The sequence below is a fragment of the Malania oleifera genome, chromosome 7 (genome assembly GCF_029873635.1).
Source record: "Malania oleifera isolate guangnan ecotype guangnan chromosome 7, ASM2987363v1, whole genome shotgun sequence".
NCBI lineage: Eukaryota > Viridiplantae > Streptophyta > Magnoliopsida > Santalales > Ximeniaceae > Malania > Malania oleifera.
In genome coordinates this window covers 3,377,876-3,522,054 of record NC_080423.1, presented here as the reverse complement: position 1 = coordinate 3,522,054, position 144,179 = coordinate 3,377,876, and the positions used below count along the sequence as shown (strand labels likewise).

Below are 144,179 nucleotides of genomic sequence, written 5' to 3'. Positions count from 1 at the left end.
ACTGCGTATAAACATATTGTAAATGTAAGAGGTGGGTAGGGATATTTTCAAAATATGCAATATGGTCAATACACATGAATGAGACTATACCTCATGTTCCCAGTGCATGTCCAGCTCGAATCTATACCAGGGCAATGTATGTTGCGCAACATTAGGTACCAACAACTGATCCCTCTACCTGTACAAAATAAAACGTAAGTGAAAAAGGTGTAACGACTAGTATGTACTACGAATCAATATTTGTAGCACTCATACCAGGAATGGATTGTGAGTAAAGTTACTAACCTCCATGCTAGTGGAGTTGGGTCAATCGAGCATTTGTCCTGGTCCCTCTAAATAAGACACTGGAGACCGTGGTGCGTAGGAGCTAAGGACGTGAATTTCTCCCACACCCAAACCTGCAATAAGCGGAGTGCTCCTCCGATTCGGGAGTGGGAAACGTCAGCAGCGCAACACATCTCTTGGTAAAGCCACACTAACGTCGCAGAGCCCCAACTGTACTGTCGTATCTCGGCTCGTTCCGCAAGGAGTGGAAGGAACATCAAGTGCGAATAACTCCCCGAGAGGTCGCAGAACAGCGTCCCACATATTAATCGCAGCAAGTGGGCACGTGCATGGCATGCTACTGTGTGATCATCGGCAGCTACCGAGAGCTAGCGAAACATCTCGCCCTCAAGAAACTGCATGTGAATGCGGGCACCAACCAGCTCGCCCTCAGGAGGCACCACTCCTAACAATCTCTCGCACATCCAGCGCAATGCTGCCCCCTAACCGATGCCTCCCTCCTGTACTGGTCCAGCAGTACGTCTAGTGACGGGCATCCTATCAATCGGTAGCCCGAATAACACCGCCACATTTTGTAGGGTGATAGTCGCCTCCCCGTGCGGTAAGTGGAACGTGTGTGTCTCCGGCCTCCATCGCTCCACCAAGGCGGTCACGAGATGCCAATCCAACTGGATATGGCCAATCTGATATATCCCATAAAATCCCACCTCTCGTATCTAATCAACAATGCAGGGGTCCGTGCCTATCCTGTCGTGTACGCTCTGACTGCCCTCTCGGCAATATAAAACATCAACGTGCGAATCGGTCCACACTCGACTAGACCGGTGACGATCGCCCATCGTTAGTACACTGTGATCGGATAGCCCTGGATCGATCCTGCAAACAAATCAGCATTGTTAAAGAGTCAACATAACAATAATCAGAATTAAGTATTTGTCAAGGCTGCTTTCTCTAGGGTGGAACTGAACGGAAATCTTCGGTTTCATCCTAGAAGTGAATAACTGAAAATATCCCACCTAGCTTTTGTTCTCAAGATGCATTATTCCCCATTGATCAACGGAGTGACTGAATTGCTCCAAGGCCATCGATAGCATGGAAAGAGATGTGTTCACCAAAAAAGGAAGGCGGCCTGGGGCTCTTAGATCTGGAATCTTGGGCTAAATGGATGCACCAGATTTATTTGAAAGACTCACAGTTTTAGGATGCAAAGGCTAAGCATGATGCTTCTCAAATGTGGAAAAAAAAATAGTTGATCTAAAAAATCGCCTTATTCAGAAGGAAGGAAGTAGGATGACAGCTGAAAACTTGTTGAAATTATGGGGCTACAAATGGGCAAATTGATTCATCTATGGCCTATGAAACATGTGCGAAACAAAAAGATAGAAGTAGTATGGCACAAAGATGTTTGGAAATGTGGCAGTATCCCTAAGCATGCTTTTATCTTATGGTTGACGTGTGGCAGCACCCATAATCATTCTTTCACCCCTCTTATGGCAATTAAATGTGTAGGACACGTCGTTTAACCTATAAGTGATAGGTCAATGCGAAGGTCCAGCTGCATCCCCAAGTTGTGTCCTTCTCGAACACCTCGTGCGATTATGTCCTTCTTGACAACATATGTTGCACGTGATTTTTTTCCTACCTTCCCGGGCATCCATCTCGTTGTGTATACGTGAGCTCCTAGGCTGACATTTATGTCAAGCATATGTAGGATTTGCCTGCAATTTGGGTAATGAGGAAGCTAGCCAATATGCCTCATGCATAATCGGATGAAAATCCACAGCATATGTCGCATAGTGCTCGGCAGTGCTCCAATATGACTCAACACACTTGGTTGCATTTAGCCGTATCTCGGCACAGTCGGCGAGAAGGTGGGAGCAGGGATAGTGTAAAGATTGTCACTTCTCGCAGGAGCATTCCCGCCTCTGGATGCTCAAATTATGGACATTGCTTCCTTCATGGGGTCCCAATTGCGCGGTCGTGATGCTAAAGTACCCCTAGACCAGTTGAACATTGTGACTCGATGTCCAGTCGCTTTCAGCTTCCTTATTTCCATCGCTAGCAATATATGCAGAGTCAACACATTTCCTCCAGATATTGCGTTACGAGTAGCCTCCCGTCGGCTATTGAAATAATGTGCAACGCGATAAAATGTTAGTTGTACAAGGGCCATTATAGGAAGGCTACGAGTGCCTTTTAGGACACAGACAATACAGAAACGAATTCAATGTGTCGAGACTTTCCTCTTGCACAATAGCGAATGCAAGGGGAAATATATGCCTATTTGCATCTTAGCACGTCGCAATAAGGAGTTTGCCCTTATACTTACCGTACAAGTGTGTCCCGTTCACACATATAATGGGAGGGCAGTGAAAAAAACCCTAAATAGATGCTGCGAATGACCAAAATACGGATACAAAGGTTGCGTTGTTCTCGCTACTTGGAACAGGAGTCGACCTCCACTTGACTATAGTCCCAAGATTGTATGCGCACATTGCTTCCATCCACTTTGGTAATGTTTCATAGGATTTCTCCCAATCACCGAATACTTGGGCAATTGCCTTTTGTATGCTCAACCAAACCTTCTTATAAAAGATTGAATAGCCGAAGCGATGATCTATGAACTCCTTCAATGTGGCGATCGACGTCAACGCATCTCCCCTTATCATATTCACTATCTCCCTAGCAATGAGGGACGATGTGATTTGGTTACGGTCCTGCGACAGAAGTTTGTTTAGACACATGTGCGGACCCCCATATTGGTTGATTTCGAATAAACGGTGTTTCATCTGATACATGGCACGCAATCATGGTACACCTAGCAACCCATAAATCTGGGGTAGATTGCACGACGTGGAAGTCATGGTGGGTGCAAGCGTGAATATCCGCACTGTGGCGATTAGCTGATCCTTCGATTTGAAGAGCATCCCCCTACTCAACTTAGAGGATTCATCCCAACGAGTCACACATATAGGAAGCTCATCCACCATAGTTAAATCTACAACATCTAGGTCAATATGACCGTACATCGGAGGCTCGCCCATGAAATGGGCGTCAAAAGTTGCGTCATCCTTGTCACGGTGGGGTGAGTTCATATCATCGGGGACATCATTTAACCCTCCACCCATTTCTTGCTCTTGCATGTTTTCATCTTCAAGATGAACATCGTTCATAATGTTCATGCCCTCGTCCAATGCGTCATTCGCAATGGCGAACAACGATGATGGTCCCTCTGTCGGGACGTCTTCGCAACTTCCCTGCAGAAATGTGTCAGGAACAGGTGTTTCGTACGCTGACAACTCAAATGATGATCCCGGATATTCATTAAAATAGATCGTAGACATACCACGAACCTCCGCACTAACATCGAGATGATGTGTTTGTTGGGTGTTTTCACCGACTTCATCTAAATGCTCGGCAAGCGCATCTGGCTGCCTAACCGCTATTACACCCATTTGAGGAATGGTCTCGACATATAATTGCACCATTAAATATGTCTCACCTACGCAATGTATGTCGAACACAATGCGCAAACCATAATCATTAGATATGGAAACAGCCTTGTCGAAGACTGTATTATTTAACCCTCGCAAAGGGTATCTTGCGGTCACCCGCAATGCATATTGATCTGGATCAATATGCAAATATTTATATATCTTCGTATATAATTTATTTAATTTACACCTATGGTCAATTCGAATAAGTCGAACTGGCGGACTACTATAATAAACATCATCTGATCCGATTATGATGTCCCCTTTATATATAATAATATCGTCACCGGAGTACTACTTGAGTTTCTTACCATTTAGATCGGCGATCGGAAAATAAAAAAAAAAACCTACGCAAAACAAAATTGTATGTATAAGCGATATGTGTTACTTATTATGATCATTAAACTATCTTATAGCTTTTAAATTTTTTTGTACATAAATTGTAGAGTGTCTTTATTTCGTTAAAAAAATAAGTTTATCTTAAATTTGGATTTGGATGTATTTGAATAATTTGTAATATAATTTTCCATTACATTTTATTTAAATCCAATGCAAATTCACATTTAAATCCGAGACCTCTCCAAAGATAAGGTAATAATATTTGTTTATCATAAATACCCTTAGTGACATTCATATATCTACTGAAAAGTCACTTCTTTTTTAATACTCACCAAAACACTTCCTTAATTACTCTATCATGAACTTTATTTAGTTCGATAACTTAATTCTTTTATCAATTTAAAACGAGGTTCACTCGAGTTGAATTTGAGTTCAAACTTGCTCTTGAACTTCACTCGTTCATTAAAGTGAAATAAGTTTTATTTGATTTGAGTTTAAGTTATGTATTAACCGAGCTGAAATAGAACACTTTATGCTCAAGTCAAACTTGAACTCATTTCTTAATAAACAAACCAAGCTTACTAGCCATAGCTTCACTTATTTGTAGCCATAATTTTGATTCGTATTTTTTGTTCTTTATATTTGTTTTTGTACGCTGAATAACATATTATGAAAATTATTTATTCATATTGTTGGTTTTTTTGTTTTTTATTGAAAAAAAATAAAAATTAAATTTATAGTTTTAGATGTTTAAACAACCTATTGTTAAGATACTTTAATATCCACAATTTGAAACATAATTTCAATTAAAATTGAATAAAAAGAATTAGTAAATTTTAAATGTAGTTAAAATAAAGCATTCAAAATTTTAAAAAAAAATAACTCAAAATGATAAAAGTCAGCTAGACGTATATTTATTTTTCTCAATTATCATGTCATAATTACGTAAAACAAACTTAATAATATTTATTTTTATCATAATATTTTCAAGTTCTGTTATTTTATAATTTTATTATTGTACTCATATAATTTTGACTATTGTTTGATTCAAAGCCAAAACCTAACATTTATTCAATCAAGTTCATTTATTTAACTATTTTAGTTTTAAAAATATTAACTAAGCATGTCGTTAGTTTTCAATTCATACTTTCTCATTTTAATTTTTAATTTTTAATTTTCATAATTTTTTTTATAATGATACCAAAAGTAAATTTTATCATAATAAGCACTAAGCTTCTTTTATATTTTTTTATCAAGCCTCTCAACTAGAAAAAATAATAATAATTATTCCCAATTCTCTTAATTTATTTTATCCATAAAGCATACCACAAGCCTATAAGTTTTATTAATTTAATAATTTTCAAATGGTTTAATTTTGATGATTATATTATTCAAATTTCATCAAAATCTTTGTCTATATATGTCATACAAGTTGAAGCTAAAATTTTAATAATTTTGTCTGCATAATTAAAGTTTTGAAAAGCTAAATGTGATTCATAAACATTTTTAAATATTGAAATCTTCACACAATGCATCATGCTTAGATTAGGCGCATCTCACAATTAACATGCTATAAATAATTGAATTTTATGAAACATTCTTACAACTAAAATTTGAGATTCTTACACTAAAGTTTCCCGTTCTAAACCAAAATAACAGGAAAAAAAAATACAAAATCTAAAATGAGTAAGTAATGTTTTATAAATTGTCATCTCACAATTAACATGTTATATAGACATACGGATTTAGCAATGCAATAATCAAATATTTATGCAATACAAATCTAAAATTTATGTAAGTCCACAACTTAAAATAAATAATAAAGTATTATTCTCAAATTTTACCATTGGAATATCGGTTTTATCATATTCTATTTCTTGATAGAATAATAAAAATTTTACAATATTACTTGTTTTATAATTACAATAATTTATTTTACAAAATACATAAATTTTTACACTATTGTCATTTTATTCTTACAATAAATATTCCGCAGCTCAGTTAATACAATCTAAGTGAATTATTATGTGTTAGGCATTTTTGCAATTTTAAATATTTCACTTTCAAATACAAGGCACAAAAAGTTTTATTCAAAATATTCATCTACTATTCAAATATATGTATACATAATGGGAATTGCTTGTGGACACGGCATTAAAATTTTTTCTTTTAACTTTTGTTTTCACATATTTTGAAAAACATACCATCTTTATTTTATCCTAACATAAATCAAAATTTGTAAATATTAGAGAGGCTAGTACGTTTATTGCTACATTTTCAAAATATAACATTAACATTATCATCCTATATTTTCAAAATATAAATATATATTGCATACAAAATTAACTGAAATAATGTGAATGAAATGGTTTCAAATTTTCAGCTATTGTATTATGTTATTATTATATGATAATATTTTTTATTTATTTTTTTCTTGATTCATATTATGTTATAAGAAAGCATAAAAATCCAATGAAATTTAGGCATGAGAAACAATATGCATTTCATTCTAACTTATTAAAAACATGCATTCAGAGATAAAATTGTTACTATATCATAAAAATACAAACAAAAAAATTTCTGCACTCTAAACAAAAAAATTTCATGTATGCTTTTGCTTGGACAGTATTATAAAAAATAAAATTCAAATACAAAAAAAACTCTAACCTTAAAGAAAAGTGTTTTCGAACGAAGCTGTGAGCACTCTAAACTCAATCAATTCCAATTATCAAATAAACTTTCGATCAAATAAATTAATTTCAAAATTTATGAACAATGAAACATTCAGAATATGTCTTACCCCATCTCGAGTTTATATACGCACGCCCTAACTTTTAGGACCCCTCTCGTTGCAACGGTAACCTACGCAACACGTCCGACCTGTCTCCTTCAACGGTAACCTACACCTCTGCTCCTCTCCGTCTCTCCGCAAAGGTACCACTCTCTATTCGCAAAGACAATGGAAGAAGGAACGACTGAGTAATGGCTAAAGCAAATCTCGCTGGTTCATCCAGCGAGATTTGCCACGCGTCGATAGCCGGGTGAATGGGCATTTCAAATCCGAGGCAAATTTTGCTGGTTCAACCAGCAAGATTTGCCACGCGTCGAACGCCGGGTGGACCAGCATTTAAGTATCCGAAGCAAATCTCACTAGATGAACCAGTGAGATTTGCCAAGCGTCGGCACGAGTCTCGTCTCTCAAAAGTAAATCTCGCTACTTCGAGTAGCGAGATTACATTAGAGTCATTTTGGGAAATACTTCTCAAAATGAGGTATTATTTAATATTTTAAAAAAAAATTAAAAAAAAAAAAGTTAAAACGGGAAAAAATTTCTCAAAATTGCGCATCTGGCACATCGTTACCGTTGATTTATTCATCTTATATGCATTTTCTTAATAGGATGTGGGAATGAACGGTGGAGATGTACTAGATCATGTATGCTGCACAGAGGATACTCTCTCTTAAGCCGTGCATGTTAATCACGCCTCGCAAGCTCGTTTGTCAAAATTAAGCTTGAAAATGTAACCAGATAAGGGCCAGTGGGCCCATTCAAATTTGAACGGGCTGAAAGCTTCGACTGGACTTCGGGCCCAAGGCCCAGGCCCATTCGTTGACTCGCCGCTCCACCAATTGGCCTCCCCCGCCACTGCAGAGTTGGAAGTACGAACCCCGTGCGAGGTGTCGCGACTCGCGTGGCAATCGCGTTCACTCTCCCACGTGTCGAGACTCCATTGCCTGCTGAAATTTAAAATAAAACTGAAGGACACGTGGCTGAATTGCTGAAGGTGAAACCTGACCATACAAAGCCAAATGCTGTTCCACGTGGGCTGGTCGAGTAATTGGATCATAAATTTTCATCTAAGTTTTGTGCCCCGTTAAAGTGGATACCATCATTGAATTATTGATTCGGACCCCTTCTCCACGTCGGGGACACATTTTTTATGAGTACGATATCCGAACAATTGACAGACACGATTGAGGGGTGACCAATTAAAAGGCTTTCTACAATGATGTATGTGAATGTATTGAAGGGATCAAAAATATCATATCATCGCAGTTGAGTTGGAGGACCGTCATTTGCAGGACCTAAACTTCAGTTATATAAATATAATAATTCAAAAAAAATAATTATTATTTATTAATTAATTAATTAAATATTATAAAATTAAAGTAATTAAATAAAATTTTCCCCTAAAGTCTAGATCAGTATGGGAAAGTCAATCGGACTAACAGACTGAAGAGTTGAGAATTGATTTAACTTTGATGGGCCGACCAAAATTAAATCCAGTTTACGGGCCGCACAACCTGTCATAGAGGGAAGTATGTCAGTTTTTATCCATTTGGTAATGAGTTTTAAATTCATATTTGTAGATTTAATCATGGTATAGTAGAAGAGTGTATGTAAATACATAACAGTGTAAGTGAATATAGAGTATATGAAGATAAAGGATGTGAAATGTGATAACAGAGTATGTTATAGGAGAACAGAGCATGCGAAAATAAAGATTAGGAAGAGTTGGGTTTTACAAATATAACAACATACAAAGTAAAGTAACAAAGTATTAAATGTATTAAATATAGTAGTATTATATGTATTTTGGACGAAATACACTCTCCACCCGAAAGCTTGCTGAGAAAGGCGAGTGTCGTAATAGGTATCAGTTGTAGTTATACCACGTTGCATAACGTATTAGAACAGATGGGAGTTACATGTATGAGCGTGTAATCTCCCCTATCATCGAAAACTTTCGCTTATAAATAATTGTGTGTGTGTGTGGGCATGGTCTAAGAATGATTTTATAACTGTGGTTAATTAACATCTTATTATATTTTGTATACACTAAACTCATGATAGCTACACACAAGTATTAATCTATTCCGCCTTATAGAGATGTGTTTCACCCGTTATTCAATTCATCTTTTTCAAGGCCTCCGCGTGATCGAGCTAGCGAGCTCGGGATCGGGTGTGTTGGCATAGCATTTTTTTGAGAGGGTACAAATCTTAGATGTACTTTTGGGTTTATGTTTTTAGTTTTCTGAGATGTATATATATATATATATATATGGATATTGAATGTTGGGAAATTTTTTAGATGTTTATATAGAATCTTGTATTTTATTGAGTATGTTTATTTATTTTTCTGCTGCATGATTGAGGTTATGGTATCAGACACAGGTGATTGGATCACATCATACCTCGGACCCCACTTGGCAGGTTTAGGGCGTAACGGAGTGGTATCAGAGCATTAGGTTGTTAGATTTTATAGACTCTAAGATGAATTAATACCAGAGTATAGGATCGAGTTAAGATGACGATAGAAATTGGTACATTAAAATATTGTTAAGAATTATGAATTGTTTTATGTAGCTTGAAAGTAGAAATCCCTTGATAGACTTCTGTGATTTTTTAATTCAGTCTCGAGTTTAAAAAAACCACAATAAATCCATCGACGGTGATATTTTTGAGCATTGACCCCGATTTTTTACGTTTATTGATTTTCCAGTTTAATATTTGTATCGATTAGGCTAGGATGATCAAATTCTAAAAGTTTTTTCAATCTTATCTTCAGGATGGATCCCAAAGATAAGGGTGTTGATGCTGGGAGAAGCAACAACTTGGGGGCTTCTAGCGAGAATGATCTTGATACCTCTGCCGTGTTGTGAGGTATAGCTTGCCAGGTCAGAAGGGAGATGAGGCAGGAGTCTAGAGAGCAGAACTATCCACTTGCAGACCAGGACTGCAGTATTAAGGAATTTACTCATCTAAACCCTCATACTTTTGCGGGAGGACCTGACCTGATAGCTGCTGAGAATTAGGTTCAGGAGATCGAGGAGATGATGACGGTACTCTATTGCACTGACGAGCAAAAGGTTCTTTACGCCTGATTTAAAATTACGGGGGAGGTGAAATGCTGGTGGCTTTTTGTGAAGCTGCTTGAGGAACAGAGACTGGTACCAGTGCCACTGACATGGGTCAGATTTAAGGAGCTGTTATTTGATCAGTACTTTCCTTCTTCTACGCGGGAAGATAAGGTGGAGGAGTTTACCAACCTAACCCAGGGGAGTATGATTGTTGGGGAGTTTGCAACAAAGTTTGTGGAGCTATCTCGTTTTGCACCGTATATGATCCCTGATGCGACGAGGAAGGCAAAAAGGTTCGAGAAAGGCCTGCAATGGAGGATCTTTGAGCAAGTGGTGGGGTTCTAGGTCCAAAATTTCTCGAACTTTGTGGATAAGGTCTCAATATTGGAAAAGAGCTTGCAAGGCGGTACAGAGCCGTCAAAGTAGAGAAAGAGGTCTGCACCTCCTAGTTTTCAAGTTAAGGTTAGTCAGGGTTCTTGGAAGAGAGAAAGGGACAATGTGGGCCCAAGGCAGGAGACGGGAGATCAATGAAGGTTCCTAAATTTTTTAAATTTCAAGAGAAGTCCCTATTTTTTTTCCCCAAATCTTAGGAGAAGGTCAGTATTTCTTGACAACAAAATACAAATGATATATAATATCAATTTCACTAATTTGATATATTGATAATTAAATATATTAAAAAAGTGAAATATTATATATATATTTATTTTTAAAATTTCAAATCTGAGTTAAATTTTTTTCAAAGAATGGACCATTATCACTACGTAATCATATATTGGCTGTATGGTTGGTTTGCTTGGATCTCTCCTATGATCATCATGTGGCCATGCAAGGGTAATTGTTAGTTAGGAGATCAACCTGGGCTGGGCCTACTCTGCTGGCCCATTCATATCTACCTTGGCGGGCCTGGCCGAGGGCCCAGCACATGCACCAATCCCATCTCCTCTCCTTTCTGCAATATTTGATAATTTTAAATATGGGAGGATTGAGCATAATTCTCTTAAAATCAAATCAATCTAGTAAATTTGGTCAATTCAATTTGATTAAAAATTTATTTAGTTCAATTTTTAGTTTTGTTGAATTTCGATTTTCAGTTTTTAAGTTCAGTTAACCCAATAATATAAATTAATAATAAATAATTATATATAATATTTATATTAAAATATTTATATTTTATATATATACAAAATTTTATATATTTTTTAAAATATTTTATATATTATACATATTATTTATATTTTATATACATTAAAATATTAAATCAGTTTAAATTAGTTAACCGATTTAACTGAAATTCCGTTGAGTCGGTTTTGAATTCGGTTAATATAAAATTTTAATTCGGTTCGGTTAATGGAATATTTTGACAACAAAATTTCAGTTAATTCGGTTAATTAACCGAATGGACAGAATGATTACATCCACTCATGAGTAGATGACTTGGAGAAACAAAAACTTTGATATTATCTACATACTTTTTTAAAAAACATTTAATACTTTTAAAAGTGCATCGGAGGTGAATCGATGTGATGGGTTTGGACGAGCAAGACAATAAATAATTATAATACCGAAACCAACACTTTTAATATGACAACAAGAGAGTGGGATGAGTCATGATTTGCATTCTGGACTTTATCTAATTAGTGAGACTTAGGGGAAGGATGCTGATCCGTAAGTTTGGTGTCGCACCAAGGGATCCGAAGGACATGTTGGTGGCTGGAGTTTCTAAGTAATAAAAAAAAAAAAAAAGTGGGATGAGCACATAAAAATATTGTCATTTGTAACTTAATTAGAATGTTTTTAAAGTAATCTTGATTTTAATATCAACAATAATGTTTATTTATTATTAAGTAATGTTTTTTCTTTTTCGTAACATCCGTATTAAAAGAAAAAATACTTTTAAAATATTTCTTCTGTTTATTTGTTTAATTGTCATTTTTATAATAAATGCTATTTTCTTTTTTAAAAATGTCTCTTATTAATGACAAACAATTTTTTTCTTGATAGTTATGAGGGTTAAAATTGCAAAAATATATATATTTAGAGACTATGTTACTAAAAGTATATTGGCTTCCTGATATGGATACTAAGTCCTATGTTTAGATTTATTTATATTTAGATAATACATTATAAAATTATATTAAGAATCGTCCAATTTTTTATTAATTCAAATTTAAGATATGAATTTCAAACTCCAAAGGAATAGCAAGGAATTAAAATATAAGGAAAATTTTCCACATTTATTATAAAAATTAACAAAAAAATATGTGGTAAATAAAGAAAATATATAGAGAGAAAATATAATGAGAACTATATTTTCTTCTATATTTTTTTCTTTTTAAAGCTAAATCCTTGGGTCCGTTTGGATTAAAAATATTACTTGGGAAAATGATAGGAAGGAAAATGAGGAAGAAACGCATTTTTCATTATATATATTTTTTTATTAAATATTATGAAAAATCAAAGTTTGTTTTAATATGATTAAAAATTAAGAAAAAATTAAATATTAATGATGTGTAAAATTGAAATTTTGTTTATATATTTGATTTTTTTTTATTTTTTTGTTATTTTTCTCGATAACCAAACATGAAAATACAAATTCTTTTATATTTTTCTTTCCTTTCTCTAATATTTTCCGAGTTTCAAATTGAGCATTATGACGTATTTGGATCAATGATTTCGGTTAGGAAAAGTAAAAGAAAATAAGAAAATAAGAAAATAATAAGGAAACTCATTTTCCCTATGTTTTTTCCTCTATACCAAATACTATTAAAAATAAAAAACTTTTTAGAATGGTTCTAAATTAAGAAAAATCAAATGTAAATGATTCGGAAAATCATACTTTTATTCATTAATTTGATATATTTTTTGTTTTCTTTCTTATTTTCCTTTATAACCAAACATAGACAAGTGAATTCCTTCATATATATATATATATATATATATATATATATATATATATTTATTTATTTATTTTTTTTTTTTTTCTTAAAATTTTTCAAGTTCCAAACAAAGTCTTAGTGTAAATGGAACTTGAATAAAATGAGAGTATGGGAATTGAGCCGGAGAAACTAAAAATGTAGAAACAAAAAGAAGCGAATTAGAGCAAAATCTAAATCATGCCCCTTAAAATTAAAAATAGAAAATTGCGCGCATGTCACACGGAGAGATTGAGAGATTAATTTTGTTCATATTTGAAAGAAATTTAACATAATTTTATTCTAAATTTTATCTAAATATAGGCAAATTTAAACTAAATCAATACCGTAACGTTTCGGTTGTGATAGATAGGGGTGGTAACAGGTTGGCGACTCGAGTTTTGACGGGTCACAGATGTGTGGAGGTTAAACAGGTTCAACTATTCATTAACTATCCGCTTAAAAATATAGTTTATTAATTTTATTTATTTTTAAATATTTTATCAAATTTGACTTAATTTTTTATTAAAAAATAATAATTAAAAAAAAAAACCTAAAAATGGATGGCTAAAAGACCAAAGGCTCAAAAGTATTAACTAAAAAATATATCACCCAACTAGTACCTAATTCATCTAATTTATTTATTAAATAATTTAATTTTAAATTGACTCACTTATAAATGAGTCGTCTATTTTCAAACTAGTACCGAATATAAATGGACGGTGACAAATTATCAAATCGTTTTGGAACATAGTATTTAATAATGAAGTGAAAGGCTAACAAAACCTTGTAATTCTTGCCTGTCAAATTATGGGCTCACCGCCACCAATTTAACAAAACCATAAGAAAGTCAAACCCCTACGGACCTACCCTCTAGGCTCTCGGTCTAAGACGAGGCCAAATTTTCCGATGCACTCAAGATTGCGCATCTGGCACATCGTTACCGTTGATTCATTCATCTTATGTGCATTTTCTTAATAGGATGTGGGAATGAACGGTGGAGATCTACTAGATCATGTATGCTGCACACAGAGGATATAGCCGTGCACGTTAATCACGCCTCGCAACCTCATTTGTCAAAGTTAAGCTTGAAAATGTGACCAGATGAGAACAACTGATCTTCTCGTGGGCCAGTGGGCCCATTGAAATTTGAAAGGGTTGAAAGCCTCGATTGGACTTCCGGCCCAAGGCCCAGGCCCATTCGTTGACTTGCCGCTCCACCAATTGGTCCTCCCCCGCCACTGCACAGCAGAGTTGGAAGTACGAACCCCGTGCGAGGTGTCGCGTGGCAATCGCGTCCACTCTCCCACGTGTCGAGACTCCATTGCCTGCTGAAATTTAAAATAAAACTGAAGGACACGTGGCTGAATTGCTGAATGTGAAACCTGACCATTCAAAGCCAAATGCTGTTCCAGGTGGACTGGTTGAGTAATTGGATAATAAATTTTCATCTAAGTTCTGTGCCCCGTTAAAATTTGGTCCTGCGGCACCAATAATGTGGACAGAAGCATTGAATTATTGGGAGGTACATTTTTATGAGTACCATCCCTAAACAATTGACAGAGGTACATTTTTATGAGTACCATCCCTAAACAATTGACAGATAGACACCATTGAGGGGTGACCAATTAGAAGGCTTTCTATCATGATGTATGTGAATGTATTGGAGGATAGAAAAGATTATATCTTCGTGGTCGAGTTAAAGGACGATTCTTTGCATCTAAATGAACTATATCAATTATTAATCAATTAATTAATTAAATTTTATTAAATTTAAGTAATTAAATAAATTATAGTCGATTGAGCTGTGAAGGATCGAGTTCTCCCTTGAATCTAGACTAGCATGAGAAAGTTAATTGGATTAGCAGACTGAAGAGTTGAGAATTGATTTAATTCTAGTAGGCTGACCAGGGTTAAGTTCATCTTACGAGCCGCACAACCTGTTATAGGGGGAAACATTTCAGTTTTTATCCATCTGACAGTGAGTTTTAAATTCATATTTGTAGATTTAACCATGATATAGTAGAACAGTGCATGTAAATATATAACAGTGTAAGTGAATACAAAGTATATGAAGATAGAGGATGTGAAATGTGATAACAGAGTATGTTATAAGAGAACAGAGCATGTGAAAATAGAGATTATGAAGAGTTGAGTTTTACAGAGATAACAACATACAAAGTAAAGTAACAAAGTATTAAATGTATTAAATATAATAGTATTATATGTGTTTTGGGCGAAGTAAACTCTCCGCCCAAAGGCTTGCTGAGAAAGACGAAAGCCCTAATAGGTATTAGTTGTAGTTATACCAGATTGCATAACGTATTAGAGCAGAGGGGGACTACATTTATAAGCGTGTAATCTTCCCCATTCATGGGAACTTTTGCTTATAAATAATTGTGTGTGTGTGTGGGTATGGTCTGATAATAATTTTATAACTGTGGTTAATTAACAACTGATGATATTTTGTATACACTAAACTTATGATAGCTACACACTAGTATTAATCTATTCCGTCTTACTAAGATGTGTCTCACCCGTTATATAATTCATCTTTTTCAACACCTCCGCGTGGTCGAGCTTAGTGAGCTCGGGACTGAGTTTGTTAGCATAACATTTTTTTTTAGAGGGTACAGATCTTGGATGTACTTTTGGGTTTATGTTTTTAGTTTTTTGAGATGTATATATATATGGATACTGGATGATGGGAAATTTTTTGGATGTTTATATAGAACTCTGGTATATTATTGAGAATATTTATTTATTTTTTCGATGCGTGATTGAGGTTATAGTATCAGACGCAGGTAATTGTATCACATCACACCCCAGGCCCCACTTGACGAGTTCAGGGCGTGACGGAGTGGTATCAGAGCATTAGGTTATTAGATTCTGTAGACTCTAGGATGAATTAATATCAGAGTATAGGACCGAGTTAGGATGAGGATAGGAATTGGTAGATTAAGATACTATTAAGAATTCTGAATTGTTTTATGTAGTTTGGAGGCAGAAATCCCTTGATGGACTTATGTAATTTTCTAATTCAATCTCGAGTTTCAAAAAACCACAATAAATCCATCGACGGTAGCATTGACCTCGGTTTTTTACGTTTATTGATTTTTCAATTTAATATTTGTATCGATTAGGCTATGACGATAAGATTCTAAAAGTCTTTTCAGTCTTATCTTCAGGATGGATCCCAAAGATAAGGGTGTTGATGTTGAGAGAAGCAGCAACTTGGGGGCTTCCAGCGAGGATGATCTTGATACCTTTGCTGTGTTGCGAGGTATAGCTCATCAGGTCAGGAGAGAGATGAGGCAGGAGTCTAGAGAGCAGAACTGTCCACCAATAGATCATGGTTGCAGTATTAAGGAATTTACTTGTCTGAACCCTCCTACTTTTGCGGGAGGACCTGACCCAATAGATGCTGAGAATTAGGTCCAAGAGATCGAGGAGATGATGACAGTACTTTGTTGCACCGACGAGCAGAAGGTTCTTTACGCCTCATTTAAAATTACGGGGGAGGCAAAATGCTGGTGGCTTTCTGTGAAGCTGCTTGAGGGACAGAGACCGGTACCAGTGCCATTGACATTGGCCAGATTTAAGGAGTTGTTCTTTGATCGGTACTTTCCTTATTCTACCTGGGAAGATAAGGTGGAGGAATTTACCAACCTAACCCAGGGGAGTATGACTGTTGGGGAGTATGCAGCGAAGTTAGTGGAGCTATCTCGCTTCGCATTGTATATGATCCCTGATGAGGCGAGGAAGGCAAAAAGGTTCGAAAAAGGCCTGCGACGGAGGATCTTTGAGCAAGTGGTGGGGTTCCAAGTCCAAAATTTCTTGGACTTGGTGGATAAGGCCTCAGTACTGGAGAAGACCTTACAGGGCGGTACAAAGCCGTCAAAGTAGAGGAAGAGGCCTGCACCTCCCAATTTTCAAGTTGAGGTTAGTTAGGGTTCTTGGAAAAGAGAAAGGGACAATGTGGGCCCGAGGTAGGAGACAAGAGATTGAGGTTATCATGGTTATTAGGATGATTCGTCCTACCCTATATGCCGCAGATGTAACAGGAGGTATAGGGGTGACTGCCGAGTTAGGAGTGCCAACTACTATCGGTGTGGTAAGCCAGAGCACATTCCAAGAAATTGCCACGAACTACTAGCTAATGCCGTAACGCCCTAGAAAATTAATATGCATGGAAGTGTAATAATAATAATAATAATAATTATTATTATTATTATTATTATTATTATTATAAAACAATTTAAAAATAATAAATAATTAAATTAAATCAAAATCAAAAATTAATTAAATTATTATTATTAATTAAATAATATAATATAATAGTATAATAACATAATATCTCTTGCTGCTTGTTCTTTCTCCCACTCTCCTCATTTTTTTCTCCAATATTTGGCCGATCGGAAAACCAAAGATATCGTTGGATTCCTATTTACGTAGGTCCCACTCATGGGGAAACGTATACTCTCTTTCTTTCCTTAATTTCTTCTTTAATCTTCAGTTAAATTGACGATTAGGCACCACCACGGGGTTCTAGTCTCGATCGTCGTCATTTTGGCTAGAGCAAATTTTTAATTTTGGGGTCTTAGGCGCCACTCCAAAGCAAGATTGGGATTTAGGGAATTAAGGAGATTGGTTGTTTTAGGGGGTTTAATTATTATTTGAAATTTATGTGTAGTGACCTGAAGAATAATATTATTTTAATAATAATGTAGGAGAGAAATGGAAACATGAACAGAAGGAGGCCGTAGACTTCGTCAACGACATCGCATTTTGGAGATAATAATAATAATAATAATAATAATAATAATAATAATTTCAAGAAATTACTAGAATTCGTTGACGAATACAGGGGTTCGTCGACGAGTGCGTAAGGAAATTCGTCTACGAATACAAGGGTTCGTCAACGAGAAAATACCGAGAGACAGATTTGGGCTACTCTGAATTTCGTCGACGAATACAGGGTTTCGTCGATGAATTTAATGAAGGACTCGTCGACGAGACACGTCACCTCGTCGACGAATCTGGACCTATAAGTAGAGAAAATCATATTTTTATCACATTTTCACAGCGCTCTCTCTCTCTCCTACGAACTCTCTCCCTTCTCTCTTCGATTCTGGCCCCGTTAGTCGCTAAATTGACGATCTGAAGCCGCCACGATGCTCCTGACAAAGTTCTTTGCAAGTCTGCTGGAGCGGATTGTTGGTGAAATAAAGTTGGATTTCATCCCAAATTCAGGGTAAGGCCTTTTAGTCCATTTTTGGCCTTAAAACAGTTATAAGAAATGATGTAGGCGAAGAAATACTGATATTTGGTTCTGGCAAATGTTGTTTTCAGGGTGTTATATGGGAGGCCCTGCGAGTGTTAGGCTAGTATACCATAGGGGCTTTCTAGTAGTCAGGTAAGGGAAATATGCTATGTTAGGTATTTTTAAAATATTATACAGTTTATTAAATGATGAAAATTATGAATTAAAGTATCGTGTGGCTTGTGAATATGAATATAGTACGGAGATATGTTTTACGATATTTCAGTATCCTGATTTTACGATATTTCAGTACCATGATTATACGAATATCAATATTATGATTATGCAGTTTCAGTGTTATGATTATACAGTTCTCAGTATTATGACGTATGAATTACAGTACAGTTTATGCAACATCATCGTTATTGCGATTATTTCAGAATCATGGTAATTCAAATAGTTGTATATAGAAATATATTATATAGTATCAGACCCTATTGTACTATGCAGTTATAGAACACAGTACTGTTGTTACAAATATTATGTTACGTTATGAGTGCAACCGCCTATTTAGATAATACGTGGTAGTAGGTCGATCACCTAGGCCCTTGACCTGGACAGACTCCCCATTAGATATGGGTTGAGGTGGGCAGATCAAACCGATGGAATATAGTGATTTATTCCTGGTTGGCCAGCCAGGGTAAATCCCACCTACTGGCCGCACAACCCTGTCGTAAGGGGTTAAATCATGACACACAGTTATCCATAGGGAACATTTTCATTTACTACTACATATGTACAGATTTGCAGATAGGGAACATACTTACTTATACTATAATTATTTGAATAATAATCTCCAATACTGTTATGTTAAGCTATATGGACAGGGTTGGTGGATTTTATCACTTGTACTTTATTTATATATTCAGTTATACATGTTTATTTGAAAACAAATTTTCATGATATAGTAGCTCAGTTGCCACACACTAGTAATAGCATATTTCGTCTTACTGAGCATTGACTCATCTCAGTGTTTAAATATTTTTCAGGTGATCCAGGTAGGCGAGCAGACCAGGCTTGCAGATGGAGGGGTTGCGGTACTGCCCTATCAGTAGAGAGTAAGTACATTTTGGGAGTGTTTTTTTATATCCCAGCATCGTTGAGGGAATTTTTGGGAAACATGTAGTACTCTAGTATTGGTTTTGTATGGTGTATATATTTTCATATGGTCATGTCTATGTGATTTATGCTTTTCGCTACTTAGGTTAATGATCAGGTTTACCCCCAGTATGGTATCAGAGCATGTAGTTTATCATAGTATAAAAAAAACTAGTTAATTAAGCAGGTCATTACATTATGGGTCTATGAAATGTTAAAATAATATTTTATTTATGGTTGATTTGATTAAATTAGGATTGAATCAGGGTTCGGGTGAGCGCCGCAGGCATCGTTTTGGGATCCATGCTAGCGTAGTTTCAGGAAATCGAGTAAGGGGATTAAGTTAATTCAGTAATTTTATAGAATTTGAATCAATTTAATTGTTATGTTTACATATATATAACTTTGTGCGTTTAAATGTGGAAATTGTGCGGCAAATGATTTAATTTGTATGAATTATTGTATATCTGGATTTGAGATTTTGAAATACTGAATTGTTTGTGAAATACTGAAATAGTTTGCGAAATACTAGAAATGGTTGTTAATAATGCAAGGATTTGATATGACTGCCGAGGGTAGGGATTTTGTTTAAATGGCTGTGAGCCGGATTGTATTTGTGGTCGGGGGCCAAGATTTTGGAATAATAAGAAATATATGTGAATTGATGTTTTAAATGGTTATTTCTATTATCTAAATTACATGATATGCTTTAAGAACCCTAGGGACCAGTGTATTGTGAGCACAATACCGTTGCTAGGGATTTGTTATGTGGCCATGTGCGCCCACACCTGTGTTGAGAGGTGTAGGGTGGCTTTGTCCGATTTGCCTATGTGAGGTGAATGTACCCCCCTGGGTAAGGGCAATCAGAGCAGCAGCTAGAGCTGCATATACCTGCGGAGTATGTTAGTAGAGAGTAGAGATGACTATTGTTTGGGTAGATCCACCAAGACATTAGTCCTGTCTTCAGGCCGCACAACTCGTGCTATGGGGGAAGTAAATGGCGTGTTTGTCACATGGAGTGTCTTATATGCATATATGTTAATTTATGTGAATACAAATAATTAATAAGATAACTTCGAGAGTTTGCTGAGAAAGGTAAGTGCCCTAGTAATAGTAATGATATTAGAGCAGAGGGAAGCTACTTGTATAAGTGGGCAATCTTCCCTATCCTCGGCTAATTGTGTGTGTGAGTGTAAAATAAGAATGATTTCATAAATGTGTTTATCTACTTAGTAAACTGGTTATTTTCTGTACACTAAATGCATGCTGGTCACACACTGACATTAACTTAGTCTTTCCCTTACTGAGCTGTGCCTCACCCATACTTTACAAACTATCTTTTTAGGAAATCCTAGGGATCGGGTCTAGCAGGCTAGAGGAGTTAGGCTAGTGGTTTAAATTTATGTAGGTGGTGTGCATGGACGGAGATTTTATTTTTGTATAGTTTTATAGGATGTAATTATGTGAAAATGGAGATATTTGTGTATAAAAATAGTTAGAACTCTAGTAATGTAATTTGAAGATTTTGTATTTTATTTCCACCGCGTATATGTGTTTCATATATGTTGAATAAGGTATCAGGTACACAGACGTCACTAAAGTAGCACCCCAGGCCCATGTGGTGAGTCGGGGCGTTACAAGTGGTATTAGAGCCTAGGTTTGCTAGGTTCTGCAGACTTTGATGGTTGATATTATCAGAGTATAGGTTGAGATAAGTTAAGGATAGGAATGGATAGGTTAGGTCGGGTTTTGGTCTGGAAGCTTGGAGGCGGAAATCCTTGACGGTTTTCTGTGTTTTTACTGGAATGACGATTTCAGGAAAATCATGGTAAATTCATTGATTGTTTCGTTTATGGGTTGAGAGACTGGAGCTCGGAAATTTAGGTTGGGACATTAAGGCGGTCGAGCCCATTTGTGGAGTCAGTATTATGTTGGAGACTGATATCTTGTCGGTTATGTGACAAAAGTAGGGGAATGAATCTTTAAACTAAGAATTCATATGTATTGGTAGTTTCTTCATTTCATACTTGCTTCAATTATGATAATGAGGAGTTTCTAAGTCAATTTATATCCTATCTTCAGGATGGATTCTAGGGGAAATGACATCATAGCTGGAGGGGATAATCATGTGGATACTTCTAGTGAGGATGATGTAGATGCTTCAGCAGTGTTGCGAAATATAGCACGGCAAGCTAGGAAGGAGAACCGGAGGGGCTCTAAAGAGCAGGATCAGCCATCGATTGATCAGGGCTGCACGTTTCAACAGTTTACCCAAACGATTCCGTCGGTTTTGTAGAAGGAACGAATTTGATTGCAACTGAATATTGGGTTCAGGAAATAGAGGAACTGTTGGGTGTGCTGGAGTGCACAGAGGAGTAGAAGGTGCAGTTTGCAACCTTCAAATTGGTAGAGGAAGTGAAAAGGTGGTGGAGATCGGAAAAGATGGTTGAGGAACAGCATCTAGGGCATACATCTATCACCTGGAGTCATTTCAAGAAAGTCTTCTTCGACAGATACTTCCTTATTGCAACTCAAGAGGCGAAGGCTCAGAAGTTCCTATATCTAACCCAAGGACCCATGACTATACAGCAGTATATGACCAGGTTCGTGGAGCTATCCTGTTTCGCTCCTCATATGGTCCCAAATGAACCAAGGAAAGCTCAGATGTTTGAGAGAGGTATGAGGCAGGGAATACGCACACATGTGGTGGCATTGTTGACTTAGAGTTTCTATGAACTGGTGGAATGGGCCATGGTAGTTGAGGCCAGTATTTGGGAGGAGGAGAGAGCCGCAAACCAAAATAAGAGGCCCTTGCCTCAGGGGCTTCAGACCAACACTAATCAGGGCTCATAGAGGCGACCTGGTAATTTCTCAGGTCGGCAATAGGATACGGGATCTCAAGCCCGTCAGGGGAGTTCATAGCGTTTTATTTATTCAAGATGCCATCAGAGGCATTGGGGCGAGTGCAGGGAAGGACCAGTTGTTTGCTAATGGTGCGATGGGGCTGGACATATGGCGTGAGACTGCCACGCAACATTAAACTATTTACCTCCATAGCATCAGTACCAAGGAGGTAATTAAGCACCCCTAGGGGGTCACTAGAAGGAGAGTTGAGATTGGAGGATATCCCAGTATGAGGGACTTTCCTGATATATATTCCCCAAGGATTTTCCAGGACCACCTCCTGATCGTGAGGTAGAGGTTACTATTGATATAGTTCCAAGGACAACGCCAATTTCTAAAGCATTGTACAAAATGGCACTGGAAAAATTAAATGAGTTAAAGAACCAATTATAATAATTATTAGATAAGAGTTTATTAGGGCCAACATGTAACACTGGGGAGTGTCGGTATTGTTTGTGAAAAAGAAAGATTGGTCGATGAGAATGTGCATCGACTACATATTTTCATATTTTCATAAGTTGGCCAAAATAGTGGGGACAGTTTAATCCTAAAATTAAGATGCCCATAAGAATACAAGATACTAAGTGGGCAACAACTGGACTCCTATGTTTTGAGGAATTTTTTATTCCCTAGGAAGTTGTGTTATCGTCATAACCTAAAAACAAACATGAGAACAATATGACATGAGCATCATATTGCCAAATATTCCAAAGGATCCTGTGAACCAAATAACACCTAACAGAATCATCTTTAGTAACTTACCTAGACAAAAAATCATAATGATACTTGGACCTTTAGCAATCTGCTATCTAGAAGGAAAACCATACAAGCTAGGACCTAGAACTTTATCTTTTCACTCTATCCTATGCGAATCCTATTTGGCAATGGGACACCAATTTAACCGCTTGTGTAGAGACCCGAAGAGTTATAGTAATTAAATAATAAAAGAAATGAGAGAAAATGAATTTTAAAAAGGGTTTCAGCAGGGTCTCATCGTGGAGTGCAGAGTGCTCATCGATGAGTAGGCCTCTTGGACTCATCGACGGGGATGCGTGTCTCATCGATGAGAAATTACTGAGAGGGATATTTTTAGGGTCTAAAGCTCGTCGACGAGGAGTAAGTGCTCATCGACGAACTCCCTTCATGGACTCGCCGACGAATTTGTGCTTTATAAATATCCTAAGCTCGGGGTTTCAATGAGATTTTCATGCAAAAATATTTTCTCTCTCCAAGGTTCATTCCCTTTACCTTCTTTTTAGATTTTTGGCTCCGATTTTCACCGATTCGATGATCGGAAGCCGCCACACTACTCCTGGGAAGATTCTCTTCAAGTCTGCTGGAGTGGATTGTTTGTTAGGCTAACTTGAGCACCTTTCCAAAATCTAGGTAAGTTGGTTATTTTAGGCTTAATAAGTTATTTGGTGTTTCTGGACCGAGGAGAATGCTTTAGGTAGAATAATACTGAATTATTGTTGGGAAAAATGCAATTTCAGGATGTTGAGTTGGGGAACACACGGGTGTAAGTTTGGAGTATTTTGTGGGCTTCTCAGTAAGTCAGGTAAGGGGATAAATTAAGTCGGTATTTTTCATGAAATTATTATGAATTAAACAACATTTATTTTTTAGAGAAATATGTATGATATAGAATTATGTTTGAGAATACTGCTGCAGCACAGGAAAATGATTTTAACACGTTTTATATGGAAATATGATTACAAAATTTATTATAAGTTTATAAGACTATGTACATTTGTGTGGCATGAGTATAATATTTCCATGCAAATTATGCTATATTGAAATATTATAAGTTTTCCAAGATATGCAAGTTATATAGTAGTTTTCAGGGAAATCCTAAAAACAGTATAGGAAATATGTTTTAAAAATTATGTTAAATAATGCAAGAATATATGTTTATTATGTTGTGAAATATACCGGCACAAATGCCTTGATTCTTACGTTATGAATTATGCCGGCGTTAATGTCGTGATTATTATATTATGAATTATGCTGGTGTAAATGCCGTGATTTTTACGTTATGAAATATGCCGGTGCAAATGCCGTGATTCTTATGTTATGAATTATGCCAGCATTGATGCCGTGATTACATATGATATGTAAGAAATCATTAAATATGTTTACATCAAATATTACTCAGAAATACGATACAACTATGTTTAATATGGAATGTATTATATTTTATCAGAACCCGGATAGTTTAGTTTAGTTTTATGAAGTACGACACCGTAGCTATATGTTTATGATTATGAATATGTCAGTGCTACCACACATTTTATGTAGGGTGTGGGAGATGGTAGTCGATGTGGTTTTATGGGAGTGTCGTAGTTCACCTGGTAGTCCGGCACAGATAGAATAGATCCATTGTACTTACAGACGTATGTTTGACTTAGCATGGTCGACTAGCCATTGCTAGGTCCAGCCTTCGGGTTAGACAACCCTATTATATGGGGGGTAAGACATGACGACAACTAACTAACTATCTATCCTGGGTAATAATTCAATATGATATGATTATATAAAATGATTTCTCAGTTTATAAATTTAGTGTGATACCCTATGTTATGATAAATCATGTTTTATTTAGTTATGATACAACTGTTATACCAGTTATGAATTATATACTGTTTATATGTATATCACGAAAAATACTCATATTGCCACACACTGATATTAATTTGTCTCCCTTACTGAGTGATGTCTCATCCCAGCATTACAAACATTTCAGGAAATCCAGGTAGGAGGGCGGATAGAGCCCCACAACAGTAGTAGTGATTTGAGCTACCATGTCTATTGGGTAAGTGGATGAGTTAGGGCTAGATGGATTTTTGGGTGGAGACCCTAGGAGTACTTTTTTGTCTTTTGGGCGGATGACTGTATGTATATGTATATGACATATTTAGTAGAACTTTGGTATGGTTTCTTGTATTTATGACATGTATATGATTTTATGTTTTCCGCTGCTTAGGTATTAGAGTTTTATAACAGATATATCCCTGGTACCCATGGGTCCAAGTTGACCATAACTGTGATGACCCAAAAAAAAAAAAAAAAAATATATATATATATATATATGATTAAAGCACAATAATAATAAAATAATAAAAATGGTCATTAAGTTAATATCAATACAGAAGTGTTTTCTGTAGGATCCTTGATTCTATGTTTGATGCCTAAGAAAGACCTTATCTTAGCGAGTGCTCAGAGACCATTGCAGCTCAGTCGCTCCCTAGAGGTCAGCCTGGTCAAAATGGAATTTCATAGGATAAACAGGGTAGACGCTGTTTATATACGTAAATAAGTACATAAGATAATGTTTTGACTGACATAATTTGTAAAAATATATGATAAAATAATAATAATATAAGTATTATATGCGGGGCCCGCAAGACTGTGTGGGGCCCACGTGAGTCCCGAAGCCGTGTGGAGGTTTACCTGAGTCTCGAAGCTGTGCAGGGCTCATAAAATTGTATGAGAATTATTGGAGTTACGTAGGATCTGTTTGGGTCTCGAAGTGGTGTGGGGCCCATAAGACCATGTGGGGCCAACATGAGTTTTCAAAATTCAAATTTAATTCTTATTCAAAAATAAATAATAAAATAAATAATACTAAAAATGGTTTAAAATTAATAACAATGATAATAATAATGATAATAATGATTAAGAAAATAACAAAATAATAAAATAATTAATTAACTAATTGATTAATTAATTAGGTAAGTGATTAATTAAAATTTTATTTAATGAAAATGGTGGCAAACACTCCCACATGACCTCCATCCCCATCTCATACTCAACCCATACCTTGCCCATCCATTGCCCATTCTTTAATTTTTAAAAATTATAATTTCACCTATCTCCCCACACTTTTATAAATTTCATTCCTTCTCCAAAATTTTTCTATAAATAGGGAGCTCTCAACCTTCATTTTTCACAACAATTTTCCAAAGAAGAGAATGATTAGTGAGTGAAAGAATTTATGGTGGAGAGAGAATTTTTGAATAAGTTCTCAATCACCCACTCTTTTCGATCTCATTTTTTAGAGATAATTACAGTATTCATAAGGAAGAAGGTAAGTAAATTTTGATTATATTAGTTTTTTTTATTTAAAATTCATACCTGAGTTTATTTTATAAGTAAATTTCAATTATATTAATTAGTTCCACAAAATTTCCATGAGTTTATTTTTACGCATATTTAATTATACCAGTTCTATCTTTAATATACTTGCATCTATTTTTGGGTTAAGAAATGTTCTAATCCCCTCAGGTAAATTTTCAGCATTTCTTTCTATTCAAAAATAAAATTATATATATATATATATATATATATATTTAACACAAAAATTGTATGGCATGAGTTTATTTTTACGTTGTATTTTTTTTATAAAAATATGAGTAAAAATGAGATTTTCATGATATTATTTTAAATTGCATAAATTATAATAACATGATTTTAAAACTCCTTATGGCAACGAAAGTTCAAAGTTACAGATGCTCAGTACCGCAGCTTAAAGTTTATACGATCAGAGTGCACCCACACTGTTTACAGAGTGGTTATTTATGTTAGTGGATTTCTCCTGAGTGCACACTTGGTTCCGGACCAGGACTTAATAAGGAAAATCTCACTTAAAGTTTTCATATGTTGATTTAGTTTGGTCGGCCAGCCAGCTAAGTCCAGTCTTCGGACCGCACAACCCAGTCATGGGGGTAAACATGACTTACGGCAAACAGGCCTAAGGGTAGTTTTTACAATATATGTTTATACATAATTAATTACGTATACAAAGTCACTCATGATTTGAAGGAAAAGTGTAAATTTACATAAAAATGATCATTCTAGTGCTTAAATGACGATCTAAAGAAAACGTATAAGGAAAAGTATATGTATATTTATCATTAAATATTTATATAGTTTTAAAGTTAAAAGTTTAATTTAACAGTTATAGTATATGATTATAAAAGTTTACTGTTATAGTTGATGGTAAAAGTTTTATGCATAAATTTTTAAATTTATATTTATTCTAGAGACAGTTTTGAAGTTATAATATTAAATATTGTTTTACGAAATTTTTAAAAAGCTCATTTTGGTCACACACTTATAATAATCTTATTTACTTATTGAGCGTCGTCTCACTCCAATTATATTTTTATTTCAGATAACTCTGAAGAGCATGTTGGAAATCAGGCTTAGCAAGCATGTGGGTGGGGATAGAAAAATAAAGATTGTTTAGAAATATTAGTATGATGCCAGATATTTATGCTTATGTAATTTTTATTCTTTTGAAATAAATGATTGTAATATGGATAATTAGTGCTATGGTTTAATAATAATTGAGTTTATTTGCTTCTGCTGTAAATCAATAGTAAAAAGTTAATATCCCATACCCCTCGGGGTTGGGGTGTTACAATAACTATGACAGTTTAGTTGGATATTATGTATGTTATTATGTGGAAAAAAATATATGAAAAAATAGGCATGTCGTTACAGTTCAGTGTCAGAGTCTAGGTTGTTAGGTTTTGTAGACTATAGAGTGCAATGGAAGCAATACCAAAGCATAGGAGAAAAAAGTTGAGGTTTTGTTTTGCAGTTTGGAGGTAGGACTTTCGTGGTGGTTTTTGTGTCTTTCCTGGGGTGACGATTTTAGAAAATCCATAGTAAACTATTGCCGGGGTTATGTTTTTGAAGTGTAGGGTTGAATCTTGAATTAAGATAGGGATGTCAAGGTAGAAGGGATAATATGAGTTTTGGTTCGATACATAAATTATAAGGATGGGGTCCCTAAGCTATGTTTATTGTCTTTTCAAGATGGACCTTGGGGGTGGCAATGCTTATGCGATCAATAGTGAGGGAGTAGGGCCCTCCGCTGTAGGCAGAGCTGATTCAGATGCAATATTACGTAGTGTGACTTAGCAGGTCATGGTTAAGATTGAACGGAGCTCTAGAGGCTAGGGAGGCCAGTCTGCACGATAAAGAAATTTACCAAGATGAATCCTCCGATATTTTTAGGAGGAACAGATCCTGCAGTCATTAAAAACTAGATACGGGAGATAGACAAAGTTTTGGCAGTGCTGCAGTGCACGGAGGAGTAGAGGGTTTTATTTGCCACCTTTAAACTGAGAGGAGAGGCTAAAAGATGGTGGAGTACGATAAAATTATTGGAGTAACAGAGCCTATAGCTATGACTTGGTTCCAGTTTAAAGACTTGTTCTTCGACAGATATTTTCTAACCACTATTAGGGATGCCAAATTGGAGGAGTTCTTGAATCTGAAGCAGGGATAGTTCCAGCAGTACGCAACGAGGTTTGTAGAATTGTCCCGCTTCGCCTCGTACATCATACCTGACGAGGCAAAGAAGGCAAGGCAGTTTGAAAGAGGTCTAAGGTAAGAAATTTATAAGCAGGTAGCAGTGTTGAAAGTGCAAAATTGTGCCTAGTTAGTAGACAGAGTAGTTGTGGCTGAAGCCGGGGAGCGGATGGGTGCAGAGGAGCATGAAAAAAGAAGAGGTCCACTGCTTTAGGTTATCAGCAAGGAACTAGTCGGAGCCAGTGAAAGAGAGGTAACTATGGCAGGGGACAGAGGTAGGAGACAGGAGGCCATGAGGTTCAGGGAGTGTAGACCTACCCTGTTTGTTAGACATGTGGAAAGAGACACTTGAGAGAGTGTTGAGTAGGGAGAGGCATCTTCTATCGTTGCGGTGTATTACGACATTTAGTACGAGATTGCCCTACACCACCTGGTACCGTACCTACTCCCAGACCGCACCGAGGAGGTTATCAAGTGCCTTGTGGAGGCCAACAGAGGAATGTAGCCCCAACAAGGGTTTATGTTTTGACATCGAGAGATGCGGAGGCCGCAGACGACATTATGACATGTACCTTTACTATTTTATCATATCAAGCTATTGTTTTATTTGATATAGGTGTCATCCACTCTTTTATGTCTGCAGGGTATGTTAAATTGTTTGGTATTAAGACACATTTATTAGATGTTGAATTTTCAGTAGCAACACCGACAGGGTTAGTGGTGAGGCATCATAGGGTGTTCAGGGGTTACCCAATAGAAATTCAAAGGATAGTATTATCGGCTGATCTAATTGTGCTAGATTTGTATGAATTCAATATAATACTCGGTATGGACTAGTTGGCTACTAACTATGGAAGTCGGGCGTTGTGAGAAAGGGCTCTATATTATAGACCATGGCCATGTGAGTTTTTTCTCTAGTATTTTTTTATGTATTTCTCATGCACCTTATGCCATTTGGCATGCACAATTAGGACACCCTTCTTCTCGCATTGTTTCTTCTTTGAATAAGCATGGTGTTATCACATTTTCTAATAAAGGCAATTTTAATTAAAAAACGTGTTTTGGTTGTCAATTAGAAAAAAGTCATTGCCTGCCTTTTCCCTATTTCAATCAATGTTGCTATTTCTTATTTGAACGGATTCATTGTGATTTATAGGGACCCTCACCAATTCCCTCCCCATCCAGTTATGGATACTATTGTGTTTTCATAGATGATTTCTCTCATTTTAATTGGTTATTTCCTTTAAAGCTCAGGTTATATTTTTTTGACACCTTTGTTCAATTTCACAAGTACGCTATTAATCAATTTGACTATCAAATTAAAACTTTTCAATGTGATGGAGGAACGAAATTCACCAACCATCGTTTTACTTCTTTTCTTCGTGAGTGTGGTATTGTGCAATGCATAGCTTGTCCGCATACTCCTAATCAGAATGGTATTACTGAAAGAAAACATTACCATATCACCAAAACTAGTCTCACTCTCATGTTTCATTCGCACGTACCTCTTCATATTTGGGTTGAGTCATTCTCCACGACATGCAATCTCATCAACTGTCTCCCCTCAACAGTTATTGATGGCAAGACTCCTCATGAAATTTTATATGGTAAAGTTCCTTCATACTCTTTGCTTCGTACATTTGGTTGCCTTTGTTTCCCATTTCTACGTGATTATATGCCCAATAAATCATCCCTTCATCCTATTCCTCGTGTTTTTATTGGATATAGTCATCTTCATAAGGGTTTTCGTTGTTAGGATAAGAAGACTAACTGGGTTTATGTGTCTCGCCATGTTCATTTTTTTTAGGATTATTTTCCTTATGTTACCTCCATTATTCTTTCTTTGGTTGACACTGATTATGTCACTTTTATTGTTATGACCGTTTTCTTCCTAGTGACAACCCTTTCCCCATCGGTGTAACTTCAGCTCATAGTCTAGACCCTACAACTTGTGTTCCTTGTGCTAATTCAAGTCCCCTTATCATGCCTCCTATTATACCCTGTCATCCTTCTTCACCTGAACTAGCCTTGGAAGTTCCTCCACCTGCATCTTCTTTTGTTGTCCAACCGTCTACCTCCACTTACCCAATGATCACTCGTGCTTGGGATGGTATTGTTAAGACTCGCATTATTCATTCGTTATGTGCTTTCACTACTCCTACATGGTTTCAGGTTCATCTTACAGTTAAAAAGCCTCATTATTGTGAGTCAGTTGTCAAGCATCCAACATGGCTCTCAACAATGGATGATGAAATTACAGCTCTCAAGCACAATAACACATGGCGATTAGTTCCTCATCCAATTGATCATAATATTGTTGGTTATAGATGGATTTTTGAGACCAAGCTACATGTCGATGGTTCCATTAAGCGTCACAAAGCTTTCCTAATGGCGTAAGGATTTTCTCAAAATCATGGCATTAATTTTGACGAAACCTTTAGTCCCGTTGTTCGACCTGCTTTTGTTCGAACTATTTTGTCTCTTGCTACTATGAATAATTGGCCATTACATCAACTTGATGTAAAAAAATGCCTTCCTTCGTGGGTTTCTCTATGAGGAAGTTTAGATGGAGCAACCCCTAGGCAACATTGATCCGCAATTCCCAACTCGTCTGTCGCATACAATGTGCTCTTCATAGCCTTAAACAGGCTCCTCGGGCATGGTTTCAGCATTTCAACTAATATTTAATTAGTATTGGGTTTATTGTTATTTGTGCAGATTCTTCTCTCTTTGTTTATCATAGTCCTCATGGTGTTATTTATCTTCTACTATATGTCGATGATATGGTTATAACAAGAAGCAATTCTTCTATGTTGAGTTCTCTCATTGATAAACTGGCTAAAGAATTTTCCATGAAGGACCTTAGTGATTTACACTATATTTTGGGGAATGGGGTTGTTAAAAATGACAAGGGTTTTTTATCAGCCAAGCTAAATATGCGCTTGATTTGTTGACTCGAGCCGATATGGTGGATTGCAAGCCAATCTCAACTCCTGTTTTGGTAGGATCTCATCTCACCGATTCTGGTACTTCCTATTCAGATGTTACATAGTTTCGTTCTCTACCATGTTCCTTGCAATATTTAACTTTTATGAGACCATATTTATCCTATAGTGTAAACTCTATATGTCAATATATGCATGCTCTCGCCGTTGATCACTTTAGAGCCTTGAAGCGTATTTTACGTTATTTTAAAGGAACCTATCATTATGGCCTTCAACTCTCACGGGATTCCTCTTAGACTTTACTCGGCTACTCTGATGCCAATTGAGCAAGCTGTCTCGACCCTCGTCATTCAACAAGTGAATTTGCTGTTTATCTTGGTTGCAACTTAATTTCATGGTGCTCTAAAAAGCAAACTATTGCTACCCGTTCTAGTGCGGAGGCTGAGTATTGTGCTTTTGCCTCCATTGCTGCGGAACTCTCTTAAACACTTCAGCTTCTCTGAGAACTCAAAATCATCCTCCCCTCCCCTCCTAGACTCTTATACGATAACAACAGTGCTATTTTCATTGCTTCTAAGCCGCTCTAAACATATTGATATTGACTCTCATTTTGTTCGTGAACTTGTTGCTTGAAAGGTTATTAGTCTCGGCTTTGTTTCCTCACACCTTCAGCTGGCTTATGTTTTGACAAAATGGGTGGTCAAATTACAGTTCTTATTAGATCATGGCAAGTTGTGCATTCTTCCTCTTTTCACCACACCAACTTTGAGGGGGGGGGGGATATTAGAGTACAATCCAATCCCTATGATTATGACCAAGATCTTAGTGATTCTCCATAATTGTAGTGATCTTCATATATAATTGTAGTAATTTTCCATAATTGTAAATATTTTTTTTCTTTGTATATTTGTTCCATATTTGTAATTGATACAATGTTTATAAATACATATCTCCTCACAACATATTGCTTGAGGCATTTCCTTTACAGGGTAGTTTGAATAGATAGGGACAATTGTTGGTATAAGGTGTGGCAGTCTTAGTGGCTTGTCATGCAGCTCAGAGAGGGAGAGATGAGAGGATGATGATGGTGGCATGCTGAGCAGCACTAGGATGGCAGTAGCCATGGCCGCCTGTGTGATGGTTATGCCATGGCTTAGGAGGTGAGGGCCCCTTTTGGCTTCTATAGGTGATTAGATGCATGCAGAACTGTAGGAGGGAGTGTGGGGGTGGGGTGGGGGAAAGAACATTAGATATTTTAAGAAATAAATAACTCTTTCCTTTAAAAAAAATAGAAAAAAATTAAAAATGAAAAGCAAGAGGGAATCATTTTGCTGTATGTGAGCAATGAAGCCTTTAAACATTTCACTAGTTTAGGGTGCTCACTGCCCACTGTGTTCTTCGGGTGCTCACTGCTCACCATGTTCTCCGGCGTCTTCTCCACCACCTCTGGCAACGCCCTCTGCTTCTCCTCCCTCAACCCTTGCTTCCTCTCCGTTGTCGTCGACGAGTAGATAGTCACCGTCTCCTTCCTCTTATTCCCATTCTCCCCATTGGAATCCCTCGACGTCGTCGACTTGAAGTTCGCCGTTGCTTGTGACAGCCTCCAAATCTCTGTCTTCGCCCACGTTCTCTATGTAGGGTTTTATGTGTAAGGCAGTAAGGTTAATGTGTTTATATAGTAGGCAAATAGACGAGTCACCCAATGGGTGACCCAATCCGAACTTGGGTTGACCCATTTATAAATGGGTCAATTTTGGGTTGACCTGTTTATAAATGAGTTGGCTTGTATAAAACCCAAACCCATTTTAAAAGGGCGGGTCATAAGTCACCCATCGTGTTTCGACTTGTTTGCTACCCCCATATGCTTATGGCCTCATTGCATTATTTTTGTATAATTGGGAATGATTATTTGTTGTTTCCTAATATGTATATGTAATTGAAAAATACTTCTTGCATAGTATGAATGTTTATAACTATGTGTGAAAGTTGTGAAATACTGTGATCAATTGTCGATGAAAATGGTTTCCTTTGAACATATACAAGCATTGATGGGTATACTCGATTTTAAGAGGAGACCCTGTTGAAATTTTCACAGAAGTTTGATGTAGTATGAATGTATATAGTTTTGTATGAAAGTTATGAAAATACTGTTATCGATTGCCAAGGAAAATTGTTTTCTTTTAATAGGTGCAAGCATGGATGAGTATACTTGATTTTAAGAGAAGACTCTTCCGAAATTTTTATATTTTTTCAATTGTTATGTTGTACTTGGGTGGCATCGCCTTCATGCCTTTTCTACCTATTTAGTAAATTGTCCCTTTGCTGTTAATAATAATAATAATAATAATAATAATAATATTATTATTATTATTTAATTTTGTTTGGTAAAAGGGAGCATGATGGTTGTTTGGTAAAAGTGTAAATGCAATGTCAGTTTTGAGCAAGAAATGCTAGAAGCAAATTATATATAATATTTTCTTTTGTTTCCTTCTAAGCCTTGATGAAGTGATGTGATATTCTTACACTAATTTTGACGAGAAGGAGATATTGAATGTATATTTTCCTTTTAGTGGATTTTGATGTCATGAATGTGTTGGATTTAATGAAAATAAAATGTTCTTTCAAAGTAGGTACATGATGCTTAGTTTTGATTTTCATGATGATGTATGTGTGAAATACGATACAAATGAAATGGCATATGGAAATACTAAATTTAAACTAAATTAGATGCAAGTGACAATTCTATGTAAATGCAAATGTCAAACTTGATGTAAATGATTTACTTAATGCATACGAGGTTAAGCTTAATTGTTATTATTGAACTATACCTCATGCAACGGATGAGCTAATTGTAATGTGGAAATGCAATTTCAATTTTAAAAAGAGGCTTGTTAAGGACCTCATAAGAAAATAATGTTCATTGAAGTATGATGTCCTAAGTTAAACTGCGAAGACACATTAGCCTCAAATTTTGAAGTTGGATGATTTCTTTTATTTTCTTGAAATTTAGGACTCTGATTTGAAAAATGAATGCCTGCTTGATGCAATGCATGTATGCTAATATTTGAGGATTGAACGAAAATTCCTAGTAGTATGAGTTTCCTAGATCAAAAGACAATGGAGGCAACCTATTAGCCAATCTAAACTCGAGGTGCTTCACTTATGAGTCTCTTTACATAAAGAAGGCAATTAACTGATTTATCATACAACAAATTCATTTTGCTTTTTCAAAGCTTCATTTTATGAATCTGTGAGCATTATGGACTTTCGAAGAAGTTGAAATATGCATTATGCAAAACCGAACACTATGATGCAACTGCCTTGACCTATGAAATGTTGGAACTCAAACTCGTTTTGCCCCAATGTATATCTTTTAGGGTTATTGTTATAAAAGGATCTATATAGCTAACCTTTGCATCAAAACCTTCATTCCCTTATCTTGGCAAGACTTGAGCTCTCATGCCGTTAGGGTATCTTCTTACTTCTTAGATGAACTTAACGAACCAAAGAGCATACGATTGCCTTCAATCTTTCAAATTAATGCGCACTTCCCATCATAACTAATTGAACACTTCGAAATAACTAATTATTATTGACTTTTGGCTACCTTACTCTTTATTGAAATGATGAAAAAATTATATGCAATATTAAATATTCATTTTTGAAGATTATTTATAAGTAAATAGTTTGGAAGCTTGCATTTTTTGTCTAAGACATTGCCACCACCACCAACAACAATAATAAAAAACAACTGTGCCTTAAATCCGAGCAGGTGGGGTCGGTTACATAAATCATTTTTTACCACTGCGACAACTAGTTTATTTTTGTTGATTTAAGATTGTCATGTTGTTACATTTTTCCTTTTGTGTATGCAGTTTGGATATTTTATTTTTTATAATTAATGTAGGTGGGCTCTTTTCAATCATTATTTTCTTCAATATTTTGATAGTTTGAGTTGACAAAATTATTTGTGTAAAGTTTGTTCGGTAGATTATATCCTATATTTTGTTCATAATAATATTTATTGAACCTTATCTACTATAAACTAAAACTGCACATTTTTTGTCTCGTTTCTGTTCGTCGGTCGTTCATCTCTAGAGTTTCGTTTGGTGTATTTTGTTTTGATTTTGGTTGTGCTTATGTTCTTATCTTCTTTGTTAGTTATGTTTAGTTTTGTTGACCTAATTTGGTTGGTTGTTGGTGTTGGTTTTTTGGGAGGGTTTTTCTATACTCTCCATTTTGTTTAATCTTGTAACAACGATATTTTTCCTTCAAAATTGAGGGTATATTAATAAATAAATGGAGGCGTCGCCCTCTTTTCTTAAAAAAAAAAACTACATATTTTTCGGTACGAAAAAATTTAATGGAATTAACAAAATGATTCTAGATAATGAGTTCATAAATAAGTCATGACTCCTTTTTAAAGTTTTATTACACAAACTTTAGAGCACACTCATTGTTATTGAAAGTGATGAAAAATATTTAAGAGTTTAAATACTCTTAATATTTTGATGTTTAATATAAAAAAAAAATTGTTGAAATTTGTTTAATATCCCAATAATCCTTAATAAATAAAATTTTCAATTATTGAACATTACATGGGCCATGCAAAAATCGCTGGTCCAAATAGCATTTTTAAAATAAAAAACACTACCCCAAGTAGTGTTTTCTCATAAAAGACTTTGGACCATCAAGTGTATTTTCTTTAAAAAACGTTGGGTGGTCTAGTATTTTTTTAGACGCATCATTGTGGAAATAAAGTTCCACCTAAAACTTTTCTTAAATATTTAAAATTAAAATTAAAATTAAATTAAATTAGGAAAAAACTCTACACTTTTGTATTGGTACATTATTAAAATATTTTTTTTATGTTTGGAGAGATATTAATTTTGTATTAGTATTAGATTTGAGCCAAATATATAATAAAATTGTATTAAAATTTGTTTAAATTCACCCAAATTCAAGTTCAATATTCAAAATTCATTCTCTCAAATACAACTTTTGAGCAAGTGAATTTTGAGCATTCGATTTTAATTTGTATGAATTTTTTTTTAAATATTTAATAAATAACTTTAAATTTGAGCTTCAAAAATTATGCTTTCAAATGTAAGATAAGGTTTTTTTTTTTATTTTTTTCCTAGTGATGTATTTTTAATTGTAGACTCTACTAAATCAATGATCGGAGTGTGCAGGATATACTAAAAAATTTTCGTACATAAAAGGATGTATTTGAGAGATGAGGTTGGTGTGCTAGGACAAATAATCATGAAAAAAAATTTAAATTGTTAAGTGTTTTGTTTGAAAAAAATACAAATTTGAGTATTTTTAGTTTAGAAAAAAAAAGATTCTACTATTGTGAAAATTTAATAATGAAGTCTTAGAACAAATCATAGTTGTTTTTTGTCTCTTAAAGAACATGTTAATAGCAAAAATTTAAAATTTCATGTTTGAAGTCTAGGAGGGATGAAAAAAAAATATGAGATGAAATATAAGTTACATAACGATCACAATATAAATTTTGAGACCAGTATACGAGCCTTCAATTAACCAAAAAGAATATATAATTATTTTTTGAACATCTTGACAGGCTCGATACCTTAAATACATGAAAATTGAAACTAAGATATCATATCAGACATAAAATACATTGATTTTATCGCACTAGTCGTGCTAAAAATTTTCAATTAAAGAGATTGCATTGTCGGAAATATTAGAGAAGTTTCAAAACTTCTCAAAGTTAATCATGTTTTGTTTTCACGGTTGGATATAAGAAGAAGTGCACATTCTAGTGGTTAATAGAGATAGCTATATGTAATAAGCATGTATTTACTTAGTAAAGGTACTTATTCTAAAAAGTTTTAGTTAGCGGTTATCTTCTTTCGTAGAGACATCAATTTATATCATATTTATTCAAAAATACGTTTTCTTTAATGGAGGGGTTGTATTTATAACACGAGATAGCACATGCACATATAACATTTCTCCTCTCTTATTCTTTCTTTATAATGTTTATTTTGTTATTTATATTTGTATTTTTGCATCAATAATGACAACTCAATTCATTTCTTTGTAGGCATACCGATAGAATGACATTGCTATTAGCGAACATGGGTTCTATCTCAAAAAGGATACTATTTGTTAATATTACCATCATATAAAGGAGCAATATCATATCTTAATTATCTCGTGTCTTTTCGACCAACTCGCACTATTTTTAATTTAAATTTACACTTATTTTTATGTATATATGTTAGAATGGACAAATGAATATATATATGTGTGTGTGTGTGTGTGTGTGTGTATTTTCAACACACATGCCCTATTTACCTAAAGCATGGATGCAATCGAATTTCCATTTCAACTTAATTATATGAAAATTTAAAACATTAGAGTTGGTTGTAACACTCTTAACCTAATTTTAACTATATTCATACAGAGAATGTGATATTCTGTAGAAAAAAGGTTTAAAAAGAATTAGATGTTACTACCCATATCAACAAAGTGCATATTTCTTTTTGGGAGTCTTCTCATAAGAATTTCATGGTTAAGCGTGCTTGATTTGGAGTAATCTTGACATGAGTGACCTTCTGGAAGGTTTTCTTAGGAAATGTGTGAGTGAGGACAAAACACACTGAAAATAACATGTGTTGGTCTGTGGGGTCAGTCATCAGTCCGATAAGGCCCACCCCCTTGTTGTTTGGTGTAAGTGGAGGAGGAGAGACACGGTGCTCTTAAACAGATCCAAATTGGGGTGTTACAAAATGGTATTAGAGCAATTGCACATTTCTTTTCAGGAGTTTTCTTATAAGAACTCCACAGTTAAGTGTGTTTGACTTAAAATAATATTAGGATGAATGACCTTTTGATAAATTTTATCAGGAAGTGTGTGAGTGAGGACAAAACATATTGAAAAGGACACGTATTGGTCTGTGTGGTCAATCATTAGTCCGATAAGGTTCGTCTCTATCAGATTGGGACATTACAAAAATCTTTTAATTAAAACTCAAAAGAAACATTTAACATTTCATAAAATTAGTTTACTTTGTACTTATACCACAAATCTTTTTTCAACATACATCATCTTAAGCAGTGCGAGCATCTTAAGTAGTGTGAGCTCGTGATAACATAGGTGTGACAAAAGTTAGTGGGAGCAAGAATGAACCTATTGGGTGAAAAACACTTGAGTTCGTGTCATCACGGGCCCCATGACGCAAATATGGAAGTGTAAAACCATCACCGGTATAGTTTCTAAGAGGTGTTATTGTGTATTTTAGGATGAGCCACAGCGTATCATTTTTCCCGCCGACTGTATAGTGTTCCGACCGCAGTGAATATTTTCTCCCGCCAAGTTGGTTCAGCGGAAGTCACACGGAGGGCTGGTGTGAACGGGGAGGGTCCTCTAGCAGTCAATGCCGTCGTTCCCGCACTACGACCCAACAGTCACTCTCTCTCTCTCTCTCTCTCAGTCTCTCTCTCCTATGGACTCTGGAAGGATGCACATGCCACATATCTATCGCTATAAATTCTTCTGCTGCCTCCAATTACCACATTCTGGAGAAGCAGAAGATTCGCCGGTGGATTCTGGAATATCCAACTGAGAGATTCGCAACAGCGGAAGAAAAAGACGAAGAGGCGCATGGAGGGAGAAGGAACGGAAGCTGAAGTTACCGGACCTATTCGTTATATTCTTCTCATCTCCGCCGGCGCTAGTCACTCCGTCGCTCTTCTCTGTAAGCTCCTCTTTCTCCGTATCTGCCCATTTCTCGTTTTTTTTTAAGCAGCTGAAGTTTTGATAATGGTGATTAAGAGGTTTCGCCTTTCGAGCTAGAGCGTTGCTTTGCTTCTTCGAAGTGCAAAAAAAAAAATAAAAAAATAAAAAAAATGTATGCAACAATTTCCAAGTTTCATAAGGCTAAGGGCAAAATGTAGCAGAGGAAAGGGAAATTGAGACGTGTTAGTTTGGATTTTCTTTCTCGGGAACATAATATGGGAGTTTGGCTTTATTTTGTTGAGCTATTTAATTGTCTGGACGCCAAGTGACAAGAAAACATGAATTTGGGACAAATTTTGGATTTCATCTTCTATACTATCTGTTCTTATAAATTAGGCATCAACCACACACAATGCCATATTTCATCATTTAATTTTTTATATGATTATTTAATTCTTAATTATTTTATTCCATTTTTTCCTTATTTAATTACATTTTTTTTTGTCTCTAATATTCACTCTTACCTTACTATCAAATATTGTAAATTGATGCCTTGACAGACAAAATATAGTCAACTAACGATAAATTTTTTTTGATTGAAATTTAGATTTTGTCTAGGAATATTTCAGGATGTTACTAGATAGACATCTAGAGTTTACTAATGAGTTAATTAGGAGCCAGTTATGAAATATTTCTGTGGTAATTATGGGTAGTTATGAGCTAATTGGGACATACTTATAAAATTGTGAAAAACAATTTTTGTTTCTATTCTTAATTTTTCATAGAGTTACAAAAAATAAACACCTTCTTTTCCAGTTTTTCAACACCTGAATATGGAAGTCAGAAAACATCTTTTTATCAATTGTCAAGTTTTATCTGACTGTTGAAAAATTGGAAAAAAGTGTCATTTTTGTAATTTTTTGAAAAAATAAGAATGGAAAATGAAACTTGTTTCCACAACTACATAGACCCTGAGGGCACGTTTAGTTGTGGACAACATTTTTGATTTTTGATGTTTTAGTTTTCCAAAGAATTATAGAAATTTCAACTTATTTTTTACTTTTCCAACATTCATGCTAAAAAGGTAGAAAATAAGAGTTTGTTTACTTGTAGAGAATATTTTTCATTGTTTATTTATAGATTTTATGATAATTACAAAAAAACAACTTATTTTTCAGTTTTCCAAAAATTTGTAAGGTAGTGTTTGAGATTATGGATTTTGCGGTTTGAATTTAGATTTGTGTGGAATTAGAAGAAACTCAATGCATAATCCACACAAATCAAAAGTCCAAGATTTGTATTCCATGCTCCCGTATGCAAAATAAGAAGTAAAAATTTCAGAAAATAATTTAAAAATATTTTCTAACTGTTCTATATAAATTTAGAAAAATTGGAAAAAAAGATGGAAGTTTTGTAATTATTTAAAAAATTTAAAATAGAAAATAAAAATATTTTTTTCAAGCAAATAGTGCTTATTATTGTTCATTTCTTCTACAAAAATGCTGTAAAACTGAAAAATTAGCTAACTTTTTAATTTGCCATTCTTTGGAAAACTAATATTTAAATATGGGTATTTTAAGAAACAAAACTGGACAACCAATTGGGGAATCACCTTTATACATGTATATATGAGTTCTGCGTATAGTTTACCTTACTTGTTCTGTGAGTATATTGCTGCATGCATTTGTCATTTGTCTTTTTCCCCCACCTTTCCTTGAATTTTAATGCATTAACTTGCTGATTTTAGTTTGAAAACTGGTATTTCTAACAAAAAAAAGAAAAAAAGAAAAAAACTGAATATGAAGAAAAATCTTTATCAATTGAAAATGATGAATTTTAAAAACGTTATAGGTACATCTTTTATTCTTATGTTGTTCAGACCTCAACATGCACTCCTTTTTTATTTTGGAAAAATTTATTTGGGAAGCCAAAATTCCTTTTGAATTTGAGCTTTTTTTTGATACATTATTTTGAATTGGATAAATACCAATGATTGTTTGCAGAGGAGACTTAATAAAGCTTTGTTACCCACTGTGTGCGTTCTATACGTCTATGTAGAATTGTGAGACCAGTTTACTTTTCTGCATTGTCCTTATACTTGGAGGCTGTTGAATCTCCTTTTTAGCATCGGAGGGGAGTGTTGGGTATGTTCGTTGACTGGAGGAGGAGTTTTCCTTGTGTTTTTGGGGTTTTGGGCAGTGCAATGACTGCGAGTTTTTGTGTGATTGTGCTTTAGTTGCTATTGTGTTGCCCATTTTGGTTAGAGTTTTGGCTAGAGACTCAAGAATATTTGAGGATACTATTTGTCCTCTTAACTTACCTTGGACTTCGGTGGTGGCAGTTTTGCCTGAGTTCCTTCGACTCATATCTAGAGTGATTGGCGAGCTTTCACTTATTGAGTCTTGCTGAGGTTTTTTGAGTGGATTTCACTCTTCTGTCTTGTGTAACCTTTCACTTTTCTTAATAAAAGCTTTTTTTTCTTATGAAAAAAAATTATCAAGCATTTTAACTGTAGAATTATCAAATTTTATCTTTAAAAAAAGTCAACTTTGAGCCTTGGATTGATGGTGATACTGGCACCGACTGCCAACAGTAATTACTAAAATTGGACTTTTATGCCATCAATGTTTTGCAGCTGGAAATGTTGTTTGCTCATGGGGACGAGGAGAGGATGGGCAATTAGGGCATGGAGACGCAGAAGATCGGCTCTCTCCCACACAATTGAGTGCATTGGATGAACAGGAAATAGTATCAATCACATGTGGAGCTGATCATACAATTGCATATTCTGATTCACACTTGCAAGTGTTTAGTTGGGGATGGTACATTCTTTTCTTCAAAAGAAAATTTTTTCGAATTCATTGTAAACTGGTGGACATGAAGAATGCAATATTTTCCCTACCTTAGTGCACAATTCATCAATTTAAAAACTGTACATGATTTTCTTGAAATGCATTGTTTGATTGTATTATGTTTTGATAATATGACAGTATATGTGTGGCCTTTGGGGTTCTTTCCTTCACAATTCATATCTAAAACTATTTTTGAGAAGATATATTGGTAAGAAAAAATAAAAAAGGAAACGGTTCATCATGTGATGTTAACTAACAAAATGGTAAAAATATTATATAACATCATTAAGTTTGAAAAAAAAAATTTTGTAAGAAAATAAAAGATAAAACATGTTGCATAAGTTCAATTTTGTACATGTCACTTGTATTTAGTAAATTTAGATTATATTAAATGTAATGCGATGGTAAAGCTTTTAATTCCAAGTTTCAAAATTGAAATTTCATGCTTGTAAAGTTCCTCTTTCACTCATAAGGAGAAGATATATATATTTTTTTAAAATTTAAAATTTAATTTTTTAACAATAAATAATTTTATTTTTTTAACTCAAGATGGAGGTAAAGGAAAATTGCAATATTATTAACTGCAAGCAAATAATTCTCTGCATGCCTGTAAATTTTAATAAATATAACAAGGTGTTCCTCCCATAAAGAGAAGTTTTATTTTTTATTTTTTTATTTAATTAAAGGTGAGTTAAAGGAAAATTTCAATATTATTAACTACAAGCAGTCAACAGCAGAATGTCTTTTATTTTTTATTTTTTTCTTTTTTCATTTATTGAAGTTTACACGATTAATTTACCTAACAAACTTCCAAAGAGCCAAAGGGTGTTCATGTCTTAAATACCATATGTATTATATTGTGCTATAATCTCATCAAGATGTGATACATATATGTGTGTGTGTGTGTATAGATATGAAGATCTGCAATATCATATCATGAACCATAAGATACTGTCAGTTGTGGATTTGATTTAAGTTCCTTCCAAATTTATTGATTGATGGCTTACATTGACTATTGAGCTCATAGCTGCATGTGAATCATCATTTATTAATATCTTGTTTCAAACTGTAGAAGTAGGTTTATTTTAGAAGTCACTAATGTATATATATTAATCTATATTTCATGAGTAACCAGTAGGTACATTGCTACTGTGTAGACCGTTACATGGAATGAACCCAAGCCAATTAACTACTGCACTGCATTATAATATGCCTTTTAACCTTTATTTCATGTTATCAAACTTTGAGCAGTTAATATGCTTTTCTTGTTGAGGTCATGAACGTGGTTGAATGTTTTCATTGTCAGATTAATTCTTTTGTAGCTTGTAAGCATTTTGTGCTCTTACTGATGTTCCAGGGGTGATTTTGGGAGGTTGGGCCATGGCAATTCAAGTGATTTGTTTACACCACAACCAGTTAAAGCATTATATGGCTTGAGGATAAAGCAAATTGCTTGTGGGGACAGCCACTGTTTGGCAGTTACCATAGAAGGAGATGTGCAAAGGTTGGTAGTTTTATTACATTTAATCTTTTCCTATGATTGGATTGATCATGGGTGTTATTGATGACTAAACTATAACAGGGTGTTATTCTCTACTAAAGTACAAACTTCTATGTGTAGTTGATTGTTTCCACGTCCGGCAAACTCAATTTCGTATTTTACATTCCTTTTGAGGGATAAAGGAAAGAATTGTTGGTCAATCTTTGTTGGTGTATGAAAAATAGTTACTTGAATTTTGCTTGTTAAGCGACAGTTTTGAATCTGGGAATTATCTCCTTTAAGCTAGAAAATGCATCCTTAAAAGTTCTCTTTTCCCAGGAATTTTGGTGCATGCTAAACCTTACCCCCCAAGGCTCCCACACATTGTTAACTGTAAGCTAGAAAGTTTGACTACTAAGTTTTTCCTACTCATCCTTGATTAATTGAAGATACAAACCTGTGCTAACTATTTGAATGGCGGTATTTTTGGAGGGATTCCTTGTCTTTCCTTTTGTTTGGTTTTATTTATTCCCACTCTTCAATAAATTTATTTATCAAAAATTTTGGAAGGGCAAGTAACGGTATGGTCGATACATGTTTTGCTATCTTTAATGCACATCATGCATATACTGCAGCATGGGACAATATTGAATGCTTTCTTCAACTCTATGACAAATAACAAGGGCTGCCATCCAAACAGAGGCCTTGATATTGGAGGCACCTATGTAGGTTTAAAAAAAAAAAAGCAAAATTCTTGAGTGTTATTCTTAATTGAAGATGCTAGTGAATGATTGATGCAAGTGTAAGGTCTGCAAGTTTCAAGCTACATTTGAGAATTGGGTATGTTGCAGAAAAGAAAACATCAAGTACTAGTTCCAGTATACATACTAGCAGGAGGCATCTTGTTGGAATTGGTGTGATCCCAAGAGGGGGGGGGGGTGTGAATTGGACATTTAAAACTTTTTCACTAATTTAAACAATTACGCTGATTCACCACATCTCATATCCCATTCGAAATAAAACATGTATGTAAAGTAAGTGAGCAATGTGTGCATACATACACGTGTGTTGCATATCTCATTTAAATTAATTTTGTGTGCATGCAAGATTGTTATAACAAAACATGAACAAGCATACACATACTGAAATTAAAGTGCGGAAAGTAAATGAGATAGGGAGAAAGAGATACATGATATTTGTTATCAAGATTTGGCCAAACCAGCCTACGTCCCTGCCTTGGGCATACCCCTCAAGGATTATACTGTCTCTGCTCATTTAAACGGGCGGAGCAGAAGCCGTTACAACCTCTCCTTACGGGACAAGGTAAACCCTAGCTCAAATTCTAGGTTGAGCCCAACTGGTCTCCTTTACGGGGCGGAGACTCCCCAGTTCAATTTTTGGGCTGAACCGAACCGATCTCACTTACGGGGTTGAGACTCCCCAGTTCAATTAATGGGATGAACCCAACTGATACATAAAAAATATTTTTGTACATAAAAATGCTTCTGAAACATACAAGAAGGAAATGTACATGTTTAAGCTCTAAATACATGCACTCTAATATGATATGCAATAATGTTCAGTAGAGTAAGGGTGCTATCAAATAATTTTGTACAAATAAAATGTATAAAAAAATGAGTATTATTGTTCTCCTAAAATATTTTTGCGAATAGAAAATATTTGGAGAATCTAGGGATTTAAACTCAATAAAATATTTATGCTGCAAATAATTTCTCCTAAAAATATTTATCAAGGAAATAACCAGGAGAAACCAAAACTATACTCTCAAAAAGGATTTTCAAAAATAAATAATAAGTGAGAGTAAGCATGTAAAAATAAATGCCCAAAAATAAATATACTCTCTTCAAGAGTAATTTTGAAATGAAAGAGTGGAAGAGAGTTGGAGAGTTTTGCTTAAAAAATTTTGCTCCAAAGAAGAGATTTTAGTAATAAAAATTGGTTTGGGGGAACTTTGATTAATAAAGGTTTAGAGAGAATTTAGAGTTAATCAAAGTTGCTAATTAAAAAAGTTGCTAATGAAACTAAATGAAAGGTATTTATAATTTTTACGAAAAATATGATCGTTGGGGACCTATTGGGAATTTTGGAAATGTTTTGATTGAGTTTTAATCTTAATTACCTTGGTAAAAAATTGGCAACCCTAGAGGTTCGGTCGCCCGGTCCTTAGGGACGGTCACCCGAACAGAGACAAAGAGAAAAGGTACTTTTTCAAGTTCGGGTGCCCGAGGAAAGGTTCGGGTGACTGAGCCAAGGCGATTTTCCAAACGCTCGAGGTTCGGTCGCCCGGTTCACAGTTTGGTCTACCGAACTTCACATTTCGGTCGCCCGGGGTATTTTTGAACTAAAAGTTCAGGTGCGCGGGGACAGTGAAAAAAGTGACTGTAGAAGTTTGGTTGCCTGGTGATGTTTAGTTCAAAAATAGGACGGTCGCCCGAGCCTTAGTCAACGAATTGACCTCCAGCTAGTTTGGTCACCCGAACTATTTTATCTTTCTAAGTTCGGTCGCCCGAAGCCCGATTTTTGTCCTTAAATCATTTAAACCTTTTGTATGATTTTGGCTTTTATGAAAATGTTTGCCTTCCAAAATTTTAGGTCTCCTAAGGTCAATCTCTGGCCAACTGAGTTAACCCAAAAAATTCGACGTCGGTCGACCGAAGATGATCCCTAAGGTCACTCTACAGTCCTGTGGTTCCCTATGGTCAATCTATGGTCTTGTCTGAGTAAATAACCATATCATGCAGATACATGCATTATTACAGACCAAATAATAAAAATAAATGCAATTACAAAAGAAATATTGAGTCTTTTTCTTCTCCTTTGCTCTTTGACATCATGTAATACGCCAGATTTAAGCTTTAAGTCCTGTCTTGGCTTCCATGATCTCTTGATCTTATGTGTAACTTGAATTATACCTGTTCAACACTTAAACATACACATAAGAGACACTTGTGTTTGTTAGCATTAAAACAGAGTTGGACTCAAAAAGCCAACAACCTTGGTTTCAAACTTTTGTCGTGACCAGTGGAGTAAATTGTGGGGGCAAGAACACGTTGGTAAGACTGGTTCACTGCAACCGGGGTTTACTTGTTAGAGCTGCTGAAACATGCTCTGCATGCATGGGCAAGGCTGTAACTGCATATATCTGACCCTCCCTAAACCTCATGTTGAGTGGAGCTTTTTAGAGATGTCAATCTCGTACATACGTTTGGTTTGCTCCATTCAATGCTGAAATGTTGTCTTTTTTATGGAAAGAAGTGATGGCATGGTAGCATGGAATTTGGTTGCAAGGTGGGTACAGGTGTATATTTAGAGAGAGGAGAAAGAAACTTGGGGTACAGGGTGTGGCTAAATCTATTGTAATAGAATATATACAGGAGACAGAAATACTCGTACGATAATACCCCTTGAATTATGATGGGGGACCATGTATGGGTAAATTTAATCAATCATATTTTACACAAAGATTTAGAAATTAAGCATTTAGTGTTGTTTAGGAGATCTGGATATCCTAGGAATTTTAGTTTAGGGTTGTTTTGAATATTTGTGCTGCTTTGGTTATTTTATAATTTTTAATTTGGCTCTATTAGTTAGGGTTATTTATTATAAATACTGCATTTGTGTAATGGAATAGTCAGTTATGCAGTTGAATTGAAAATTTAGTTTCTCACATCTCCCTCTCCTCATGATTGGTTCTCTCTCTCTCATCTACCTCCTCCCGTTTCCTTCTCTTCTTCGTCGTTACCCAATTGAACCCATATGTACCATACCCAAATAATTGTACCCAGCAGTCCAAGAGGAGATCATTGATCAGGGGAGAAATTTTGACCAAGCTTGAGAGATTTTTGTACGCACCGTACCTCCAAAATTTGAAGATACTTTTCAATGACTTGAACTTATGACCTTCAGCTTAGAATGTAACATCCTTGCCACTGTGTTAAAGCTCGTCCTCGTGTGCTAATAATAATAATACTAATGGTTTATGGCACTTATCTATGTAAAGGATAAGAGAGGTTGAAATTTTTATAAATTTAAAAGAAAATTTCTTTGGTATAGACTAATAAAAATATGCAAGGCACAAGGAGAATGTAATTTTTTTTAGTCCATTAGAAAGTCATCAACGGGGTTCCAACTTGGTACAAGAAAAGAAATTGGAAGATATAAAAAAGTATTATATTAGTTGTATTATCCAAAAAATCAAGAATTGTGAAAGTGTCCAGCATGTGCAGTCCACTAAACTAACTAGTGTGAGTTTGTGAGCCATCTATCATTGAGGGTTGTGAGAGAAGTAACTGTTCCTTTGAAAGCTCTTGTGTTTCTTTCTCTCCATACAACCCAAAAAATGGCGATTGGGATCAAGGATGCCTTTTTTCCTTTTATTGTTTGTAAGAATATCCTTGCGGGCTCAGATCTCCTTTTTGATAGTCTCAGCTGTAGCCCATGGTAGCCAGGTTACACAGATTTCTGGTCCAGGGGGAGTGAAGCAAAATGTGGTCCACAGATTCAGCAGCATCTTTGCTTAAAATGCATCTGTTAGAAAAGTTATACCACTTTTCTGGAGGTTATTAATAGTGAGAATCTTCCCCAAAGTTGCCTCCCAAGCCCCAAAAAAAGGGCAACTTTGGTTGGCATTGGAGTTTTCCAAATTGCCTCCCATGGAACGTTGATCCTGGCCTCAGCAGGGTTGTCCAGCTTCTTATAGAGGAACTTGTGGGGAGCGTGGTTGAACAGTATCTGTATACGTGAATAGTAACATATACGTAAATAGTAACAAATTCAGATTTATTTGATACCACTTATTTTATACCCGATTCAAGATCGAATTGATATAGAGAAAGGCAATGAAGAACAAGCCATACAAATACAAGACCGAAAATTTTACGTGGAAAACTCTCCAATTTGGAGAGAAAAACCACGGAGCAGTTAGAAGCAATTCACTAATTCAAATGAGGAGAATACAACAATACAAAAGAACACTCAAATTCTCTCTCCACACTCGAATACAAAGTTGGTTAACAAGCCTTCAAAATACAAGGAATTGTAAGTTTTTGGGGATGATTGAAATGAGATGGGATGAACCTATTTATAATCAAAATGCAAGTACTGTAGAAGTACTGGTCGCAACTGTAGTAGTACCATGCGGTATTGTAGTAACAACAACTGTCACCCCTTTTTAACCAAATTTACACCATCTACCACCTTCTTCAATCTTCTCTTCTCTTCTCTTTTCCCTTATTATTCTTTTTTCGTGGGGCTCACAAATTGGTGGTGGACTCTACTTACCTCACAAATCTCCCCCTCACTACCAATTTGGGGATGTTTCTAATCTTTAGGATTTCCTTTCAAAAATTCTAAATTTTTTGTTTCTCCCCCTCAAGCATCTCACTGCTCTTCATTCTTTTTTAGACATTTACAATATTGGCTAAGTTCAAGCAATGGTTGAACTTTGTTCCATTTACTACCTTGGTCAACATATCGGCGGGATTCTCCTTCGTGTCTATTTTTTGGAATCGAAACTGTCCATTATTCATCATATCACGAAGAAAGTTATATCTAACATCAATGTGCTTAGTTCTAATATGATAGACCCGATTCTTTGCTAAATGGTTAGCACTTTGATTATCACAATACACCATTTTTTCTTGGTGAATTCCCAATTTTGCAATCATACCATGAATCCAAATGGCTTCTTTTATATCATCTCAAGCTGCCATATATTCTGCTTCTGAAGTAGATGATGCAACTGTGGGTTGCAAAGTAGACGTCCAGCTGACTGGCCCCTTTGCCAAAGTAAACAAATATCCTATAGTAGATCTTCTATTATCCAAGTCACCTGCATATTTGAATCTACATATCCCACAAGAAAGTTATCTAAGCTACTAAGATCTTTTTCAAATTTCAAACCAATATTCATGGTACCTTTAAGATACCTCAAAACCCACTTAGCTGCTTCCCAATGCTTTTTACCTAGATTATGCATATATCCACTAATTACACCAGCAACTTGAGAAATATCAAGTCTAGTACATACCATCAAATACATGAGACTTCCCACCAAACTAGCATACGGTATTCGTTGCATATATATATATTTTATCAGTGTTTGGAGACAGTTTTGCACCGAGTTTAAAATGGAGAGCTCGAGGAGTACTTATTGCTTTTGTATTTTCTTTCATGCCAAATTGTTGTGGTACCTTCTTCAAATATTGCTTCTAGGTTAGGCACACAACACTCTTTTCCTTGTCACGAGTGATTTCCATTCCAAGAATTTTCTTGACTTCATCGAGATTTTTCGTCTCAAATTTCATCTTCAATTCTTCGATCGCCTTTGTACTTTTGGCTGCAATCAACATGTCATCAACATACAAGAGCAAATATATGAAAGAACCATTAGTCAATTTCCGAAGATAAACACAATGATCATATTGGCTTCTTATGTAGCCATGGCCTTTCATAAATTGATCAAACTTCTTGTACCATTGCCTTAGAGATTGTTTCAAACCATACAAAGATCTTTTCAACTTGCACCCAGTCTTCTTTGCCTTTTGTCTTGAAGCCATTTGGTTGCATCATATAAATTTGTTCTTCAAGATCTACATGTAAGAAAGCCGTCTTCCCATCAAGTTGAACCAAATTCAAATCGAATTGAGCTACCATGGATAGCAAAATTCGAATAGAGGGATGCTTCACTACTCGAGAGAAAACTTCATTATAATAAATTCCCTCCTTTTGAGCATACCCTTTTGCCACCAACCAAGCTTTGAATATGACTTTCTCTATCTTACTTGGATCTTCCTTCTTGACAAAGACCCATTTGCAACCAATTGCTTTCTTTCCTTTGGGCAACTTTACAAGCTCCCACATATCATTCTTCTGAAGAGATTGCATTTCTTCCAGTGGCCTTTGTTGTGACTGAATACGCATTCATCTTTAGCAAGGGATCTTCTTCCATTCGAAGAAACTACTCTCGATTTGGAGCGAGAGTTGTTTCTTTTGGATGTTTTGCAGCTTTTGGACCTCCCCCGTACCACCATAGCTTCCAATGCATTATTTTCAACTTCTCTATCCTTTTAATAGACTTCATGATTCATCAATGCAGCTGAGACATCCTCAAAAGAAAGAGTATCTTTCCCATACATTATGGTGGTTACAAAATGCTCATACGGATCAAGCAAGGAGTTTTGCAAAATAATAGCTTTATCTTCATTTTAACTTCTTCATCTAAATTTAACAAATCAGCCAGCAGTTTGTTCATAACATTCAAATGATCGATCATAGATGTACTTTCCTTGTATTTGAATTGAAAGAGCTTCTTTTTTAAATGCAGCCTATTTTGGATGCTCTTCGTCATGTATTTATCTTCCAGCTTCATGCCATAGCGTCTTGGCTATGTTTTCTCTCATGACGGCGTACTTGACATATTTGCGAGGAACAACCGGATCGTCTCGCAAGCAGTTCGATTCAGTTAATTCTAGTCTACGTCCTTCATGTCATTGGGTTTATCTTCCAACATTATGTCTAGTCCTTGTTGATTAAGGACATCCATAATTTCACATTGCCACATTCCAAAGCTATTACTTCAAATTTTTTGACTTCAAACTTTGTGTTTGAAACTGCAATGGTTGTAGCTTTGGAACTACTTGTACTTCTGTCTTCGCTTGCCATCTTTCTCTAAATCAAGTATATGACTTTGATACCAATTGTTGGCACTGGAGGAGTCTATGGGTAGGCTTGATACATATGGGTGAGCACCAACTTGACCCAAAAGTTTAAGCCTATTGGGTGTTGGGTCCAACCATGTATATAAGCACCCATCATCCACTTAATTTTTCCAATGTGGGACAAACTCACAAGTGGAATTCTCAACAGAACTAACCATGAAGTAGCCACTTTTGTTAAGCTTTCACTTAGGCACATTGGGGTTGGTCCAGTGGGGGACATTACTGTATAAACAGCGACAGAAGTCAGCAAAAGATTCAAGCTCCCACTCAGAGACATTTTTCATAAAGGGAATGTTCCAAGCTGTTCCATTAATGGAGTGATTGGCATGCATATACACCAAAGCATCTTTGTTTCAAATTAAATTGAAAATGGCAGGAATTGGGTACTAAGTAGGGAGTCGCTGCACCAAGTGTCATGTGAAAAAAATATATTTTACCATTCCCAATATCGAATTGGATGTTATTTAAGTGCAGAAATCCTCCTAACCTTTTTCGATCCATTTCTAGACACATATCCATAGGACTGTGGAAGCTCTTTGGATGTCACCATTGTGATCAAGTTTGTACTTTAAAGCAACAACCTTTCTCCGGAAAAGCTCTCTCTCACTTATGAATCTCTAGAGCCCTTTGCCAAGGAGGGTCTTCTTTGAAAAGCATGAGAGATTTGAGACCCAATCCACATCTTTCAATGGGTTGCTGAACAACTCCCCATGTAACTAAGCAGAATTTAAAAACTCTTCACCTGTATTTTCCCAAAGAAATCTATTTTTTGAATATCTTCCGTTCTTTTGGCCATGGAGCGAGGGGTGGGGAAGAGGGACAAAAAGAGGCTGATAACCTCCGTTACAATGATGAGAAGCAAAGGAGATAGAGAGTCTCCTTGCTGCGAACCCCTAAAAGAATGGCAAATGCCCGAAGGGCGGCCATTAACGAAAACCGAGGATGGTGTCATGATACATTTTTCAATCCATTTGCACCATAAGTTTTCAAAGCCCATTTTATTAAGGAAGTAGAGAAAAAACTCCCATAAAATAAATGATCAAAGGCATTTTACAATCAAGTTGCAAAAAAATCTCTTTTTGGCTCTGGAATGGCTATCCACAATTTCTAAAAGCAATGAGGGCAACGCCCATGATTTGCTTCCCTCCAACAAAGGCATGCTGTCCAATGATTTCCAGGATTGAATTTTTCATTCTTGAAGCGCGAACCTTGGATAAAAGATTATAATCACTTCCGACCAAGTGTATAGGATGATAATCTTTGATATTTAACAGTCTCTATCTACGTAGGGATCGAAGCATCAATGGTAGAATTCAAGCTGCCACAAATCCACCTGAAGAATGAAACTCATAAAAAACCATGATAATATCAGATTTAAGGATGCCAGTTGGATTGGAAAAGCCATGGTATGATCGTCTAGGCCTGGAGCTTTATTTCCATTACAATCTTTCAAGGCAGAAAGACTTGGGGTGCTAGATTTAGTGTTTTTGGACAGAACTTTATGATGTTTGAGAACATCTGTTCCAATCTGCAATTTGCTGGGGTGTTAACATTTTTTGGTCTTGTTGCTTGGGCTTTGCTAATTTTTTTTTTTTTTTAATATATGAGAACTAATATTTGTTTCAAATCTATTTTGCTTTTTGTTTCTTTCCCCCTCTTTTTAAGGTCTTATCCCAATATATCTGTACTTTGTGCTCTTAAAGCTCTGAGTCTATTTCCCATGTGTCATGTGTGGAATGGATTGTTTGGCTTGCTTAGAGAATCAGGTTTGCCTGGAATTGGTGGAAGACTTCCTATTTATTTCCTCTGGAGGTTTGGAAGGAGTAACTATGCAAGTAGATTGTGGGAATGTGCAGTTTTTTCTGTTTTCGTGGGGGCTATTGTTAGAACAAAATGCTTGTAGCTTCACTGTTGAGGAGATGTTGATAACATAGCTTTGGGATAGGATCAGATATGTGGCTTCTTTTTGGGCTTATGCTGCTGGATGTTTTAAAGGAATGGGTATTTTGGATTTCCAATGTGATTGGCAGGCTTTGATATTTCGATTTTTTTTCTTTTATTATTTATCTATTTTTTATTATTATTAGGAAGACTTCTTATTGTCTACTTTGTGCACGTCCTTCTTATTCTATAAAACCTCTTATTTTCTTATATTAAAAGAGCATCAACTTGTCACCTGATTCTGCCAAGGTTATTGTGTTATTGATTGTCTGATGCTCTACTTAGTAAGTGCGCTAATGGTCCATAAATTGTTTTAAATTTGTAAAAGGAAAAAGAGGAAAGGGCGTGAAAATTTATCTTGCAATCATTAGAACCATATAGTAGTAAGAAATATTGGGGCTTTAGAGTTTTTTGTATATGAGAATACAGGAAAAAAAGAAAACCACACCCACACATATTTGGTTAGTAATTTTGACATAACTGTTTTTTTAGGATTTTATCATGAAAACACCCCTTTTTTAGACTATAAAATGATGTTTTCTGAATACAATCTACAAATTCCTGACCCTTTCTTATCCCATTTCACCACCCACCACACACCGTTGACAACCACTGGCAGCCGCTGCTACCTCTCGCCACTGCCCGCCAGCAGTCTCTTCTGCTTGCCACTGCTGCATACCACCATCCATCGCCACCAACCCCACCGCTACATCGCCACCAACCACTGCCACCTTTGCCAACTGCCACTAACAACGACCACCCTCTGCTGCCAACCACTGTTCGCCTTTGCTCAACACACATGGCCATCGTTACCACCATCCTACCCTGCAACTGTCACCACCCATTGCTGCCACCAACTGTGATGCAGATCTGCAATTCTGCAATCTTTATTTAATTCTGTTTATATCAAGTGTTTTTATTTATGGGTGCTTGGGATATTTGATATTTCTGTAATTTCGAAATCTTGGGGTTCGTTTGGGTCAAATTAGCTTTGGGAGTCTTGCTGCAAAATTCAGGGGGCAATTTTGTGATGGGAATTATATTTTGGTAGGGCTTTAGAAGATAAGTTGTTATTAGAGGCAGTTGTGTGCATAATGGGAGTTGGCTTCTCTTGGAAGCCTTGGGGTTGGTATAAGTAGGGGCCTTTAGCCACTTGTTGAGGAGGTTTTTTGGCCTTTGCCTTTGAGAAGATTGCTTTGTAGATCTCAGCTTTGGGCCAACTAGGTTTTGAAGATTTAGAGGCTTGGGTTTTTGAGGATTCAACCTTGTGGTGCCTACTGGCCCCTCCATTAGCCATTGCTACTGTTTGAAACAGTGCCAAAACAGAGTAATCTCTTTATTATTTTGAGGATCCAAAAATTATTTGAATAAAAAAAGGTTGCTGAAACACTATTCTAAAATCTCAGTATTTTTATAATTTTTCTTCTATTCCTACATGCATTTGCATCAAGTTGGTACCAGAGCATGTTCAATTTTGTGTGTTCATGGCCGCAAGGGGTGGAAGAGGAAATAAGGGTCGTGGAGGCAGATATGTAAGAGCTGTAGGAGCAAGCTAGACAACTTACTCAGCTTGTTACACAAGTTATGGGTAATCAAGGCTGAAATGATGGCAATAGTGAATATGATTCTGATAGAGGTGCCGGAAATGAAATCAATGAGCAATCTGAGGCTGAAATTGATGGCTCTATTGATAATTCGAATTCTGAAAATGAAATGTCTACACGACAAAATGAAGGGATCCAAGATAGGAAGATCGCATTGTACGTGCTCTACAAAATTCCAAAGAGTATGGTGTACAAGTACATATTTAAGAATTTGATGGTGATATGGAAGCTGAAGAATTCCTGGACTGGGTTGATAGCATTGACAGTTATCTTGAATGGAAAGACATACTAGGAGAAAAGAAAGTGGAGCTTGTGTTTGTCGAGCAAAGCTTAGGGAACCTGCTTCCACTTGGTGGAAATGTTATCAAAATGATTGTGGGAACAGGAGAAAGGGAAAATCAAAAGAGCAAATCTACCTAGGATTGAGAAAACCTTGTACCAGTGGGTTCAACACTTGAGGCAGCATGAGAAGTTGTTCAAAGAGTGTACCCAAGAGTTTGATAGGCTTTAGGTGCAGTCGCTGAAACAGATGTTCGAAGTGCTAGTCACTACGCGAATGGTCCCAAAATCACCATAGAAGACCAAGTCAACTTGCAACGGTCTTATAAGTTATAAGGTGACTGATGCCTATCAACTTGCACTAGAAGTTGAGTGACAACTCGCCTGCAACATGCCTAAGAAGCTTGGAACTGATTACAGCAGTGGCGCATCAACTAGTAGGGTGGGTGGCAGCACTAGAGGTGGTGGATAGCAGCCTCTACACGTGCTAACCAAGCAACCAGCAACAATAGTGGTAAAGCAGCCCAAATAAACCAGGGGAAAACAGTGGTGAAATGCTACAGATGCTTTGAGTTTGAGCACAAGTCCAATGAGTGTCCAAAGAGGGCAGAAAGAAGAGTTGACAATATGTAGCATTTGGAGGTCATTACTTTCCTCACCAGCCAGAAGCCACAATTGACTATGTAACAATATCTTTCGAACTAGATGTACAGTGGAAATCTTTGCAACTTGATAATGATAGTGGGGGGAATGAGAATCTGGTTTCTCAAGGATGGTAGACAAGCTGGGATTGAAAATTAGAAGACATCCACAACCATATCAGATTCTGCAGTTCAACAAAAGAAATAAGGTACTCGTCTCTTCAATAGGCCTTTTAATTGTGATGTGGCTCCCATGGATGCATTATGCATGCCATATTCTTCTTGGGCAGCCTTGGCAATCTAACAGAGGCGCAATCCATGATGGTATCAAGAATATTCATTCACTTTTTGTGAAAGATGGTGAGAAAAAGAAACTTGCGCTGAAGCTGATGAAAGGGGATTACATTGAGAAAATGGTTGCTCACTTGCTTTCTTGAGTAAGAGGGATTTTTCTAAAGAAACTAAGGAAAGTGAGCTGGTTTATGTCCTTCTTTAAAAGGGTGGCTGCAGTTGGAGTTCCCAAATGATGTCAAGGAGATTCTTGATGAGTTGAAAGATATGATGCTAGATGAGTTACCCAATGAGCTTCCTCCTATGAGGGGTATAAAACATCAAATGGATCTTTTACTAGGTGCTACATCGCCTAATTTGCCTCGCTATTGAATGAGACCAAAGGAGCATTTTCAAAAGCAGGTTGGGGAATTTCTTAGAAAGGGATTTATTCAAGATAGCTCAAGTCCTTGTGCCATACAGCCCATACCAGATTTACTTGCTCCTAAGAAGGATGGAACTTGGAGAAGCAAAATTAAAACTTGTATGGTATTCCTGACATTCTAGCTGTACCTCAAGCTTATTACAAATTGACTTGAAGAGTGGTTATCACCCAATGAGAATTAGGCCTGTAGATCACCTTTAGAACCAAGGAGGGGCTCTATGAGTGGTTGGTCTTGCCCTTTGGGTTGTCTGATACACCTAGTACCTTCATTAGATTTTTGAATCAAGTGCTAAGACCTTTCATTGGGAAGTTCGTTGTTGTTTACTTTGATTATATTTTGGTGTATAGCACAGTGTCACTAGCTAAGCTTGTTTAGGGCATTATGCTTGCCTGTGACTGCTTATTTCGTGTGCTTGGGATGAGTTTCCATCATGTAAATACTAGTGTAGGGTTATTTTCTGTTAGTAGTCTTTGTATGTCAAATAAGGCAGTATGACTCCTCGGTCACTTTGATGTTTCCTAGTGTCAGGATGATAATTACATAAAAACCTCTTTAGGGGAGGGTGAGTGTTTATCAGTCATTGTAAAACTCACTAGCTATTGTCAATGTGTTTAGCCTACTTGCCCCCTCGCTAAACACACAATGTCAACGGAGGTGTTGTTAATGAATTACGTTTGCTTCAATGTTTACTGTTTGCTTGCCACGGCTTTCATGAATGCTTACTGTTTCTGCTGCCATTTGATTGAATGCTAATGAAAGTGTTTCGTGGATGAATGTTGGTAAACGATAGGCTGGCTAGTTAAGCAAGAGTGTTTTAGCTAGCGCTGCACGACCCTTCACAAGGGTGTGAAAATAGTCGGATTGTGACACACAGGCATGCAAGGTCACATTAATAATTTGAGGGCTATCCTACAGTTCTTGAAGCAAAATTGGCTTTTTCACTAACATAAAGAATTGCAGATTCATGGTGGGCAGTTTTGACTGCTTGGGTTTCCTTGTCTTGCCAAAGGGAATAGAAGTTGATTTATCAAATATTGAAGCTATAACCAACTGGCTGACTCCACGGAGATGCAGAAATTTTCATGGTTTGTCTATATTTTACTTGAGATTTATTAGAATTTTAGCACTATAGTCACTCCAATCACTGAGTAGACGATGGAGCAAAGTTCAGCCGGACTTCGAAGGCTGAAAGGAGCTTTGAGGAGATAAAGAAGATGAACCAAGCACCAAACTTGGCCTTCCCAGACTTTGATAAGCTCTTTGAAGTTGATCATGAAACATCCAAGAATGCAATTTGGGGCTGTCCTGAATCAAGAAAGAAGACCAGTGGCTTATTTCAGTGAGAAACTCAACAAGGCTCGGCAAAATTACTCTACTTATGACATGGAGTTTTATCTATTGTTCCAGCATCGAAATTTTGGTGGCATTACTGTATTCAAAGGGAATTCATTCTAAATTCTAACCATGAGGCCTTGAGATATCTTGATTCCCAAAGAAGCTAAGTCAGAGGCATGCTAAATGGGTGGCATTGTTGCAGGAGTACACTCACATTGAGACGTAAGGCTGATTTGCAAAATAAGGTGGCAGATGCATTGAGTAGAAAGGCATATTTTCTAAAAGTATGCCTACTAGTGTTGTTGGGTTCAAGCTGTCAAGGAACACTACAAGTAAGACCGTAATTTTTTGAAAATTCTTGAGAAATTTGCAGCTATGGATTGTATGTGTGCACAGAATTTGTGGTGAAAGACGAGTATTTGTTCAGTGGGTTAAGCTATGGATTTTTGAAGGTTCGTGAGGGAATAGATATTTAATTGCATGGGGGAGGTTATTTTGGCAGGGATAAGGCACTAAATTTAGTGCTAAGAGACACTTTTTGTCTTCCATGCGCCAAGATGTGCACAAGTATGTTGATCAGTGTTGCACTTGCCAAGTTTCAAAGGGGCAGCAGCAAAATACAGGCCTTTACAGTCCTTTACCAATACCTACAGCCTCATGGGTTGATGTTAGCATGGATTTTGTGCTTGGATTGACACGAATGACTAGAGGTGTTGACTCCATCTTTGTATTCTGGACTGATTTTTAAAGATGGCCCACTTTATTGAGTGCAATAAGACATTGGACGCGACCTATGTGACAACTCTTATTTTTCGGGAAGTGGTCAAATTACATGGGATTCCAAAGACTCACATCTGATCTAGACACAAAGTCGCTCAACCATTTTTGGAAGACCTAGAAGTTATTGGCTACAAAATTGAAGTACAACTGTGCCTATCACCCTCAAAACAGATGGGGAAACTGAACAGATGTTTGGGGAATTTATTGTGGTGCCTTGTAAAGGACAACATGTGGCAATGGGGTTTGACCTTACAACAAGCTGAGTCCTTTTCAGGTGGTGTACGGTAGAATCCAATTTAGGTTCTTGACCTTGTTGTTGTATCTAACCAGCCAAGGCCTAGTGATGAAGCTATTGCTTGTGCTGAAAATTTGGAAGAGAGCAAAGAGTTTGAAGCAGGCTAACCAACTTTACAAGGAAAATGCTAATAGGCGCTCAAGGAGTATCAGGTTGGTGTCTGGGTGCTGTTTTTTCTTTGGAAAGAGAGATTTCCAGGTGCTTACCACAAGTTGAAAAGTCGAAAGATTGGGCCATGCAAAGTTTTGCACAATTTTGTGAAAATTTCTATGAAGTTGAACTCCCTCATGGCTTGAATATATCACCGATCTTAATGTGGATGACTTGTATCCATTCCATGGTGATATACAAAGTGTTGAGTTCAAGAACTCCACCAGAGTCACTCTAGCAAGGCAGAAAAAATTAAGGCAATCATACATATGTGAGACGTGAAGACTAGGGCTGGAATTTATTTCAGATTCTTTGTAAAATGGGCTGGCAGGCCTAATTATGAGAATTCATGGATTAACAAGGAGGAATTCATGAAGATAGACCCTAATGTGTGCTGGGCAGCCAAGATGACAACTCGCACAAAGGCAAGTCCTTTCTAAGAAGGGAGGAATATGCAATTCTGCAATCTTCGTTTAATTTCTGTTTATATTATGTGTTTTGTTTTATGCGTGCAAGGGTGGGTATTTGTGTAATTTCAAAATTTTGGTGTTCATTTTGATCAAATTAGATTTGGGGGTTTTTTGTAATGTTTAGGGGTTAATTTTGTGATGAGATTTATTTTTAGAAGGCTTGAGAAGATAAGTGGTTTTTAGTGGGGGTTACGTGCGAAATGGGAGTTGGCTTCTTTTGGAAGCCCTAGGATTGTATAAGTAGGAGCCTTCAAGGCTTCAACCACTTTTCTAGTAGATTTTTTGGCTTGTCTTTGAGAAGATTTTTCAGGAGAGCTCAGCTCTAGACAAGCTGGGGTTTGACAATTTGGAGGCTTGGGTTTTGAGGATTCGACCCGCAGTGCCTACGAATCCCTCGATTGCTGCTAAAGGCATAAGAGGCTAGCATAGAGTCGCTATTACTGTATTGAAATAGTGCTAAAATAGTTACTGATATGAGGATTAGCTTGCTGTTGTGCCTAGAAATTGCCCTATTTTTTTGTTGTGCCAAGAAACAGGTGTAATCTCTTTATTATTTTGAGGATTCAGTAGCTATTTGAATCAAGAAAGGTTGCTGAAACACTATTCTGAAATCTGAGTCTTTATTTGTGAAATTTTCTTCTATTCCTGCATCTATTTGCATCAAATTGGCACTACCCATTACTCATTACCACCATCCCAACCTCCAAATGTTGACTGCCACCAAAAAAGAGAAGAAGAATAAAATTCAAACTGTCTAATCATTTTTTGAAAATTGGATACAAGTTTTTGGATATTTAACCAAGAGGGGCTTAATTTCTGTTTCTTTATTTTCCTTTTCTCCTTTATTGCTAGTTGCAACGAAACGTATGCCTGATGGCTAATTTCTTTTGTGATGCTGCTGCATGTTAAGAATTAGATGCTGGCGAATTTGTTGGTTTTTTGGGATAAGGTAATTATGTAGCTTCCTCATGTTATTGGCTGGTGACTCTGAATAGAGTTAGTACCAATGATGTGCTGCAGAGTAGGAGGTCTTCTAAGGCTGATTATTAGGAGTACTTGGAGTTTGGGTGTGTGCAAATTCGGTGGAGGAGCTTTTGAGTATCAGTTTGGGAAGGGTAAGGATGCTGGGAGGCTGTGGATAGGTGCTTTTTTTCGCTGTTTTGTAGGGAATTTAGTTGGAACGGAATGCTCATGCCTTTTCTAGCAAGAGATGCCTATATCTTTGCTTTGATGCAGGGTTCAATATTTGGCATTTCTATTGGCTTTTAGTGTTGGCTGTTTCAAGGGCTGTTGCTTTGAGGATGTCATGCCAGCATGCTAGCTGTGGTTGGGAACTTGGGAGGCATTGTTGAGCTGATTGTTTTTATTCTTTTCTATTTTCACTTTTGCTTATAGAACTTCTTGTTCTGTTCATTTTACTTTACTCTCCTTGCTCTTCTAATAAAGTTTAGTTTTCTATTGAAAAAAGAAACATTTTTTTTCCCCCATTCACATGGATTTCTTTTTTATTTTTTATTTTCTAAATTGGAAACACTGCCTGTAATGGAACATTTTTACATTTCAACTTCGTAGATTTGTTGTGCATCCTGGTTATCTTAATAATAATATAGAATGTGTGGTGGGTACCAATCTTTTGATACTTTTTGATTTATTGTCTTGGCATGAGTGCCTATTAATGTTATACTGTTGGAAATCTTTTATGGCATCAGTTACTGATTGTAAGTTTCTGTGTGCCTGTATTTTTCTGAAGTTGGGGGCGAAATCAAAATGGTCAACTTGGTCTTGGTACCACTGAGGATTCTCTTGTTCCACAGAAAATTCAAGCATTTCAGGTACTGCAGGTTTATTCTTTTTGAGAGACATGAATTGTCTTTACTAATGTGATTTTAAGGTCATTGAAAGATTCAATACCTCTTGTCATGGAGTTGTATGAGTATAAACTTGTCATGAAGTTGCATAAACTTTGGTGCAGTTTTATTCTTCGTGGTTGATATTTATTTGCAAGATGAATTTGCTTTCTATGATAAATCATGTGCATCATGTGGACAGCTTACCTGTTCCATTCCTGGTGTTAATTTCTTCTGACCTTCTAGGTCTTATGCATTATATTTCCTTGAAAAAGATAGAAGAATTTTATGCCTGCTCGGTCTTCCTGAAAAAGTATCATTAATTAAATATTGTTAGAGAGAGAATGTAAACTGTTGGAATTTTAAATTCCAAATTCACATCCAATTTTTGGAAAAATTCCCACATACTGACTATAGAAAAGTGGATTTATACAATTGAAACTTGTTTTTTTCCACACGTGGATGCCAATGGCTTGGTATGGAGTATTTATAGGACCCCAAGTACATTTCTAGGGAAATGTATACATTTATGGCACGCTTAAATATTCTTAGAGACATAATATTAAGGACCCATACAAGACTGCAGATGAGACACAATCACTCCATCCATACCCACAGCAAACAAAATGAAAGATAGAGGATCCCCTTGCCTCCCACCCCTAGGGGCTGAAAACCAAGTGACTGTTAAAATATCAAAATCTCATTAGCTACAAGGACAGCATCCAACATATACCATAACATAATAACCATTCAATAATTAACGTCCAATTCTTGCGAGGTCAAACTTATCTATTTTGAGATTCTTCAAATCTGTTTGAACTTGCTCAAAATCAAGAAGCACTAAAGGTGCAATAGACACTTTATCCAATAAATCGAACATGGATTAACTCAGATTTAAAAAGAGCATGCCCAAAATGGAATTCTATGAGCATAGTGAAATATGATCAACTAATTTAAATTTAAATATTAGATGGCCCAAAGACAAAATGATCAACTAATTTAAATTTAAATATTAGGTGGCCCAAAAACAAATGAAATTGCCCAATCTTGATTACAGCACATTAGAATACTTCAATAACAATAATTCTTCAATTAGTTCAGCAAATTCTATAATCAGTCAAAGTCAGCTACTCGAGGTCAACACATAGCATGTGTTCTTGGATTGAGGGCATTGTAAAGAGTATATTAATGAAGAAAATTATAATTTTATGACAGATTAGGAACATGACATGACCACAATTTCTTTTGCACATTCTTAAATGTCATTTTTTTAATGTAAATAAAGATGAACTTGTTTGTGAGTGAATGCATGGGCTAGTGTTCCGTTGTTAACATGATTGGGACACAGTATTCATATTTGGGAAAAGGTCCTGCCTATAGCAGACTTCGTTTGTTAAGGAATGCTATAATTTGCACTGTTCGTTTCTAAAGGATTTTTGTAACTTGAGCTGTCACGATGATAATGTTCAAAGGATCTTAAGTATTGGCATTTACCTGTTAATAACTGTTGGCTGTTGCTGATGGATTGCAATATTCCAATCCCCAAACTTTGTCATCAAAGGGAGCAAAAATAAGTACCACATATTTTCAATAAATGATTTATGAGACTTGTAAAATATATATTTTGCAATGAAATGATTAACTTTGATAAATTTTCGCATGCTTCTTTGTAGGGAGTACCTGTCAAAATGGTTTCTGCTGGTGCTGAGCATACAGCTGCTGTTACAGAAACAGGTGAACTCTATGGCTGGGGCTGGGGTCGATATGGAAACTTAGGCTTGGGTGACAGAAATGACCGCCTAGTTCCTCAGAAAGTTTCTACAGTTGATGTAAGTCAACAGACTTGGATTATTTCTACCCTGATATTATCTTACATGTCTTGGACATATTGTTCCTCTTTGTACTTGTACAAAGAAATATATAAATGAGATTTTTAAATTATTAAAATTTGATATCTGAAATGAGGAAAAGACATGCAGTAATGGCATTTGAGCTCAATTCATGTGTAAATAAAATGATCCCAAAACCCATGCAGCTTTCTCTCAACTTTGACAAAGTTTAATGACATTGGCACACTTTGTGGACCTAACGTATCTTTAGAGAACATATTCACACGATATAACTTGGTGATGAGGACCTCATCCAGTTGTCTCAAGATTGTAGCTTCAGTCATGCAATATTGAGATGCATCCCTCCGACACAAGCACAGGTGCAGTTGCAGCCTAGCTTGAGGAGAATATTGATCCCATGATGGATTTGCTGTGTTAGGAAACATGGAAAATTCTAATTATTTTGATTTGTTTCATTCTCAAAGCTAGGAAATTGTTATTATTTGTTATTTTATTATTATTTTAATTTAGGAAAGTGGTCCTTACGGGTTTGTTTCCTATTAGGACCTAAGTCCCTATTAGGACTTAAGTAATAATCGTATAATCACATTTGGATTTTAATTCTATTCAATGTTAGGGAGTTGAAAAAATGAATTTGAGTGTTGAGGTTTTGAAAAGGTACATGACGGTGAGGAAGCTTTGGTGATGCTGTGGACTGTTGATGCTATTTTTTTGGTGTGATACGTGGGTTTGGGAGGAGTAAGCAGCGAATAGGCCTTTGGAGATGTGCAGTTTTTGATCTGTTTTGGACCGTGCAGATTGAGAGAAACACTAGGATTTTTAAATGCAAAACAAGTCCCTTATCTGTTCTTTAAGATAGTTTTGTTTTTTGGCTTCCTTTTTGGGCACATTCTTTGGGTTTTTTTGAAGGAATTTTTGTTATTAGATATTCAGCAGAATTGGAAAGGGGCTGTCATGTAATTGTTTCTGATTTTCTATTTTTGTTTTTGTTTTGTTTTGCTTTGTTTTTCCTTTTTGTGTGTTTATCTGGGAAAAAAGGCACGTGAAGTGAGTTTTTTTTTTTTTTTTTGGGGGTCATCCATAAGGTAGGGAGGCCCTTGGTAGTGAGACCTTGTGTTTGGGTAGGGATGGCAAAACGGGTCGAAACCCAATGGGTGACCCGTCCGTTTAAGCTGGGTTTGGGTTTTATACAAGCCGACCCGTTTATAAATGGGTCAACTTGAAATCGACCTGTTTATAAACGGGCCAGCTGAGAACCGATCCATTTATAAACCGGTCAATTTGGAACCAACCCGTTTATAAACGGGTCAACCCGGGTTTGGGTCGGGTCGCCCGCCAGGTGCCCGTTTACCTTATTATATATACACTAATACAAAATGAAACCAAATTGGAATTTATGCCCTCTGGTATCCTGGCTGTGGCCGACCCATTTTCTCCAATCCCCGATTCCCCATCTTGATTTTGGAGTGGCTTTCCGCTTGTGGCCATCTCCCATGATCCCATTCCCATCTCCCGACTCCCCGATTCACAAATCTAGATACCTGGGTGATTTGAGTGAAGGAGAACTAGAAGAGATCAAGGAGCCTGACGATTGACGAGCTTGAATGCCTAAAGGATTCTTTGCACCACTGCATCGGCCCTGATTTGTCCAAAAATCCAGGTGCTGGTTCTTGATTTTTTTGTTCTTCATATTTTTATCCTTTGCTTTGAGAGTTTGATTTGCGACATTATGATTTGGCTGTTTGTTTTGGTTATGCTTTTGATCCTATTCTCATCCCTCCTCATCCTCCCCTTCCACCTTGCAGCGGCAGACCAGCAGTAACCCCCAGGCGGCGCCGCCCACCCCACACAGCCATGCTAGAACTGAGATCTCAGATCTCCCGATCCCCCTGCAGCAGGGCACCCGCCACCCAGTCTTCTTGTTCTACATTTTATGTTTTTTTATTTAAATATTAATAAATAAAATGGAGGAGAAGGAGTGCTGTTCTGAGATCTCAGATCTCCCGATCCCCCTGCGGCAGGGCACCCGCCACCCAGTTGTCTTGTTCTACATTTTTTTTATTTAAATATTAATAAATAAAATAAAGAGGAGTGCTGTTATTATTATTATTTTTTAAAGTGTCATAAAAATTTAAAATAAATAAATTATATTTTTAAACAGGTACCTGTTTATTAAACGGGCGGGTTTCGGTTTACCTATTAGTCACCCGTTAGTAAACAGGTTAACCCGAACCTGAACCTGTTTATGACCCGCCCGTTAACCCGTTTTGCCACCCCTATGTCTGGGTGATCCTCTGTCTCCCTTTTTGTTTACCTTAGTAGTAAATACTTGGGTTATAGGTTATATGGATAGGCTATGTTTTGAAAGAAGGCTTCCATTCCACATCTTAAGTTTTCTGGTGATGCTATTTTTTTTAGAATTATGATTTTAAGGTTTTAAGAGTGTCTCAACCGCGTTGCAGGTGTTTGAAGTCGTTTTTGGCTATAGAATTTTTCTCTTTTCTATGCTTTTGCATGTTCCAATGTTCACTAGTGGCCTTTGACAATGCTCATTCTATTTCATTTTGGGATCCAGCTGCAAAGAGTTTCCAAGAGGTTACATGGGTGGATATGAGTTTATTATTCTTTAGATGATTGTAGCACTCTTGTTTGAGCTTGCTTCTCTAGCATTCCTATATATTTCTTGATCATTTGTTTAGGATTCTTGTGAGTGTCATTGAGAGGGCTGAGAAGATGATAGGATCATTTAGTTAGTTGGAGGTTGTGAGGAGGACTACATCTAGATATGGTTGGAGATGGGGTTTCCTATCTACATTTTTGTGGGGGTGGAGGGAGGGGGTTGATCTTGGTGTTTCCCTTTTGAAAATTCAGTCCCTTTGGAATAATGTGATAAAAAAGGCTAAAACAGAATGAATGGGATTGGGGTGTTGGTTGAGGGGTGGTGTGGGGCTGGGTGGGATATTGCTCATACTGGTGTCTGTAAATTCATCTCTTAGATTTATCCCTCATTTATTTCTCCATTCGAGGAGTTGTATTTTTAGGGATGATTTTGAATGTCTGTTTTGGTAGAATTTGTGGAAAGGGGATGTTCTTCCTTGTGATGCCTTTCCTGCTCTATATCACTTTTCTACCGTCCATGAGGCTCTTATTTCTAATTTCCATAGGCAGGATGGACTTCTTGGAATCTTTTTAGTTAACTCTATGATAGAGAGATGGATGAATTTAGTTCTGAGTATTATTCTATTGAAACCGATTTTCTTTCACTTTTTAAAATTTTATCTATATGGCATCGATTACTATGACTGATTATTGGGTGAGTAGGGGTATAAGATATTATTGTCCTTCGATATACGTGTAATGTATTAAAATAGACAAGGATAACTAACCATTCCACGGCCAACTATTCACTTGGTAAGCTACTGTTGGAAAAATCCTTACTATAGACAATCTCCAGGAAGTAGGTTTCTCTCATCCATAGATGCTTTTTTTATGTTTGGAGCAGGAGGAATCGGTTGTTCACATCCTTATGCATTGTTCATGGACCACGAAATTGCGGAACTTAGTCATCTCCATTGTAAACCAGAAGTGGGTCATTGCAGCTACGGTGGGAGGTGAACTGTGGGCTTGAAAGGGAAGGAAGAAGATCTCTCTCCCTCATTCCCCTTGATATTTTTTGGGCGGTGTGGAGAGAAAGGAACCGAAGAGCCTTTGAAGGAATTATTGCTCCTATTCAGGCTCTCATGGACCATTGGATTACTATGACCTCTTCCTGGCATTCTGGGCTGGTTGAAAGGGACCCCTTTGTTATCCTTAATTTTCTGGACACCTCTTAGTAGGGGATTTATTTCTCTTGTTCTTTCCTTTGTGCTTGAGTGGCATCCCTTTGATGCCTCTTTTTTATATAAGTTCTCTCTGCGTATAAAAAAACAAGAAACTTCTTGTTTTCTTCTCCTCTCTTTCTTTAACATGGTATCAGAGCAACAATCTTAGAACCACAAAGACATCACTGACGTTGACATGATTCTTCATGTCCTAACATTAAAGAATCTCTTGCCATCTCAACCATCCACTTATGTCTTCGGAATTATAGTTGGAATGAAATCTTTCCACCGATGGTGTGATTGGAGGAAGTTCCATGCTTCTTCTCGACAAACCACTGCCACAGACATTTCTAGAGCATGTCGATCTGTTGGCCCAGCTGTCAGCACATGCATCCTCACTTGGCCGTTGTTGTTTGGTAGGCTGATGCTGATGCCACATGCTAGTGGGTGAGGCCAAATTTTTATCTGTTTGCATCGTTAGGTTGCAGGTCAAACAGCTCTTAGGTAACCCTGTTTGTGTCCCAAGGTTGGATCTCATCTGTTCAGGTACATTCTTATTAATGATATGTGAACCTAAGCAGTACATCTTTACCATCTGTTAGCTGTTTTGTGTGCTGGGTTGTTTGTGATCTTGAGGCTCATTCGTTGCTGTCAGTTAATTATTGGTGGTGTTATAAGATTTGTGATGGAATCCATGATTATGAAAGATCTAGTTCCCCCTGCATTGCTGCTGATTACAAGCTGAATGGTACCAACTACTTGCTGTGGTCTAAGGTGCTCAAGGTCTATTTGTCCAGCGGAGGTAAGTTTGTACATCTTTTTCAGTTGGGTCCTAGTGATGACCAGAAAAGAAAATATGGGTTCAGGAAGATGCATCAATTATCTCATGTTGTAGGATTCCACGGAACTTCATAGTTCTAGAGTGTGTATGCACCTTGATGCCGCGAAGGAGATTTGGGAGTATGTCATACTTTAGTAATCTGACTTGGATGCATTACCTTTCCTTGGAGTACTTCATGTTACGACAGAGATACAAAGGTGTCACCGAATACTTTGCTAAGATGAAGTATTCATAAAGAGTTAAATATGTGCAGCCTATAATGCGGATATTTGTGAGTTGCAAAGACAAGGGAGAAAAATGACAGTTCTTCAAGTCTTAGCAGGTTGGAAGACCAAGTTTGAATTAGTCCACTCACAAATTTTAGGAAGTGTAGAAATTACCATTTTTACTGAACTCTATTCATGCGTGCTTTGTGCATTTTTCAATTAAGAACACAAAGTTCTAGCATCCCCACTCCTTGCACTGACGAGTTTGCTTTTATTACTCAGGGGATATCATGCACCGGCTGGCGCATAGTGACCAGAAAACCGTAACACCCTAGCAGACTACGTGTTGGTGCGAATGTTCCAAAATGTGGTACATTTTTGTTCCAGAACAATAAATCTAATGATCCAAAGTTTTAGTTCTATATTTTCAAGACATTTTATTGAGAAAGTGGGGAATCATCACATTTTATTTCTATTTCTGTCATTATTAATCTATTCCACAACAGAAATTCTCATCTAGATTTAGAAACAGCTCAATATCCTGGCCAAAATATGCAAGTGCCATATTTTTTCATCAATATATCTAATTAAGTAAATCCTTCACGTTCCACATTTTAGAGCATCTTCCATAGGGTGATACAGTTCCTGTTCCATTACACGAACAAGAACGTCCTGCATTCTAGGTAACATCCGCTGGCACAATTAGAGGTTTTTGTAGTGGTCATGGAAATTGTGATGGAAGATATGGGCATAGTAAAGGCACACCACAGAAGTGTACTTATTGCGGATTTGGAGGTTGCACAGTTGACCAATGTAGGGACTTCATAGCAGATAGGGGTTATTAATGCTGCAAGAGCTAACTATGTTCTTACCCATTCACCTCTTAGGGAACATCTCTCTGTATCAGTAATTGAGGAATAATATTCCAGGTACCTACAGTATCCATCGTCTCAATAGACATCTGTTCCCCTTGCATCTCTTGCTTACACACATAACTCTACAAGTTGTCTGTCATCGAGTGCCTCCTCTGCTAGACCTTGGGTTATTGATTCTGCTGTCAGTGACCTTATGACAGGCACACACACCCAATCTCTTTTCTACACAGATTTTCCTCATGTTATGCTTGCAAATGAGTTACTCGGTTCTGATATTTGTGGTCCTAGTCATGGTTTTTGCAAATTAGGTTTTTGGTATTTTGTTACCTTTGTCAATGATTATTCAAGGATGACTTGGCTTATAAAATAATGCTGAGTTACTATCTTTTGTTCCTTTTGTTCTGAAATTAAAACTCAATTAGATTTTTCTTTCACATTCTTTGTATAGATAATGCTGAAGAGTCCTTCAGCACCCAATTCACCACTTAAATGACTTCAAATTGATCCACCAATCTTCCTCTGCTCACGTCTCACAACAAAATGGGGTTGCTGATAGGAAGAACTGACACTCTTGAAGTCATTCATACTCTGTTTCAAATGCATGCACCTAAAGTATTTTGGGTGATGCAGGTGAATTCTGCTGCTACAGAGCAGAATCAGTAGTTAGTTAACAGGTTGACCCTGGTCAATAACTATTGGCCCTGGCCAATAACTATTGGCCAGTTATTGGCTCTGGCAAGATTTCATTTTCATACTCTCTTCTCAGTAGAGGCTATAAAAGTAAGCTCTAGGAAGCTTGGGCTATTTTGAGCTTTGAAGTTGTATGCTAGTTATGCTGAGAATCTGGGGCGATATGAGAGAGGAACAACACGGCGTTCAATGGCACAGAGAGCCAGTTCAGCAATTGAAAAACATGCTTGGTCAAATGTTTTTTTTTCTTGGGATTCAGTGATTTTGTATTCTGACCTTTCATTCTAGATGGAGTTTCCTGGCACTCGATTATAGTTTTTTCTTTTTTTCCACTTGCCTTGGGGCCCTTTGGTGCCTTTTAGTCCATACACTTTTACTTGTGTGTGTGTGTGTGTACATATATATTTATATAAAAGAATCTGGTGCAATTTTTCTGTCTCTATTTAGTTCTACAAAGAGATAAAGAAACATAATCAGTGGGTTTGAATTATTAAAAACCATCAAGTTTTCAAGAATGCATTTTGATTGAAATGGTATTTTACGAGAAAAAATCATTTTTTGTCAACTCTTCCGTCCAGAAAAATAACATTGGGTGTGCTAAACAATTATAGTGGAATCCAAATTTCAATAACACCATATCCTTATTCAGTCTCTGTCCTCAGCCGCATATTCTTTCTATTTAGCTTGTTTGCCTTCAAGATATAATTGTTATGAATCTTATGATTTGAAGTTGCAGGGAGAGAAGATGGTTCTAGTTGCATGTGGATGGCGACATACGATATCAGTTTCCTCTTCTGGTAGTTTATATACCTTTGGGTGGAGCAGATATGGTCAACTTGGACATGGGGATTTCAATGACCATCTCATTCCCCAGAAGCTCAAAGCCTTGCATGAACATTTTATTACTCAGGTACATGTCTTTCCTTTGTAATGAAGATGGCGTCTAGTAGTTTTTTAGTGAATTAAGCTTGGAATCTCATAGCTCTATTGAGATGATTTGGTCGTTTAAGATTTATGGTACTTTTATGTTTATATTTATATTTTATCTTTCTTCACTGTGACATTTTATCTATTATTATTTAAAAATTTCGAACTAACTTCACTTGGGATTCTAAGAACTAACTTCTAGAGTTGAGCAGTCCTATCTACATTCAGATATTGGATTAATTAGAGTAGTCAATTCATTAAGAAAATTTCAAGTACCTTTCTTTTAACGAAAAGTTATCTAGTTTCTGCAGATTGCATTTATTTCTAATCTAAAATCTTTTGCTATATTGAGATTGTTACAAACTTGAGAAATGTTATTCAGTAAGCTAAAGAACTGTAGAACTGAACTTGGGTTTGGGTGAGAAAATTAGAAGGGAGAGAAGAAAGAATTAAGATAAGTTTTGGTCAGAGGGGAATAGCCCTCACAGTCCAGCTGCCTCTCTATATATGCTTTGCTGATGACAAAAATACCTCTGAAAACAATAAGAGAATAATACTTTAAACTATATACTTATTGTGACGCTCTGATTTTCATAACATTTTTTTTTTTTATAATCAACAATTCCACATATGCAAACACCGCCTACGTCAAAAACTCTGATACTATATCAATATAACCCGGCCCGCAATGGGATACTGGGTAAATAGACATACAAACAATCCTAACAGAGGAAGTCAATATTTACATACTTTCTAGAATACAAATAACCAGAGTACTAAACATCCATACACATACACATATCTATCACATTCCCAAAACAAACACAAAATACTCTAGGGGAATCCTCCATCCCTAGCTCAAAACACTCACCCTGTCTAATCAGGGTGTTAGCTCCCCTCTATCTCGGAGCTCGATCTCTAGGCCTGTCACGGTTCCTTGAAATATTTAAATATTTGGGTGAGACACATTTCAGTAAGACAGAATAAATTATTTACAGTGTGTGGCTGTATGAGTTTCATTATATCATAATATATATATACACTTCAGTGATAACACCATATGAGAAAATACACTAGTCATTCTCATAATCATATAGATATAAAATACAAGCTTTTATAAGCTTTATTCCCATCTTTCATCTCATTCTCATTCAACCCATATTTACCAGCGAAAGTTCTTGAGGATAGGGGAGATTACACGCCCATACATGGAGTTCCCCTCTGCTCTGATATCGTTTGTAACCCTACCCGATTAACTCGAGTACGACTACAATTGATACTTATCAGGGCACTTACCTTACTCAGTAAGCCGTCAGACGGAGAGTTTTATTTCGCCTTATTAATCTATGTTATTACACTCACGTACTTTCTTTCCACTTTCAATTTCATTTCATCATCTAGCACACTGCCCTGAGAATATTCTTTCTATGTCATGCTTCACCCCATGGTCGAGGTTATGCTACTCTGAAGATATTTATCATGCCATGCTTCACCCCATGGTTGGGGTTATATTACCCTGAAAATATTCTATACGCCATGTTTCTCCCCATGGTCGAGGTTATACTGCCCTGAAAATATTTTCCCACACCATACTTCACCCCATGGTCAAGGTTATACCGCCTTGAATATATTCTTTACACCATGCTTCTCCCCATGGTGAAGGTTATGGTCCCCTGAAAATATTCTCTACGCCATGCTTTACCCAATGGTCGAGGTTACACCTCCTTGAAAATATTCACTACGCCATGCTTCACCCCATGGTTGAGGTTATACCCCCCTGAAAATATTTACTACGCCATTCTTCACCCCATGGTTGAGGTTATTTCTCTCCATATATCATCATTTCACATTTCTCATTCACATTCCAGTATTCACAATTGAAGTTTTCACATCACAATTTTCCATATCCCTATATTCACAATTCCAGTATTCACATTTCACATTCATATTGCAGTATTCACGTTGCAATATTCACATTCTCATATTCACATTTCAGTATTCACATTTCAACATTTTCATTGCAGTTTCACATTGCAATATTCACATTTTCATACTCACATTTTAGTATTCACATTGCAGAAATCTCCTTACAAATTTCACATTTCTAGTATTCACAAATTTAGTATTCCCCATCTCAATATTCACATTTCGAGATTTACATTGCAATATTTTCATTTTTAGCATTTACAATTCATCCTATCCCATCAATGATATTTTCATCATTTCAACACACATTTCATTTCATAATAACATATATATATATATATCTCATTTCATGTTTTTCCACATATCTCAGTAAAACAATATCAACATTTCATATTTCTTCCATTTTCCAGCATACAGATCTATGCTCAATTTTTCATCATTTTCTACATTTCAAATCTTATATTTCAACATACATTTCATAACCTCATTATTCTCAATGTAAATCATTTAACCCAATTTCAAATACATTTCAGAATAAATCATATGCCACACAATTTTCATATGATATTCATATCATAATAATTTCAAGAAAAATATCATATTTCAATTTCTCATATTTCCCAACCAGTAATTTTTCAGAAAAGACTGCTATAATTTATTCCCCTTACCTGGCTTATCGAGATCTCACTAAAATATCCAAATTTTACGGCTGCGGCATTCGACGCTCAAAACCCTGAAATTCACATTTTCACAGATTAATTGACTCAACTCCTAGAATAATGATTATTTTAATATTTTCTAGGCTCACACACTCCAAATAGCCAATTAGACTTTAACAATAATTAACGAATATATTTCCACTATCCTACCTTAGCCCTGGAGTGGTGTCTAGGAAACCCAAATTAAAAATCTGCTCTGGTCAACATGACGAGGATCGGAGTTAGGACCCCGTGGTGGTGTCCGATCGTTGATTTGACTGGAGATTTAGGGAAAAATTGAGAAGAGAGTGAGAGTTTACCTTACCCCAGGAGTGATGCCTACGTTGCTCCTACGACAAATCACTCCGGTGAAAATATTGGTGAAGGAGAATGGAACCCAGTGGTATCCTCCGTTTTTCAATCGGCTGATAATCCGCCGCGAAATCGTAGAGAGAGAGAGAGGGCGTAAGGAGAGAGATGAGAGAGAAGCGTTTGAAGCTCTCTGGAAGGAAATTGATTTCCTTCTTTAGGAAGTTTTAACTTCCTTATGTATATAGTATATAAGTATTATTATATTATATTAATCTTATATATATATATATATGTATGTATATCATTTTAATTATTTAATAAATTCAATTTAATGATGTTTAATTAATTAATCCAGTTTGACAATATTTAATTAATTAATTAATAATTAATATATTATTATTATTATTATTATTTACACTTCCATGCATATAATTTTTTGGGGCGTCACACCTATTGCCACTCTAATTGATGTAAACTGGGAGATAATATTCCTTTTGCTGGTTAGTTTAACTTTTGTTGACACCAGCCTTCCCACTTGCAAAATTGTATGTTTCCTCACAGCAACCTGCTTATGTGTGCATTGCACTCATTGATGCAAGCAGACCTAATCAGACTATTTATTGATGTTTGTACAATTTCCTAGACTCACATTATTCGCATCCTTTACTCCAGAATTTTGGAGAGTTCTAGTCTTTGTTGACTCCGTTGATTCTTGTGCCCTTATGCATGTATTATATTATATGTAACTAAGAAATGTTATTGTAACGTTTAGCATAAGGTTTAACATGATATATTCCAAAGAAGAGGTTAACCATCGACAGGGTTGTATGCTTCTGTGGGGGTATGGCACACAATTTTGAGCTTATCATGTTTTTTTCTTATCTTTGCTCGACACTAGAAACAGGCACAAAAGACCAAATATATTATGTTAATGTGATATTTGACATGCTTGCGAGACTGGATATTTTCTAGAGAGTCGTATGCTTGTGCCTAGGTGAGCTTCAGCTTGATTGGACAGTTTATCTTTTCTAGGAAACCATGTTGTGGGCCTGTTGTACATGCACTTTCCGTTGACATTGCAGAAGTTTGCAAGCTCTATTAATTATGGTTAGGAAAGGGAGTAGGTTTTTCAGTAATATTTTTCTTTAGAATAAATATATTGGGATGGAATGTATGCTTTATGGGCCTAATAGATTAATAGTGTATACAAGCTAGGTTTTACGTAATAAATGACTTTGCACTCTCCAGAACAAATGGCTTTTCTCTCGCTCAGTCGTGAAAGTGTGAAACTAATCTCTCTCCCTCTTACTTGTAGATGATGTTAAAGTATTCAGTTCAGATCAAAGGAAAGATCTTCCATCTGAGGTTGGACAAAGTGATGGAGATTCCTTTTCCATTCGTGTTCGAGTATAATATTTCTCATAATAGGTTGGTATTTAGTAAGATTCTCTAAAGGCCTTATTTGGTTTGCTGATGGTTTATCAGTTTTTGGTTGGATGGAAAGGGGTTCTCGAAGTGTTTGTCTTGAAAATAAGCAGTACTGGGTGTTAATTAGGTGGACAAAGGTGGGGAAATATCTGGGGTGGAGTTAGGTCTGGGTTGGAAGGGTAAGAAATTTTCAGTATTCATTCCTGGTGCTGCAAAAGGTGGTGGGTGGCGAACTTTGTGAACGACTTCTGAGTTAGCCAAGGAATCTCGTCTTGAATCTGGAGGCATAGGTGAAGCAAGCCCTTTTGCTCTCAGATTGTGGAGTTAGATGGTAAAGGAAGGGAAGGAAGGAGAAGGTGAAGGTTGTAAAAGTCGAGTCCAATTGGTTAATCAGGGTATGGTGTATGAGAAAGAAAAGTTATGTCTTCAGTGTGGGGGTGAGTTGCATTTGAAGGAATCCAGGGTTTTGTTGCCAAAAGCATTGTGGTTTGATCGGAGTTGAATGCTCGTTAGTGAAGATGCCTAGGGTTCTGCAAGGTGCTGCGGTACCAGCAGAGGCGGCTAGGGTTGCGCTTGGGGAAGAAGGCACAAGGAAAATTGGGTTGAGATGTTTGCTTCTTGTTTTGACCCTGGGCCAGGTAATTGAAAAAGGAGGTGTTTCTTTTTTGACTAAGTTGGGCCATTTAATTGAACAGGCCCATAGTGTGGTTAATAATGATCCCGCCATTCTTTGGATTTCAAGGATGGTTCTTCTCATCTTGGTCATTCGCAGATGGGTCATGATTTACAGGCCCATTATTCTAATAATGGTGACCTGGCCATTTCCTTGCTGAACCGTGATAATGGGCAGGCCCAAAATCCTAATATTAACTCATTGTTAATGAAGCTCAGATGCCGTCTCCTGTTCTCCAAGATGTGCGTGGAACTGATCAAGCTTCAGACCAAATTCAGGATCCTATTAACTTGGTTTCGAAGCAAGTTCAAGGCGAAAGAGATGATAAAAACAACAGTTCAAATTGGTTGATGATTTTGGTTTTGCAGATGGACTGTAAGATGGGGCGGACAAGAATAATAGGGAAGATGCTGGTTGGGAGTGGGAGGACTTGATGTGTCAGGTATCTATTCTCATAAATTTAAAAATCATAAGGTTTATGCTTGTGGAAAGTGTCTTTGATGGGTGCGGAAATGAGGAAACTATATGAAGAGAATAGTGAGCACTTTGGTGAAACAGTGCCAAAAATATTAGGAGAGACTTAAGGGGTGAGTTAAGTATTGTGGAAGATCTACATGCTAAGAAGTAAGAAGTTTGTATCTATCTAGTGATGAGGCTAGCAAAGGAAAGGAGGTAAAAAAATGGGGGGACCTTTGGAGAATTATAGTGATGATCTTAGTGAGTTCAAATGTGATTGGGGGTTGCTTTTGGATGAGATACTGGAACAGTATGGATATGTATCTAATTCTTGTCATGTACTGGCGGGTTTATCATATGCAAATCCATCCTCGTTGGGTGGATTAGTGGCGGTTTATATTTTTGAAGATGATAATTTGGTTAATAAACTAGAGTGTAAGGATGTGTAGGAGATTCCCAAGAAGGATTGAGAAGCTCAAGATCAATAGAATAAATTGGAATTGAAGATGTGCCCTCGCAAAGCAGGGAGCCTTGTGGCCCAGGGACACCCTTCTTGATCTTAGGGGAAATGAAGTACGTCTTGATGGTGGTAAAAATAAAATGAAGGGGGCTTAGAGGGAATTAGTGAATTTGAAGTCCTTGGTGCATTACAATGGAAAGGATTTGAAAAGGGGTTTTCTTGGTTAATTTTCTTTAGTTTTCATTTTGTTGTCTTTTGTTTTTGTTTTTGTTTTCCTTTTTTATTTTATATTTATATTTATTTTTGGTGGACTTCCTGCCCCTTTAGGTTGTATCTTCTCTTTATCTCTATCTAGTACATCTTCTGTTTTTATCCTCTTTTTTTTTTTTGAGATGGAATGTTACAGGTCCTGGAGATTTTAAGAAGTTTTTCCAAGGCTTCTCTTTATGAACTTATGATTCAAGAGTCTAAGTTTGACATGGTGGAGGGAATCTAGGTTGAACATGATGGATGTCTAGATGGCTTTCTAGTAAGATGTATTTGGGAGTCTAGGTTTATGGATTGGGAGTTTTTATCAGCTAGCTATTATTGTGGTTGTGTTTTTATTATTGAGATAGTGGTTTGGTAGTTGAATTGACAAGCTCTTGGGGGTCTTTTTCTATCTTGGTCCTGTTGGAGATGGGGTAAGGGGTCAGTGCCTTAGTGGTGGTTCACATTTGTCTATGGTCTCAATTACCCATTTGGAAGGAATTGTCTGCAACATTTGGGATCTTTTATCCTTTTGTTTTTGTTTTTTTGGAGCCGTGGGGTGGGGGCTATTTTTTTAATTAGATTTTCTGATGAGAAGCTGGGGGGTCTAGCAGTACTCTTAGCATGAAGGGCTTTGATTTTAACTTGATAATGACCAGTAAAGTTAGGACTAGAAAGCATTTTTTTTTTTTTTGGGGGGGGGGGGGGGGGGAAGAGAGAGAGAGAGAGAGAGATGAGATTATGGTTAGGCCAAAGAGGTTACGCTCTAGCAGATCAGCTCAACCAATTTATATATAATGATGGCTAAAATACTCTTACCTTGCCTTTGAGAGATTAGAATTTGGACCTTGGATTTGAATGTGTGGATTTAGACAAAACGTAGTATAAAATTGTATTTTTAGTTTTTTCCAAATCCGCTCGTATCCAAATCCAAGCTCTGGAATACATATCCCAAACACTGAGTACAGTAAATAGTAAATTCAAATCTTTTTTTTTTTTTGGGGGGGGGGGGTGAAAGCAGGTCTAAACAAGGCCTTTGTGCATCTCCTAATTGATTGCAAGAGTTGACAAAAGACATAGCCACAGTTGAAGTTGATTGTCACATTTCTTGGGAGAAACTTGTGCAAAAGCTAATTACAACCTCTCAAGTGAAGTCAGAGTTCCAACTTGGAGATTTATTGACTAAAGCCTTGGGGTGCTTGGCTAAATCCATTTGTAACAAGCTAGTAGCATTTGATACTATAATTGCTTGTGCTTCCTCTGATTTTTCTGTTTTTCCTTATTTTTATCTAAATTTTCTGCAGAATTTTTTCCCTCTTTTCTCTCCCCTCTATATTTTCTCCTCTAAATTTTAAGGATATGATGGTTTATTGTTAGATTACCACTTTACCTAAAAGCTTAAGCTATTAGGTTGTGGGCCAACAATGTATATCATGCTTTGACACTCCCCCACACGTGCAGCCTGATAGCATGTGGAGAGATAAACACACAATAAATAGCACCTATGATAGGCAACACAATAATTTTTTTAAATACCACACAATAAACGTGAGCAACAAGACTAGAACCCAGGACCTCCTGATAACCAGCTCTGATACGATGTTACATTACCACTTTACCTAAAAGCTTTGTGGGCCAATAATGTATATCAAGCTTTAACATTTATAAGGGTTGATCAGAGGGGTGGGAGGGACCAGGTTAGAAGGGTTTTCTTGTTAGTATGCGATTGAACTCAAACCAGCAGGGATGAAATTTTTTTCAAAAAGAGATTCTGCTGGGAATTTTTTTGTTGAAGAATCTCAGTACTGCTATCAGTCAATTGTAGAGAACGAGAAAAGGGAAAAATCAGATTGAAAAGGAAAGCAAGTGGGTAACATTTCAGACAGTGACAGTGAGTTTGCCTGTGATAGTGGAATACTGTTGGATGAATTCAACAATCAACATGATTATGATTCGGATTCTTCTGAATTTCTTTGGGATCCTTCTTATGTGCCTCCTCCTCCACTGGAAGGGTTGAACTATGTGTAATGATTTGATAGGGAGTGTGTAATGATTTGATAGGGAGTAACGGAATTCTCCTTACCCCTGTGGAGGAGTTTAGTGTGTAGGATCTAGAAGCTCAAAATATATTGGATGAAGTGAATCTAGGCTTGGTTAATCTTGGAGGTAATGAAGTTCATTGGAATGGTGTTAAAAGAGAATTGAAGAAAGATCAATGGGGATTTACAAATTTATAGAGTTCTGTCAATTATGATGGTAAGGGCTTGAAGAGAGTTTTTCTTATTTAGTGTTTGTTAGGTTTAGAGTTGGTTTTATTTATTTTATTTATTTTTCTTGTTTCTTCTTTTCTAGCTTTTAGGATATCTTATCCTCTCCTAAGCTGTGTTCTTTCTCCTCTTTCATAAAAATTTCTTTTTGTTATCAAAGAAAAAAAAAGTGTGTATGTTTGCGCATGGACACATCAAATGCTGGTAGCAATGATATATTGGTATTTGGACTAGAAAAGTGCAAGATTTTTTATTTATTTATTAAATGCAAAAAGTGATGGATAAACTATAATAAATCATGTAACTTGCAATATTCTTTAGAAAACGTTAATAATTATGATATAATAATTTTTTTGCATTGGGCTGTACACCTGTACTAACTTTATATATGACATTATTTCCGTAAGTCAAACCAATCCTATTCCATTCACCTTGGACTAAATATATTCACCAACAAAAACTCATGTTTTATGTCTTCATGCCAATCTGTTTGTGTGCTATATTTAATGTTGGAATTTTATATTACAGATGATTAATGCTTGAAGCCTCCACGAGATTTTATCTAATTCGTTGGATAACTTGTTTGTGTGCTATTTGTTGTGAATATTGTTTATTTTTTGTTTCAGTATTTTCTTCACTTCTTGACTGTACTCTTTTCAGATATCTGGTGGTTGGAGGCACACCATGGCAGTCACATCTGATGGAAAACTCTATGGATGGGGGTGGAATAAGGTTGAAGAGGCTGTTTTTCTTTACTCATTATTTTTAGCAGATTTTTCATCATATTGCAGTTGAAGAAATTTAACCAGTTCATAGTACTTGGGAGAATTTTTTTGTTTGAAGTACAGAATAGAATTGAATCTAGGACAAGATTATCATGCAGACTATGCAGTAAAGATGCATGTTCGTAAAGTCATCTAAATTAAATGAGAAATGGGCAAAAAACTTTATATCATTGAAATGTTATAATGTTAATGGGAAAAAATACAGCATCAAAGAATATCACAATATGCAGTTTGATAAACATTGTGCAGTTTGCCTTTTTTTTTTTGGTGTGTATCCTGTACTATCTGGTTTGAAGCTCTTGTAAGGCCTTGTGGACACCTGCCCCTGGGGCCCTTGTTAAAGAAAGCAGGGTTTTATTTTGAGTAGATTTTTAGGTTTTTAAAAATTTCTTTTTATTTTATTTCAATAAATAAAAACAATAATGAGGTTTTTGGAAAAAAAAAAGTATATTAAGGTGAGAACAAAATGTTTGGACTCCTTTGCAAGCTTTTTGTAAAGCCAATAAATTATCATTCCTTAGTCATTGAGTGATAGGAAGTTAGGAACCTCAAACCTTGAGCCCTAGGCCCTAAACCATGAACCTTGACGTCAGATAATAGGAATACATTTACTTTGAATCCTTGATACGAGGACCACCGTTCCTTTCATAGATTGTGGGAATCCAGTTGGTCCATCTGCCCTTTGGTTATATGCCATAATGCTGGAGCTCTATTGTACCATAATCCTACTTGGCAATAGGAATCCATTGATTAAACTAAAGAGTTGTCATCTTATTGTTTTTAGGGGAAAAAGAAAAGCAAAAAAACTTTAGTAAACTCCTTAACTTGGAGATGCATTCTAAGGAGGACTATGGTTCGGGAATTAAGTTAGAAACTGGGAAGCTTATGGACCTCATTAGTAAGCACCCCTCTTCACCCTTTCCGTCTTTTATTTTTTGCAAATTGGTAATGAAAAGGTCCTTAGTCTATCCTAATACACAATAATAAGCAAGAGTGCACCTCAATGTAGCATATGAAATAGAAAACACCATTCTTCAATGAAATTGTGATATAGGTAAACAACAGTCATACTGTGAATCCAATCGCATAAGAGACACTTCATCTACAGTCTACAGTCTACAGTAAGCATGCAATCAAACCATCAATTTAATAAAAGAATATTGAACCATGACTTGATGCCTAGACTTATTTGGAGGGCTTAAGTTGAGCAAGGCATGGGTATATGATCAAACAATCAAAGTTAGACTCATTTAGGGTGGCAGCTCAATTAGGCCTAAGTTGAGCAAGCCATGGGGATAAGATTAACTAATGATAAAAAAAAACTGAAGCTAATGACTTGGAAAAAAAAAACAAAACAAAACAAAAATCTGGAAGTTGCTTTCTTTGTGGATTTGAGCCTGGGGATGAGAACCCAAGTTGCCTGTTTATTCCACTTTGAATTGGGAATCAAGTCTGAACTAGTTCTTGTTTTAGTGATGAAGGTGATCTAAACAACCTTGTTCGCATGCTTATGCACATGAATTTTCACACCATATGATATGATCACACTAATCACACACTTCCGAAGATATGCTTTCTATTAGTTGCACATTCAACTATTTCAAATCCCACAACACTGCTCCATCAACAAAGTTCATTACATACGAATGATGGTGACGAAGGTTATTATATGGACTCATGTATGTCCAGCTCGAATTAAAGGATGTATACTTACAACAACTTGGGTACACTTGAATGAACCAAGCATTGAAGGTTTGATGATTTTCCCTCTAGTAGCCTCCCTCTAATGGGATCCTTCCTTCAATCTTCCTTGAGCACTCTACTCTAGGGTACTCTCCAAGGGGCTCTTTCATGCATGTTGAGTGAAGTCCTTAAGGGCTCTATTTGTAGGCCTATGGAAGCAAGAATTGGGGGGGAAAAGGATCAAGGCTTGGCAAATGAGTAGGAACATCAAAACCTTGGGTGCCACAAAGGCAGGCACTGCCAGCACCGCAGGGGATGCTGGTGAGTGCCCTTGGGGCATCGCTAGTGCGGTAGTGCCATGTCTGGTGTAGTGGCAAGCCCTGATCCATCAGATGGATCCATGGGTTTGACTCTTTTTTGGGGGCCTTTTCTACCTATCTTCCTGTTTTGGGCTTCGGCAGGATGTGCCTGGGATGGCCCAATAAATACCCCATCTTGAACCGTCAAATAGCCCTTTGAGCTCTACTCAATTCAGTGTAATGCCACTCTTGCAGGTTAGGACCTTGATTTTGGGCATATTGCATTTTGGTCCACCCAAGAATATGAATTTCTGAGAGAGTACAAAAATGGGGGGTTTCTGTACTCTGCATGCTTTGTTCCAAGGAAATCTGCTGCTATATATAACAGCATAGACAGGATTTTTCCATGTGTTATGAGTCACACAGGACTTTTGTTTGTATCTAACCATGTTGAATAGTTGTAGTGAATCCTTCATGACTGCTAAGTTATATGTATCATTACATGTTGGCATAATTGACAGAACATTTTTTCTTTACAACTCCTATAAACTTCATAACTTCCTCAAGTATTAGGTTTCTTACTTCAAATTTCCTCTTTAATTTATTTATAAAAAACTTTCTTGTTTGTTATCTTTGATCCATTCTTTCCTGTACAGTTTGGACAAGTTGGTTCTGGTGACAATGTTGATCATTGCTCTCCTGTTCAAATCAAATTTCCTGATGAGCAGGCACATTCTTATTCCCACATCTTCCAAAATTTCTTAAGATACGCTATTGAGCAGGTTTTGTTCTGTTTCAGCTCTTTATTTTTTTACTTCTGATTTTGGTATTTGCATTTCTTTTGGCAGAAAGTAGTTCAGGTTTCATGTGGATGGAGGCATACACTGGCTCTTACTGAAAAGCAAAATGCATTTTCTTGGGGCAGAGGTACCAATGGGCAGCTTGGGCATGGAGAATCCTTTGATCGGTAATAGCATTTACAAATGGATTGATGTTTGCAACTGTGAATTTTCATGTGATTGCCAATGTTTTGTTTTGTGATTATGAATAAGGTCTTCTGCACAATTTTGTATTTTTATTCTTTTATGTCTTTATTAATTTGATAGGTAGCAGTGTCATGCTTTTGCAAGGTCTCACAGTGTTGATCTGTTACATGATACACGATGGCATAAAGTGTTTTGGGTTTTTCATTTTCAGTGCTTAGGAAATAAATTGTATTTTTTTTTTCTCTTGTAAATTTTTATCTTCCAAATCACCTGTTTTTAACATTTCCTTTATAAGAAACAAATCTTTTGATGAAACAAAGATATATGAGGTAGGCTGAAGATGCCAGAAAATAAAAAGGAGAATTTCTTTAAGGAGCTAAAGGATGAGACAAGAAATAAATCAATAACTGTGGCAAGGAAGAGATCCAAAACTGGTGTTACAGCAATTGTGACAACGTAAGATTGTCAAAATCTGCAGTAAGCTTAAGTTAGCTAGTATTTCTTGTTAAATATCGTTATATTTATCCCATTTTGGGTTTTAAAATTTGGGGTTCCAGTTTTTGGATCTTGAAGTTCATTGAAAAAAGTTTCAGGAAAGAGAAAAGATCTAAAATTTCTCGATGCATAACATTTTGGAGTCAATTTTATTATTAGAATGAAAGTGTCATCCTAGTCCAGTACGTGATCAACTAGGTTGTAGGAAAAATGTCATTGAACGTGATTCATGCGAAGATGTTTATGATCAAGTTGTAGAGCTCATAATTGGACGGGCAAATGCATAGCCTGTCTCTTTTTTCAAATTCAAGATGTCACTGCTGAATATCGAATAAGTTGAATGTGAATCATGGTTTTAAATAAAGGCCGCGACCGTTACGTAACGCCGTTACGTAAAGGTTTTTTGGGTTACCGATACCGTTACACACCGCGAAATCGGTGGGAAGAAAAATCACGGCCGTAGCGGCCGTTACGAACCGCGACCGTTACGTAACCGCTACAGGACTGTTACACCAAAAAAATATTTTATTTTTTACTTTTTCTTCTCACTTTTTCTCTCTCTTTCATATATCATTATCAATATACCAAGTGGCAAGAGGTGGAAAAGATTATAATGAGGATGACAATGATACAAAATTTACTTTTACTTTAAATACTCACAATAGATGCATTAATTAACAATTTTAAAATACTAACTTGTTAAGGAATTTTTTTTTTTAATAATATTAGTAATGTGATATTTATGTTCTTTATTTTTCAACTTCAACCTTCTTTCTTTTCTAGCTATTTTATATTTATATTATTCGTATGTCTTATGTGTCTAATAGATTAATGGAGTGTATAATGTATTTTATTTTATTAATTCATTTAGCACACATAAGAATTTATCACAGATAAGAACAATGAGAAGTATAAATACGCGCACACACGTAATTTTCTATCAATGATGGTTTAAAACAAATGTAAACTTGTTGTCCTTACCAAATAACTTAGTTACTCGAACTAAAGGGTCCAAAATACACTAAAACCCTTTCTAAGAATGGCCAAAAGCTTAAAACATGCAAGTATGCTAATATGCACAAGGTTGTGCGTGCTTAAAAAAAATTCACGGCCGTTACACCCGCTTCCCGTTATGTAACATCCGCTACTCCTGCTTCCCGTTACACCAGTTACCGTTACGTTACGCTACCCGCTACCGCGATTTAAAACCATGATGTGAATACATGTAAGGGAGTTGCGGGCCTTCAGGTGCTATGCTTTACAATAGATATTGATTCATAATTCTTAGCTGGTGAACATATATGCATATTTGGGTGAAAGGAGGATTTTTATCACCCTGAAGTCATGTATAATCCATATTGGAGCTCTTCTACGCAGGCTGAATGCCATTGGTCTGAATCCAGCCAAAAGCTCAAGCTAGTAGGTGGAGGATCTCCAGGCTTATATGGCACTCATGGCACTCTTATTTTATTTTATTTTTATTTTCTTTTAGGGGGATGAGGGAGGGAGAGGCGGGGCATTCTATCTCCACCTTGCTCCACAGCTACACATTCTGAGCCCAATCCAATGCAAAACCTTAACCACAATGCCAGTTGCGAGACTTTTATGTGGGTTATATACAATTCTCTATTTGATGATGTCGGTCTGGCCTAATTTTGATAGCTTGCATTCTATGTTGCCCTGGACTTTGTTTTGGTTGGATTTCATCCATTAGAAAATTGAGGATTTAAGTGCTTGGTTGCGTATTTAAAGGCTGTTGTGGGACTCTTAAATACACGCACACAATGTATATTGTGATAAATGTTTGGGCAGAAGACACTGACCACTTCTGATTGGCAAAAAGACACCGACTTCCCTTGAGGTTTCAAAAATTCTAGAGACCTCCCCTGAGTTGAGGGGTGTACACAATTTACCGAAAGACTGAAAACCAAATCAAAACCAGACTGAAATCAATTTTGGTTTGTTTTTTCAGTCTTCAGTTTTGATTTCGGTTCTCAAAAATGGAAATTTTCAGTTTTGGTTTTGGTTTCAGTTTCAGTTTCAGTTTCAAAGACAATACTGAACTGAAAAACCAAAATAATCAATAAAATATAATATTTGTATATATTACACAGCATCCAGTGAATCCCTTTTTAATCTTTTTAACTTTCGCATTTGGTCTCATTTTTATTAACACAAAAGGAAAAAAAATTGAAACAACTTAAACCTTTTGCCACAGTTCCAACTCTTGTAGTTGGAAGTGTCCACTGTCCATCCTCCATATTTTCCTCTTGCAGAGAGGAAGGGAGAGAGAGAGAGAGAGATGGGTAGAGGTCCTTTTAATTCTGAAAGCAGCCAGCAACAGCTCAACGTCAGTTTCTCTGTTCAAAGTGTTCTTTGCTCCACTTCCTATAATGTCCCTGCAGTGCCTCTTGCCTTGCTGTATACATAAGTCATGGGCCTTCTACCGAGTTGAGCCTAGACTAACATGGGCCAAGATTAAAGATTTAGCAAGTCTAGGCTTTTGTAGAGTTAATTTTCATAACTAAAAATATCTAAAACTGAAAATAACTGAACTGAACTGCTTGACCAGTGGTTTTGGTTTTTCTTGAGCCTGCGATTTACGGTTTGGTTTCGATTTGAAATTTTTACCAACCGAGTAATTTGGTTCTGTTGTCGGTTTAGGTCATAACCTAACCGAATAAAACCGGGTTGACCCCTGCCTAAGGTTTTAAAGATGCCACTGACCTACCCTGAGGTTTGACAAAAATTCACAAATTTTCCCTCAAAAAACTTGTCTTTTTGCAAAATATAAGGAGAGCTTTGTGTCTTTTTGGCAAACCTCAGGGGAGGTCCCTATCTTTTTGCCAAATCTCAGCAGAGCTGAATGTCCTTTGCCCTAAATGTTTTATGGAGGTATCTCATATATTTGCTTCATTGTATTTAACTTTAAAGTATCCACATGGTATATAATAAATTTGTTCTGCAGCTCAACGGTAAGAACTTTAGACCTCTAAGCAGGTCTTAGGTTCAATTTTCCCATACTAAATTATGTTTGCCTCAAAATCCATGTATTCAGAACTTAAACCCATGGATTTCATGCAAATTCAAAGTGAATTGCCACAGAATGTAACATACCCACCCCACCCCTGCTGCGAGGCACGGCCGAATTCCTAGTCCAACATCATTTTGTGTTTGGTTTTATTTATTTTTATATTGTTTGTAATATCTACGAAATGTTACAGCTTAAACCATATGAAATGGGTCCAGTTCAGGTTTGAGTTTCCTATATATGTTACACTTACTCAAATCTTTATTACTTAAAAATCCAAAATGAATTCAATCACACGAATTTGAAAAAGAATCTAAGCTGAAAGACCTGATAATTATTATTGTATTGGAAAATTATTTGAATTTTGAATGTTTTGCCTAATTTAAACAGTACTATTACTGGGAGAAGTTCATTTAAGATCTTTGAACAGTGTCGCCGTTTGTTTCCACATGGGAATAGGCATTGTGAGAATTCAATATAAATATGATCAGGAGATTATATCTCTTTCCAGCTATTTTTACTCTTTTCTGGAATTGGAATTGAAAACAGAGATTGCTGAACTATTATATATGTTTTTTAATGGACATGTCATATATTTGGAAATTGAAGAAATCTGCCAAAGATTATAGAAGCTTTGAGCATTGATGGATCTTGTGGACAACAGATAGAATCCTCAAATGCTGATCCGTCATCAGGTGCTGCATGCTCTTTGTTCCCTATCTATTAAAGATGTATAGGTTATGTAGGATTTATTTATTCATTTTCCAAAGCATTACTTCAGCTTCTTTGTCAGCAGGGAAAAGCTGGATTTCGCCATCACAAAGATATGCAGTTGTTCCAGATGAAACAGTAAGTTAATTGTTTACATGGAAATCCTGTTTGTTAGAATATTACAAAATGGATGATAGAAGTCTATGTAGAAAACTAGTTTAGGAGCTAAAGCATTTTATCATGTCTACTAGGTGATATCACAATAAAAGCAGCATCAAACTACAAATAAATCTAAATGAAATCTTGGAAGATCCACAGTTTAATGAAGTCAAAATCTTGCATTTATCACACGACGTTAGAAACTTTGGACTCATTGGATGCATTGCTTTCTTATTCTAAAATATTTATTATGGGTTTCTAGATAATACAAAGTGAGTGAGATAAATCATCGACTGCTTGGGTTGTGCAGGTCAAAGGACAAGCAGTTGCTGGAGGCATTGGCAGTGATGTTAATGTCCCTGAGACTGAAGTCAAACGGGTGCGGTTTTGAATCTCACATTTTTACAAAACACGAGCAATCCATCCTTGTCCCCTCAGTATTGCTCACTGTGAACCAGGCAAAGTCTTAGCTTGCATGTTCATCTGTCTTAGTTGCCTGGTGTCTATCTGTATAGTGGGTATGTGTAACTTTGTTTGCGTCACACTTCTAGTTTTGGTATAACTGGTTTTGGGTGCGGGAGCTGCTGTGTTAACAATATGTGGAAGTCTTTGGCAGTGATTTGCAATGCTTCCTCTACTGACTTATTGTGGGACTTGTCTAAATAATTGCCCCTTTGCCAGATATCCTTGCTTATTCGGTGCATTTCTTTTTTATCGGCGGAAATATTTTGAGTAACCTATTGAAGAGTGAGGGCAGCTTAATAATAATGCCCTGATAGATGCTGACAATGATTTTTCCTCATGAAACAAGGTTTTACACAAGTATGCGAATAAGCACAATGACAATGCTGATGATCTGATGTGGAACAACGGGTACTAACTTTGTGCTCTATTTGGGAGTTTATATCTTGTATTCGGATTTGTGTGAATTTGATAAAACTTGGAGAGGGTGCAAAACCGCCTGGTAGGTGGAAACAACCTTCACGAAAAATTACGACTAGAAACTTGAGACTGCTCACGGACCAGGAATGTCGTTTTTTCATTTTTTTTTTTCCCCACTGAGGAAGGATTCCTGGAAAAGTTCAGGATTAGTAATCCCCTTTAGAAATATAATGGATTCGGTCTTATATTACATGAGGAAGGTAATCAAAAAAGAAAGACTTGGAACCTCAATGGCACAAACCTAGTACACCCCAGCGAAGGCCAGAAAGCAGTGAACAAGGCATCAATGTTGGTTCATGTGCTTTGCAAAGCAATAGAAGGTAGACCTAAAATAACTTGGATGAAATAGTAAGGATTTAATGTCTTTAAATTTATCAAAAGAAATGGTCCATGATAGCATAAATTGGCCGAAAAAGATTTATATAGCTGATCCCACTTAGTGGTGCTAAGACTTGTTGTTGATAAAAAAGTTAATATATAATTAATATAATTATGTTTATAATTATGCACATTTTCTGCAAATTATTATTAATACCATGGAGGTTCCAGATGTAATTCTGGCAGCTAGCGCCCTAAGGGCAACGAAGAGAGGCATGAAGCCCGGAGTAAACCTGCCAAACAATGGTAAGGTCTAACTTGTAGCCACAACAAGGCCTGCTGCTCAATAATATTTGAAAACAGAATCAATTCGAAAATCTGACCTATAGATTGAATTAATAATTCAATTAATGACTTGTTTGGTTTGGTTTTAGTTCTTTTATTTTTCTTTTTTCTACGACTTTCAGTTTTTGATTATTCTTTATGTTCATCAACGTATGGTTCGTTGAACAAAACTTATGTGTTTATTTATATAATACTTATTATTCATACTATATAATATATCTTAAAGTTACAAAATGTTATGTACAAATAATTATGAATGATTGATTTATAAAAGTAGTGTTATTGTTTACACTAAATTATAATATAAGCCAAAAATCTAGTAAGACAAAATTATGTCGGGAGAATTAGATCGAATTGGCTAATCAAATTGAGCCATTCGTTAATCAAATTATGAATTTTGATTGATTTCTATTCACAAAAAACATTGAACTGAATTGAAGGTTTTGAATTAGATTATGCCCCAATCTCATGCCCTAGCAAAGAAGCTCGGGGAAGTGCCTGGAGTTTCATGCTGTAAAAGCGGAATATGCTTTCAGGTTGCAGCCCCTAGACTGCATGTACATTGTGAGAGGAGCCCAAAAAAAATGTTGCCCGGTTGGTGAAAATATCTCTTGAAGTCTCCTGGTAAGTGTATTTGTAACTATTTCAAAAATAATATAAGTAATTATTTATTAATAATAAATTAAATTAAAATTAATTAATTAATTATTTAATATATATATATAAAAGGCTGATGATAAAGATGGACTTATCAATTTCAAATTCAAGTTGAATCTGAACCCCCCCTTTCAGCCGTCTCTCTCTTATCTATTTAATTATTTAATTATTTATATATTTATTTCTTAATTCTTAAAAAACCTTTAAAATTACGAAAATATCATTTCTCTAAATTCTCGATAAATAATAGGAGATCCTCAGTTCATTTTTTTTTTTGTTTTTTCAGAAATTTCAAAGAAAAAGTTGAAGGATAAGTGAGGAAAAAAAGTTAGTGGGAGACGGAGAATTTTTAAATACTTAAAATTTTCACTCTTCCACTTTTTCCCAACTCACTTCAGAAATTCGTTTACAATCGTATTAGAAGAATAGATCAGAATAAGTGGGCTGGATTATGTCAGTCGTTTTTTTTTTTTTAAATTCAAATATAACTGATTTAAATTATCATACGGGGGTTGGGTTATATTCGGTTTAATTTAAATAAACATGATTTAAAATATCATACAGGGGCTGGATTATGCCCGTTTTCATTTAACAAAACTTGATTTAAAATATCAATATATATATATATATATATATATATATATATATACCTATTTATATTTCCAGTCAATATATATACATACCAATTTATATTTCCAGTCAATATATAATATATACGTATTTATATTTCCATTCAATATATATATATATATATATATATATATACGCATTTATATTTACAAGATTATTGTTTTAAAGTGTTTTAATCCACTCAGGTAATATATGACATTATAAAATTCTATTAATAACAAATAATTATTAACACGCAAAATCGTATGACATGAACTTATTTTATTGCATAAATGAGTAAAGATGATATTTTTAAGATGATATGATTATTACTTGTTTTTGGGATTTTTATGATACTATTTTATTGCATAAATTGTAATTGTATATTTTAAGAATCCCGATGACGAATGTTATGAATGTTCAGTACCGTAGCTTATATATGAATGCAACCACACTATTGTGTAAGTATTGGTGAATGACAGTAGATTTCTCTCAAGTGCACACCTCAGCCGGACTATGACTTGATAGGAAAAATCTCACTTATGATTATGTTGATTTAGTTTGGTCGGCCAACTAGTTAAGTCCAATCTTCGGACCGCACAATCCAATCATGGGGGTAAACATGACACCAATAGGCTAAAAGGAGTCTTTATACATATTTATATATTTATGTGATTAGGGTCATTTATTAGGCCTAAATGATGATTTGGAATGAAAAGTATGCATATATATATATATATATATATATATATATATATATATATATATATATATATATTCATACATGGGCATAAAAGGGCCTACACGATGATACATATTTATTTATGTGAACAAAGCCCTATTTAGTAGGGCTAAATGATGAGATACTGGAAAAATATAAAAGGAAGTAAAAATATATAGATATATGCATACCGTGACGACCTAATTTCTCTACCATTTTTTTTTTCAGTAAACAGTAATAATAATCAATCATCTGTCAAATAACTCTGATACCATATATCATACATAACCCGACCCAGAGTGGGTACCGAGTAATCAGTCCATCAAACTTACTATCCACGCAATGGAATACATACTTTGTCTGGGTCAAAATACAATACCATCCAAAATACAATACAAAACCAGAGCGCTATAACCTCCACACACATATATATGTACATCCCCAAAAATCCATAGGTACTCTAGGGGTTACACTGCATACCCCAACTCTAACACTTACCCTTAATCCTAGGGTACAACAGTCTCCTTTACCTTGGAGCTCTCTCTGCTGGCCTGACTTGGTTTCCTAAAATATTTTAAATTCTAGGTAAGACACCTCTCAGTAAGATGGAATAAATTATTGACAGTGTGTGGCACATGAGTTTTAATATGTCATCACATTCATTTAAATAATTATAATAACTGAGAAAATATACCGATAGGTACTTATAATCATAAATATAAAACATAGTGTCATAAACTTTCATATCATTTTCATAATCATATACATAAGTTTTCATATCTCATATCATATACATACTCATTCATTTCTTACATCATATACGTACTCTTTCATTTCTCATAATCATAATCACATTCTAGCCTATGGGTATCCACCAGCATATAGCACAATGCGTCTATAACCCATGACTGTTCATTTCACTTTTCACTTTTTATAAACATTTTCTAATTCATGAGCATCCACTAGTATAAAATACACTACGCGTCTGTAGCTCATGGTAGTTCATTTTCGCGTCTATAATGAGAAACCATCTTGAAGACAATCACATCGTCATGTATTCACCCCACATTATCGGGTTGTGCGGCCCATAAGCTGGACCTAAGCGCGGTTGGCCTACCAGATTAGATCAAAATAGGAAACGTGTCTGTAGTACGATTGGCCTATCCAATCCTGGTTTGGACCTCAGGGGCTAACACAACCCTTCACAGGCCCAATCAATTGCCTCTCCACACGCTATGCAAGTCGTGTGGTTGCACTAACACAATGCTAGCAACTGTACCATGTTCTAAATAACTTTGGTCCATCAGGGTTCTTATTTCCATATTTCTATATTTATATTTCTTTATGTCTGTATAATTCTCATCATTTCAGTATAATTCTCATTTCATAATTTCTGTGTAAAACGTCTCTATATATGTCACATATCATCATTTTCAGTATAAAACATATATGTACTTCTCATATACCATCATTTCTTAATAGAAACATAACTGTTTATTATATTTCATCGTTTCTCATTGAAAACATATCTATATAACACATTTTCATCATTTCCCAGTAAAATGCGTATTTGTGCATCTCATTTCATCATTACTAAATAAATACATATATAATCTTTTCTATAAAAACATATCTTTATATCTATATCAAACATATCAACAACTCATGTTTTCATTTCCGTATAAAACATATGTATAACTCATATCATTATTTCTTAATGCAAATTATATATATATATATATATATATATATATATATATATATATATCAGTATAAAGCTCATTCCCAGTATAAAATGGTTATTTCATATTACTCATGCCACATAATTTTAGAGTGGTAATCATAATATAATAATCACAGGAAAAGTATCCATATCATAGTTTTCAAAACTATATATCATATGCTCATTTTCACATACTTTAATCAACCAATTAATTTTCCAAAATATCTGTTATAATTTATTCCCCTTACCTGCTTACTTAGAGAATCCTGCGAAGATCCTATAACCCAAGCCCGTGGCGTTTTAGAGCTCAAAACCCAGAAATCACATTTCCCTAATTTAATCAACTCAACCCCAGAATTACAATTATTTTAGTATTTTCTAGGCCTACACACTCCATTTAATCAGTTAAATTATAAGTAGTTAACACATTTTTCACCCTTACCTCAACTTTGGAGTGGTGTCTAGGAACCCCAAAACACGAATTCATTTTGATTAACTTGCAGAGAATCGCTCCTAGAATTTCGTGGTGATGTCTGATCGTCGAATCGGGCTGAAGTCAGAGAGAAATCAAAGAGAAAAGGGGGAGGGTTCGTAGTCTTAAGAAAGAGAGAGAGTACGTTTAATTTTTTTTAACAAATAAATGACTTAAGACCTTTTTTATAGGCTGCTGCCCAACTGTACTCGTCGATGAGAATAAAATATTCGTCGACGAGTCAAGGAAGGACACTCGTCGACAAGAACAAGGGGTTCGTTGACGAGCCTTTAAATTTGAGATTTCCAGGCTCTCGAGATCTCCTCATCTACGAGAATAAAATATTTGTCGAGGAGTCAAGGAAGGACACTACTCAACAAGAACAAGGGGGTTCGTCGACGAGTCCCTGCTGCGTTACCCTTTCAAATTTTCTTTATTTTCTCATTAATTAAAATTTTCCAAGTCTCTACATTCTCTCCTTCTTATAAAAATTTCATCCTTGAAATTTGTTATTTATCACATTTACCAACCTTAAGGAAAAAATAACATTGAAATTTCATTATTTACCCTCACTTATGGCGGGGGAATGCCGTGGTTACAATGGAGGGTTCTGGGAGATTACAACATTTACATAAAAAGAAAACTCTCCTAAAACCCTTCATAATCAAAACCAAAAACACTAACTATCCTACCCTATACAAATCAATAAACATACATTGTCATTTACTTTTACTCTTACTAGTTCAACTCTAGGCTCTGCTAAACATGTGTGGATATTTCTAGTGCTTCTTATTCTCTAATTCTCATGAAGCCTATTCAATTGCATGATTGCGCCATAGTACTTTTACTAGTGGAATCTTTTTTTGTGTGCAGTTCTTGTTCCTTCCAATCCAAAATCTGCACTAACATTTCTTTATATGTCAGGGTATCCTTAAGCTCCAATGCCTCATAGCTGATTACATGTGAGGGATCAGGGATGTACTTCCTCAACATAGATACATGGAATACGTCGTGAATTCTAGCCAATGTAGAAGGTAAACTAATCTATAGGCAACTGGACAAACTCTTCCCAAGATCTCAAATGGTCCAATATACTTAGGGCTTAACTTACCCTTTTTCCCAAATCTCATAATCCCTTTCATCAGTGCCACTCTTAAGAACACGTGATTCCTTACTTCAAACTCCAGCTCTCGCTGACGAGTATCTGCATAACTTTTCTATCGACTCTGAATTGTTCTGATTCTGTCTCTGATAAACTTGACTTTATCCTAAGTTTGTCGTACCAATTTTGGCCCTAACACCTGTCTTTCCCTAGTTTCATCCAATACAATGGAGATCGGCACCTCCGACCATACAATGCTTCATATGGCGCCATCCCAATGCAGGCCTAGTGGCTGTTATTATATGCAAATTCAACTAAAGGCAAAAACTGTATCCAACTACCTTCGAAGTCCAGCACACAAGCTCGCAGCATATGCTCTAGTATCTATATGGTCCTCTTTGTTTGCCCATCGGTCTGAGGATAAAATGATGTGTTGAATGTCAACTGAGAACCCATGGCTCCTTGCAAACTCCTCCGGAAATGAGATGTGAACCGTGGGTCTCGATCTGATACTATAGATACCAGCATGCCATGCAGTCTAACTATCTCCTGTATGTATAATTCGGCTAGTCTACTTATGGAGTAGTTAACTCTAATGGGAAAGAAATGGGCAGTATTCATCAATTGGTCAACGACTACCCAAATGACGTCTTGTCCATGCAATGCCAGTGGTAACCCTTTAACGAAATCCATCGAAATATGCTCCCACTTCCATTTAGGAATATGAAGTGGTTGCAATGATCTTGCCAGTCACTGATACTCATCTTTCACCTATTGGCATGTCAAACACTACTCTACATATTTAGCAATTTCTTTTTTCTTATTACTTCATCAAAAAGACTCCCAAAGATCCCAGTACATCTTTGGGTTTCCAGGGTGCACTGTAAAAATGGATCGATGCACTTCCTCCAGGATAACTCTCTTAATCTCAGCATCAGCAGGCACACAAAGTTTGGTATAGAATCTTAAAGCTCCATCATCGAAAATATAAAATTCTACCCCCTGACCATTCTGCACTTTATCCATAATCTTTACCAATTCCGCATCTTTCATCTGAGCAACTTTAACTCTTTCATGTAAAGTGGGCTGAAGTACTAGATTAGCAATGAGTGCCTGATAATTTCCCTCTACCAGTTCCACGCCAACCTTTTCTATATCCATCCTAATCAGATGCTAAGTTACCATTGCTGACACCGATCAACCCACTGATTTTTGGCTCAAAGCATCTGTTAATTCAGGTGTAATCCCAAGAGGGGGTGAATTGGGTATTTTAAAAATCTTTAAGTTTACTTTACCACTTAATCCCTATTTCAATATTTAACAAATTAATTGCAGGGGCTTGAAATTAATTCAAATTATTATCTCAATAAGTTCTATTTTACCTAATTAATTATCAAATGCGTATAATATAAATCAACATACAACCATGCAAAAGTTGATAATGAAATGCAAGCAGAAATTAAAAAGATAAGGGAAGAGAGAAGGCAAACATGATTTTACAAGGTTCAGCCAACCCGGCCTATGTCCTCGCCTTGAGCAACCCACTCAAGGATTCCACTAAATCCTTACTCCTTTAACAAGGACGGAGCTTCCCTTACAATCCGTTGCTTACAAGAGGTACAACTTCCTCCTCACCCGGTTCACAACCCAAATCGTGATTACAAAATAAAATTTCAAATATGCAAAAACTCAATATTGCTTCTAACAAAGCTAGTGAGTACAATGGAAAACCTACACATATTCATATGATAAAACTTGAAGCTCAATATGTATGTAACGATGATATCGTTATATGAATGATATGCTTTACAAATCAATCCTTTAAATCAATATCTCCCAAATATAATTTTATAAATAAATGCTTTGGAGAAATAATAAGGTTCGATTTCAGAATACTTTAAGCAAGATTAGAAAACAAGATCTTTTAAAAAATAATCTTTGATAATGCGCAGATCTATATTCTTGCTATCAATAATCTGTAACATTGGATCTTTGAATAAATAAACAGCTTTGAATATAGCAAAGATTTAAACACTATGTTTGAAAAATAATATCCCTCAATAATATGTATTTAGAGGTTCTTAGGATTCGCAATCAAATACTTCTTACACTAATCAAATAGCAACCCTTTGAATGAAGATATATTTAAAACTTTCTTCAAGATTTAGTTTTAAACAAAAACTTTTCTCAAGTAGTGATCTTCCACAAACACACACACACACACACACACACACACACACACACATATAGATAATAACTCAAGATCAACTTCTCAAAATGAATATTTAATGATAAGTTTGTGAGATGAAAAACTCTTTGAGAATAAGCAAACACTTAATTTGATCACTAAACCTCAATACCAAAGTTGTTTGCACAAAATAGTTGCTAGAACCCCTGTTGAAAATCAACGTAGCCCAAGCTTTAATATGATGTAAACGCTTTGGAATTGCAGACAAGAGCTTAGCAATAAGTTCAACAATGTTCAGAGATGTGTATACGTTCAAGGCTCCCAATTCTATTGCAAAAGTTGAGGCACTAGGTTTAGAGGTTGATTATATAGGTGGATAAGTCCTGACCGTTGGATCAATTTGATCAAGTGTATAACCCGCGTGTTCTTTCGCTAAAGATCAGATTTTTAAACTTTCCGCAGGTTCAGACGATTGAAGATTCGAGTTCAGACGTCTGATGTTCCTTAAAGTACTGAAAATTATAGTTTGGACACAGGGTTAGACGACTGAACTGAGGGTTCAGTCTTCTGAAGTCCCTAGTTCAGACGACTAAACTTGACGGTTTAGACGTTTGAAGGTGTTCTGCCTGTTCTATGTTTCATAATTAATTCTTTAGATGACTGAACTAATTCTTCAGTCTTCTGAGGAAATTCTTCAGACGTCTGAACTAAAACTTCAGTCGTCTGAAGTTGCATCTTCAGACTGTTGAGGGTAATCCTCAATCGTCAAGGCGGTCCAATTTCAGTTTTTTTGTTTTGTTTTGTTTTTAAAATCATTTGAGCTCTCTTGCTTTAACCTCTTATAAAACATTTTTCAGGGTTTAAAAATAAGTTCTCTAAATCCATATTTAACCCTAGAAGGTTTTCATGAGAGCATGTGTATATATTTTAAGCTTCTAGCTATATCATATAAAATATGCACATACATCAATTCTACATACCCATTCCCATGACGATCTTGAACTTGATGCTTGTATAAGATGCTTGCATTTTCGTTCGTCTACTCTTCTTAGTTCCATAGCTTGTGTCAGGTTATATATATATATATGCTTTAATTTTCGTGGCTTCCATGACTTTCTAACCTTCCGTACATGCTAAATATTGTTCATGTTCACAATCTCAATGCACAGATCAAATACCAAGTGATTTGTCATTATCAAAACAGTATTGGATTCATAGAGTCAACAGCATCAGCTACGACGTTACCCTTTCCTAGGTGGTAAGTGATAATGTAGTCATAGTCTTTAATCAGCTCTAGCCATCTCTTCTACCTCATATTTAATTCTTTATGCGTGAAGAAGTACTTCAGGCTCTTATCATCTGTGAAGATCTCACACCTACCCCCACACAAATTGTAATAACCATTAAAAAAAAATTAAAAAAATAAAATAAAATAAATTAATTAAAATTATTAATCAATTAATTAATTAATTAAGTATTATTAAATCTGATGTATTAAATAAATAATATGATATATATATATATATAATGGTTAAAGTATATATGTATATATATATATATATAATATAATATTATTATATTGTATGTAAAGTAAGTAAAGGGAAAAAAAAAAAAGAAAAAAAAAAAAAAAGGAAGCTATAAGCTTGCAGGCGGATTTCCATTGAAATCTGAATTTTCAATTTGAAATAGAGAGGCCTAGAAGCCTCTCCCACTCTCCGTCGCCTCTTCGTCTCTGTCTCTCTCTCTCCTCTCATTTCTTGACAGATATTTGACCGATCGGGAAATGGAAGGTGCCACTGGATTCCTAACTTCGCCATCGATATTTCTACTGGAGCGGATTTGTCATGGGAGCAGCGTGGGCACAATTCCTGGGGTAAGGTAACTTTCCCCTAATTTCTTAATTTCTTGTTAAATCTGCTATTAAATCGACGTTCAGACATCACCATGGTGTCCTAGTCATGATCGTCGTCATTTTGACATAAGTAAAGTTCCAATTAAGGTTTTTTAGGCCCCATTCTAAAGCGAGAGTGTGATTTGAGAAAATTGGTAATTTGATTATATTTAAGGGTATATTTATTTATTTAGAATTTATGGGTTTAGGAAATATTAAAATAATATTTTATTCAGGATTAATTACATGGAATTAGGATTTTCGATTCAGGGTCTGGGTGAGCGCCACAGGTATTTTTCGGGGTCCCTGTTGGTGTAGTTCAAGAAACCAGGTAAGGGGAAATTATATATTAAATCATAATTTATGAAATTAAAGGTAATAATTTATGTTATATTATATGTATGTTTTGGTGTGAATTATTAAAATGCCAACCATATAAAACTATGATTTCTGAGCCTAGGACTACTTATTTAGTTATGCATTTGTGGAAATGAACCGAAGAGAGTGGAAGGAATTTTCTGGATAATTAAGTAATAAATGGAAATTGTATTTTCAATAATTAAATGTTAAATGTGGGTTGACCTATTTTATAGGAATATGTATAAATTTTATTGTTAAATTGTGTGGCATGAGATTCTATGCAAATATATGTTAAAGGTATGAGATGTAGGTTAAGTAAGTAATGCATTGAAAATAAAATATGATATGAACTATGTTGCTTGCGTGTGTCAATCATGTAAACAGTTGAAAGATGTTAGGTAAAACAGCTGAAAGATGTTGGGTAAAACAGTTGAAAGATGTTGGGTAAATATATGACAGCTGAAAGATGTTGGGTAAATGTATGACAGTTAAAAAATGTTAGGTAAAACAGCTGAAAGATGTTGGGTAAATGTATGACAGCTGAAAAATGCTAGGTAAAACAGCTGAAAGATGCTGGGTATGTAATGAAAAGAAATGAAAATGGAAATGAATGAAATGGAAATGAAATGTGAAATGTGAACAATGTAAAATGGGAAAGAGCCATTTAAAGTAGAATGAAATGCAATGCTTAAACTATGAACATGAACATATGTGTATGATTGAATAATTACGGAAAGGAATAAAGTATTATGATATTAGAAGTACCTATGTACATAGAACATGATGTGATTGGGCGAGGCACACTCTTCGCTTGAGGGCTTGCTGAGAAAGGCAAGTACACTAGTAGTTTCAGATGTGGCAGTAGTCACATAACGTATTAGGGCAGAGGGAACTTACTTGTATGGGCAGGTAGATTTCCCTATCCTTAGGGTCTTTGTCGGTAAGCTATTGTTGAACGGTGTGAATACGAAATCAATCTAACACTTGAGGGCTTACTGAGGAAGATGAGTGCCCTGGTATGTTTTAATAGTGACCTCAGGGTTACCTAAATATCAGAGCAGAGGGGTGCTATTTGTATAGGCGGGTAATCACCCCTATCCTTGGGTAATCTCGTGGGTTAAATCTTTGCATGCAATTGATTAGGTTCAGAAAATAATTTCTGTGTTATGTTAATAATTTGCAAGTTTTTAAAATGATATCTACTTACCTCATGTTAGCTACACGCTGTTTTAATATATTATTTCTTCCCTTACTAAGATGTGTCTCACTCGAATATAAATGTATTTTTTTTCAGGACCTCCTCGAGGTCTGGCTTAAAAAGCTCGAGGGTTTTTAGACTTTTTGAGAAGTATTAAGAGAAAGGGTATATATTGATAATACTTTGGGGAATGTAAATATTTATGTTTTATGTCTTTATGTTTTAAGGTTGTTGAGTAAGGAGTGATTATGAAAATACTGAAATGTGTTGGGAGTTATGTAGATTCATGGAAATACAAGTGATGGATGGTTTATTATGGATTATAGTTATAATTAGTAAACTATGACATTATGTTATATGGAGATTATGTTTATGTTTTCTGCTGCGTATATTATGAATTATGGATTATCAAGATTTTATCAGGTATAACACACCGAACCCGGGTTTAAGGGTTTGGCGCGTTACACAAATAATGTCTCCAAATTTTCAACGCGTAAACCACCGCTGCTAACTCCAGATCATGGGTAGGGTAATTCTTTTCATATTCTTTGAGCTGTCGTGAAGCATACGCTACAACTCTCTCTTGCTACATCAAAACACACCCGAGCCCTTTGTGTGATGCATCACTGTAAATTACAAAACCTTCTTCTCTTGAAGGGATCGTCAGAACTAGTGCAGTGATGAGTCGCTGCTTCAACTCCTTAAAACTCTGTTCACATTCATCGGTCCATTCAAACCTTGCATTCTTCCTGGTCAATCTGGTCAAAGGGCTTGACAGTTTAGAAAATCTTGCTACAAATCGATGATAATATCCTACTAGTCCCAAGAAACTCTTGACTTCTTGCACATTCTTCGGTTATACCCAGTCCACTACCACCTTAATCTTGCTTGGATCCACAGTGATGCCACCCCTGGATATCACATGTCTGAGAAAAGTGACCTGCTTCAACCAGAACTCACACTTCTTGAATTTTTCATATAAATTTCTTTCTCTCAGCACCGGAAGAACCATTCTCAAATGTTCTTCGTGCTCATAGGGGCTCTTTGAATATGCCAAAATGTTATCAATAAAAACTACAATAAACTGATCTAGGTACTGATGAAATACCCTGTTAATCAGGTCCATAAATACGGCAGGTGTATTCATCAGTCCAAACGTCATAACCAGAAACTCATAATGGCCATACCGAGTCCTGAACACTGTCTTTAGAACATCCTTTACCTTGAACTTCACTTGATGGTACTCGGATCGTAGAACAATCTTCGAGAAAGTTTGTGTCCCCTGAAGTTGGCCAAATAAATCATCAATGCGAGGAAGAAGGTATTATTAATTGTCACTTTATTGATTTCTCTGTAGTCAATGCACATTCTCATCGACCCATCTTTCTTTTTCACAAACAACACTGGCGCTCCCTAGGGTGACACGCTGGGCCTGATAAACCCCTTATCTGGTAATTCTTGTAGTTGTTCCCTTAACTCTTTTAATTTCATTGGCGCCATTCTGTACAACGCTTTAGAAATCGGCAATGTTCTTGGAGAAAAGTCAATAGCAAACTCTACCTCACGATCAGGTGGCAGTCCCGGAAATTCCTCTGGAAACACATTAGGAAAATCCCTCACTATTGGGATATTCTCTAATCTCAACTCCCTTTCTGATGCTTCCTTTACACAGGCCAAGAATCCCTGGCATACCTCCAATAACAACCTCCTCGCCTGTATGACTGATAACATCTGTGGGGGGGGGGGGTGCACACACATGTCCCCACAAATCTATACTCCTGCTCTCCTGAAGGTCTGAACACTACCTCTTTGGGGTAACAGTCAATACTGGTGTAGTTAGCAGCTAACCAGTCCATCCCTGGAATTATCTCAATACCATGCATATCCAAGGCTACCAAATTAGCTGGCAAGGTCCTCCCTTGAATACAGATTGGACAGTTTCCGAGTACCTTCCTATACAACACTACATTCCCGATCGGCGTAGTCATTGACAAACTGACATCTAAGGGTTGAGTTTCTAATCCACAAAACTTGATAAGTCATATTTTTAATGAAATTGAACCCTTTGAAATGTTTATGAAGTAAGTATATTCATGTTTTCAATTGAAGTTTCTAAAACCAATCGTTCAAAGGATCCCTTTTCAAACTTAGGATATATGTTATGGTATTTTTAGTATAAACGAACGGTGGGAAACTAGGTTTTATGTTTTAAACTGTATATGTTATGTTTTCTTGGTTGCCTACGGGCTATGTTCGAAGTACAGGAAATTGTGTGGCAAGCAAATGATATGTATGTATTCCTTTGTAACCAAAATGATGAATATTTTCTTGAGGCACCTGATTACTTTTGGAGATTGGGGTGGGGACAAGATATCTTGTGTGGATTCTAAGGGCAGAATGGTAAAATGAGAGAGAATTTATTGAATTATATTTAACCTTCTAAATTGTTTTATATTAAATTTCATACAAAAATAAAATAAAATTTTCATAATTTAAACCAGCAAAAATGAAGTTTAATTTACTAAAGTACTCCGTCCCAAGTCACCATTCACCAACCCCGCTAGGCCCCTATCCAAAATTCCTACGAAGCTTTTACGGTTGCGTGTGGGGCACGGTCAGAGTAGACCTGTCAGCCACGTAATGAATATTGGTGACGTTAGCCGCCGGATCACTCTCGACATCCTCACAATTGTTTTTTTAAAATAAATAAATATTTTATTATTATTTGTTTTTATTTTTTAGAAAAGAACTTTGTATTAAGGGGTATCATTTTAAAAAATAATAATAAAAACAAGACCATACTAATTTTTGTAATCCTCTTGAAATCTACACAATTTTTAAAATAATTTAAAGATTTCTTTCTTATTTTAGGATTGCATCGTTAGAATAACTTTGTAACCTCCAAAAGTAGCCTTCTTGCCTATATAGCAGATAGAATTTGTAGCGTCGAATGCGCACACGATCCCACGAACTCATACTCCTACTTCGTAAGAGATTTGAACACTACTACCTTCCTACGACAATCAAGCACTGTATAACTAGAGAATAACCAATCCATCCTCAGTATGATGTCAAATCCACCCATGTCGTACATTACTAGGTTCATCGGTAGCAACCTTCCCTGAATAACCACTGGGCAGTTTCCTAACATCTTACCACAGATAGTTACACTCCCAATCGGTGTAGCTACAGACAACCACCCATCCATCACTTGGGTTTCAACCCCACATAGTTTCACAAAACTTACAGAAATAAAAGAATGGGTTGCTCCCAAATCAAATAAAACAATAGCTCTATTCGAAAGCAATAACGTGATACTTGTCACCACGTTTCCAGCATGCTCAGCATTGGCTAGAGTAAGAGAGTACACCCTCACCAAAGCCGTGTTTGCCTGATAATTTCCCTGAGGCACCTGATTACTTCAACGGTTCTAGCTCGATACAGGCGTATCACTCCTTTGTGCCTGACAATTTTGAGACATGTGGCCTAATTTGCCATAGTTCTAGCAGTTACCCACGAACGGCCGACATTCACCATAATGCCATTTACGACACCTAGTGCATTGCGTGGAAGATGGATCCCCATGAGGACCCTGCCGTTTGGTATTCTGGCGATAATCCGAACCATAGTTCTTCTTCTTCCACTGTCCTTGTCAAGGACCAGTCTGAGAACCAGAAGATACTAGCCTCTTCCTCTATTTTTGTACCACCTTATCCCCCTGGAGGTCAGCCTCAACTAGGGTGGATTTATCCATCAGAACAAAAAACTCTTGAATCTGCAGCATACCCACAAGCCTACGAATGTCCTTCCTCAGACCCTTCTCGAACCTTTGAGTCTTCTCATACTCGTTCAAGATCAAGCACGACGCGAAACGAGATAACTCAATATATTTGGTAGTATATCTCTGCACTGTTAGGGTTCCCTGAGTCAGGCTCGAGAACTCATCAACCTTTGTATGACGAGTGGAAGCCAGGAAGTATCTCTCAAAAAATACCTCCTTGAAGCGGCTCCAAATCATACTAGATGGACCAGTTCTTTGCTTCTCAAGAAGACTCACAGCCATCCACCATCTTTCAGCTTCAACTACCAGCTGAAAAGTAGAATAAAGAACCTTCTGCTGGTTGGTGCAGTGCAGAACTTCCAATATCTTCTCTGTCTTCTGCACCGAGTTTTCTACTACTATTGGATCGGGCCCTCCCATAAACGTCAGAGGGTGCATATGGGTGAACCTCTTTATGGTACAACCCGTAGCAGTAGGAGAATGCTCACGTCTCCTAACACTTCGCCCGATCTCCCACATAACCTGCCTCGTCAAACCCCGAGGCACAGAAGGAGACTCGTCACTTGCAGTTCCCTCAGAACCACTATCCAAGTTGTTATCCTCGGGCTTCATTTTGAAAGTAAGATAGGAATCGGTTAGAATTCCTATATCATACACAGTTACCACAATCATTTAAAGCTAATCATGTTAACTACGAATCTCATGGTCTAGGTTTGTTCTACCACACCGACATGAAACCATCAATGGTTTACCGTGATTTTACTTAAATCACCATTCTAGGAAAAATATAGAACACTGCCAATGAGTCCTTGTCTAGCTACAAGGCAGCTCTCGATCTACTCTACCCATTTCCTACATCCTACACTCCGGTATGTATACATATTCATGCCTAACCAAGTCTACAAGACCTAACAATCTGGTTTTGCTCTGATACCAAGTCGTCACACCCCGAACCCATATATGGGCCCCAGGTGTGAATTTAGTAACCTAACCTGTCTTTGTATCATTTAAAACATACATGATACTATACTGAATGAGGGTTCGGGTACACATATACCCTATACACATTCGCATACACATACATACACATCACATATGCAGCGAAAATGTTCTTTCTAATACATACAATGTATCAAACCAGAGTTTATACATAACTAGAGTCTACGCTCCAAAATAAAATATGTACCTCGATTATCTACAAAACCCTACAATAACAACCTGGTTACAAAATATGTACTTACACAAGTACTATACGCATCTAACCGACAACCACGCTCCCGTTACGCTAGGACGCTAGTGACGGCTACTCGAAGGACTTAAAAAAATTTGTATAATCGGGGTGAGACACCTCTCAGTAAGGAAGAAACAGGTTATATCAGTGTGTGGCATATACGTGTTATTTTTACATAAAACATAACATGATACAGTTCCAGTATTTTCACAATCCAGTTCCAGTACCTACGATACAAAACATATGGTCAGTGTCGTCACACTCTTCAGCCAAAACCGGTCGCATTACATAGAGCACCCGATAAGCTGGCATTAGCCGAAGCCCCACAGTGATATCATTGCTAATGCAGTGTCAACTCACATCCATCTGTGGCCAACCGGAACAAACAAGTGATATTTCACACCCTTGGATATAGAGCTGGACACTCTTGCCCACGGTATTTAGCTGAGACATGGCGTTTGCCCACCGTATTTAGCTGAGACGTGACAAATTTCACAAAACCTAGAACAATTTTGGAACTTATGTTCCTATACCTCTCAGCTTACGATAATTAGCCGTCACAGCTGTTTTACAAACCTGGAACATTTTACATACAACAGTTCATTCCACACTTATTTGGTATACAAAAAATCATATCGTTTTCATTTCGAGAATACACTTTAATATAAATATAGGTACGGTCATCTCAATATCACAGTTTTATACAACATACAATTTTCCAAAAAAAATAGAGATGATACCTGAAACCCCCAAATTTTCCAAAAACAGTAACCCGAAAATCCTGTATTTTCACCTGATAGATTTTCCCAAATAAGTAGCCAAATCATACATACTATCGTAAACTACATGTTTACGGATTCTGATTTCAAAAATAGCTGATATAAACAGAATCCCCTTACCTTTCCCCGAATCAAATTCGTGGTGGGGGGGGGGGGGGGGGGGGGGGGGGTGGGGGGGGGGGGGGGGGGGGGGGGGGGGGGGGGGGGGGGGTGGGGGGGGGCGGGGGGGGGGGGGGGGGGGGGGGGGGGGGGGGGGGGGGGGGGTGGTGGGGGGGGGGGGGGGGGGGGGGGGGGGGTGGGGGGGGGGTGGTGGGGGGGGGGGGGGGGGGTGGGGGGGGGGGGGGGGGGGGTGGGGGGGGGGGGGGGGGGGGGGGGGGGGGGGGGGTTGGGGGGTGGGTGGGGGGTGGGGGGGGGGGGGGTGGGTGGGGGTGGGGGGTGGGGTTGGGGGTTTGGGGGGGGGGGGTGGGTGGGGGGGGGGGTGGGGGGTGGGGGGGGGGGTGGTGGTGGGGGGGGGGGTGTGGGGGGTGTGGGGGGGGTGGGGGGTGGGGGGGTGGGGGGGGGGGGGGGGGGGGGGGGGGTGGGGGGGGGGGGGGGTTGGGGTGGGGGGTGGGGGGGGGGGGGGGGGGGGGGGGGGGGGGGGGTGGGGGGGGGGGGGGGGGGGGGTGTTGGGGGGGGGGGGGGGGGGGGGGGGGGGGGGGGGGGGGGGGTGGGGGGGGGGTTGGGGGGGGGTGGGGGGGGGGGGGTGTGGGGGGGGGGGGGGGGGGGGTGGGGGAGGAGAGAAAAAAAATCAAAACCCCAAAAACCAAACAAAAAAAACAAAACAAACAAAAAAACCAAAACAAACAAAAAAAAAAAAAACACAACAAAAAAACAAACAAAACAAAAAAACACAAAAAAAAAAAAAAACAACAAAACACTACCCAAACCAACAAAAAAACCACAAAACAAAAAAAAAAAAAACAAACAAAAAAACAAAACCAAAAAACCCAAAACACTAAACAAAAAAAAAAAAAACAAAAAAAAACCAAAAACCAAAACCACAACACCCAAAAACCAAAAAAAACTATACTTCACTATAATTCTTACTACTACTTATACGCCAAAACAAAAACGAAATCGGACCCTTACCCCGATTTTGGGTCAAAACCCAAAAATCCTTGAAACAAAGATTTGATCCGCTATCCTTGAAGAGATTCTCCTCTTGATCTGTGTAGCAATGTCGGATCGTTGATTCTAGCAACAGACAGCCCGAGGGAGAGAGAGTGTTCTAGTTCTATAGAGAGAGAGAGAGAGGAGAGAGAGAGAGAGAGAGAGAGAGAGAGAGCGAGAGAGGAGAGAGAGAGAGAGTGTGTGTGTGTGTGTGTGTGTGTTTTGGCTTTCTTCTCAACTAAGCAAGCCAAAAGGTATTTATAACTTGGTTGACCCAGCTAGACTCGTTGATGAGACGGCATCCTCATCGACGAGCCGCGAAAGGAAGTTCGTCGACGCTAAGGTGGACTCGTCGACGAGCCTGAGATTTCAGGATTTCCCAAAATCCGTCGGTATCTCCTCGTCGATGGGCTACTAAATCTCGTCGCCGAGCTGCACAAGAGACTTCGTCGACGAGAAAAGAGGCCTCCTCGACGAGCCCTGCTAATTTTTACCTTTTTAATTTTTGTTCTCTTTTCTTATTTATTTAATTCACCTATCTCGGGTCGGGTTCTTACAACTGAGTTGCACCCTAAGAATATTGAAGATGTACCTCAGAAGACTGAAGTTTTACTTCTGTTTACTAAAGAATTTCTTCAGAAGACTGAAGAATTAGTTTAGTCTACTGAAGATTTTTATGAAGGAATACAGTAGAGGCAGTACACCCTCAGAAGACTGAACCCTTAATTCAGTCGTCTGATCTAGGACTTCAAAAGACTGAACCCTTAATTTAGTCGTCTAACCTTGTGTCCAGGTCAAATTTTTCAGTGTGTTAAGGAACATCAGAAGACTGAACCCGATACTTCAATCATCTGAACACTGTTAACGACTAGAAATTTTAAATGTTTTAAATTTCAAATAAAGTTTTCTTGTGCCCCAAATTTTCTAAAAACTTGGGGGATACTCCAAGTAATCTTGGGTAACATGAAATTACTTTTCTAAGCCTATAAATACATGGTTTTGCAAATAAAATCACACCAAGAATTGAAAAACCTACTAAAAATCATCTTGCTATCAAAACTCTCTCTTGCTCAAATATTTGCTCAACTGAATTGTGGAATCTCTGTATTTCTGATCACCATTCTCTGAGTTCCCATTGTTGATTTCTCATATGGAGAAGGAACTTGGTAAATTCTTTCTTGAGCTTTAATCTTATTTCAATTTGATATTTGATTATTGAAGTATCTAGTGTTTGAAATTGTATTAATCAACTCTTTGTGAGAGTATTCTTGTATGCATAAATTATTTCTTGTTTCTTGTAGTTCTTGGATGATTCCAGGTTGTTGGATCATTGACTAAGTGTGGGGTATCACTTGGAGAGGCGTTGCTCTCGCCTAATGAAGGAGTGGCTAAGTGTGGAGAATCACTTGTAACGGTTTGCTCCGCCCGGAAAGGAGTGCAATAGTGGACTCCTTTGGTGGTATTGGCCAAAGGCGAGGACGTAGGCTGGGGATAAGCCGAACCTTGTAAAAATCTTGGTGTCTTTCTTACCCTACTCTTTATTTTCAGCATCTATATACTTTGTTGTGTGTGAATGCAAAGTGCAGGAAGCTGAAGTTAAGAATTGAGATTAATAAGAAGACTCTTAATAAAAGAAAGTACGTTTTGATTAAACATTGCGAAAACCTAAAAAGGGAGTATGTTGTTTAATCGTCTGCGGAAATCTTTGTTAAGAGAGTGCAAACAATTTCATCAAATACAGGGCTACAATCAAAAGCTGAAATTGCCAAAAGGCTACAAATTTTATCTTAGTTTGGTATCTTTGATTGTTTACTTTAAGTGATTGATTGGTTATTTGGTTGATCAAGTTTTGATTGCTTGTGTTGTGTTTTGGTTTGTGGATTGAATAAGTAATTAAGTGTTTGCCGTGTGATTGCTAAATCAACAAGAAGTTAAGATTCCATAAAAGGCATTAAAATTTTAATAACCCAATTCACCCCCCTCTAGGGACTACACTCAATTTTCATATTCATTAATTGAAAAATATCTAAAAAGTAAAGATTTGCATAGTTATTTAAAATATAAGTAACTTAATTTAATAATTTCTCTATTTTTCATATTTTAATTGCTCAATTCCATGGACCTTGTGCTTAGTTAAATATATAATTTACTTCCTCCTGGTCTTAGCATGGCCATCCAACTCTATTGAGTGGATTAATTACTCAATCATATATTAGGCCTAAATCTACCAAGCCTTGAGATATAATAAGATCCATTTTGTGGCCTACTAGTGACCTTAGGACAATGTTAGCTTTGGTGCAATCCCAAGAGGGGGGGAGAATTGATATTTAAAAATTCTTCCTAAGTTTAGCTAATCTAGCAGACAGTATTTCACAAACCTAGGGTCTTTCTACGTATTCACAATCCTGAACAAATATTCAAATAATAAACATAAACATACAGGTGCAGAATGTAAATTGTGAAAAATAAAATCAACACCAAATATGTTATCGGGGTTCGGCCAATACTACTTACGTCCCCGCCTTGACACACCCACACAAGGATCACACTATAAGCTCACTTAATGAGTGGAGCAGCACTGTTTACAATCAGGTCAATTAACGGAGTTAACCTCAACCTACACCTTACTAGGATGGTGCACCTAACTTTCCAAACCGGGTTTAACCCAATATGGGACTATTCAATAGGGCTAGTCTCCCTTTTCAGGCTTATGCCTGGAATACAATGAATATGAAAATTTTACATACAAGGAAATGCTTCTTACTAAAGCAGATATGTACCATTATGCACAATATCACAAATCAATGCACACTACCGAATGATAAGATATGATAAGCTCAGTGTAATCTTAATGTCTACTCTCAAAGATTAGTGCAAATATGACAATCAGTTCATGAAAATGTATGTGAAAGGATCTTTGTGTCAAAATAATAGTATCAATCACAATGCAGCAACAAAGATCTCAAGCACGCTTCAAATATTCTCAACAAATATTTTTCTCATAATAAATCATAAGAGATATTTGAAGTTGATTTGTAAAATAGTGTTTATCTTCAAGCACACTTTCAAATACCTTCAACAAGTATTTTTCTCAAAATAAACCACACAAGATGTTTGAAATTGATTTGTAAAAAATATTTTATCTTTGTGTCAAGATGATATTATCAATCAAAAGGTACAATAACAAAGATCTTCACAAGCAAATATCCCAAAAGTATTTTTCTCAAAAATAAGCACATAGGATATTTGAAAACGATTCGTAAAAATTTATTTCACAAACAAAAAGCAATACGAACTCTTAAGTATTGCAATGATGATGCAAAACTCACAAGTTCTATGAAGTTTTCCTATGGAAGACTTATTAATGAAGTCTCCTAGAAAAACTCAAGCTTATTCTCGAATAAAAATGTATCTCAGTCAACTAGAACTAACGAGAGTGTAAACTTAACTAGAAACTCACAATAATACTCTTACTTAGTAAGGTTTGCAATGAGGATGAGTAAGAATAAAAGAATGAAGCTTGAATGTGAGAAATATAGCTTCAATTTGCTAATTGTTTTGCTAATCTCTCCCTAATTTTTGCAAATGAAGGGGTGTATATAGAATTCCCCAAAAATATAACTGTTTAGGACATATTAGTCATTTTGAAAAAAGTTTAAGTGAGGTTAATAAAAATAACAGTGTTTTTAACCTCGGTAATTTTCGCCAACCTGAGAGCACCAGTTGACCGAACTTAAGGTTTGGTTGACCAAGTGACTGGATTCGGTCAACCGGGAGAAATTTTAACTGTAAGGATGGTTGACTGGACTTGCATGGTTCAAGGGCGATTTTCCAAATCTACGCGGTTCGGTCGACCAGGTAAATTTGAACTACGTCGTTCGATCGACTGGGCGTTTGACATTTCCCATGTGGGGGTTCGGTCGACCAGGGCGTTGCCCATATAAACTTGGTGGGTCAACCGAGTGGTCAACTTGTTGACCGAAGGAGGTTCAGTCGACCAGGGCTAACCTATATATTTCTAGGCGTTCAATCGAAAGGTCAACCTATTGACCCGGTGGGAGTTCGGTCGACCGAACATGCCATCCTTGGGCATTTCAGTCCTTTTCCTCTTATAAAATTTCTCTATTCATATGATTATTAATGTTAAGACTATAGGGCATATTTTATGAAGTATAGGGAGTCCTAAGGTTAGTCTAGGTCTTTTGAGCATATACCCTAAAAAATCCAGCGTCGATCAACCGAAGGGTGATCCCTAAGGTTTTGTGGCCCCTCTATGGTCAGTTTAGGTCTTGAGCTTATCTATCCTACCATGCAGGTAAAACATTAATTATTACTAACCCTTGAACTTAAATTATTACAGACCCAAAATGATAAATATAAATTACAATAAACAAATGAAAGGTCTGGGTCCTTATCTTCTTCAAGCCCATGTGCGTGCACCATATGATACTTCCAATTGATCCTGCACACAAACTCATCAACCATAAAATACAAAGAGTATTTGTCATCATCAAAATCGGGTATGACCCATAGGGTCAATAGATAAGCCATGTATTGATTAACAACACTCACAAATATGAAATTTTCAAAAAGAAGAAGAAGAAGAAGAAGAAGAAGAAGAAGAAGAAAAAGAAAAAGAAGAAGGAGAAAGAACACAATCACTTATAATTTAAAAAAAAAAAATCAACAAACACCCTTTCTATATGGTTTTCATGCACTATTTCTAAGAAAGTCAATAACACAATATGTAACACCCCGAACCCGAGGGGTTTGGGATATTAACTTTTTACTACTAATTTACAGCAGAAGCAAAATAAACTCAATTTTTATTAAACCATAGCGCTAATTATCTATATTACAATAACTTATTTCAAAAGAAGAAAATTACACAAATATAAATATCTGAAATCATACTAATATTTCTAATTAATCTTTATTTTTCTATTCCCACCCGCATATTTGCTTAGCCTGATTTCCGATATGCTCTTCAAAGTTATCTGAAATAAAAATATGATTGGAGTGAGACGACGCTCAGTAAGTAAATAAGATTATTATTAGTGTGTGGCCAAAATGAGCTTTTTAAATATTTCGTAAAACAATATTTAATATTATAACTTCAAAACTGTCTCTAGAATAAATATAAATTTAAAAATTTCTGTATAAAACTTTTACCATAAACTATAACAGTAAAATTTTATAATCATATACTATAACTATTAAATTAAACTTTTAACTTTAAAACTGTAAAAATATTTAATGATAAATATACATATACTTTTCCTTATACGTTTTTCTTATATCGTCATTTAAGCACCAAAATGATCATTTTCACGTAAACTTATACTTTTCTTCAAATCATTAGTAACTTTGTATACGTAATTAAATATCTATAAACATATATTATAAAAACCACCCTTAGGCCTGTTTGTCGTAAGTCATGTTTATCCCCATGACTGGGTTGTGCGGTCCGAAGACTGGACTTAGCTGGCCGGCCTGTGATGACCCAAAAATATATATATATATATATATATATATATATATATATATATATGATTAAAGTACAATAATAATAAAATAATAAAAATAGTCATTAAGTTAATATCAATACAGAAGTGTTTTTCTGTATGATTCTTGATTCCATGTTTGATGCCTAAGAAAGACCTTGTCTTAGCGAGTGCTCAGAGACCATTGCGGCTCAGTCGCTCCCTGGAGGTCGGCCTGGTCAAAATGGAATTTCATAGGATAAACAGGATAGACGCTATTTGTACACGTAAATAAGTATATATACATGAAATAGTGTTTTGAAAAACATAATTTGTAGAAATACATAATAAGATGATAATAATATAGGTATCATATGTGGGGCCCACAAGACTATGTGGGGTCCACATGAGTCCCAGAGCCACAAGACACTGTTTATATACGTAAATGAGTACATAAAATAATGTTTTAACTGATATAATTTGAAGAAATATATGATAAAATAATAATAATATAGGTATCCTATGCGGGGCCCACAAGACTGTGTGGGGCCCACATGAGTCCCGAAGCCGTATGGAGGTTTACACAAGTCTCAAAGCTATGTAGGATGCATAAAATCGTATAAGAGTTATTCGAGTTACGTAGGATCCATTCGGGTCTCGAAGTTGTGTGGGGCCCACAAGATTATGTGGGGCCCACATGAGTTTTTAAAATTCAAATTTAATTCTTATTCAAAAATAAATAATAAAATAAATAAATACTAAAAATGGTTCAAAATTAATAACAATGATAATAATAATGATAATAATGATTAAGAAAAATAATAAAATAATAAAATAATTAATTAACTAATTGATTAATAAATTAGGTAAGTGATTAATTAAAAATTTATTTAATGGGAATGGTGGCAAGCACTCCCACATGGCCTCCATCCCCATCCCATACTCAACCCATACCTTGCCCATCCCTTACCCATTCTTTAATTTTTAAAAATTATAATTTTACCCATCTTCCCACACTTTAATAAATTTCATTTCTTCCCCAAAATTTTCCTATAAATAGGGAGCTCTCAATCTTCATTTTTCACAACAATTTTCCAAGGAAGAGAAGGATTAGTGAGTGAAAGAATTTATGGTGGAGAGAGAATTTTGAGTAAATTCTCACTCACCCACTCTTTCCGATCTCATTGCTTAAAGATAGTTTTTGTGTTCGTAACACACGGTAAAAGAAGAAGGTAAGTAAATTTTGATTATGTTAGTTTCTTTTTATTTTAAATTCATACCTGAGTTTATTTTGTACGTAAATTTTAATTATGTTAATTAGTTCCACAAAATTTCCATGAATTTATTTTTACGCATATTTAATTATACCAGTTCTATCTTTAATATACTTGCATCTATTTTTGGGTTAAGAAATGTTTCAATCCCCTCGGGTAAATTTTCAGCATTTCTTTCTATTCAAAAATAAAATTATATATATTTTTAACACAAAAATTGTGTGGCATGAGTTTATTTATACATTACATTTTTTATGAAAATATGAGTAAAGATTAGATTTTTACGATATTATTTTAAATTGCATAAATTATAATAAGATGATTTTAAAACCCCTTATGGCAATGAAAGTTCAAAGTTACAGATGCTCGGTACCGCAGCTTAAAGTTTATACGGATCAGAGTGCACCCACACTGTTTACAGAGTGGTTATTTATGTTAGTGGATTTCTCCTAAGTGCACACCTGGTTCCGGACCAGGAGTTAATAAGGAAAATCTCACTTAAAGTTTACGTACGTTGATTTAGTTTGGTCGGCCAGCCAGCTAAGTCCAGTCTTCGGACCGCACAACCCAGTCATGGGGGTAAACATGACTTACGGCAAACAGGCCTAAGGGTGATTTTTTTTATAATATATGTTTATACATATTTAATTACGTGTACAAAGTTACTGATGATTTGAAGGAAAAGTGTAAGTTTACGTGAAAATGATCATTCTGGTGCTTAAATGACGATCTAAGGAAAAGTATATGTATGTTTATCATAAAACATTTTTACAGTTTTAAAGTTAAAAGTTTAATTTAGCAGTTATAGTATATGATTATAAAAAATTTACTGTTGAAATTGATGACAAAAGTTTTATGCAGAAATTTTTAAATTTATATTTATTCTAAAAGCAGTATTGAAGTTATAGTATTAAATATTGTTTTACGAAATTCTTTAAAAGCTCATTTTGGCCACACACTAATAATAATCTTATTTACTTACTGAGCATCGTCTCACTCCAATCGTATTTTATTTCAGATAACTCTGAAGGACATGTCGGAAATCAAGCTTAGCAAGCATGCGGGTGGGGATTAGAAAAATAAAGATTGATTAGAAATATTAGTATGGTTTTAGATATTTATGTTTGTGTAATTTTTCTTCTTTTGAAATAAATAATTGTAATATGGATAATTAGCGCTCTGGTTTAATAAAAATTGAGTTTTTTTTGCTTCCACTGTAAATTAGTAGTAAAAAGTTAATATCCCAGGCCCCTCGGGGTCGGGGTGTTACAGTATGAATACAATATAGAAACATGTTTTTACAGTATTTTCAGGGATATGTTTTACAGAATATATAGACAGTGAAATGCGTTTACAGTATCTTTCAGAATACCATGATTTTACAATTTTACAACACCATAACAGGTACATTTACAGTTTATCTCAGAAAAATACAGTTGATATAGTTACAAATTATTACAGTGTCATGGTTTATACAGTTATTACAGAATCATGGTAAAATAGTTAGTTGCTTATAAAAACGTATTATATAGTATCAGACCTTGATGGATCAGACAGCAGAGCACGGTACCGTAGCTACAGATATATAGATATTCAGTTCAGAGTGCAACCACTTAACTCAGATAGTAAATAGTATGAGGTCGATCATTCCTAGTTGTGGACAGGCTCCCCATCAGATATGGGTTGAGGAGAGCTGATCTGACCGAGGAGTAGAGTGGTTTACCCTGGTAGGCCAACCAGGATAGATCCAGCCTTCGGGCCGCACAACCCTATCATAAGGGGTTAAATCATGACATACAACCATCTAGGGAAATATTTTCAGATATTATGGTATTATCAGATTTTTCGAAACAGTAGTATTATTATGAAAAATAATTTCATATAGTTTGACATGTTAAATTATGTAGTTAAAAGTTTTATAATATGTTATGTAGTATCAGCATTTTCAGTTTTAGTTATTTGTACTACTCTTAACTTGGATTAATTTTTACAGATCCACATCTCAGTAGTCACACACTAGTGATAGCATGTTTCGTCTTACTGAGCTTTGGCTCATTCCAGTGTTGAATTATTTTTTAGGTGAGCCAGTTGGGCGAGCGAAGCAAGCTCGCAGATAGAGGAACTGTTAGTATTTCCTTTTTTAGGGTGAGTGTTTTTTGGATACAATTTTGTTAGCCCTGGTATTAGTAAGAGTAGTTCTTGAGAGTACAGTAAAATATGTAATATTTGTGGAATATTTAGACACTCTAGTATTGTGTGTATATATATATAAGGTTGTGTTTCATGTTATTTGCTTTCTGATGTGTAGGAAATTATTTTAATTTAAAATAGTAGAGAAGATTTTATTTTTATAAGGAGGTTGTTACAGATTGTAATCGGTGCCGCTCCACCCGTAAGTGGGCATTAGTGGTGAATCCTCTTGCTTGTTAGCTTGAGGCGGGGACAGGCAATATTGGCCGAACTCCGATAACAAATATTGTGTTGCACTCTTTCTTCCTTATACTCTTTATTTTACGCACTTAAATTCCTACACATGTATGCTTATATTTAAAATTATTTTGAATGTCTACATGAATTAAATACTGTGAATGATTAGGAAATACTGAGCCTGCTAAATCTGCTTTAAATATCTACTCAATTAAATTATGTTGGGTTTTGCAATTGCTTAGATGGACGCTAGGTTGTAAAATACTAAATTGAGATTTGGACTAAACTTAGGAGAAATTTTTTAATACCAAATTCACCCCCTCTCTTGGGAATACACCAATTCCAACAGATGTTGGTCCGTCTCCAATTAATCTTCTTTCTCTTCAACCTTAAGGAAAGATAGCATAAGTCAAAGAATCAAATTGATTTTCATGTTGCCATCATCATTCGAGTCACTTGGAGTTTCTACTTTAGCTTTAGCTACTTGAATGCCTTCACCATCAATTTCTTCTTCTTTTTCTACAACAACCATGGCTTAGTTAAGACATTATGTACCTTAATACCTGAACTTTGATGTTTGAAGCATTTGATTAATGGTCGGACCTTAGAAATTGTTCTAAAATGCTTAGGCGTGTTCCAAAGGGCACTAGTATAAACTCTTTTACCCAATTGCTCAACTATCTTCTTGCATACATCTTTAATAGTACTATTCTCAAAGCAAAGGTTTGATGTAGCTCAAGGAGGCTTATGTTGTATATCCTCCTTGATCTAAGTGGCAACTTGCATTGCATCTTCAACTATAATAGGATGACATGTAGCAAGCTTTGATGCAATGGCTAACTTCAATCCTTTCATATACAAAAACTATCATTACACCCTCTTTCCATTTTATGTCAACACAAATATCGAAATGATATGACCTGGTAGTGTACTTCATCACTTTCTTTTCTTTTTGCTTCAAATCAAAGAGTTAGACATGAACATATTGCTAATAATTGGAAGGCACAAATTGCTTCTACATGGATCACTTCATCTCATCCCACATCGAAATCTCACCAAATCTCCTTCTTCTAAAGATCTCTTGTTTTTTAATGCACCAAATTTGGGTAGTTCCCTTCAATTTTAATTCAACCAAATATAATTTCTAACCTCATTCATGTTATACCATTGGAAATAGTACTCCAAAAACTATACCCAATCATTAAATTCATCAAGAAACCCATCATCACTAAAATATGCAACTTCTAGTCTAATTTCCATTCTCAAATGCACAATGCAAAATTATGATGGATAGCAACAATACCTTCTTCTTGTTCTGTAAGAAAATCCATGGGCCTTTTACCTAAGGTTGCAACCTCAGTTGTTAGCCTATTCAAGGCATTGGTAATAGTCCCCAAGGTCCATTCTCTATGTTTGTACTTTTTTACCAAACTTTCTCTTAGAGTTCACTCACTTTATTATGCTACCTTGGGCTAACATTTCCATTTTTGGGGGTCTGAGGGCTTTTTTGTCTTTAAAATAAGTGGTAGAACTAAAGAAGAGATCTTCCCATTTATTGTGCTTGAGAGTAGTTTTTTTTTTTTTTGTAATTTACACAAACAAATTGGAGATAAACATAAGAGGGGAGATTTGCCTTTCAGAAAAAAATCTTGCCTACATTTACAAGTCTTGTAAGGACCCGAATTCGAGTAGGTTCCTACATAAAAATTTTTCAACGGACGCAAATAAATCTAAATTATTTTTATTACTAGAGTACTAATTAGCTTTATTATAATTATATGTCTCAACTATTAAAATGTAAATTTCTAAAATTCTAAAATATACAAACATATTTTAAATTGTATTATGCTAATTTTTTTATTCTACTCCGCTCTTTCTATTTCCGCCCATGCACTTGCTACGCTAGATATCTGGTACGCTCCTCAAAATGATCTGAAATGTAAAATAATGATTGGGATGAGATGACGCTCAGTAAGTAAATAAGATTATTATTAGTGTGTGATCAAAATGAGTTTTTAAAATATTTTAATTTCGTAAAATAATATTTAGTACTATAGCTTTAAAAATACTTTTAAAATAAATATAAATTTAAAAATTTCTGCATAAAAATTTCTGCCATCAACTACAACACTAAAATTTTATAATCATATACTATAACTGTTAAATTAACTTTTTAACTTTAAAAACTATAATTATAATTTTTAATTATATACATATATATACTTTTCCTTGTACGTTTCTTTTAAATCATCATTTAGGCACAATAATGGTCATATTCATATAAACTTATACTTTACCTTCAAATCATCAATAATTCTGTACTCGTAATTAAATATGTATATACATATACCGTAAAAATCACTCTTAAGCCTGTTAATCGTAAGTCATGTTTACCCTCATGACTGGATTGTGCGGTTCGAAGACTGGATTTAGCTGGCTGGCCGATCAAACTAAATCAACGTACGTAAACATTAAGTCAAATTTTTCCTATTAAACCCTAGTTCGACCCAGGTGTGCACTCAGGAGAAATCCACTAGCATATAAAACCACTCTGTAAACAGTGTGGGTGCACTATGATCCATTTAAATTTTAAACTGCGGTACCGAGCATCTGTAACTTTGAATTTTCTTTGCCATAGGGGGTTTTAAAAATATTTTTATTATATAATTTGTACAATTAAAATAATATCATGAAAATCTCGTTTATACTCATATTTTTGTGAAATACGTAATGTAAAAAAAATCAACTTATGTAATCTTTACTCATATTTTCGTAAAATATGTAATGTATAAATATTTTCTTGAATAAAAATTAATAATGTAAAATACCCGAGGGGTTTAGAACATTTCTTAACTCAAAAATAAATGTAAGTATATTAAAAATAAAACTAGTATAATTAAATATGCGTAAAAATAAACTCAAGAGAATTTTATGAAACTAACTAACATAATTGAAATTTATTTACAAATAAACTCGGGTATGCATTTTAAATAAAAATATAATATAATCAAATTTACTTACAAATGAATTCGGGTATAAATTTTAATTAAAAAAACTAGCATAATCAAATTTACTTACCTCTTCTTTTACCTTGTGCTACAAACACAATGAATATCTCTAAGAAATGAGATAAGAAAGAGTGGGTGAGTGAGAACTTACTCAAAAATTCTCTCTACTACTAATTCTTTCACTCACTAATCCTTTTCTTCCTTTGAAATTTTTTTGTGAAAAATGAAGGTTGAAAGCTTCCTATTTATAGGAAAATTTTGGGGAAGAAATGAAATTTATAAAAGTGTGAGAGAGGGGTGAAATTATAATTTTTTTAAAAAGTTAAAGAATAGGCAAGGGATGAGCTAGGTATGGGTTGAGTATGGGATAGAGATGGAGACCATGTGGGAGTGCTTGTCACTACTCCCTCCTTTAATTAATTTTTAATTAATTACTTAATTAATTATTTTATTTTTTAATTAATTTTTTAAAATTATTATTATTATTATTATTATTATTATTATTATTATTATTATTATTAGTTTTAAACCATGTTTTAGTATTATTTTTTTTAAAGAATTAAATTCGAATTTTGAAAACTCTTGTGGGCCCCACACAACTTCGAGACCCAAGTTGGTCATACGTAACTCTAATAGTCCTCACACGGTTTTACAAGCCCTACATAGTTTCGAAACTCATGTGTACCCCACACGACTTCGGGACTCATGTGGGCCCCACACAGTCTTGTGGGCCCCACATAGGATGCCTATATTATTAATTTTATTTTACCATGTATTCCTACAAATTATGTTGGTCAAAATACTATTTTATATATTTGTACTTATTTACATGTACAAACAGTGTCTATCCTGTTTATCCTATGAAATTTCATTTTGATCAGATCGATCTTCAAGGAGCGACTGAGCAGCAATGGTCTCTGAGCACTCTCTAAGATAAGATCTTTTTTAAGCATCAAAAATAAAATCAAAGATCCTACAGAAAACACTTCTATATTGATATTAACTTAATGATCATTTTTATTATTTTATTATTATTATTATTATTATTATTATACTTTAATCGTATATATATTTTTAGGTCATCACATGTCTCCCTCTGAAGCTAACCCTTGGTATCTATTTAAAGCATTAGGGAGTGAACTCTAGACACACTCGACCTTGTGAGAAGAGGGAGAGTGGGAAACATACGTAAAGGAGTTTTAGTGAAAAGAAAGGCTTTGCCTTTGTTTCTCTCTTTCCCAGTGTCGGCCCATAAGACCATTGAGCAGTTTGCCTAGGGTCCCAAAATTTTTTAGGCTCTCAAATTTTTTTTTGAATATTAACATTATTTATGATCCCCTCTTCCCATACATTGATTTTTCCACTATCTCAAAAGTTGAGGTCCCCAATTTTTTTTTTTAATGTAACTTTATTTATGATGTCATCTCTTCCCATACATTGACTTTTCTACTATCTTAAAAGTAAATGAAATTATATTTTGAAAAGTAAAGTAAATGTAATTTAATTCTTTTTTTTTCAAGTCTCAATGTAATCTTAAATATAAAACTTTAATTAGTAATTTTGCATCTCAAAAGGTTTAAAAAATTAATTTTAAATAAAAATAAAAATAAACAAAATATTAAAAACCCCTAATTAAATCATTCACTTAGGGCCCCATATTATGAAGAGCCGACCCTGAGCCTCCTCCATTAGATGCACAACCTTTTCACTTTATCCTTATGTACTTTGCACAAACAAAGTATCCTTGGGTATACTTTGTGAGGAGAAAGGGTTGTTCAAAAATAGAGAGAACAAATGGAATTTTTGGAAATTATAAATGAATGGTGCTTTGGGGTTTTGGGATTTTCCTATAATGTATGAACTTAGTTGTTGGCAATGTATCCTTGGGTATACTTTGTGAGGGATTTTCCTATTATGTTGCTTTGTTTATTGTTGTTGTTGTTGTTGTTGTTTTTGTTATTTATTTTTTGGTTTTTATTTTTAGTTTTTGTGTTCCATTTTATTTTATTTATTATTTTTCATAGTAAATTTCCCAAAACCCTAAAAAATTCAAATAAATGCATAAAAAATTCCAAAAAAAAAAAAAAAAACTCAAAAAATAGGAAAGTTCTAAAAAAAATAAAAAATAATGCATGGAGATCTTTCATAGGGTTGTTTTTTTGTTTTTTTGTTTTTTGGGTACAAAGTTAGGTTTTCCTATTTCCTTTTCTTTCTCAAATTTGTTTCCTCTTTTCTTATTTGGCTAGTGATAATGCCTTTAAATGTTCTCAAAACCCTATCCTTTCCAAAATCATGCTCTTAATTTTCATTCATAAACTTCCATTTTTAAAGATGATTCTATTCAATCTATATTTAAACTTGATTTCTTTCCAAGTTCATCATTTTCAAAATTATTTATTGACTTTCCCTCTTTGTCATTTCAAGTTTTTAACTTAGGAATTTTGATTCCTCTTTCACTTTATTTTTTTCAATTTTTTCCCATTAAAACCTTTGGCTTTACAATAATTGCCCTCGGACCATACATTCTTTTCCCTTCCTTTGATTTCCTCTCGATTTTCTTTTTCTTTAGAATAAACATTTAAGAAGTGACGACAACCATTTGTATAATTGATGTCATAAGGTACCTAACACCTTCCCAACATATAACCAAACTTTCTAATTCATCCCCTTATCCACTGACTATTAGGTTTTTCTTCTTTTTTCTAAAAGATGAAGTGGAGATTTCGCTTCTATCTTTTTCTCTTACATCCATTCCAATCCTCACCAGGACGGAGATCATTAACGTTGATAGAGCCCTACCAGATAATAATCCCAGCCTTGCAAATAGCTCAAAATTATAGTCACCATGTTGCAATTATATTATATATCTCCAAAGACCCTTAAAAAATTTGCAAGCAATCCACCACAAATCTTATTCCCAATCTTCAAGAAATACTCCAACTCAGATTCCATACAGAAACTAAAAATATTCACAAAGAAAACACACTATAAAAGACAGCAAAGCTGATTGATTTTAATTGCTAACAGTGATTGGAAAAATGCAGAAAGTTCTGGTTCAGCCATATGCGCATAAGGTGTGAGCATTGTTGACGGTGACCTTCTGGCAATGAAACTTTGTGTGATGGTAGACCAGTGGGTGCTTAGTCCATCAATGCTGGAAATGTGAAGGATTAAGTCCAAGAAGTTGGGAATTTTGAAGAGACGATGACTAGAAGATGTTTGGCCAGTGCATAGATCAGAGTCAGACGGTGATGACATTGTGGAGGATGGGGTTTTGAAGGGCTGTCTCTACTCTCTAATGGTGGTGGAGGTGTTGTGAAAATATTCCAAGAAAGGGTTGTTCAAAAATTGAGGGAACAGATGGAATTTTTGGAGATTATTAATGAATGGTGCTTTGGGGTTTTGGGATTTTCCTATAATGTATGAACTTAATTATCTAGTTCCCTAGCATGGTTGGCTATAATTGGAAGTGATTTGCATTGATTTTGATGTGAATGAAAATGAAGGATGACCATCCAAATGTGTATATATTGTTTTGGTATTGAAAATGTAGATTGGATTTCATGGATTACATTGATGGTTGATTGCATTTTCAATTCTTTTCTTACTTTCACAAATTCACCACAACAATGAACTCTTTCCAAATTTAATTGGACAATAACATTCACTTCACCCAAAGATATCAAGATTAATACCATAAACTTCTACTAGATTTTTATTTATTTATTCCTTTTAAAAATACTCATGTGAGGAAACAAGATGTGTGCCCCAAAGGGGAGAGTCCGCTGGTAGTGATAGGGATGAGAGGAACCTGACGTAATAATAAAAAAAAACACCTTTTTTTTTAAAAAAAATTTATAAGTTTATCATCAAAAGTTTGGTGAAACTAGGATGTGGAAGGATAAGATGATTATGTTAGGAAATTTTAATTTCCTATTGTGGGCTCACATATTTAAAAGCAATTATCTTATTGGGTTATTTTAACATCTAGGGGGTATGAGTTTTGCAATGTGTAGAAATCCAATACTAAGTTAATTTAGGACTGATGGACTTCTAAAATAACCTAGTATATATGGAAAACCAAATAGGACTATAGTCCCCAAATCAAATAAGAAACAATTTTCACATTCTTTTTTTTCCCCATCTAAAGAGAATAACACAAGTGAGACATCTAAGGATTTGACTGTGGAAGATCAAAACCTCCGCTAAAGACTGTTGGACAAACAAATCCGACACATTTATGGATTCAGATATTTATTACGTGTTTAGTTTTCTTAATTGAATAACATGATGACCTTGGGTTATTAGGTTTTATGGATTAAAGTTATTTCTAACAAGTGGTATCAGAGCGTAATCATGTTGTTGATTAAGAAATTGTGCATGATCTGATCTAGAAATGATATTGATTGTATTAAAACCCTAGATCTAGGTTTTGCATGATAAAGTTTAAAGAAAACCTAGACTTGATGGGTTGTTGCACGATTTTATGAATCAACATGTTTTAGGGTTAAAGGAACTTTATTCGCCATGCTTAAAATCACGTTTTTCCAGCCCTAATTTGGGATTTTTAAGGTTTGGGATCGATTTGGAGTAATTCCAATCGAAAGAAATAAAAAAAATAAAAATAAAAGAGGGGCTTCAGACTTATGCGCCTGTGAAGGAAAAAATGTTTTTTTTTTTTAACGTAATTTGTGTATGTCTAGTGTTTTAGTATAAGTATATTAAAGTAGTAAGTTGTCAAAGTAACTTTTATTATGTAGATGCATTAAATTGAAACATTGGGGATGTATGTGTTTTGTTTGTGTGAGTAATGATCAGCCCAAAGGAAGGTCATTATTAGGCCAAATAACTTGTATACTTGCGGTGATAAATACGTTTCAATTTTTAGGTTATCCATGTGAATAATAAGTCCGTCCAAAGAAAGACTTGTTGTTTGACAAGTTTTATTGTAAGTATTTGATCACAACATGAAGGATACCACTAATAAGTTAATATTTCTGTTCAAAGATAGAATATTAATGTTGTACTAGGTATCTTCAGATGGGGCCCACTTTATTTGTTAATATACCTGTCATGTATATATGGAACTCGATTAGGAATATAATATGACTTGTGTTAACACCCCAATTTTAACCACGTCATTTTCGAGATAACCCGGCGTATTAAAAATTGACTTGAATCCTAGGATTAGGAGGATCCGATCGAGTCCCGGTGTTTTAAATTGAGTCCTGATATTTTTAACTGAGTCCCTGTATTTTAAATTGAGTCCCAGTATTTTTAATTGAGTCTCGATGTTTTAAACTGAGTTCCGGTATTTTTAAATTGAGTCCCAATGTTTTAAACCGAGTCCCGATATTTTAAATTGAGTCCCGGTATTTTTAAATTGAGTCCCGGTGTGTTAAATTGAGTCTTGATGTCTTAAATTGAGTCCCAATATTTTTAATAGAGTCCTGACTTTTTTAAAAGTAGTCAAGTTTATGTCCTTCAAATTTTCGGGAATCAAGTGTTATTAAATTAGGCTTCTCATTTTTGGAAAATAAAATGGGGCAACAAAAAAATAATAAAAACAAAAAATAAATAAAAAAGGGGAAGCACGTGAGAGAGATATTTTCTCAAAATCGCCTAACAGCACTGCGTGGGCGAAAATATGCTCTTGTAACCAATTTTTGGCGCCAAATGATTTACTGGAGAGGGTCTCGGAGCCTATAAAAAGGCTATTCACACGCAATAGTAGGGGGACCATTCACTTTTCTTTTCTTTTTTACTATTCATCTCCTTCCATCTTCACACTCTCAGACTCTCACGCACAACCCCCTCTCCTGGCACCTTCCCTACAACTCTTGCAACCCCTCGCATAGATATAGCCAGCCATCTCCGGCCACCACCCTCTGCATCTCCGACCACCCTTTGCACCTCCGGTCACCCTCACCCGTTTCGGCAACCAGCCTGGTCGTGAGCACCCACAGATCCCGCACCTTTTTCCATAGCCTCCAAGCTTCATCTCTTTACCTCTCCATCTTTCCCTCCTCACACTCGTCACCTTCAAGAGGGGGAGCTTTCATTTTCACGGTTCACACACCACTTGAGGCAGCTCTTTATTCTCCCTTCCCTCTCTCGCTCTCGCTCTCACTCCCACATCATACAATCCTCCCCTGTGACTCCAACATCCTCCCTACCCAGCAGTGCCTAACTCCTCACGGTCATACCACCTACCGGAGCAGAGCTCTTCACGTCCTTGTCCATCAACTCCATCTCCGACCGCTGCAACAAGCACCACCATATCCGGCAATCACCTCCAGCACCACCAACCTTCACCACCATCTCAGGCAGTCCCCTTCACGCATTGCCCCCATCCCAGCTCAGAACCTGCAAGCCTCGCCCTCATCCATCCTCCATCTCCATCACTGTCACCTACAGATAGCCATCTCCGGCCACCCAGTGCCCTCTCCAGCTCATCTCGGTTCGTCGTCTCTCGTTGTCTCTCCTCCCTATTTCAGGCATCCCAGTCCTCGGCTGGTGTATCTTCGGCAGCAGCAACGGTCATCTTCTCTGGCATCTCTGCTCTTTCCAGCGTGTTGCAGATTCACAGATGGTCTCTCTCTCTCTCTCTCTCTCTCTCTCTCTCTCTCTCTCTCTCTCTCTCTTCTTTGTGTTGTAGCCTCCTTAAGCTTTTGCAGGGTTCAGTGGTTTTGTTAAGTTCTGTTGGCGTGGAGAAGACCTATCTCGGGTTTGGGGGTCATCTTGTTTCTGTCGATAATGTTTGATATTTAATACATGGGTTTTGATCGATGGGTTCTGCTATGTAACCCGTGAGTTTATTTTAGAGTGAGGGTTTTATCAATTGGTTCGTCTGAGTTCTAGGGCATTGGCAAAATTGGGATAGGATTTTAATCGATGGCTTCAACTGGTTTCTTTGAAAATGAGAGTGTTGAGGAAAGTTGGTTTATGTGAAACTACACAATGAAGGTTAGACTTGGGGAAAGTTGTTTTGCTAATAAGCGAGTGATTTGAAAAATCGAAGAGGATGAGGTTGTGCTCCGGCCACTCTTCACACTTTGCACGCCACAGTGCAGCAACTAACACTCAAAAACTCACACTTAAACACACCCTTGAACACACACAAACACTCCACAGAGAGCCTTCACAACCATTCATTGCTCCTCTCTCTCTTAACCAAGAAGGTCTGTACCTTCTCCATGTGAAGGATGGACTCGACGACCCAGATGTCTCCCTCACCACTTGGAACTCTCGTGACGACACTCCCTGCAATTGGACCGGCATCACTTGCTACCCGCTCACTCTCCAGTTCGACTCTGTTAACCTCTACAACACCTTTGTCTTCAGTCCTTTCCCCTCCTTCCCCTGCCGCCTCCCTTCTCTCTCTCTCTCTCTCTCTCTCTCTCTCTCTCTCTCTCTCTCTCTCTCTGTGCGGAGGAAACTACCACCTGCGTACAACTCTAAGGCGGTGGACCTGAACCTTCAATGCTTCTTCTCTGGTCGGCGGCCACCGACTTCATCGGCAGAAGGCGGTGTTGACATTGCAACGCCATTGATGAATTTCTGCATTGTGCTGTTGATGGTCTTTAGTAGCGGCGGTAAGAGAAGAGCCTGTGGCGGAGCTTGCGAGGGGCAGAGATAGGTTCTGTTTGGTTCGTTTTTTGGATGCAAAGGAGATATGATATGCTTTGCAACGCCTTCAATTGAAGGTTGGTTGTGATATACATATATACACCGCACCTAAACAGACACCATTACACTAACTCACATGCTGCCTGCAACACAAAACACACATTGTTTCACGCACTTAATGTAACAACTTGCTAATTAAATGGTTTTTTTTTTATATATACTATGAAATTTAACATTCTCTGATACCATACTAGATTAAACTCAATCATCAACCTACGTAGCAAAAAGCAGAAATCAAATAAACATAACTATATGTAATCATATATAATACCAGAGTGCTAATTCGTTTCCCAAAATATACATATATAACTGTTCCCCAGAAATATCATCAACTGGCTGGGGCTATACAAAAATACTCCTAAACAAATACTTACTCTCTACTGACAGGGCAGTGCTAAAGCCCCTCTAATCGCGAGCCTGATCTGCTTGCCTACTTGGATCACCTGAAAAATGTTAAAGTAATTGGGATGAGCCAACGTTCAGTAAGACGAAATATGCTATTACTAGTGTGTGGCTAATGAGTTACAATAATGTGAAAATCTATCACTATATAGTCATGTATCACTGAATCTGTAAAGTACAATACCAGTAATATAAATCTTCATCCTTTATCTATTGTTTAACATTTCTGTACTTTAGGTTTCTACTCAAAATACTGCTAATATACATATATATATTTTCTGTTTTTGTAAAACTGTATAAACATAGTAATAACTGTAAACTTCCCTGTGAATAAATGTATGTCATGATTTAACCCCTCATGACAGGGTTGTGAGGCTCGTAGGCGAGATTTACCTTAGCTAGCCAATTAGGAATGAATCACTATACTCCATAATCTGATCAGCCCTCCTCAACCCATTCTGATGGGGAGCCTGTCCACTCGTGGGCTCTATGCGATCGACCTTTATACTACGTATTATCTGAATAGGTGGTTGCACTTTATATACTGTATGTACCTACGGTACCATGCTCTGTAAACTATATGGTCCAACAGGACTTGATACTATATAATACATCTCTATATACAACTATCTGTTTTACAATGATTTTGTAATAACTGTATAAACCATGACACTATGAAAAACTGTATCTATATCAACTGTGTTTCTGTAATTAACTGTAAATCGTCATGGTACTGTAAAACTATATAATCATGGTATTTCTGTAATTGTTGTAAAATATATTCATTGTCTATATATTCTGTAAAACATAACTTAGGAAAATACAGTAAAACATATTTCTGTACTATATCTATATTCTCAAGTCACACAGTAATTCTAAAACATATTAATCATACTTGATAATCTGTATAAATCTCTACTGTGAATAATATTCTTGTAGAAAATTTATAATTTTATGCTAAAATCATACTCAAGTAACCTAGCATAACATATTTCCCTTACTTGTTTTCTGCTAAAAATCCCCTACTATAACAGGTCCAACACTCACAGGGTTCTCCACTCAACACCCTGAAAACCACATTTTTCAGAATAAAATATCAATATTTCTTGACCTACATCATTTCCTACAACTGTCAAAAGGCCAAAAACTGAATGAAAGACTTTACCCTGGATTTGGGATGAATTCCAACTTCGTTCCACCGACGATCTGCTCCGACAGACTTGTAAAGAACTCCGCCAAGAGTGTCGTGGTGGCCTCAAATCGTCGATCCGGAAATTGACGAGGCCGAAATCGAAGAGAGAAGAGGGAGAGGCCGTAGGAGAGAGAGAGAGAGAGAGAGAGAGAGGGGGGGGGGGGAAAGTGGCCGAATTTTTGCGATTAAAAATTAGTTTAGGGCTATTTATACTGCGGGATTCGTCGACGAGCCACGTCATCTTGACGATGAGTCCTTAAGTAATTTCGTCGATGAACCTTACCCTTCGTTGACGAAATTCAGAGTAGCCCAGATTCCTCTCTTGGTATTTTCTCGTCGACGAAGACGGGACCTCGTCGACGAAGTCCTGAAGAACCCTCGTTGACGAACCCCTGTATTCGTCGACGAGGCCTGGAAATTCTTGAAATTGTTATTATTTCCAAAAGTGCGATGTTGTTGATGAACGTGGAAGTCTACTGCCTCCTTCTGTTCCTATTTCCTTTTTCCTCCCTCTTTATTATTAAAATACTATTATTCTTCGGGTCACTACACTTAAATACACGCATACACACATTGTTTCATGCACTCAAAAACCCTCATACACACATTGTTGCACACACTCAAACACATACTGCCACACACACTATACACACACTGCTACACGCACCAAAAAGACACACCACAACACGCCAACACCCACTGTTTCACGCATCACTCCTACGCACCCTAACACCTACTGATACACCCACCTGCACACACACTATTACACATAATAAAGCACACACACTATTACACACAATAAAGCACACACACTACTACACACAATAAAGCTAACGCATACTGATGCACCCGCCTACACACACTATTACACACAATAAAGCACACACACCAACCCACCTAAGCATGCATGCAACACACCCACGCACACACGTACACACCCATGCATACAACACACACTATAACACCCATGCACATGCACACACACTCATGCACACACACCACACACTCATGCACGTACAAAACTCTAAGCATGCATGCAACACACCCATGCACACACATTTACACACATTCCATGCACACACTAAAACACACGATAACTCATGCACCCCATAGGCACCACGTGTTGACTACGGTCTTGACCAAACCTTAGACAAGTTGACCCTTCCCTTTTGATCGGTTTTCTCCCCGAACCGGTTGGGTCCTCCGAGCCGGTATGAAACCGATTTAGCCTTTTATTTTATTTTATATTTAAATTTTTAAAAACCCATAAAAATTCACAAAAATTTCATAAAAATCATAAAAAATTAAAGATATTAGTAGAAGGAGTTAATATATGGGTGACATCCAAGGGTAGGGGTGGCAAAACGGGTCCAGACTCGATGGGTGACCTGTGACTTGCCCATTTAAAATGAGTCCAGATTTATATAATTCAACCCATTTATAAATGGGTTAACCCGTGACCCGCATGTTTATAAATGGGCCAACCCAGGTTCGGATCGGGTCACCCGTTTTGCCACCCCTATCAGTTCAGTTCTAATTTCAAGGAAAGCCCAAGGGCTTCGATGCCGAGATGGGTTTTGTCATTTGTGGTTTCAAATTAAAAAAGAAAATGAGGATTCAGACTGTTCGGTTCTAACAGCTCTGTATTTGCACGTGTGGCTAAGGAGGATGGTCGTCACGACCATAGCAGCAAACTTGGTTGTATCATTGTATGACATATATATGTACACACAAAGAGAGGCAGATATATAGAGACAGAGATCGAGGAAGAAGAAGTTCATTAATAGGGAATTCGCCGATGGAGAAACCGGCCAACGGCAAATCAAAGAACGCCATCATGAATTAATAATTTCGACACCAGCTCTGGTTTGTTTTCTACTTTTCTTCTTCTTCATCTTCTTTTGAATCTCAAAGTTCAAAAGAGACAAAGGAGATATAAACCATTTTTATTTGGAATCGACATCGGTGGAGCCGTGGAGGTGTTAATCGAATAATGGAGAGCACAGACTCGTTGATGGGTTTGCAGCAGCCGCAGCTCCCACTGGTATTTCGATTCCACCCCACCGACGAAGAGCTCTTCATTCACTACCTCAAGAAGAAGGCCACCTCCACTCCTCTCCTCGTCGCCATCATCGTCGAGGTCGATCTCTACAAGCTCGGTCCTTGGGATGAAAGGTTTATCTAAACCATTCGTACATGGCGTGCGTTGTTGATCTTATCTGAACAAGCTGGAGAAGACTTGTGCATCACTGTTATGAGTGCAGATCACAGAAGTGTTTTTAAGGTTCAGAGGCTACTTGATTGGACTTGACTATTACATACCTTCAAAGGAGTTCCTAGCTATAGGAAAGCATGTTTTTCGACACCTACCTAGTTTGTCCATTGGATTAAATATGACTATTACATAGAATTTTTTTTTTAAAATTAAAATAAATAAATTATATTTTTTAAATCACTACAAAAAAACTGATTTTTAGTGACGAAACTATTACTGACGAATTCAATTTCGTCACTAAAAGTGGGTATTAGTGACAGTTTTAGCAATACGACACTATTAGTGATGGATTTGAAACGGTCACTAATAGTTTCATCTCTAAAATCGGAAAAATATCGTGGGAAAACATTTTTCACGCAGAAATTATCTCGAAAAAATATTAGCAACGATTTTTGCGGTATTAGTGACAAATTAAATTTGTCACTAAAAGACATTTATTAGTGACGATTAAATAACTGTCACTACTATTATTTTAAAAAATTATTTCACAGTATTAGTGACGAATTTGAAGATTCGTCACTATTAGCCCCTTATTAGTGACGAATTTGGAAACTGTCACTAATACTTCTTTATTTAAAAAAAAAAATTATTTTAGAGTATTAGTAACGAATTTGAAGATTCGTCACTATTAGCCCCTTATTAGTGATGGATTTGGGAGCCGTCACTAATACTTCTTTTATTTAAAAAAAATTATTTCAGAGTAGTAGTGATGAATCTGAAAATTCGTCACTATCAGCCCCTTATTAGTGACGAATTTGGGAACCCTCACTAATACTTATTTTATTTTAAAAAAAGAAAAAAATTATTTTAAAGTATTAGTGACGAATTTGAAAATTCATCACTATTGACCCCTTATTAGCGATAGATTTGGAAACCATCACTAATACTTCTTTAATCTAAATAATAATAAAAAATTATTTCAGAGTATTAGTGACGAATTTGAAGATTCGTCACTATTAACCCCTCATTAGTGACGGATTTGAGAACCGTCACAAATACTTCTTTTATTTAAAAAAAGTTTAAAAAAAAATTATTTCAGAGTATTAGTGACAAATTTGAAGATTCGTCACTATTAGCCATTTATTAATGACGAATTTGGGAACTATCACTAATACTTCATTTATTTTAAAAAAATAAGAAAAAATTTATTTCAGAGTATAAGTGACGAATTTAAAGATTCGTCATTATTAGTGTAGTGACCCAAAGGAATTATAATATTTTGATAATAAAAGGAAAGGAGAAAAGGAAATTAAAAAGGGGGTAAACAGGTCTTCGTCGACAAACGCTTTGTGTTCGTTGACGACGCGACGTATTGGGCTCGTCGACGAGGGTACTCTTCATCGATGAGAAAATACCGAGAGGGGGTTTTGGGCATCTCTGAATTTCATCGACGAGTGAAGGCTTTGTCGACGAATTGCCTATTGACCTCGTCGACGAGGTGACGTGGCTCGTCGACGAAGGCCAGTGTATAAATAGGTCAAATCTTCATTTTTGGCTGAAAACTCATGCACAACTCTCATTTTCTCTCTCCTCTTCGGTTCTCCTTCCTTCTCTCTCACTTTCTGGGTCCGTCTGCTACCGGATTGTCGATCCGAAGCCACCACGACACTCTTGGGGAAGTTTTCTGCATATTTGCTGGAGTGGATCGTCGGTGGTTCGAGTTCGGAATTCATCCCAAATTCAGGGTAAGACTTTCTACTCAATAATTGATTTCTTGATAGTTGTAAAAAGCGTAGTACACGTAGAAATATTGAAATTTAGTTATGAGAAATGTCGTTTTCATGGTGTTGACCAGGAAACCCAGCGGGTGTTGAGTTGATTGTTTTAGGGGCTTTTTTAGGAATCAGGTAAGGGGATAAACTAAGCTAGTTATTTTATGAAAATGTATGTATGTTATTACAGCATCTGATTTCAGGAAAATAAATATATTTATATATGCTTATGTTTGGGAAATACTGTTGTAAAAGATGATATGTTTAAATATGTATGAAACCTATTTCGTGTGACATGAGTAGATTTTATAATGAAATACTTTTTTCTGGGAATATAATAAAAATATGGATTTTTATGATGAAAATCGGCGTAGAGTCCATGCTATGTATATGATTTGCCGGCATACGGATCGTGCTATAGATATGTTTTGCCGGCGTATGGGTCGAGCTATATGTATGATTTGTCGGTGCACGGGCCGAGCTATAGATATGATTTGTTGGTATACAGACCGAGCTATGGATATGATTTGCCAGCCTACGAGCTGAGCTATGGATATGATTTGCCGGCGTACGGGCTGAGCTATGGTAAAATGTAAAATACTGGCGTACGGGCCGATGATTTTTATTATATATGTAAATATGCAAAATGATGCAATGATATTGACTTGGCAAATATTAGTATGAAATATCCACGTATCACAATTTTATTATATGCTATATCGTATCAGAACCTGGTTGGCTTGGTCTAGCCTAGCACATGCAGGATACTGTTGCTATGTGTTCATGATTTATCATGATATTTTTGTTAACCCTGCTATACGGAGTAGTGTGAGGTTAGATGGTCGATGTGGTTTTAAGAAGTATGAGTGCCCCTAGTGTAAGGACCAGGTCTGGCAGACCCATTAGACTTACAGACTGTACTTTTGACTTGGCAGTGGTCGGCCAACCATTGTTAGGTCCCGCCTTCAGGCCACATAACCCAGTCATGTGGGGGTAATACATGACAACAACCAGCTAACATACCAGGGTTGTTTTCGTATTATGTTATATGAGATGAATTATGTTTATGAAAATCATGTATGTTTTGCTATGATATGAGAATATATGTTTCACGGATATGATACAAACAATTATACTGATATGTTTATGTATGATTTTATATAGAACACGAAAATACTCATGTTGCCACACACTAGTATTAGTTTATTTTCCTTACTGAGAGGTGTCTCGCCCCAAATTATATGAACTTTTCAAGAGCCCTTGATCAAAGAGCGGATAAAGCTCCGCTATGATAGTTACGGCTAATCTACCTTTTTTGAAAGGTATGTATTTTGTGATAGGGTCAATTGGATTTTTTGGGAATGACCCTAAGACCCTTCTGGGTGGTTTATATATGTATATACAGTGGATATGGCAACTCTGGTATTGTGATGGATGATATTATATATGGTATTATGAGTTATTTATGATTTTATGTTTCCTACTGCTTAGGCTTCCGTTATGTTTTTCTGTTTTATCCTTGATACCCACGGGTTCAGGTTAATTATGATCTACTGGATTTATCATACTGATTTGTGATATTTAAGAAAAAAAATGTGTGAAAATTAAGCAGGTCGTTACAATTAGCTCCTTATTAATGACGGATTTGGAAACTATCACTAATACTTTTTTATTTTAAAAAAAATAAAATAAATATTATTTTAGAGTATTAGTGACAAATTTGAAGATTCGACATTATTAGCCCCTTATTAGTGACGAATTTGGGAACCATCACTAATACTTCTTTTATTTAAAAAAAATAAAAAAAAAATTATTTCAGAGTATTAGTGATAGTTAGCTTTTGATCACTGCACTGAACTCTTACTATCCTACTTTTCTTTAATGCTTATATTATCTTATGGATAGTCATTTTTGTTTAAATGCTTTTGAGCTACTAGATTGCATGCTGTTTGTATGGAATATCAACTGCATGGCTAATGCTGTATTGTGTATTGCATGCTGGTAGTGGATCTAGGGGTGCATGTTATTTTATCTAAATGTCACCTGCATGACTGACGCAGTGTCTTGTGAATTGCATGCTGTAGAAACTCCTAGAATATTTGGTGCATGTTTTTGTGATATGCAAGATGGGAAAATGTTCTATTTACAAATGGCATATTACTGAAATTTCATTATATTTTTCCCAAAATTATCAAAGTCCATAAAACATGTGCTAAAATGATTATAATATAATGCATACTAATTTTTTTTTGAAAGGATGAGTGAATGATAAAAAAAGATTGATCTTAATCCTGGATTGATATATCTTGTGAACTGCATGCTGGTAGTGGATATTAGGACTACATGCTTGATTTGAACGCCACCTACATAGCTGATGCAGTGGTGTGTATTGCCTACTGGTAGATATACTTTTAAGTTGTTGCATGTTTTAATCTAAATGACATATGTATGATGCAAAAATCTTGTGAATTGCATGCTTTTGTGACTTGCAGGTTTGGAAAATTTTCTATTTACAGATGGCATGCTGCCGAAAATTTGGTGATTTTTTTCCAAAATAATCAAAGTCATATATCATATTTGTGAGAATGATTATAGTATGTTGAATATTAAAACATTTTTGAAAGGATGAGTAAAGTTCAAATGAATTTTGAACTTATCTCTAAATTTACTTTGACATATGCTAAGTGAAAATTCTATCAATCATGGACTCATTTACATTCTTTGATTATTATAATTGTTTTTTAGTCCTGAGGAAAATATGTCAACCATAAACATCACATTCTATTTTTTCATAAAACTATATTCTGATATAGATTGTTTGTGTGATATATGAACACATTACAGTATTTAATGCTTATTATATGAAACTCTTGTGCACTCATAAAATTCAACACTAGTTGGATTATTGTGAACTTTTTATTATAAACACTCAGGTTTGCAGCATATTTCTATGGAAAATGTCTTATTTATAGATGAAATGCTACCAAATTTTTTCTAAACTGATAAAACTTAACTATTTAAAGTTGTATGATTTCTTTAACTATGTCTGAATGTCCGATTATTTTACTATCAAATCATTGATACTTATAGTACGCACACATATATGTACAAAATTTGTATACTATTTTTTTTATATATAAATTTTAATTTGTAGGGTTTGCAACTGTCATAACATCAACACAATGTCATGCACTATAGTCAGATGCAGCTATTGATTATTTTTTTTGTAATTTTTTTTGTTATGTGAACAAATAGAATTTCTGTATTTTAATTTGAATTTGTGTAATGTATTTGTATTTGAATTTGATTTTTTGTATTTTTTTTAATCTAAAGAGATGGAATTTATATATTTTAATTAAATTTGTATAATGTATTTGTATTTGAATTAAAATTTTAAATAATTTATGAATTTTGCAGTAATTATGGTTTAATGTTATGTATGTGAAAATATAATTACATATTTTTACAAAAAATAATGATTAAACAAATTTTTAATTTTAAAATTATTAGTGACGGTTTTAAAACCATCACTAATAATTGTCCATATTTTAAGTATTAATGAAGGATTCAAAACCATCACTAATAGTAGTGCATTAGTGATGTAACCATCCGAAGAATAATGATATTTAAATAATAAAAGAAAGGGAAATGGAAATCGAAAACAGAAGGAGGCAGTCGACTTCATCGACGACATTGCACTTTGGAAGGAATAACCGAGGGGAGATCATCAGGGCTTCGTCGACGAATACATGGGATTCATCGACGAAGGTTTAAGAGAATTCGTCAACGAAGACTGAATTTCGTCGACGAGGATTGAATTTCATCGATGAAATTAATGAAGGATTCGTCGACAAATGACGTGGCTCATCGATGAATCCAGTTCTATAAATACAAAAATCCATATTTTTACTTACCAATTAAGAAATCTCTCTCCTCTCTCTCACCCCTTTGGTTCTCTCTCTCTCTTTCATTGATTTCGGGCTAAATTTATGTCGGATCAACAATCCAAAGCCACCACGACGCTCCTAGGGAAGTTCTCTCCAAATCTGCTGGAGCGGATCGTTGGTGAAAGTAAGGTGGAAACCATCCCAAATCCAGGGTAAGGCTTTCTACTCAATATTTGGATTTTTGACAGTTATAGAAAGTGTTATACGCTTAGAAATACTAAATTTTAGTTCTAGGGAATGTTGTTTTCAGGGTGTTGAGTTGGGAACCCTGCGGGTGCGGGGTAGATTTTCTTAGGGGTTTTTCAAGAATCAGGTAAGGGGATAAACAAAGCTAGTATTTTATGAAAAATATATATACTGTTATAACATTTGGTTTTGGGAAAATAAATATATTTATATATGATTTATTTTTGGGAAAATATTGTTAAAATGATGGTATGATGAACATGTGAAAACTTGTTTAGTGTGGCATGAGTAGAAATGGTTATAAAATACTGTTTTCTAGAAATGTGATTATGATACGGATTTTTTGTAATGGAAAACCGGCATACGGGTTGAGATTTTTATATATTTTGTCGGCGTACGAGCCGTGCTATATGTGTGATTTGCCAGTGTATAGGCTGAGCCATGGATATATTTTACCAGCGTACGGGTCGTGCTATGATGTGATTTGCTAGCGTACGGGTTGTGCTATGAAATGATTTGTCGGCATACGGGACGAGCTATGAATGTGATTTTCCAGTGTACGGGCTGTACTATGATTTACCGGCATACGGGCCGAGCAATGATAAAATGTGTAATACCAGCGTACGGGCCGATGATTTTCATGATATACGTATATATGCAAAATGACATGATTGTTTTGATAATTAATGATATAAGATATTCATGTATCACAGTTTCAGTATATGTTATATAATATCAAAACTTGGTTGGCTTGGTTTAGGCTAGTACTTGCACGGTACCGTTGCTATGTGTCCATGGTCTTCGTGATCATGATATCTGTGTTAACGCCACTGTATGGAGTTGTGTGAGATTGGATGGTCGATGTGGTTTTTAAGAAGTGTGTGATCGCCCCTGGTGTACGGACAAGGTCAGGTAAACCCATCGAATTTACAGACCGTACTTTTAACTTGGCAGTGGTTGGCCAACCATTGTCAGGTCCCGCCTTCGGACCACACAACCCAGTCATGTGGGGGTAATACATGACAACAGCCAGCTAACCTACCAAAAATGTTTTTGGTGTTATTATTATTATATGAGATGAGATATGTTTATGAAAATACAGTATATTTTGCCATGTTTTGATGATATATATATATATATATATATATATATATATATATATATGTTTCCCAGATTTGACAAATAGTTTACTAAATATGTTCTGTATGGAGTATGTATAACACAGAATACTCATGTTGTCACACACTAGTATTAGTTTATTTTCCTTACTGAGAGGTGTCTTACCCCTAAATTTTATAAACTTTTCAGGAGCCCCAGATAGGAGAGCGGGAAAGGCCCCACTGATCTAGAGCTATTGTCTGCCCTTTTTGAAGGGTCAGTTTTTGTAGGGACAACTAGATTTTATGGAAAATGTCCCCAGATCTTATTTTTGGGATGTATATATGGAAATACAGTGGATATAGTGACTCTGGTATTTATAGTAATGTGATGAATGTTTCCTCATTTATAATATTATGATTGTATGTTTTCTGCTACTTAGGCTTCCGTTTTGTGTTCTAATGTATCCCTAGTACCCACGGGTCCAGGTAGATTATGATCTGTTGAGATTTATGCTGATGATTTTATTAAAAAAAATGTGGAAATTAAGTAGGTCGTCACAAGTGATGAATTTCAAAATTGTCACTAATAGTAGAGTATTAGTGATGGTTTTGAAATTCGTCACTAATTCCCTACTATTAATGGCGGTTTTGAATCTTTCACTAATGCTCTAATATTAGTGACGAATTTCAAATTCCTCACTAATACCCTACTATTAGTGATGGTTTTGAATCTTTCACTAATGTTATACTATTAGTGACAATTTTGAAATTTGTCACTAATACCCTACTATTAGTGACGATTTTGAGCCGAACTGATGTAAAATTTATAGTGACGGTATTAGGGTTTTAGTGACGGTTATAATCCATCACTAATACTATATTATTAGTGAAGGTTTCAAAATTTATCACTAATAATTATTAGTAACGGCAGATATAACAACTAATTTAAAATTGTCACTAATACTTACAAATTCGTCACCAATACTATTAGTGACGGTTTTGTGATTATCAATGATAGTTTTGATCCTTCACTAATAACCTTATTTTTTGTAGTGAATGAGTAACCCGTGATTAAACGGGCGGGTTAGGGTTTACATGATTGTGACCTATTTACGACCTGCCCAGACCTGACTCGTTAACCCATTTTGCCACCCTTATCCAAGGGGGAGCATTATGAAAAATACATTATGGGAAATGTGGATGTCACCCCATCTTCCACCACCGCATCTTCTAGAACTTCGGTTTTTCTACCCCAATAAATGTCATGTTATTCATATTGCCCTATAAAAAGGCACCCTACCCCTCTCATTTTGGGAACATATCTTTGTATCCTTGTATAAACATTGTATGCTTAAATACTCACTTGCATGCTTAAAATAAGTAGGGTATATAAAAAGAAGAGAAGAGATAAAGAGATAAAGAGAAGATAGAAATATCTTGTACAAGGCCAATTCCGATATTTGGTACAAAGTCGATTCCATATCATATTATAATTCCTCCCGTGATAGTGAATTTTTTATCCCATCCGCCCATGGAGTAGGTGTAGAAACCCGAATCCAGAAAATAAAAGAAATTAAGTATAAAAGATAGAACAAGGAAAGATGAAGGAAAAATAAAAGAAAAGAAAGGAATTTGGTTGGTAGGGCCAAAATCAACGACGATTTTTCTCATGCTCTCCGAAATCGTCGACAATTTGGCCCTATCAACCTAATTCCTTCCTTTTCTTTTATTTTTCCTTTATCTTTCCTTAGTTCTCTCTTTTATACTTAATTTCTTTTATTTTTCGGGTTCGGGTTTCTACAATTTCCCCTCCTTATAAAAATTTCATCTTCAAGATTTATTAATTTAATTATTTTACATAACTCTAATATTACCACTTGTAAAGACCCAAAAAATTAAAATGATTAAAATAATTAAAAAAATAATAAATAAACAAATAAAATGAATAGTGTGGAAAAGAAACAAAAAAAATTTAATAAAGATATTTATATATATTAAGTTATATATGTAAATATGTAAGATTAGTATATAATATAAGTTAAAGTAAATATTATATATAATAATAAAATAATAATGTTAGTGGGGTGGGGGATACTTTCTTTGTAAGAATCAAAATCAAAATTAGATTGAAATCCAATTTCACTCTCAAAACCATTCCCTCTCTCTCTCTCTCTCTCTCTCTCTCCTTATTTTCTCGGCCAATATTCGCTCGATCGTAAAACTGAAGATACCGCCAGGTTCCTATCTCCGCCACCGACATTTCTACCGGAACGGATTTGTCGTGTGAGCAGCATAGGCGCCACTCCTGGGGAAAGGGAAACCCTCACTTTTTACTCAATTTTTCCTTAGATCTTCAACTAAATCGACGATCAGGCACCACCACGAGATCTTAGTCTCAATCGTCGTCATTTTGGTAAAAATAAATTTTCAATTTGGGTATCCTAGAAACCACTCCAAAGTGAGAGTGGGAGTTGGGGAATTAAGTAAATTGGTTATATTTAAGAGTTTAATTATTTATTTGGAATTTATGAGCCTAGGAAATATTAAAATAGTGTTTTATTTAGGGTTGATTTAATTGAACTAGGATTATTGAATCAGGGTTTAGGTGAGCTTTGCAGGCATCTTTTCGGGGTCCCTGTTGGTATAGTTCAAGACACCAGGTAAGGGGGAATATATATTAAACCAGGATTTTATGAATTAAAAAGATAAAAAAAAAAATGGATAATTTATGTATATGTATATGTTTTCTTATGGGTTGAAAATGTCAACCGTTTAAATTATGATTTCTGAGCCTAGGGCTATTTTATTAGTATGTATATGTGAAAATGGATTGATGAAAGTGAAATATTTCTCAGAATAATTATGTAAGAAATTAAAGGTATATTTCCAGTATATGAATATTAAATGTAGGTTGACTTATTTGTAGGGAGCATATATGAATTTTATTGCTAAATAGTGTGGCATGAGTAAATAGAATTCTGTGTAGAATTATGTTATAAGTATGAGATTCATGTTATGTAACACCCTGACCCTGAAGGGTTTAGGATATTTACTTTTTACTATTAATTTACAGTAGAAGTAAATAAACTTAATTATTATTAAACCAGAGCGCTAATTATCCATATTACAATCATTTATTTCAAAAAAAGAAAAATTACATAAGCATAAATATCTGATATCATATTAATATTTCTAATCAATCTTTATTTTTCTATCCCCACCCGCATACTTGCTAAGCCTGATTTCCGACATGCCCTTCAAAGTTATCTAAAATAAAAATATAATTGGAGTGAGACGACGCTCAGTAAGTAAACAAAATTATTATTAATGTGTGGTCAAAATGAGTTTTTTTAAAAAATTTCGTAAAACAATATTTAATACTATACCTTCAAAATTGCTTTTAGAATAAATATACATTTAAAAATTACTACATAAAACTTTTACCATCAATTACAACAGTAAATTTTTATAATCATATATTACAACTGTTAAATTAAACTTTTAACTTTAAAACAGTAAAAATATTTAATGATAAACATACATATACTTTTCCTTATACATTTTCCTTAGATCGTCATTTAAGCACCAGAATGATGCTTTTCATGTAAACTTATACTTTTCCTTCAAATCATCGGTAACTTTGTACACGTAATTAAATATGTATAAACATATATTGCAAAAACCACCCTTAGGCCCATTTGTCGTAAGTCATGTTTGCCCCCATGACTGAGTTGTGCGATCAGAAGACTGAATCTAGCTGACTAGCCGACCAAACTAAATCAACGTACGCAAACATTAAGTGAGATTTTCCTTATTAAGTCATGGTTCGAAACCAGGTGTGCACTCAAGATAAATCCACTAACATAAATAACGACTCTGTAAACAGTGTGGGTGCATTTTGATCCGTATAAACTTTAAGTTGCGGTACCTAACATCTGTAACTTTGAACTTTCATTGCCATAAAGGGTTTTAAAATCATCATATTATAATTTATACAATTTAAAATAATAGCGCGAAAATCTCATCTTTACTCATATTTTCATAAACACATGCAACGTAGAAATAAACTCATGCCACACAATTTTTGTGTTAAAAATATATATAACTTTTTTTTTAATAGAAAGAAATATTAAAAATTTACCCGAGGAGATAAGAACATTTCTTAACCCAAAAATAAATGCAAGTATAGTAAAGATAGAACTGGTATAATTAAATATGCATAAAAATAAACTCATGAAAATTTTGTGGAACTAACTAACATAATTGAAATTTACTTATAAAATAAATTCGGGTTTGAATTTTAAAGAATAAAAAAAAAAACTAACATAATCAAATTTACTTACCTTCTTCTTTTACCTTATGCTACGAACACAATAACTATCTCTAAGAAATGAGATCGGAAAGAGTGGGTGAGTGAGAACTTACTCAAAAATTCTTTCTTCACCACAAATTCTTTTACTCACTAATCCTTCTCTTCCTTAGAAAATTGTTGTGAAAAATGAAAATTGAGAGCTCCCTATTTATAGAAAAATTTTGGAGAAGAAATGGAATTTGTAAAAGTGTGGGGAGAGGAGTGAAATTATAATTTTTTTAAAATTAAATAGTGGGCAAGAAATGGGTAAGGTATGTGTTGAGTATGGGATGGGGATGGAGGCCATGTGGGAATGCTTGCCACCATTCCAATTAAATAAATTTTTAATTAATTACTTACCTAATTAATTAATCAATTAGTCAATTAATTATTTTATTATTTTATTATTTTTCTTAATCATTATTATCATTGTTATTACTTTTATTTTATTATTTATTTTTGAATAAGAATTAAATTTGAATTTTGAAAACTCATGTGGGCCCCCCACACAACTTTGAGACCCAAATGGATCCTACGTAACTCGAATAATCCTCATACGATTTTATGCGTCCTACATAGCTTCGAGACTCGTGAAAACCTCTACATGGCTTCGGAACTCATGTGGGCCCCACACAGTCTTGTAGGCCCCGCATAGGATACCTAAATTATTATTATTTTATCATATATTTCTACAGATTATATCAGTCAAAACATTATTTTATGTACTTATTTACGTATATAAACAATGTCTACCTTGTTTTATCTTATGAAATTTCATTTTGACCAGGCCGACCTCCAGGGAGCGACTGAGCCACAATGGTCTCTGAGCACTCGCTTAGACAAGGTCTTTCTTAGGCATCAAACATGGAATTAAGGATCCTAACAGAGAAACACTTTCGTTTTGATACTAACTAAATTACCATCATTATTATTCCTTTTTTTTTTTTTTTTTTGTTGGGTTATTACATGTTATACAAGAAATGCGCTGAAATGGAAATTATATGAAATATGCTTCATGTGAGTGTTAATACAACCATGGAAACAAAAACAACTGAAAGATGCTAGGACTAATATAAAAATAGCTGAAAGATGCTAGGACTAACACAAAAACAACTAAAAGATGCTAGGTAGCAGGCTAGTGCATTTCTATGTGGACTAACACAAAAACAGTAGAAAGATGCTAGGACTAACACAAAAACAACTGAAAGATGTTGGGTATATTATGAAATGAAATGAAAATGAGAATGAAATGGAAATGAATAAAATGGAAATGAAATGTGAAATTTGAACGATGTGAAATGGGAAAGAGCCACGTAAAGTGAAATGTTATGAAATGTCAAAGCTGAGAACATTAACAGATGAGAATTACAGAATAATGACAAACAAAATAATGTATTATGGTAGTATCATTATTTATGCTTGTAAAACATGTTACTTTTGGGCGGGACAAACTCTTCGCCCAAGGGTTTGCTGAGAAAGGCGAGTGCCCTAATTAGTATCAGGTGTAGCAGTAGGCTGCATAACGTACTAAGGCAGAGAGAAACTACTTGTATGGGCGGGTAGATTTCCCTACTCTCGGGAGCCTTTGTGTAACGACCTGAAATTTCCATCCATTTTTTCCCTATATTAATTCATGATTTTTGAAACCTTACATGAGCATAACTATCATCATCATGACCCGAAGTGGGACCATGGTATCCAATGCGTTTCATATAACACCTAAGCAGTAAAAGTACATACATATCAAACAAATACCAAAATACAACACCAGAGTACCATATACCTAGCTGTACACATACACCCATATACATAACATTTCCCAAAAAGTCTCAAAACACCGTGGGCTCCACAGACCAGCCCAAAACTCACCCCAAGGACTGTGCTGACTTTACACCAACTCTACCTTTGAGCCGGCCCTGCTCGCCTCTCTAGATTACCTGAAATGTTTAAAAATTTTGCGGTGAGACACCTCTCAGTAAGGAGAAACATGTTGTCACCAGTGTGTGACATATGAGTTAGTTGACAACATATCATTTATTTAATATTGTATATGATATACATCAAGAAAAACATCTGTATAATAACACATGCTTATACCATATAGAATATGAAAATTTCTGAGTTATCTATTCAAAAGTACTTCTATCTATAATACGTAATCTATGCTTTCTATGTGTACTATACATAACTATATATCTGTAAACTTCCCCCTAGATGGCTATATGTCATGACTTACCCCCTCATGACTGGGTTGTGCGTCCTAAAGGTGGGGCTAAACACTGGTTTGCCCTTTAGTGCTAGCCTAAATGTATGCATATCTAGATACTTATAGCACGAAAGGCCCGCTTCACCTAGTCCGGACGCCAGGGAATTCACAACTCTACTTGAGGGCACAATCAGTTGTACCATACTCTATTTGAGACGTATGGTTGCACTGTTTATACATGTAACGCAACGGTACCATGCTCTGTAAACTGTTGTATTTCATTGGGGTCTGATATTGTATAATAATA

At 35.8% G+C, this 144,179-nt stretch overlaps 1 protein-coding gene and 1 long non-coding RNA gene across 5 annotated transcripts; both read left to right on the top strand.

Moving 5' to 3' along the window:
* Positions 1 to 38,763: 38,763 nt before the first annotated feature.
* LOC131160618 (ultraviolet-B receptor UVR8) lies at positions 38,764 to 87,836 on the top strand. Of its 4 annotated transcripts, none has more exons than XM_058116460.1 (12): positions 38,764 to 39,216; positions 41,833 to 42,019; positions 43,407 to 43,553; positions 61,230 to 61,311; positions 63,000 to 63,155; positions 70,340 to 70,519; positions 79,666 to 79,737; positions 82,429 to 82,500; positions 82,621 to 82,739; positions 86,894 to 86,979; positions 87,081 to 87,133; positions 87,465 to 87,836. In XM_058116460.1, the coding sequence occupies exons 1-12, from the start codon at positions 39,123 to 39,125 to the stop codon at positions 87,543 to 87,545; spliced, it is 1,329 nt and encodes a 442-aa protein (XP_057972443.1). In that variant the 5' UTR covers positions 38,764 to 39,122; the 3' UTR covers positions 87,546 to 87,836. The 4 variants fall into 4 exon arrangements, with proteins under 4 accessions (XP_057972443.1, XP_057972442.1, XP_057972445.1 ...); XM_058116459.1 differs by having other exon boundaries at positions 87,078 to 87,133; XM_058116462.1 differs by having other exon boundaries at positions 38,849 to 39,216; positions 70,346 to 70,519.
* On the top strand, positions 64,566 to 65,282 carry LOC131160619 (uncharacterized). The gene is made up of 2 exons (XR_009138108.1): positions 64,566 to 64,836; positions 64,982 to 65,282. It is a non-coding gene; the product is annotated as an uncharacterized LOC131160619 (long non-coding RNA).
* Positions 87,837 to 144,179: the final 56,343 nt, after the last annotated feature.

Excerpts from the sequence above, each read along its gene's own strand:
- LOC131160618 (XM_058116459.1), top strand. The coding sequence starts at position 39,123 with ATGGAGGGAGAAGGAACGGAAGCTGAAGTTACCGGACCTATTCGTTAT. Across the intron at positions 43,554-61,229 it reads ATAGAAGGAGATGTGCAAAG|TTGGGGGCGAAATCAAAATG; the intron begins GTTGGTAGTTTT and ends ATTTTTCTGAAG. Across the intron at positions 86,980-87,077 it reads AAATGCTGATCCGTCATCAG|CAGGGAAAAGCTGGATTTCG; the intron begins GTGCTGCATGCT and ends CTTCTTTGTCAG.